General features: G+C 37.6%; 2 protein-coding genes across 9 annotated transcripts; one reads left to right on the top strand and one right to left on the bottom strand.

The window, feature by feature from the left end:
- The first annotated feature begins 18,423 nt into the window (after positions 1 to 18,423).
- On the top strand, positions 18,424 to 110,382 carry PHC3 (polyhomeotic homolog 3). Of its 8 annotated transcripts, XR_006965804.1 has the most exons (18): positions 18,424 to 18,446; positions 21,449 to 21,614; positions 25,806 to 25,961; positions 27,086 to 27,163; positions 41,558 to 41,716; positions 43,742 to 43,840; positions 52,027 to 52,273; positions 59,858 to 60,729; positions 61,021 to 61,068; positions 66,348 to 66,498; positions 71,109 to 71,359; positions 75,402 to 75,561; positions 83,173 to 83,287; positions 87,105 to 87,237; positions 87,329 to 87,560; positions 92,804 to 93,016; positions 103,063 to 103,137; positions 108,496 to 110,382. XR_006965804.1 is itself a non-coding variant. In XM_047100364.1 (16 exons), the coding sequence occupies exons 1-16, from the start codon at positions 18,433 to 18,435 to the stop codon at positions 92,956 to 92,958; spliced, it is 3,036 nt and encodes a 1,011-aa protein (XP_046956320.1). In that variant the 5' UTR covers positions 18,424 to 18,432; the 3' UTR covers positions 92,959 to 96,539. The 8 variants fall into 8 exon arrangements, 4 of the variants coding, with proteins under 4 accessions (XP_046956320.1, XP_046956321.1, XP_046956323.1 ...); XR_006965805.1 differs by lacking the exon at positions 61,021 to 61,068 and having other exon boundaries at positions 102,366 to 103,137; XR_006965806.1 differs by lacking the exons at positions 103,063 to 103,137; positions 108,496 to 110,382 and adding an exon at positions 87,737 to 87,864 and having other exon boundaries at positions 92,804 to 92,891.
- On the bottom strand, positions 103,040 to 108,339 carry GPR160 (G protein-coupled receptor 160). Its single transcript, XM_047100369.1, has 2 exons — positions 108,234 to 108,339; positions 103,040 to 104,128 (listed from the first exon to the last, which is right to left on the bottom strand). Exon 2 carries the CDS (start codon positions 104,054 to 104,056, stop codon positions 103,040 to 103,042), a length of 1,017 nt encoding a protein of 338 aa, XP_046956325.1. The 5' UTR covers positions 104,057 to 104,128; positions 108,234 to 108,339.
- Positions 110,383 to 135,594: the final 25,212 nt, after the last annotated feature.

Here is a 135,594-nt window from a genome sequence, read left to right as displayed (position 1 = left end):
CTCAAAATAAGTAAATAAACTTGAAAAAAATAAAATAAAATCTTGGGGCACCTCGGTGGCTCAGTTAGTTGAGCGTTCTACTTTGGCTCAGGTCATGATCTCGTGGTCAAGGAGTCAAGCCCCGTGTCGGGCTCTGTGCTGACATCTCAGAGCCTGGAGCCTACTTCAGTTCTGTGTCTCCCTCTCTCTCTGCCCCTCCCAAGCTTGCACTCTGTCTCCTCTCTCTCTCGCTCTCTCTCTCTCTCTTTCTCAAAAATAAGTAAACATTAAACAAAATTAAAAAATAATAATAAAATAAAATCTTAAAAAATAAAATGTCTTCCCTTTGAACTTAAAGAATTTTAATATTCATGTCTATATTCCCTGATAATCACAGAAAATGAAGCTCATTTACACCAATGACAACATAGTCCTGTCTTTGTATATATAGTACCATATATAGTATCCTCTGCTTAGTCTGAAATGCCCTCCCATGCTCAGTCCCCACCAGTCCTGGCCAAATGCCACTCTTTCTCTAGGAACCATTTACAAACTCACCTCTGCTCCCTAGGCCGTTACATACCCATTCTCTTCATTTTTCTTCTTTGTACTCCTGCTCTACATTCTGCTTATATATCATATATAGCACACGCATTGCACAGTATCATAGTTTATTTTCTTGCTGGCATGTTCATAATGCTGGAACTGTAATTGGTTCATCACTGTGTCCCCTGTACCTAGCCCATATTGAGTTCTCAGTAATGTCTATCGACACTGAACAATAGCACTTTGCTTCATTTTTCTTATCTGTAAGAAAAGGATAAGCTTTTGACTTATTTGATAAGGATGTCCTGACGCTAGGCTACTTAACTAATTTTTTTTTAAGTTTATTTATTATGAGAGAGAGCGAGTGCACCAGGGGAGAGATGGAGAGGGGGGAGAGAGAAAGTCTCAAGCAGACTCTGTGCTGTCAGTGCAGAGTTGGATGCAGGGCTCAGTCTCACTAACCAGAAGATCATGACCTGAGCCGAAATCAAGAGTTGGATGCTTAACCAACTGAGCCATTCAGGCGCCCCTAATTACTTAATTCCTAAAATATAAAGCCACGCTATGTTAACACAAAAAACTCCTGAAAGAAGATGTTTGTTTTAATGAGCCATCAGTGGAGAGTTCCATTAAGTGGTAGAGTCAGTAATGCAAAAAATTATAAAACATTTACTTAAAAAAAATTTTTTTTTAATGTTTATTAATTTTTGAGAAAGAGAGAGAGACAGAGTGCAAGTCAGGGAGAGGCAGAAAGAGAGGGAGACACAGAATCCGAAGCAGGCTCCAGGCTCCAAGCTGTCAGCACAGAACCTGACGTGGGGCTCAAACTCACAAACCATGAGATCGTGACCTGAGCCGAAGTCAGATGCTTAACCGACTGAGCCACCCAGGCACCCCTATAAAACATTGACTTGATGAAAGTTGCTGAATATTCAAAGAGGTCAAAGAAATCTCAACATAATTAACTCCTATTGGGTTAATTGGTGCCAGGCACTATTGTCTCCTTTTCAAGAAAGGTCCAATCCAGATAGAACGTCAGGACGTATACCAATAAAGAGGGAAAAAATGCAAAATAGCAAGCTGTGTGCCCCAAGTGATACAGAAAAATTGCAACAGCTCATGAATACCACCTTGTCTTCTCCGGGATCCAGAAGAACCCACTTGTGTCTGGCTAGACTGAAAGGCACAAAGTTGACTGGTAAAATGACATTGTTGAAAGAGCCTCCATTAACCCATAAAAACTTGAATTTGAAGTATCACTGTCTACTGATGTTTGCATACCAAGTATGCTGTCACCAGCAGCAAAAAACCATTAAATGTAAGCTACCCTCCACATTTGAAAAAGCACACCTGTTCTTGAGGCTGGCACATTCAACTGAAAATGTAAACCTTCTCTAATAAATTCTCTGTGCTCCAGCCACCCAGCCACCCCACCACAGGCCTTTTTCAGTAATCTAGTTCTCTCTTACAGCCTCTGGAGTAACTCCTCTCCCCAACAAGGTTGCTAACCCCTCTCTCCTCCCGTAGAGGACTTGCTTATTTTCTCCACAGCCTCCACCTACTTCCTATTGGATTCAAATGCTTTCGTATTGAATTTCTGTTGACCTTGAATTAAACCATATTCTATTTTGGGCCACAGAGAAATCAGAGGAAAAAACAGAGCTCATAGTCTATTCTATAATGATTTCTGGCTGCTTAATCACACATACGGTGTCATTGGGAACAGCACTCCAGAGATCAAGCTGCCTGTTAGTTCACCTACACCCGGAGCTTATCATCCTGCAACTTGAGCATGAGATATTTTACTGGATTCGTATGGCTTCTTATTCCAGACAGTAACAAACTACGAATCATTCTATAATTAAATCAGCAAAGGGCTCCAGACACAGAGACTTTCAAAGCAGGGCCACTGTCTTCATTAGGTACCTCAAGAGCAGGAATCTTACCTTTTAATGTCTTTTGACATTTAGAAAATTCTAGGTATTCAACATGTATTACATTGTTTAACTCGACATTTGAATAATTTTACGTCGGTTCATGTCCACTTAAATACTAAAATTCATCTTCGTGAAAGAGGAAGGAAGCTGGCAACACCAAACCAGCAGAGCAAGTCTTTATTTTCTGTTTGCCTTTAAGCTGTTAAAGCTGTGACCTGAAAAGTTAGTTCAACTTGCTGAGCAATCTATTTACTCAAGTCAAACACAACTTGTAAGGAAGTGACTCTCATTTTACCCAACTTGGAATCTTTCAGCTAGAATCATGGGTGGGTAGAATTTACTAACCAAGAAGTTACTTTATATCATCTAAATCAGGCTTCTCAGACTTTCATATGCATACAAATTAGGTGGGGAGGGGCGCCTGGGTGGCTCAGTCGGTTGAGCGGCCGACTTCGGCTCAGGTCATGATCTCACGGTCCGTGAGTTCAAGCCCCGCGTCGGGCTCTGTGCTGACAGCTCGGAGCCTGGAGCCTGTTTCGGATTCTGTGTCTCCCTCTCTCTGACCCTCCCCTGTTTATGCTCTGTCTCTCTCTGTCTCAAAAATAAATAAACGTTAAACAAAAAAATTAAAAAAAAAAAAAACAAATTAGGTGGGGATTTTATCAAAGTGTAGATTCTGATTTAAAAGGTGTAGAATGGGACCCAGATTCTGCATTTCAAACCATTGTTGGTGGGTTGCTTATGCTGCTGGTCCACTGATGAGTTTGAGGAGCAAAAAGTCTAGGCCTCATTTTGTCCAGAGAAGTGAAATGACAATGATTTTATCATTGCTCCAAAGTGTTTCATTGATTAGTATAATTTAAAAATGTCATGAATTTGAAATAGGGAATGAGCGGTTTCTGGAAGATGAAGAAAAAAGTTAACTTCACAAAATTCTTAGTTTTATTTTTTTTGTTGTTTCTTATTTGTTTTCCACAATCTAACCATGTGGGAACATGCTGTCTGGATGTGTTGTAATTAGAGAATCACTTTAACCCACACATAATTTGTTCTCATCACAATCAATTAATAGGCTCACTGTATTCCCATAGATGCATGACTGTATACTGAGTATCAGGTCATGACATACTCATTCTGTCTCATTCAGCAACCTTTTATTTCATCTCAATTTAAAATTTTAACTCTGGGTGGCTGGCTGGCTCAGTCAGTAGAAAATGTGACTCTTGGCCTCCAGGTTGTGAGTTTGAGCCCCATGTTGGATGTAGAGTTTATTTAAAAAATAAAATCTTTAAAAATAAAAAGAATAAGTAACATTTTTTTTTAAATTTTTTTTTTTTCAACGTTTATTTATTTTTGGGACAGAGAGAGACAGAGCATGAACGGGCGAGGGGCAGAGAGAGAGGGAGACACAGAATCGGAAGCAGGCTCCAGGCTCCGAGCCGTCAGCCCAGAGCCTGACGCGGGGCTCGAACTCCCGGACCGCGAGATCGTGACCTGGCTGAAGTCGGACGCTTAACCGACTGCGCCACCCAGGCGCCCCTAGAATAAGTAACATTTTAACTCAAACACTTTCAAAGATTTTGGTTATGTCCTGCAAAGCACTATTCAGTATGAGGCTAGATTATTCTGTCTTCTTTTTCCACCTCATAACTAGAAAGCAAGCTTGATTTAAGGAGAGAAACAGGATGTCTTTTTCTACTTTCTGACTCAGTAATTTAAAACTATAACGCAGAGTTCCCTTGAGAGTTAGTTTAATTTACTCAATTCCTAGAGGAATGCTGCCAATCTTTTTTATCCTCTTAATAGAATTTAAAAGCTTTAATAGTAATATTAAGAAATATTTAAGTATACATCTGTACTAAAGTATTGGGTCTCTAGTCTCTCCATTCCTCTAGGAAGGCAAGTAAAGAGGCACTAGAAAATTTCCAAAAGACAGAAGATTCTTTTCCCTCAGAGCCTCTCACCCTGAGCATCTGAGTAAGCTGCCTTATTATCTGTGGAACGGTGAAAACAGAATGACACTTAGGCCGACTAGCTTCTGATTTTAAACATGAATTATTTAAATATGCAAATAATATCAAGAAACATGTACTGCAGGTCTCCTAGGCACAAGGCTCTATGTTTCATACAATAAAATGTAAAATCCAAATTTTGCCACTAAGTCTAGGTGAGATAGTCTACTTAGGAAGGTCACACATAAACCTGTGATAAATAATAATTCAAGATTATATAACAATTCAAAGCAACAGGGCAATACAGAAGACATTGCTAATTTGTGCAAAAGCAAGTATGATCTATAGAAATTCAGAGAGAGGAGTAATTATGTACAGCTAGGTTGGAGGAATTTTGTTTTCAATCTCTGATAGCAGTTATCTCTGAAGATAAGTGTGATATAAAACAGAAGCAATTGTCTTTCATCTGGAAGGGACTTATCAAGGACTAACTGAAAAAATGCTTTATCAAGGACTCACTGAAAAGTCCTTTGTTAACTTGTAATAGAATGTAATTTCAAAGAGATCCGGGTCCCTCTGGCAAATTTACATGAGATAGGCCACAGGCTGCTACTTAGCCCTTTCAAGGTCTGCTTTTGTCTTACTGAAAAACGAGGGGGCCCATGATCTCCAAAATCCATTCCAGTCTAGAATTATAAGATTCTAGGGCCTCTTAGGAACTTCTGGTTTGAAAAATTCACTAAACTGTGAGCTTTCTTTCTGTATAAAACTTCCCCAGGGCCCAGCAAAGCCTATGGCAGTTAGTATTTGTTGGTCGACACTAGGAATTTCCAATCAGATTTTCATTCATTGAACATGTTAGTTGAGAGTTTACTATGTCATACTCCCATGCTGGACATGGAGATAGGACTACAAGAAACTCAACCCTAGGAAGTTCACAGTAGTAGATGTATGTCAACATTTACTGAAAAACATGCGGTAAGTGGTGCCTGGGTGCCTCAGTTGGTTAAGCATCCAACTTTTGATTTCAGCTCGGGTCACGATGTCACAGTGCTTAGGATCAAGCCCCGTGTTGGGCCCTGCACTGACAGCACAGAGCCTGCTTGGGATTCTCTCTCTCCCTCTCCCACTGACCCTCTCCCGCTTGTGTATGCTCTTGTTCTCTCTCTCTCTCTCTCTCTCTATCAAAATAAATAAATAAACATTAAAAATCAAATCAAATCATGTGGCAAGGGCCAACCCAATTAAATTGGGGGAAATAATTGTTGTTGTTGTTGTTGTTGTTGTTGTTTAACAAATGATGCCGGAACAATTGGATATCCATGTACAAAAAAATTAAGTTGGACCCCTTACTCAAACCATTATAAAAATTAACTCAAAATGGATTAAAAATCTAAATGTAAGAGCTAAAGTTATAAAACTCTTGGAAGAAAACGTAGTAAATCTTTGTGACCTAAGATTAGGCAATGGTTTCTTAGACTGACACCAGAAACACAAATAACAAAAGAAAAAGATAAGTAGAACTTCATCAAAATTAAAAAGCGGGTATTTCAAAGGACACCACCAAGAAAGTGAAAACCCATCCCACAGAATGTGAGAATATATTTGCAAATCACATATCTGATATGGTACTAGTATTCAGATATTTAAGTAACTCTTAACAACCAAACCGTAAAAAGACACATAACTCAATTTCTCTTTGTGGGCAAAGGATTTGAATAAATATTTCCCTAAAGAAGACATACAAATGGCCAATGAAAACATGAAAAAGTATTCATCATTAGTCATTTGAGAAATGCAGCTCAAAATCACAATGAGATGCTACTTCATACCCACTAGTTTGACTATAATCAGAAGGTGGATAATAACAAATGTTGGCAAAGATGAGCAAAAGTTGGAACCCTCATGCATTGCTGGTGGGAATCTAAACTGGTGAAGCTGCTTTAGAAACAGCTGGACTATTCCTTAAGATATAAAACACCGAGTATGACCCAGACATTCCACTCTTAGTTATATAACCAAGAAAATTAAAAACATATGTCTGCACAAAAACTAATACATAGAGGTGCTATTTGTAATAGCTAAAAAGTGAAATCAAACCAAATATCTATTAATTAAAGAATGGATAACAAAATGTGGTATATCCATAAAATGGAATCATATTTATCTGTAAAAAGGAATTAAGTCCTGAAAGTTATGACGATGTTGAATATTTTATGCTAAGAAGCCACATCCTGTGTAATTCCATTTATATTAAATGTCCAGAATAAGCAAATCCAAAGGAACAAAGAGCAGATTAGTAGTTTCCAGGGATTGCAGAGAAGGTGAATGAAGAATGATTGCTGGGGGGCCTCAGTAGCTCCATTGGTTGATCTTCGGACTCTTGATTTTGGCTCTTAGTTCATGATCTCACAGTTCGTGGGTTTGAGCCCCACATCAGGCTTTGCACTGACAGTGTGGCATCTGCTTGGGATTCTCTCTCTCCCTCTCTCTCTCTGCCTCTCCCCCACTCACACACGCTCGCTCCCAAAATAAATAAATAAACTTAAAAACAAAAAAAAGAAATGATTGCCTTATGATCATGAAGTTTCTTTTGGAGTGATGAAAATGTTCTGAAATTAGATAGTGGTGGTCATTACACAACATTTTTAATATACACTGAGTTATATGCTTTATTATTATTTTTTTATGTAAACTCTACCCCCAAGGTGGGGCTCGAGCTCATGACCCTGAGATCAAGAGTCACACGCTCTACCAACTGAGCCTGCCAGGGGTCCCATGAGTTGTATAGTTTAAACAGATGGATTTTATATTGTGTAAATTATACCTCAATTAAAAATATATGTACTCATAGAGGAGTATAAACAGAGTACTATGGGAGCAGCTAACTCCATCTGGGAGAGGCTGTGAAGGTCAAAGGGGGAAAATATTGAGTGGAATTTGAAGGATAATGCTGGCTGACAATGGATGGAGAGAGACAGCCATACTGAAAAGGGCAGAACATGTATCTTGGAGTTGGACTTTGGTTCCAAAGCTAGTCCTGCCATACTAGCTGTGTGACTTTGAACAGTTTACTTAATCTCACTAAAATGAATATCCCCATCAGTGAAATAGAGGATACCTACTTCATGGGTGCAAATTAGATAGGATACTGTATGTAGAGCACTGAGTAAGTATTCAACAAGCATAGCCCTCTCTTTCTCCCCTCAACCTCATATTGCTGTTTTAGGTGGAATTAATGTTGAGTGTAAAGGCAGAGCAGGGAAAGGCCTAGCTTGGGTCTGAATGGCAAGAAGTTCAATAAGGCTTAAGAATAAAGGCAGCTGGAAGCAGAAGAAGGTGTTTTAGAGTCAGAAAATAGAGGCTCTGGGTGGCTCAGTCGGTTGAGTGTCCAACGTCGGCTCAGGTCATGATCTTAGGGTTTGTAAGCTTGATCCCCACATCGGGCTCTGTGCTGATGGCTCAAAGCCTGGAGCCTGCTTCAGATTCTGTGTCTCCTTTGCTCTCTGCTCCTCCCCCACTTGTGCTCTGTCTCTCTCTCTCTCTCTCTCAAAAATAAAAGTAAACATAAAAAAAATTTTTTTAAGTGATAAAAAAAAAAAAGAAAATAGAGAGTCTGTACGCGAAAGAAGGAACTTTGAATTTGGTCCTATGATTTAGTCCTAAATCCACTGAAGTTTTAAAGAGAAGAGGAATGTGAAGATACTGGGTCTTTAGATGACAGCAGAGGGAAGGGTAGCCCGAAGTAGATAAGAATGGTGTTTCTGGGACTTCAGGAGACGATACAGAATTTTGACTTTATTAAATGTAAACCAAATCTGGGCATATTAGAGGCACTTGATGTGGCCTATTTTCTAATGAATTGTTAATAATTATTTGGTGACAGGGCACCTGAGTGGCTCAGTCAGTTAAGCATCTGACTCTTGGTTTTGGCTCAGGTCATGAGCTCACGGTTTCATGGGTTCAAGCCCTGAATTGGGCTCTGTGCTGACAGTGAGGAGCCCACTTGGGATTCTCTGTCTCCCACCCTCTCTCTCCCCCCTCCACTTGCTCTGTCTCTCTCAAAATAAATAAATAAACTTCAAAAGACAATTTTTTTAAAACTTCAAAAAATTTTTAAAAATAATTATTTGGTGACATTTTCTATATTTTAATCACTTACTTCAGTTAGTATTTTGGTAAAACTAAATCTTAGATAATACCAGTAAAAAAAAGTACTTATTGTTGAGAACAATACAATCTCCAGCCTGAGCACTACATGGCAAAATTGAAAGACTTGGCTCTATTTTTGACTGAAGCAGGTTTTGTAACTTGCTGTGAATTTATTTCCCTTTCAGAGAATAAATGATGACAACGTTAACCTGGCTGACTTCAAAATATTGTGAAAATAAACAAACATCTCAAAGCTCTTTGAAGTTCATTGATGGAAAGTACCCTTCAAATCCAAAATTTCATTATGTAAATAGACAGTGAATTATTATTCTTTTCCTGAATCAATTTTTAGTGTTCCTTCCTCTAATCTTGCCCTTGAACATTTCTACAATTACAACAACAATGAAAAACCTTCTGAATTCTTACTCTGAAAAAGTCCCTGCAGTATATTATAAATTCTAGACACATGTGCATAGTACATTGCGGTCACAAAACACTTTTACAAATACAATCACATTCAGATTAATTGATTTTTCCCAATAAGCTCAACTGGTAATGTTGGTGAACTTGGTATGCGAAGAGGTGAAATGAATTGCCTGATAACAACCAGCTAGACATGAGCAGGACCAGTGCTTAAACTCAGGTTCACTCTAGATTCCAGGCTTTGCCTATCTTCCTGCATTAAACTAGACAAAGATTCCTACACACACACACACACACGCACGCACGCACGCACGCACACGCACGCGCACACACACACACACACACACACACACACACACACACATTTAATTCCTGCTTGGGTGGCTCAGTTTGTTAAGCATTCAACTCTTGGTTTTGACTGAAGTCGTGATCTCATGGTTCCTGAGTTCAAGTCCTGCATTGTGCTCCACTCTGACAGTGCAGAGCCTGCTTGGGATTCTCTCTCTCCCTCTCTCTGTCCCTCATTTGCTTCAGGACCCAAGTGGTCTCTGTGCTGACAGCAGACAGCCTGATGCGGAGCTGGAACTCAGAAACCTGGAGATCATGACCTGAGCCTAAGTCAGACACTTAACCGACTAAGCCACCCAGGTGCCCCAGACAGAGGTAATTTATTTGTAGATTAAATAGTATAGTATTGGCTAAGAGAAATTTATCAGCTTTTAAATGTTTTAATTTGTTTCTATAAAACTACTTCAAACGAATAACCCAAGCATTTCTCAAAATAATACATCAATATTACACAAATTATTTGAATAAACTATATATATTAAATCATTATAGCAGAAATTATTCTGACATGAATGTATATCATACTATACTCTGCATAAATATATAGCATATTTAAAATACCACATAGTAATAATGGTTTATAGTCAATCTGAAGAATTTGATCAGGGAATAAACTTTCATAATACCTAAATTGGACATGTATTAATCTTGTTTTTTTACTCTGTATATTTTGTGAGGCTTTGACATGTGGATGGCCTTACTGACAGAGGGGCCTTCCCAGGGCTAGCTAATTCCTAGAGATAGCAAATGACTCCCCTGTGACCATACCTTTCATATGCAAACCAACCCACCCAGACTTTATATCCCTAAACACCTCCTTTATCTAACTCATATACAAGCCACTATTCCCCCTGCTCTAAATTACTCTAGGGCCAGGCATTGGGCAACTAGAGACCACCCCTATAGACAAGAGCCTGCTAAAATTATTCAAATTATCCAATCCCAAATTTGCTCAAACTTTCTTACACTGCCTTGTCCATTCCTTCCTGCAGAAACCACAATGAATGCTCTGGCCCTGCTTTCTCTTTCACTCTTTCTGCCTCCTAATGGACACTGGTACTTCCCCAGTGGCCCCCATAGTGTGGCATGGCCCCCCACCCCACCCCCCAACCCCTGCCTGGAAGCTGTAAATAATAAACTCTTCTTTCAAAGGCAGGTGTCCCTGTGTCTGTCACCTTACCATACCTAACTAAAGCAAATCTCAGGTACAAATCAAGACAACTGTGGCATGGTTCCTTAACTAAGAGTAAATAAAGAACTGGGGGGGGGGGAGAAGGCAATGCTCCATTCATCATGTACAGGAAATGAAAGATCAAAGATGAAATACTTTTTTTTGGGTGAGTGACTTATATATTTATTTATTCTTCCAACATTTATTTATTGAGAGTTTACTAAGTGCCTGGCACTGTGTTAGGCACTGAATATACAGTAAGGGACTAAACAGGTGTAGTCCCTGTCCTTGTGAGAGTCACAGTTTAGAGAGAAAAGATAGACAAGAAAACAAGTGAACAAACACATAATTACAAAGTGTGCTATGCTTACAAAGCCACCCGGGTGTCCCTGATTTATAGTTTTAAAAGCTTACTTACCATGTAGAGAATAGACTGTAGAGGAATAAGGCTAGAAGTTGGGTGGCCTGTCAGGAGCCTATTGCAGTGGTCCAGGAGAAAGGTGATGGTGGCCTGGCCTAGGTGGATAATAGTGGAAGTGGTCAGATTTGGGGGTGCCTGGGTCGTTCAGTCAATTGAACGTTCGACTCCTGATTGTGGCTCACGTCATGATCCCAGGGTTGTGGGATTCAGCCCCATGTCGGGCTCTGTGCTGAGTGTGGAGACTGCTTAAGAATCTCTCTCTCACCCTCTGCCCCTCTCCCCTGCTCACACACTCTCTCTCTAAAAAATAAAAATAAATAAATAAAAATAAAATGAAAGATTATTAAAAAAAAAAAGAAGAAGAAGATGAAGACGAAGAAGAGAAGAAAAAGTAGCAGATTTGGTTAATTTCTTGATGATTTCATGCATGGTGTGGCCAGAGATGAGGTTATGTTTTGAAGGTGGAGCTGGCAGGATTGCCACAGGTCACAGTTAAGGAGTGGTGGAGCCATTATTCAAATCTAAGTATGTCTGATTCTACAGCCATGCTTCTAACAATTCTAGGCTGTCACAATGCTAAACAACAAAAGCATAAAGGCAGAATGGAAAGTACATAGTATCTTCCAGTGTTTATTGAGCCACCTATATGTTTGAGGTAAGGCTTTGTGGAACAAGACAAAAACAAAACAAAACAAAAAACCTCTCGACTGGGTGCATAGGAGATCAGGGTTCAAACTCTGCTTTTGCCTGGGATTCTTCATCAGCATGGATCACATGACATCTAATGTCCCTTCTAGCTTTCCTGCTCTGTGTTTCTACTATGCGGCCCCTGGGGAGATAGAGCTATGTATGGTGCCACCCACAGGTGTACAAGGGAAGATAAAATGGCTTAGCATATGATTAGCATACTAATTACGGCAAGAGCAGATAAGAGGAGCAGGACCAGAGACTCTTCAGTTTCAACACTATTTGGTTTCGTAAAAGTACTTGGTTTTAGTAGATTGCTTTCAAGGAAAACAGAAAGCAGGTCTATACATTGTTGTCATTCCAATTTTCAGGATATGCTAGAATTTTACGCCTCATTCATCCAAATATTCAAGTATTTATTCCCTCACCAAGCATTAAAACCTATTGAGTATTAGGTGTACTCAATAACATTTATTGAGCAAATCTGAGTGAAGTTAAAAAACAAACGAGGACTTTTTTAGACTTTACATCTGGCCTTTTAAGACTTTACAACAATCTTATAAGGTGTCGTTGTTCCTTTCTTTTTCACATAATAAAACTAAAACCTGAAGCAGTCTAATCACTCGTTCAAGCATAAGGTAGTGAGCCCAGTATTCATATCTGGGTCTGCTGGATTTGTCACCTCACCACGTAGGATTTTATGAACGCGATCGCAGTCTAGTTGGGGTATGGGATGGTGTGTGTGCTGTATTAACTACTCTGAAAAGGTGCAGCATGGAGTGATCCATGATCTAGAATAGAGGTCAGCAGACTCTCTCTGTAGAGGGCCACCTAGTGAGTGGGGGTCATGATGGGGTCTGTTGCAGCTCCTCAGTCCTGCCCTTGTGGCACAAAAGCAGCCATAGACAACAAAACATAAATGAGTGGGCATGGCTGTGTTCCAATAAGACTCTGCTTCATGGATATGAAATTTAAATTTCACATAATTTTCACTTGTCACCAAATATCATTCTTCTTTTGATCTCCCCCACCCCAATCATTAGAAACCTAAAAACAAATTCTTAGCTTGAGAGCTGTAGGAAAAATAAATGGCAGGCCAGATTTGGCCCATGGGCTGGCGTTGGCCAGTTTGGGGTGCTATAACAAATACCACAGACTGGGCGGCTCAAACAGTGAACAATTATTTCTCACAGTTACAGAGGCTGTAAAGTGCGGGCAGTTGTGGTGTCTGGTGAGAGGCTTATTCCTGGTTTGCAGACAGCCATCTTATTGCTGTATCCTCACAGGGCAATGAGAGAGATCATCTCTCTCTCCTGTCTCTTCTTATAAGGGCATTAATTCCATTTATGAAGGCTCCACCCTGATGCTCTATTTACCTCCCAAAGGCTCTTAAATACCATTATGGTGGGAATTCAGGCTTCAATATACGGAGTCTGGGGGGACACACTCACCCTGCAGCAGTTTATGAGAGGCGCCCTGGCACGCAGAAGAGTTCTGCGATCACTCTTCTCTGCAGGCCGGACTTACAGTGGGAACTGCTTCAACCGATTGGGAAACTAAATGCAATAGGAGTAATCAGATCCTAGGGTGGCAGGGGCCAAGTGGCAGTGCTTAAGTACTAAAGGCTAAGTGGGCATGGTTACCATGATGGACAGCAGAGTCAAAGCAGTAATTAGTCTGGCTTGTGCAGACCTATGTCATTGGCTCATCATGGTGTTCCTAGAAATGAAATAGATAGGGAGCTTACTAAATTCTTACTTGAACTGGATCAGTAGAGAAGTCTTTGGTTAAGTAAACAAAAGTCTAACCTGTATCATAAAAAGAGAGTCACAGCCCCTCAATCAAATTCTCAGACTCCGGCCAGTTTACAGAACCCAGAAACCCTTAAATGAAAGGGAGGCCACTGGGACACTACCAAAAATTTATAGTTAATCTTTCTCTAGCCTCTACCAAAGAGACCTACAACCTTTACTAGGGTAACTGTGCATTGGGGAAAAGGAAACAATCAGACCCTTTGGGGTCTACTGGACAATGGCTATGAAGTGACATTGATTCCGGGAGACCCAAATGTCACTGTGGCCCATTAGTCAGAAGAGGGACTTATAGAGGTTAGGTGATTGGTGGAGTTGGATCTCAGGTCTATCTCACAGTGGGCCCAGTTGGTCCCCAACTCCATCCTGTGGTTATTTCTTCAGTTCTGGAATGCATACTTGGAATAGATATACTTAGCAGACAGCAGAATCCTTGCATTGTTTCCCTGACCTATGAAATGAGGGCTAATATGGTGGAAAAGGCCAAGTGGGAGCCCCTGGAACCACTTCTGCCCAGAAAAATCGTAAGCCCATTCCTGGAGGGACTGCAGAGATAACTGCTACCCCACACCTATTCAACTCCCCTATTTGGCCTGTGCAGAAGACAGATGGATCCTGGAAAATGACAGTGGACAATCATGAGCTTCACCAGGTGATGACTTCAGTTGCAGCTGTTGTACCAGATGTGGTTTCCTTGCTTGAACGAATTAACACATCCCCTGGTACCTAGCGTACAGCTGCTGATCTGGCAAATGCTTTTTTTCTTGATACCTGTTAGTAAAAACCACCAGAAGCAGCTCACTGTCAGATGGCAAAGCCACCAATATACCTTCACTGTCCTACCTTGGGGTATATCAGCTCTTCAGCCCTATGTCATAATGTGGCTCACAAAGATCTTAATCATTTTTCCCTCCCACAAGGTATCACACTGGTCCCTTATATTGATGACATATGTTGATTGGACCTAGTAAGCAAGCAGTAGCAACTACTCTAGACTTATTAGTAAGGCATTTGCATGTCACAAGGTGGGAAATAAAATCCAAAAAGACCTTAGGGGCTTCCACCTCAGTGAAATTTCTAGGGGTCCAGGAATATGGATTCAACATATATTCTCATTTGGGTGTTTTATTCCATGCTATTTACTGAGTGACCTAAAAAGCTGCTAATTTTGAATGAGGCTCCGGACGAGAGAAGGCTCTGTGACAGGCCCAGGCTTATGTGTAAGCTGCATTGCCACTTGGCCAGATGATCCAACAGATCCAATGCGGCTTGGAGTGTATGTTGCAGACAGGGATGCTGTTTGGAGCCTTCGATAGGCCCTTACAGGTGCATCATAGTGCATGCAAGCTCTTAGAATTTTGGAAAAAAGTCCTCCCGTCCTCTGCAGATAATTTGTTTTGAGAACCAGATCTTGGATTGCTACTGGGCCTGAATAGAGACTAAATGGGTCACCCAGTTACCATGAGACCTGAGCTATCCATCATAAACTGAGTGTCATCTGACTTACCAAACCAAGTTGGTTGTGCATAGCAGCATTGCACCATCAAATGGAAAGGGCCCAGCAGACCCTGAAGGCACAAGTGGTTTACATGAAGAAGCGGCCCATATGCTTGTGGTTCCCACTCCTGCTACAATGGAAGGATACAGCAAGGAGGCAGCTGTCTGCAAACTAGGAAGAGGGCTCTCACTAGACACTGAATCTACTTGCACCTTGATCTTGGACTTCCCAGCCAGCTTCCAGAACTGTGTGAAAGAAATGTTTGTTGTTTATGCTACCCAGTCAACGGTATTTGTTATAGTGGCCCAAACTGATTAAGGCAGAAATAGTAGTTTGCCAATCCCTGACCTAGAGTCCAGACTGGCACTGTCCAATAGAACTTTCTGTAATGATGGAAATGTTCTATATCTGCACTGCACAATGTAGTTGCCACTAGCTACATGTGGCTATTGAGCACTTGAAGTGCGACTAATGCAACTAAGGAACTGAAATTTTCATCTCGCCTTCTTTTCCATTCCTGTAGCCCTTATCATTTATTTCTCTTAGGATTCATATAGTTTCTAAATTAGTTGCCCTGTCTCCATTTTCATTCTCCTCCAATCTATCCTTCACAAAGCTAGAGGGGTTTTTCTAAAACCAAATAGGATCCTAACACTTCTCCAAGGTTATGGTTCCTGGAAACTTTAGAAAGAAGTTCAACTCGCTAGCATGCCATATACATCCTTTCCTTAGGAAATCACACCCCAAAAACCAAGAGCACACTTCACACACTGTCCGTTAGCCAATTTGACAATAAATTATATTTAAACAATAATAAAATAAAAAGTAAATTTAAAAAAAGGAAATCACAAAGAAGGAAAATACCTTCCTCTGATCAGGTAAGTGATGATAAATTTCTTTCTTTTTTAATTTTTTTTAATGTTTATTTATTATTGACAGAGGGAGACAGAGCATGAGCATGGGAAGGGCGGAGAGACGGGGAGACACAGAATCCGAAGCAGGCTCCAGGCTCCGAGCTGTCAGCACAGAGCCTGATGCGGGGCTCGAACCCATGAACTGAGAGATCATGACCTGAGTCGAAGTCGGATGCTCAACCGACTGAGCCACCCAGGCACCGCTATGATGATAAATGTCTTAAGAGTAGTCCCTCATCATACTTTGTTTCTTCTAACATTTCACACAATGGCTTTCTGAATGCTGCCATGAAAAAAAAATCTTGGCTTTGGAGATGGAAATTAGAATCCTGCTTCTGGTACATTCAAGCAGAGATACTATGGATTCTTAATCACCTTGAGCCTTACTCTACCTCTGTGCTAAATGGGAATGATGTTAATTATATCCAGGGTTTTGGTGAAGATTAAATGAGTCTGCGCTTAGTAAAAAGGCTGTATACATGGTTGCTGTTGTTCTAATAACTATCAACTTTAGAAATGTTTTCTCAATGGGGTGCCTAGGTGGCTCAGTCGGTTGAGCATCCGACTTCAGCTCAGGTCATGATCTCTCGGTTCATGGGTTTGAGCCCCGCATCAGGCTCTGTGCTGACAGCTCGGAGCCTGGAGCCTGCTTCAGATTCTCTGGCTATCTCTCTCTGTCTCTACCCCACTTGTACTCTGCACATCTCTCTCTCTCTCTCTCTCTCAAAATCTCAAAAATAAATAAATATTAAAAAATTAAAAAAAAAAAGAAATGTTTCTCAAAAAGCAATACTGGTCTGACTTTACCTAAAATACTTTACCTAACATGTTTATTCCAAACACTCCTTTGACATTTTCTGTCTTTAGGTTTAAGACTGTAATTTCTTCACTTTTGTTTCTCTAACCAAAAATTTCAGCAATACCAATGGAAATTTGATTCTTGAGAGTCAAATGACAATGCCATCATATAAGCATGTCAGAAATGAAACAAAAAGTAGTAATATTTTTAAGTATCCAAAGGGACTTTTCAAAGGGGACTTTCTCAGTGAGTTCTCCTAGGAGTAGAAGGAAAGGCACTGCCCTCAGAGAGGAAAATGAAGTAAAGAAACCACATTTTCAAGGGTGCCTGGCTGGCTCAGTCAGAATAGTGTGCTATTCTTTTTAAAAATATATATATTAAATATAATATCATGCTACTCTTGATCTCAGGATTGTGAGTTTGAGCCCTATCTTGGGTGTGGAGATTACTTAGGAATAAAATCTTTTTTTTTTTTTTAAAGTTTATTTATTTGGAGTGAGAGAGACGAGAGAGAGAGAGAGAGAGAGAGAATGCATGCATGGGCTGGGAAGGGGCAGAAAGAGAAAGAGAGACAATCCCAAGCAGGCTCTGAGCTGGGCCTGATGTGGGGTTTGACACTATCATGACCTGAGCTGAAGTCAAGAGTGAGACACTTAACCAACTGAGCCACCCAGGTGCCCCAAGAATAAAATCTTTAGGAAAAATCACACAAAAACCTATCTTTTCAGAGGGGGGAAAAGAAGTAAACTGACAATTTAGTTTACACTGGAAATGTTCTTTTTCCTTCCCTAGGGAAAGCCTGAAAGCACAAGATTTCTAAGATTAAGTATACTTTTCATTAGACCACAATACACTTTATGATAGATTTATATCAATACTTCATTTTTCAGGTCTTGAAATTAGGTCTAGAAATACCAAAAGACATTGTCATCAGTACACTTTTTTTCTGTTAAGGGCAGTAAAGATTGATTATTTCATGAACTTAAGGTTTCCAAAGCACTTAATGGATGTTTCAGAATACTTATTACATTGAATGGATATCTCTACAAAAACACCCCACTCTTGATATTAAAATTTCTTGGAAGACACATATTTTTAAAAGTCATCTTTATTTATTTGTCTCAGTCTGCCTCAGTGTAGTTAGCATATACACTGTACAGCAAACCATATTAGCAGACCGGTGGCCATTCCTGCTTATTCTTTCCGGTGCTCAAGTTTGCAATCCCTACTAAATGCTCAGTAAATTCATGCGGAAGACGTGAATAATATTCATAGGGTAATCATGGTGATTCCTTAATCTCACAGCGTCTGGAACACAATTTTTGAGGCTGAGAGAGGAACTGCTTGTTTGTACCCCCAACTTCAATAAGCCCTAGGTAACAAGCCCGGTAGCCACCAAGGCATTTCCTTTCCCACTGAAACTTCATCCAATCTCGGTTGTATTTTCTTTCATTTCACTTATGGCAGTTTGCATAGGCTTTGGTATATTTTAGATGTTCTTAAAAATTTTAAGTTAACTGTCCAAGCAGAACTTTTTATATCTTGGTTACAGACCCCTCCTTAAGAAGATGACCATCGGCAAGAGAAAGGGAGGGATTGGAGGGGAGATAGTGGCAGCTAAATTGGAGAAACCTGGTCATTTCCCAGAGCGAACAAGGCCTCAGGTGGGAGGGGGGATTGGAAGCCGAGAACGCCACGTGACCTTGGGGGGGCCCCCGGGCTGAGTCGACCCCGCCCCTCCGCTCGCCGCCGGGGGGCGCATGCGCAGCCCGTGTTAGTGATGGAGGAGAGAAGATGGCGGAAGCGGAGTGAGTGACTTGCTGGTGACTGATGTCGTAACCGGGGGGCGAGTGGGGCAACGACATGTCCCCTGAGGGGAAAGCTCAAGGCTCTTTGGAGGGCAGTGCAGGGAAAGGGAGACCCAGGAGTTCCTTATCTTGCTTGGAGGAGCCCGCTTGGCCCATATAGGGGGGCGGAGGCCAACTGTAAGGGTCTAGTTACCTCCAGGCGGGAGCGCCCCTTCCGCCGTGTGATCCCGAATCGGCAGGGCCCTGCTGGCAGAGTCACCCCAGGGACCCCGACCGCTGGGGTCTTCCGGGAGGTGGGCCCCAGCGGGCCCCTCAGGCGCTGTCATCCCTGCAAGTGGGCCCCGCGGGCAGCCTTGTCACGGATGCCCGCTCCAGGGGCCCGCGGAGGCTGGGTAGGGTTGGGCGGGCACTGCCGGGCCTCCTTAGCGCTCCCCCCCTTCCCGCCCCGGCGTCACCCCACTCCTCCTCGGAGGGAGAACCTGAGACTAGGCTGCTCACCGCCCTCCCCCAGGAGGCGTGGAGAAGGTGTCCTAGCGCGGGCCTTAGCGCGGCGGGGGCTCCTGCGGGTCTGGCCAGGCTGAAACACCCCGGAAAGAAAGACCTTATTTCCCCTGGGTCTCTGGCTGCAGTGTTGACGCCTGCCTTAGAGAGCCATGTTCTTGTGCGGCGGTGTGGTGTGATGATGTCCTTAGTTAGCTACTCAAACTTCGTGTTTCCTGGGTAGGCCTCTTGTGCACCACGACTGCCAGCTGTATTTTGCAGACAGTACTACGCACAGACGGTGGAGTTAGTAAAATTGTTTTTTTGTGCCAGGTCTCCAAATGTGATACAATGGTTTGGTCCTTCCTGCTCACTGATGTTTAGATTTGGGCCTAGAATTTGGCTTATCTGCGACCATCTTTGGTTTGTTAGTGAACGAACTTACCATGGGGTTTCAGTTTGAGGACGTGGTTGTGCAGAATAGCTGTCAGAAAGGACCAGAATTTAAACTGGCTTTTTGCATATCACTGCTACATGGGTAAGAGTTTTGACAGCCAACAATTTGGCAAAAAGTTTACCTTGTCTACCACTAAATCTGTATGATTTGAACATATGATTTGATGATTGGAAAGCAGTTTGAAAAAGTATAAAAAAAAACCCTAGAGAAGCATAAAGATGTGAGTCATTTACTAATCAAAAAACTGAAGTCAGCTGTTTTCCTCTATTTTCCTTTCACTTCCTTTTATTAAATTGAGGTTTTTTGTTTTTTTGTTTTTTTACTTTTAATTCCTTGGACAGCCTATAAATACTATTTGCACAAATGGTGTAAAGAACAAAGAAAATTTGTACGTAAAGGGACACCATATGGGAATAGTGTGTGTATGCACAAGTAGTGCCAAATTCCTTTGTCTTTTCATGAAGTAGAAAGTGTTCTTGCTCCATTCTTGTCAATGATGCTGATGTGATGTGTGGCAGATTTTGCTTCTCAGAAGAAAAGATTGGATAAGAAAGACAGATAAAATCAGTATATTCTCAAGTGTGCTTTTCACCATTCTGGTGCATTTCTAAGTTTTACTTTCTAACAATATTGAGGCCCTCAGATTTGACTTAAAATGTTGTTTGAATTTATTCAGTTGTAGATTCAGTGTTAAGTGGAATTTTATACCACAACAATGAAGTGAGTTTGAAGGAATCAGAAAGTCTGGTACAAAAATGTCCTTTACTATCCATACATGAGGAAAGTAACATAATTACGGTTTTTCAAAATTTGAAGCAATTCTTTGTGAGAGGAGGTTTTTGGAAGGAAGTGAGGAAATTGTTGTCAGCTGCTCTGTTTTCCAGGAGTAATCTGCTTATAAGTATAACCAGAGTTATTAGGTGTAGTGTGGACAGTGTTGTAGACTAGGGGAAAAGCCGGTGTGAGTTAATAAAAACTTACTATTTTTACTTTTTAAAAAATGTTTATTTTTGAGAGAGAGAGAGCATGAGTGGAGAGGGAGAAAGAGGATCTGAAGCAGGCTCTGTGCTGACAGCAGAGAGCCCAGTGCGGGGTTTGAAATCACGAACCTGAAGCAAAGTCGGACACTTAGCCAATGGAGCCACCCAGGCGCCCCTACTTTTTTTTTTTTTTTTTTTAAATGTAAGCTCTGTGCCCATTGTGGAGCTTGAATTCACCACAACCCTGAGATCAAGAGTTGTATGCTCTACCCATCGAGCCAGCCAGGTGCCCCTTAGAGGCCCACATCGAATATAGAGATTACTTAAAAAATAAAATCTTTTTTTTTTTTAATGTTTTTATTTATTTTTGAGACAGAGAGAGGCAGAGCATGAGCAGGGGAGGGGCAGAGAGAGAGGGAGGCACAGAAGCTGAAGCAGGCCCCAGGCTCTGAGCTGTCAGCACAGAGCCCGACGCGGGGCTCGAACTCTTGGACCGCGAGATCATGACCTGAGCCGAAGTCGGATGCTTAACTGACTGAGCCACCCAGGCGCCCCCAAAAATAAAATCTTAAATTATTTTTAAAATTAATAAGAACATAATTTAAAAGCGGAGTGTATATGGTAACCAGAAATAAGCTAATGAACACAAATGCTTAGGCATCCTATTTTAATAGATAAGACTTTAATAGAATGACTTTGGTCAAAAGAAAGTAAAGAAATATTTTAAATTCTGATGTTGCTTTAGTATTTATTTTTTAGGTATAGTATTCTTTTATAAACTTGTTTCGGTTTCACTCATCTTTCAATAATGAAAAGATAAACTTTAGGCCAGGATTTATTTAAGTTGCATATCCTGAATTATTTGAACTCAAATTTAGAAGGTATTAACTATCAAATATGCTATATATTTGTGAAGTACTTTTCCTTTCTAAGTGTTTATGGTGACTGTATGCTATCTCTGCTATTATGAGGGTTGTCTTAAAAATTTAGATTGTTGCTGATTATTTCTTTGAAATAATTAAATACTCTTTAAAGCCTGTAATACAATGCTTTTGCCGACACAAACCCTTTGTGTTACCTGACAGATTCAAGGACCACAGTACAGCTATGGATAGTGAAGCAAACCCTGGCACATCTTCTGTGTCGACAACAGCCAGTAGTACCACCACCACAACTATTACCACTTCCTCCTCTCGAATGCAGCAGCCACAGATCTCTGTCTACAGTGGCTCAGACCGACACGCTGTACAGGTATTTCAGTTATAATGACGGGTGGGCTAAGACTTAGGATGCCGTTATTTTTCTCTTAAGCCAGGTGAACCTATTGTTTTACGTCCTCAAATGAGTCACATGATATTTTCTAAATGAGTACAGTTAGAATAGTTAATATCTGAAACAATCAAAAGTTACTTAATAATCCTTCTATTGAAAGGGCTTACATTTGTCAGCATGTGGCTTATAAAACCATATGTCAGGAAAATTATAATTGGAAGGGCTCTAGGTGGCTGCTACAATGTGGAGACACTCAGCCTACAGCCTAAATATACAGAATGGATCTAGGCTTTTCTAGGTTCTTTTATATTTGAAACCAAAATATAGACTTAGGAAGATCTGTTCAGGTCTGTGGATGTGTTAAGAGGTTTATTTTATTTCTTTTTTTTTTCTTTTAATATGTTTTAATCTTTATTTTTGAGAGAGAGACAGCATGTGAGCAGGGGAAGAGCAGAGAGAGAGGGAGACACAGAATCTGAAGCAGGCTCCAGGCTCTGAGCTATCAGCACAGAGCCCGACGTGGGGCTCGAACTCACGAATTGTGAGATCATGACCTGAGCCGAAGTCGGACGCTCAACCGACTGAGCCACCCAGGTGCCCCTATTTTATTTCATTTTATTTATTTATTTTTTTGAAGATTTTTTTTAATGTTTATTTTTGAGAGACAGAGTGCGAGTTGGGGAGGGGCAGAGAGAGAAGGAGACACAGAATCCGAAGCAGGCTCCAGGATCCGAGCTGTCAGTACAGAGCCCGATGCAGGGCTTGAACCCACGAGCTGCGAGATCATGACCTGAGCCAAAGTCAGACGCCCAACCGACTGAGCCGCTTAGGTGCCCCAAGAGGTTCATTTTAAACTCAAGTGGCTTAAGAACCTAAGCAGAAGAATCATTTAAAGTTCTTAGGGGCAGAGGGGGGAAGGGAATATTTAGGAAAAGTTTTAGTCTCTTCACTTGGTTGCAAAATTAAGTTTACTTGGTTAACTTTTATAATGAGGTTGAGGCAATATGGTATTTCATAAAAAGGGCATGGGCATTGTAGTCTGATATGCTCTTTGTTTGAATTCCATTTTCTTAATCCTTAGTAGCTATGTGTCTTGGCTGAGAGGCATGATCTCTTTGACCATCAGGAAATTGTAAAATGAGGATGAGACCATCTAGTTCCTTAGTTACTTTGATCATTAAAGGAAGCATTAAAACGGTGTGGGGCACATTATATATTCCCAATCAATAACAGTAGCTAATATTTATTGAACAATTGCTATGTGGCAAGCATTTGATGAATGCTTTACGTGGATTATCTTTTTTTTAAAGTTTACGTATTTTTGAGAGAGAGCATTAGCAGGGGAGGAGCAGAGAGAGAGAAAAGACGGAGAACTCTAAGCAGGGTCCCTGTTGACAGTGCAGAGTCTGGTGTGGGGCTCAAACCCATGAGATCATGACCTGAGCTAAAATCAAGAGTCGGACACTCAACTGACTGAGCCACCTAGGGATCCCTCTTTTTTTTTTTTTTTTTAAGTTTATTTATTTATTTTGAGAGAGAGAGAGTGCATGCACGAGCAGGGGAGGGGGCAGAGACAGGGAGAGAGAGAAAGAATCCCAAGCAGGCTCTGAAGTGCCAGTGCAGAGCCTGGAAGCAGGGCTTGAACTCATAAACTATGAGATCATGACCTTATCCAAAGTCAAGAGTCAAAGGATGTTAACCTACTGAGCCACTCGGGCATTCCTGGATTATCTCTTAATCCTCACCACACCTCTGTAAAGTGGATGCTGTTATCTCTCATTTTACAGATGGGAAAACTGATGTTTTAAATAGATTAACTTTTCCTAAATTCACATAGCTAGTAGATTGTCTGGTTTTAGAGTTGTGGCTTTAATGACTCCGTGAGTTTTTGTGTTTCATTCAACTCTGAAAATAACTTAACCTGGTTGCGATATAGTCCTCTCTCCACTCCCATTTTTCTAGATTGGATATCCCAGCATGATGGCTTTTAACTGTTTTGTTGTTTAGAATTCTGAAGTTACCATGGGGTAGAATCAGAGTTGTTGAAGATTGAGTCAGTCCAGCAAAAGTTCAAACTGGAATGAGGAATGTGTTTTTAATGTTTTTTACCTTCTTTGCGGCCAGGGATATAGGAGAGAGTATCTAGATGTTTGAGCATGTAGTTGATGTGGTATTTTAATATGACATTTTGATCTCTAGTTTTTATCTAAGCTGAATGTGTTAATAAAAAATAAGATGTTACTGGAGAAGGATAGGTATAGTCATCTCTCACAAATAGCACTTATACTAGTTCTTATGAGGTGATAGAATTGCTTCCTCTAAAGTACAGTCAAATCAATATTCATTGAATTACCTAAGTAGTTCTTTAATACTGTCCAGCATTCTTTTCCAGTCCCATGAGTTCTCTTTACCCTTTTTGTTTCTTTAAAGATTAAAAAAAGAACAATGTGTTGTACCTTTAACTTGCCTTTTAGGAGTCTCTCTCCCATCAGTGTGTCATTGAATGATAATGAAAGACTGTGTTGACAATAGAAGAAATGGCTACACTGACAAAAATGTGTCAAATAGATTATATTTATGTTATTTTAGTTTGACTTTAGTTTTATTATGGAATTCGAAGAACATATATAGATTTACCTGACCCAAAAGGTGTACTGCTGTAATTCTAAATTGCTTAATGCTGGTCTATCGTCTCCTGAAAGGTCAAAAGCATACATTGATATTGTGACAGGAGTCTGTAGCAGATATAGCCAATCTGTAGTTGGAGAGATGAGATATGAATACATGAAAGTAAACAAGGAAATATGTTTCTTGGAATTTGGATAAAGAGATTCATTGCTCTGTGGTTCATGGTGTCCTGACTCAGACCTCAAGCTGTAGGATTATGGCTCAATTACTCTGTTAGTTCTGAACACTGTGGTTTGATCCTGAGAGTAGGGTTTTGTGCTGTTTCAGATCACTGTGGGTCATGGTGTGACTTTGGAATGTGGTTGCAGAGGAGAGGTCTAGTCTGACTTACGAGTTTGGACAGATCAAGGATTTTTTTCTCTTTTTTTAGAATACTTTTCTACATGTATCTATTTGTGAAGTTTCAGGCTCAGATTTTATATTTTACTAATATTCACAGTAATTAACACTTTTTCAGGAATTTTTTTAAGTTAGAATAGCTTTTTTTATGTTGAAAGGGATCTGACATTTAAAAACATTAAAAGAAGTAATAATTTAAAACAGGAAGTAGCTTTATAGTTTTACATGATTATTTATATAATACCTGCTTGTAGATTTTTTCCAGATATTTATGGAAAGTACAAATGAGAAGGTAAAAATCTCCTCAAATCTAGCTGTCTATTGGTAGTCTTTTAATGTTTTCCTGAATAGTCTTTTAAATATTTTAATATAAAATGGTATCTTACTCTGTACACTATTTAGTAATCTGCTTTTTTCACCAAATGATATATTTGGGAATTTTTTTTTGTTGCTAAAAGTAGATATGTCTGTGCTGTACAATACAGGTGTATTGTGTTCCTAGGTGCTTGTGGCTACTTATATTAAAATATAGTAAAATTAAAAACTCATTTTCTTAGTTGCATTAGCTGCATTTGTAAGTGCTTAGGAGACACATGTGGCTAGTGGCTGCTATATTGAGCAGCATTGGTCTATGTTATTATTTGTAATGGCTGTAAATGCATATTCCTCTCTATACCCACGCCCTGAACGCTACCCAGTTTTCTCTAAAAACAGTACGCCAGTTTACATTCTTACTGACACTATGAGAGTTATCTGTTTCCCCATTTAGTGGTAATATTCTTTTAAGTCAGTTATTCAGTTCTTGCTTTGGCAGCGCATACACTAAAATAAGTCAGTTATTCATCTGAAAGTTGGAAAATAGTATCTTGTTTTAATTTGTAAATTTTGACTACTAATGAGAGTGAAGATTTTTTCAGGTGCTTATTTGGCTCTTTTTTCTTTTGTGAATTGCTTCTTTTGGGTGGCTTTGATTTGTACAGATTAGCGAATCTTAGTCGTACGTAACTAGGAGAGAACTATGTTAATAAACGTTACACTCAATATTAACGTAGTGAAATTTTAAACCACCGCTTGTTTTATACTTCATGGTTAAGCTTAACATTAAGATCATGATTTGACATTGGTTCAATTGACTCGTCACAGGTGATTCAGCAGGCATTGCATCGCCCCCCCAGCTCTGCTGCTCAGTACCTTCAGCAGATGTACGCTGCTCAGCAGCAGCACTTGATGCTACACACCGCAGCCCTCCAGCAGCAGCACTTAAGCAGCTCCCAGCTTCAGAGCCTTGCTGCAGTTCAGGTGAGACTTAACTGAATTCAGACTTTATGAGGTAAAGTTGACAAAAGTTCACATTTTTTGCAGATACTTACTGAAAATAGATATATTGGGTATTATTTCGGAATTCTCAGATGTCCTGTGATTAGTTTTTCTTAAATTAATAGGCTGCCAGATAGAAGTTAATAAAAAGTATACGGATATGTTTTATATGTTACTCGGTTGCTAGCTCCGTCCCACTTCTTTTTATCTACTTTGCAGAAATACTATGCTAGTGTCATGGTTTTGTGGGTGATAAAATTCTGGGTACAACAGTGAATACTTAGGGTTACAGGAATTGTATTTACATTTCAGTGAAAAGAATTTTAATATAAGTAATTTACATTCATTTAAAAAAATCAAGCAGTATAAAATTGTTTATAAGAGGTAAAGTGGAGGTGTTCATTTTCTAGACCCACTACTGTTTTTCATTCTTCACAGGTGGCTGCTGTTCAGTATATATTCCTCCAGAAATTTTCTGTATAAAAATATATATACATGCACCTTTCTTATATCCAGTCATATCTTCCTAGTGATATAACGGGATATTTTTATAATTAAATGCTTGCTCTGAAAAAGATTTTCATTCTTATTCTGTTTATTTAAATAAGACTGTATGTGAAGATTTAATCTTAAATATTCTTATGAGAGGAGGATCTCAGTTGATTGAACCTGAAAAAGGTTTATTTCTGTTAGGAACACAGCTCTTTCATCTTCTTCGTAGTATGATTTTAAATAACTTCATGTTCATGATACAAGTTAGGAAACTGAAACCCACTGGCACCTGATGTGGCTCCATTTTCTTTTTCATAACGTTGGAGTGGTGATTCCACTTGAAAGAAGACAGAGACTTGTAGAGTGAAACTGACAATGAGTGCAGCTATTAAAATAAGATTAGCCTTTGGGTCGTTCGTTTTCATTATTCAGCTTTTTCCTTTTTTTCTTAATCTGTTGGGCCAAAGCTTAATCTGTGTTGACTGTGAATTGAATTTTGCATTGGTTCATACCTAGATGTTTTAACTTTTATTGTGATTTTTTGGTATCTTGGTGCCAGAAAGTTTTTAACTTCAGATTTTTATAGACGTATTATAAAGATCTTATTATTTTAGGCAAGTTTGTCCAGTGGAAGACCATCTACATCCCCCACAGGAAGTGTCACACAACAGTCAAGTATGTCCCAGACATCTGTAAGTGCCCTAAATTTTTTCCTGGATTTAAAAATGTTAATTACTGCTTTCCAAAAGTGAACTTAATATTTACAAAGTTGCTGTTGTATATTTGTTGATTGATACTTAAGTGATAAGTGCCTAGAAATAGAAATGATAAGTTTCAAGAATTCAGAGCTAATGTTAAGCTTCTGAAAACCTGAGTTTTTTTTTTTTTTAAGAACATTTTTTTTAATGTTTATTTATTTTTGAGAGAGATTGAGCAGGGGAGGAGCAGAGAGAGAGAGAGGGAGACACAGAATCCAAAGCAAGCTCCAGGCTCCTAGCTGTCGGCACAGAGCCTGACACAGGGGTCGAACTCACAGACTGTGAGATCATGACCAGAGCTGAAGTAGGACACTTAATTGACTGAGCCACCCAGGCGCTGTGAAAATGTTTTTGTATTTCTTATATATGTTTTCCCGCTGATTTTGCTCAGATCTTATGTGATTCAGAATGATGGCAGTTTGCAGTATGTATTGAAAGCCTGAAAGGTACAATGCAGGAGTATTAGGCCATGTATTCCCTGCGATATACTAAAGAATGTCAACCCTTGGTAGACATCTAAATGTTTCTAGCTTTTTTTGGACACTTCACATTTTAGAAATTAATACTTTTCAGCTTATGCTTACTTATCTTGGCCAATTTACAAGTATCCATTCAAGATAACGTAACTTTAAAAAAATTTTTTTTTTGAAGTTTATTTTTATTTTGAGAGAGAGAGAGAGAGCACAAGCAGGGGAGAGGGCAGAGAGAGTGGAAGAGAGAGAATCCCAAGCAGGCATGCACTGTCAGCATAGAGCCTGACGCGGGACTCAATCTCATGAACTGTGAGATCATGACCTGAGCCAAAATCAAGAGTTGGACGCTTAAATGACTGAGCCACCCAGCACCCTAAGATAATGTAATTTATTTTGAGAAAGGAGTAAATCTGATTTGCTATATTGCACATATATAGAAATTGTGCAGAGTTTCCCAGTTAAAAGAAATTTATAGGCATGTAATACTTAATTTTTTATGTTGATAGAATTTCATATTGTAAGAATATTGAAAATTTCTATATACTTTTTACTCAGATTCACCATTGTTACTATTTGGTTCATTGCTTTATCATTCATTCTTTCTCTCTACATATATACGTGTAGACAGACATCTTTTTCTGAACCATTTGCAGGTTAGTTGAGACATGTTCCTTTATTCTTAAATACTTCAATATGTATTTCCTATGAACAAAGTTGTTCTTTTACAACACCACATGAGAATGGTCAGATGCAGGAAATTTAACAGTGTAGTCCATATTCACATTTCATTAGTTCCAGATTGCTCTGTCTCCTCCACTGTAGACGTTATGGACCAGATAACTTTTTGCTGTGTGTGTAGGGGGGCTATCCTGTGCACTGTTTGGGTCCTTAGCAGCATCCCTAGCTTCTACCCACTAGATACTAGTAGGCCCTCCTCTTTGCCACAGTGTGACAACCAAAAATGTCTCTAGGCACTGGCAGATGTTTCCTGGAAGGCAAAACTGCCCCTGGCTGAGAACCATTGAGTTAACCTAATAATATCCTTTCTAACTAATTTTTCCTGATCCCAGATGATAATACTCTGATACTTTGTAAAATATACTGCAGTAGAGTTTAGTTGTAGATTGCTAAGGAATTGAAGATAACTTGTACTGTATTTCTTTAGCGAGGGGTATGGTCTTTGCTGACTAAGTACATATATAGGAGCATATGATTATTTTTATGGCTACTGACATTTTTAATTTAAAAATCCTATTTTTTGGCATGGAAGTATCCTGGAACATGAATAAAATTAGTTAAATCTCACTTCGTGAGATCAAGCCCTGCATCAGGCTCTGTGCTGACAGTGCATACCTACTTGGGATTCTCTCTCTCTTTCTCTCTCTCTTTCTCTCTCTCTCTCTCTCTCTCTCTCTCTCTCTGGCCCCTCCCCTCTTTCTCTCAAAATAAATAAATAAACTTAAAAAAAAAAAGATGTTACTTATGACTTGAAAACAGACTGAAAAAGAAAAATTTAAGCAATGTAATCTAGCCCTAAGCCTTAATACTATAATTATGGTTATTGATGCCGGATCTGTCTTTAATTAATACATTGGTAGTTAAGGCAAGCACTGTAAACATTTGTGAGCTGGTTAAAAAAAATTATGGGCAAATTTTTTTATTCTTTGAAATACTGGCATATCATAAATATCAAAGAGAGATTTTCAAATTATTAAAAGGTATCCTTTTAAACTATTTTTCTCTCATGAATTTATGTATGTGACTTTCACAGAAATTCTGATTCCAGTGATTGTATTTATTTTTTTATGACATTATTAGTGCTGCTTGTCATAAACCAGGCAGGCTTGTATGTATGATAAAGCATGCCAGAACCTGTGATTGGTTGGTGGGGGGAAAGAGGTAAGCATGGAGAGCAGATGTCCAGGAAAATAAAAAAAAAAATACACTGCATTTGTTTTATTTTATATCCCAGTTGAGCAGTAGCTCAAGTGAGTGGACTAGCTATCCAAATTATGATACCCAAGGTAGCTTAGTAAGTATGGGTCAGTCTCCAAAAGAGGGGAAGAGTGTGGTAGCAGAAATCTCTAGGTAGTGTAGTGATACTAATGAGCCATGTCAGGTGGCAGTCTAGAAACTTTTCACAGTTTTTGGTTATTTCAAGGTAGGATTCCAGATCAACAGTGAAATCCCACTGGGAAGGGTCCAGCCTCCAGTAGGAGAAAGGGCTAGAAGGTAGGTTGTCAAGTCATCAGCCAGATCCATAGACTTGGATTTAGAATAGGAGTGGGATCCCAATGGAGAAATGGAATATTATTAAACAATGGAGTCAAAATCCAGTCAATGTGATTTAGGGTTGAAACTGTGGAGAAGGCTGTTGTTAATTGAATATATAGGTAATCAGTGGGTGCCAGCATCCTCTTCTTTCCAAACCTCATTAAAACAGACTAATTCTAGACTTTGATCAGTAGTGAGAGTGGTGATTTTATGATTGTTTGGTTTTAAAAGTAGTTGGGACTGAGTGTTCAAGTTGATGCCTTTGTACTTTAACTGAATGGGACTTAGATTTAGTTAAATTTGACTTGCCAAAAATGAAATCCAAACCAATTAAAAACTCTGCTGCAAAAAAAAGCAACAAAGTTAAAAACCAACAGAATGATTAAAAATATATTAGTACCTTGTAGATTAACCAGCTGATATTTGTGAAATAACAAGGATTCATTTATAATTGTAAGATAAACAATGATAATTCACAAAAGACCTGTATTAGTAATTTTCAAAGAAAAATTTCTGGCTTCTCAATATATGAAAATGTATTTACTGTATTAGTAACAAAGAAGTGTATGTAAAAACAAGGACATCTCTTAAATCAGAAAACAAGGAACAACATTGAGTCAATACCCATTATTGGCAAGGATGTGAGAAAGTAGGTATACTCATACACTATAAGTGGGAATGTATTTGGTACAACCTTTCTGAAAGATTATTTGTCAATGAGTATGAAAATTTCAACTATGCATTCCCTTTTACTTACTGTTATTTTTAGTGATGTCATTTACTAAAAATGACAGATAATTATGACATAGATAATCATGCAAAAATGACATAATTATACAACTATGCATGGTTTATAATCGTGAAAAATTATAAACAATATAAATAAGTGCCCATTAAAGATTAAACAAATTACAGTTAATTCGTACAGTGGACCACTATAGCTAAAAAATATGTGTGTATACAGAGACTTACATTTTCATTAGGTATTAAGTGAAAAAAGCAAAAAATTATAGTATGATCTCATTAACTTACATTTAGGTTATTCTGTTTTCCAGTTCTAAAATTTCCATGTGGTTCTTATTTGTATCTTCTATTTGCTGAGAGTTTTTCCATTCAAGTGGGCTCACGTTGCTTGTTCAAAGCATTTTTATGATGACTGCTTTAAAATCTGCCAGATAATTTTATCTTTCATCTTGATGTTGGCATCTACTTATTGTCTTAAGTATTCAGCTTAGGTCTTTCTGGTTCTTAGTTTGATGGGTGATTTTTGTTTTTTTTATTTTTTTTTTTTAATTTTTTTTTTTCAACGTTTATTTATTTTTGGGACAGAGAGAGACAGAGCATGAACGGGGGAGGGGCAGAGAGAGAGGGAGACACAGAATCGGAAACAGGCTCCAGGCTTTGAGCCATCAGCCCAGAGCCCGACGCGGGGCTCGAACTCACGGACCGCGAGATCGTGACCTGGCTGAAGTCAGACGCTTAACCGACTGCGCCACCCAGGCGCCCCTGATGGGTGATTTTTGATTGAAACCTCAATATTTTGAGTATTATGAGTGTATCATATTTAAACTTTGTGTTTTGGCTAGCTTCTGAAAGGGAATGTGTGCCACCTCCTTACTATCGTCTGAGGGTAGAAAGTCCAGGTTACCCATTTGATCTCTATTGACACTCATAATTGCTGAGTGGTGGTGAGAGTCCTGGCTGGAGGGAGCGAGGGGAGTAAAAGTACCTGTTACTGCTCCACTGATACTGCAGGGACAGGGTGCGTTGGTGGTGGTAAGTCTGTTACTGCCTGGCTGGGATGAAAATCCTGCCTCTCTACCTTGTTTTCTCTGAAGCATATCCATTGGAAGGATTAGGAGAATTGGGGTACCTCATTACATCCTGGTGTAGGTGGAAGTTTTTGCTGGTGTGGGTGGGGCCACAGTGTTTTCTGTGGTGTTTGGCTAGAGTAGAACAGTTGTCTAAAAGTTTTCCATGTTGTAGGTAGCCCCTTTCTTGGTCTTTCGGCTGGAAAGAACAGGCTGCTTTTGGGGCTTTTTTTGTTTGTACCCATTTGTATTTCTGGGTTACTGACTACTTCAGCTTAAAATTTTGGGTTCTATAAGACAAAAAGAAAACCCAGGGACCTCACAACAACATGGTTAAGTGGGTTCTGAGGTCCTTAGCCAGTCTGCTTCTCTCCACCTCTCGGGATCTTCTTATGCTTATTTTATATGTAACATCAAAGGTTTTTAGTTTTATTTAGTGGGAGGGATACTGAAAAGTATCTCTATCTTCCTGGAAACAGAATTCCTGTCATTTAACTTACTTAAAAAAAAAATCTATATATCTGCCTGACTATTCAGGAAGAAAATCTGTGATACACAACAAATTGTTAGTCATTGGTTATCTCTGAGGAAGTAGATTGAAGAGCTTTATTTTGTTAATTTTTATATTGCCTAAATAAAACACAAACGTACTCGTGTTGTTTAAGGGACATACACTACAATTGTATAAAGTAGAAGGGACATCCTGATTCAGTAGTCCCTTTGGCCCTGAAAAAATTTTGTGTTAGGCTTTCCTATTACTGTGTGTTTTTATACGTGAATGTAAACAGATAGACTTATGTAGTTAATTTTATTTGTTTTAATGTAACTGAAGTACCATCATTCTCTATATACTTTCTCCTTTATGGGCATTTTCAGCTGGAAAGGATTATGTAGCTGAAAATTACAATCATAAGTCTCTAAATGACTCAATAGCTGTTTGTATCTCATTCTCTTTTTCTTTGTTGTCTTTTGGTCCTGGGATCTACATTAATCTTGGGTGTTTTGATTTTCTTTCACTGTACTATTTAGTCAAAAAGGGAAAACCTTGTTTGTGATAGCTTTCTAGTTATGGTGCTAAACAAGATGAGATTTTGAAGCCCAGTTCTATGATTCTTTTTCATTCATACATTTCACTTATACGACACATATTTATTAGCATTCAATAGGTGCCAGACCCTTTAGGTGCTGGGAGCACAGCAACACAACAGACAAATTCTCTGTCCTTGTGGAGCTAGAGATAGACAGATGGTAAGCTGGTATGTAATATGTCAGATGGTAAGTGCTATAAAGAAGAATAATGCAAGAAAGGGGAATGGGGAGAGGGAATTTGCTTTTTTAACCAGGGTGGTCAGGGAAAGCATTGCTAATAAAAATGGTATTTGAAGGAGAGTGAAGGAGGCAAACATGCTCGAGGAACAGAGAGGGTAGTGTGGCTGGAGTGGAATGAGAGAGTGGGAGTATGGTGTAGAGATGACATTTGAGAGGTAATTGTAATCCATTTGGGAAGAGATGATAAAACTTTTACTCACATTTAATTGCGAAGCTATTGGAGAGAAGAGCTATTTCGGTAGGGAAGCCACATGATCTCAGACAGGTTTTAACTTAGTGACAGTGTTAGGTTCTAGGGGGCAAAGATAGAAGCAGGGAGACCAGTTAAATGGTTTTTAATGGTTATCTGAGAGATTAGTGGCTTAGACTGTGATGGTGATAGTAAATGTGGTGAAATGTGGTTGGCCAGATTCTAGACTTTTTTTTTCACCAATATTTTATTATAGAGATTTGGATATGTTTTAAAAGTAGAGCTAATAGGATGTGCTGATGGACTGAATAAAAGATGTGAGGAAATGTGAAGAGTCAAGGATAACTGTAGCATTTTGGCCTGAAACTCTGGAAGGACCTGCCAAAGCAGGTGTTGGAGAAGAAAATCAGGAGTTTGGTTTTGGACATTCTGAATTTGTGGTGGATATTAGATACCCACTTGTAGATGTTGAGTAGACATTGGATCTGTGAGTTTGGAGTTCATGTTGAGGTCTGGTGATTAGTCACGTCTTGTGCATCTACCCAAAATTCGTTTGTTGATGCCCTAACCCCCATGTGACTGTATTGGAAATTTTGCTATTATAAGTAAACCTGCATTGAATATTCTGTTATATATCTTTGTTGACATATCTAGTTATTTTCTTTTAAGAGATTTCCTAAGAGTACACTTTTTGGGTCAGTGAGATTGTTTTTAGATCAATCTTAAAAATGTTTACTTTCCCCTAAAAATGTCTAAATCAGATTAATCATGTATCAAATGAATCCATTGTAAGTTTTTCTGAGAGAAAATTATTTGCTTATAATCAGTCATTCTCGGTGTTCTATTGCTAGTGTCCTCATCCTCTTACCTATTTTAAGAGGTACTTTATTTATTTTATTTTTTGAAATGTTTATTTATTTTTGAGAGAGAAAGAGCACATTCACATTTAAGTGGGGCAGGAGTGGAGAGAGAGGGAGATGGGGTATGAAGCGGGCTCCACACTGACAGTGGAGAGCCCGGTGCGGGGCTTGAACCCATGAACTGTGCCGCCATGACCTGAGTGGAAGTGGGATGCTTAACTGAGTCACCAGGTGCCCCTAATTTAGGAGTTACTTTAATCAAGGATTTTTTTTTTTAATTAAAAATTTTTTTTTATTTTACATTTATTTTTTAATTTTTTTTTTTAACGTTTATTGATTTTTGAGACAGAGAGAGACAGAGCATGAATGGGGGAGGGGCAGAGAGAGGGAGACACAGAATCTGAAACAGTCTACAGGCTCCGAGCTGTCAGCACAGGGCCCGACGCGGGGCTCGAACTCACGGACCGTGAGATCATGACCTGAGCGAAGTCGGACGCTTAACCAACTGAGCCACCCAGGCGCCCCTACATTTATTTTTGAGGGACAGAGTGAGATACAAGCAGCGGTGGGGGTGGGGGCAGAGAGAAAAAGAGACACAGAACCTGTAGCAGGCTCCAGGCTCTAAGCAAGAGTTCAGCACGGACCCTGACACGGGGCTCAAACCCATGAACCGTGAGATCGTGACCTGAGCCTAAGTTAGATGCTCAACTGACTGAGCTACCCAGGTGCCCCTAGTCATGGATTTTTAAAAATGAAATCTCAAGTGATTGAGTTTATGTTTTGGACCTATTCCAAAACTTAACCACCTTAAAATAAAATTGTAGCCTGGATATTTGTACAGTCATGAGCAGCTTTACCACATTCTTGTAAAATATTCCAAAAGTACAGCAAAAGTAAAAAAAAGTGTTAAGTCCCCTTCAGCCCTCTGTCCCCTTCTGCCTTCTTTCAGTCCTCTTCAGTCCTTCTGACTCCTCAGTGTGCTGGATATCCCTCCATCACATCTTTTACCTATGCATTATGGACATATAGAGCATAAAGAAATGTGTGTAGTAGCACCTGGGTGGCTGAGTCGGTTGAGTGTCTGACTTTGGATCAGGTCATGATCTCATTCGTGAGTTCAAGCCCCACATTGGGCTGGCTGTTGTCCGCGCAGAGCCTGCTTCAGATCCTCTGTGCCCCTCTCTCTGCTCTTCCCCTGCTTGTGCTCTTTCAAAAATAAATAAAACATTAAAAAAAAAAAAAGAAATGGGTGTGTATATGTTAACATATATTTTTATGCACTGGGAGCAGTGTTCTGCATTCTGTGTTTTACACTCCATGGTGTCTTGAGATCTTTCTGTGTTAGCACACAGAGTTCAATCTTACTTAAGCTATTGCATAGTGTTGCACAGTATGGATGCACTTTATCTTATATAACCATCTCCATTGCTGGACATTTTAAGTTACTTACCATATTTTAATTGTTTCAGCATTGCAGTTTTTCTAAGATGTCAAAATCTGAAAGCAAATGGGAGATTATGAGATTTCTTGTTTGTTTTGCTGTTATGTTTATAGCTTGAATCTCAGATAGTAGAAATAATGGTTTTCTATAATAAATAGGATACACATTTTATTTCATAGTATTATTAAAAGTGTGCAGTCTTGGGGCGCCTGGGTGGCTCAGTCGGTTGAGTGTCCGACTGTGGCTCAGGTCATGATTTCGTGGTCTGTGAGTTCAGGCCCTGTGTTGGGCTCTGTGCTGACTGCTCAGAGCCTGGAGCCTGCTTCAGATTCTGTGTCTTCCTCGCTCTCTGCCCCTCCACCGCTCATGCTCGCTCGCTCGCTCGCGCTCTCTCTCTCTCTCTGTCAAAAATAAACATTAAAAAAAATTAAAAAAGCGTGCAGTCTCTTAAAGGATATCCTTTAAGTAGATATTATTTGAAATATTAGGTAGATATTATCTAAATGGGTAGATATTATTTGAAATATTAATATTTTATTCTTATAGACACTTGAATTACCTACTAATACCCACTGAATAATGAGCCAGGAAAAGGTATACACTGCGTTGAAGTGGTAAAAACAAAACAATGTACTAAACATTAAAAAAAAAAAAAAGGAAAATAACATTTCCTTTCCTATTTTAAAGTTAATACCTACATAGAAAAGACAAAAAAGAAAATACACATTATCCCAAATTTTACCCATAGTGGGGATTAGTCACCTTTTTTTTTTTTTTAATTTTTTTTTTTTAACGTTTATTTATTTTTGAGACAAAGAGAGACAGAGCATGAAGGGGGGAGGGGCAGAGAGAGAAGGAGACACAGAATCGGAAGCAGGCTCCAGGCTCTGAGCCATCAGCCCAGAGCCTGATGCGGGGCTCGAACTCACAGACCGCAAGATCGTGACCTGAGCTGAAGTCAGACGCTTAACCGACTGCGCCACCCAGGCGCCCCTAGTCACCTTTAAATTTTGGTGACTGTCCTTCCAGAGGGGCGTGTGTGTGTATCCATGTATATGTGAAATTTAATCACATACAATTTTATGAGTGCATTATTGTGTGCATATACTATGCATTCATTTTTCTCTCAACGTGTTTTTCACATGTGATATGTATGTATGCATGAGGACATTTTCACATAATTATGTAAGTGGGAATGCAAGGAATGTACTCTATATGTTCTACAGTTTTTTCATTCTTCAGTGGGTCATTAAAGATATTTTCCTGTCATTGAATATTACAGATATATATTATCCTTTTAATGTCTGTGAACTATTATGTCTCTGTAGACATACCTGATTGATTTTGATCAGTCATATAACAGGAGTGGTTCTCAAATGGGCTTTGGCTTTAGGGAGAATTCTGGGCCGGACACCCTATGTAACCTCCTTTTGGGCAGATACCAAGATGGTTGGGAGTCAAATGGCTTTTCTTGGTATACGTGGTTTTCTCTGGTGACTCTTGGAATTAGTGCTTCCAACTGGGAAGAGAGCTTCCGTAATAAGGGCTCAAGGAGTATGGGTCCTTTGTGGAGTATGGGTCTTTGGGTATGAGGTGACAGGATTGGCAAAGGCTTTAAAGTGATAAGAAATTAGGAATGTTGGGATGGAATTAACAGAGAATATAATGCAAACAGTTAAGGCTCTGGTTCAGGTCAACAGACCAAAGCAGAGAGTAGAGGAGAGGCTTATCAGTTGTGGAAAGGAAAGGAAGTTTTTTTAGTTAGATGAGTTGTGGAGATGGACTTCTCACACAGATACATTTGCCCTCATGGGTTAGGCATTTGTGAGGAGACACTTGCTATGTGGAACTTAAAAATAAACATGATATTGGTTTTTTAATCTTACAGCCTGCACAGAATGGAATGCAGGTGGTGAGGAAGTTACAATTTAGTTTTCATACTTCCTTTTTTTCTTTTTTAAGAAAAAGAAAAGCATTCTGTTTGTACTTTGTGTTCTGCTTCCTTACAGAGCACTCTCAGGCATTTTAGCTACCAGCAAACCATTTTTTATAAAGACTTTTTTTGTGTGTTTCTGTTTAAAGAGTGTGTGGTCTATTCTTACTAGAGTTCCTCCCCTCCCCTCCCCTTCTTCCTTCCACTGACGAAAAAAAGTGCCATGGCACTATTACTGCAGAATGACCCAAATTAGCAAGTGATCAGGGTGTAGAAGACAACTCTGAATGCCAAAGCACATGGGTCAGAAAACCTGAGTCCAGTTTTACCCTGCTAAGTGATTTAATCTTTGCAGCAAGGCTTTGTTCAAAGTGTCCATTTGTAGAGGTATAGGAAAATAAAAAGCTTTGGGAGGGGGCTATTAATAATTTATTATAAAGCACATCAAAAATAGAGTTGAACTAGTATTACCACACTGCCTCTGCCTTTTTACTCTGCTTTGTTAGGGACTGTACCAAAATGGCTTTTTTTCTCTCTTACACATCTACTGATACTCTGTGTTGGGCTTATATATTAATTAAAGTTATGAAGTGTGCCTTAAAATAACATGGCATTCATTAACTCAGTAAACTTATTGAATGAAGGTACTTTTGTATGTATTGGATATATTAAGGCAAATAGTCCATGATCCCCCACCTTATAGAAATTATTGTTTATAAATAAGAGTGAGATAGAAGTATATGCTAGAAGTATATGGATGATAACAAGCAAAAAGGAAGGGAAGTAGTTCTACTGTGGGATGTAGGGATGCCTGAAAAAAGCTTATTAGAGCAGATGATTTTTGAAAGAGGGTTGTTCACTACCTAGGTGCAGATGGGGTGGGGCACGGGCTAAGAGGATGCTCAGACCAGTCCAGAGCATTGTTACTAGGGCCACAGAGGCCTGGGATATTATGATATTGCAAGTAGCTTCATATGGCTCATGTGAAAGTTGTGTATGGAGGAGTGAAAGGAGTTGATGCTAGAGAGGTAGTCAGGGGAGGTTGAAGCTACCCAGATTTTTAAATGGTCGGTTAATTAAATCAGGGAAAGACTATATGGCAAGTGGGAGGAAACAAGATTTCAGGCATGGAGGTCAGTTTGCAGCTGCTAAAGTAATCTAGCTGGAAGTGCCATAGGCCCAAACTCTCAAACTAAGTGATTAAAAATGAAAATGAAGAAAATAAAGATGTATAAACAGTAAGGTGTGACCGATTTTGTATGTTAGTAAAGGAGAAGGAAGATTCAGGATGACTTCCATATAATCTGTCTTACGGGATTTTAGAGGATACCTGTGGCCATTTGAGGTGAAGCTGGTTTAAGAAGGAATTATAATGAGTTTGGTGTATGAACACGCTGAATTTGAGTTGATAAGAGATATCCAGAAAGATGTATTCTGTAGGTATTTGGATCTGGAGCTCTGAATGAATTTATAATCAAGGATGGAGAGTCATCAGATTTGAGTTTTTTTTTTTTTTCAAGGTTTTTAATTTATTTTTGGGACAGAGAGAGACAGAGCATGAACGGGGGAGGGGCAGAGAGAGAGGGAGACACAGAATCGGAAACAGTCTCCAGGCTCTGAGCCATCAGCCCAGAGCCTGACGCGGGGCTCGAACTCACGGACCACGAGATCATGACCTGGCTGAAGTCGGACGCTTAACCGACTGCGCCACCCAGGCGCCCCAAGTTTTTTTTTTTTTTTTTTTTGAGACTGTGGTAGTGTAGATGTGATAATCTAGGAATTCATGAAGAAAAGTGTTGAGAACAAAACATGAACACTATGGGGGTGGGCCAGAAAGAAGAGCTGGTAAAGAAGATTGAGAGGGAATGGTCTGGAAGGAATCCACTGAATTTGTTAGATGGAAGACATTGGTGATTATTGCTAATGGGATTTTAGTGTTGTGCCAGGAGTAAAAACCATATTGCAGAATAATTCTGTGTATGATATTCATTGCCTTTATGCACTGAATTCTAGATTTAAGTACACATATTATTTTTTATTTGTATTTTTTTTTATAAAAAAATTTTATTCAACGTTTGTTTTCTTTTGACAGAGAAAGAGTGAAAGCAGGGGAGGGGCAGAGAGAAGGGGAGACACAGAAACTGAAGCAGGCTGCAGGCTCTGAGCTGTCAGCACGGAGCCCGTATTTTTATTTTTTTAAATGTTTATTTATTTATTTTGAGAAAGAGAGCAGGAGAGGGGCAGAGAGGGAGAGAATCCCAAGCAGGCTCTGAGCTGTCAATGCAGAGCCTTACATGGGGCTTGAAATCACAAACTGTGAGATCATGATCTCAGCCGAAATCAAGAGTCAGATGCTTAACCAACTGAGCCACACAGGTGTGCCAGTGCATATATTTTTTTAAATCAAAAGATAACAGATAAGTTTAGAGAATTCATTAACCAACTCTTGTGTACCCACTATACTGTGTTTTTTTTTTTTAACGGTTTTATTTTTAAATAATTATAGACTCCTAGGAAGTTATGCAAAACCTCCAATATATCCTTCACTTAGCTTCCTCCAGTCACTCTTTTAGCTTAACAGATAGATACCTTATTCATTTTAACAGATGTCCTGAACTGGTTTAAATGCTAATGTTTTGGGATGGGTTATGGAACTGCAGGTGGTGTAAATTTGATTTTGTATCCCCCACATGGTGCAAGCCTGGTGTTATGATTCTCATTGGAGCCTCTCTCCTTCCATTGAAGGCAGGGCAGATGGCAAGCTCCCTTGCCGCTTCTCAGGGTACATGGGTGGAGCATTTCCAGTCCCTTTGCACATACTGAGCACCGCTTTTGAAGATCTCGGCTCAAAATAGGGGTTTTACCTCCAGCTCTTGCCTGAAATAGGTTCAGAATCAGGTCTTCTATCTCTAGACCAGGATCCCCTGAGACTGCCTTCCTGTCAGCTAGAGCTTACATCTTTGAGTTTCTTCCTTTCTGGAACCTGGGAATTCCACCCCCCCCATCCTTGCCCTTTAGGAGTTCAATTGTATTCTAGTTTTTCTTGTTGATTTGGCATTTCAGTGAGTGTATTTGGGCACATAGATGTATTTGTTTAGTCTACCTTGTCGCTTGAATCAAAAGTCTAATAAACTGCTTTATAATTTATTTCTTAATTTTAAAGTATTGGAGGTCAGGTTATATTATTCTTGTTAAAATATTTATTTTTAATATGGATAATACATAAACATTAAAAAATCAAAATAGAGAAATAAAACACAAAAAATACAAAAAAAAGGATAATATATGCATGTGGTGTGAAATTGGAAAGATAAAGGGTATATGTGTTTCCCTTTGTTCTCTACCTGCCTCACCCAGTTTGCCTTTATAGATAATAACCATTTATCAGTTTTTTATGTATCCTAGAGATAGACTGTGCACTAGTTTTCTTTTTTTTTAACAGCAGTTTTAACTTTAAGGTAGTGCTTATAATTTAATTTTGTAATCAGTATTCAGGATTTTTCCGTTTGACAAGTAGTAATTGTATTCTTTGAGAGCTTTTGAGGGAGAACGTTATACTAATTATGTGTTATATGTATGTTTATATATATATATGTGAATGGATTATCTGTGTTTTAATTTTTGTTCACTTGAGAAAACCCTCAAAATGTGACAGAATCTGACAAAATAGTATAAACTGTTGATTCAAGTGTTATAAGGAATATTAAAATAATGGAACATTAACCCTAATTTTTAGGAGGTAGTGGAAATGATATTTTAAGGTACTGGAATCTTATCAAAACACCTCAAGGATATCCTTAAAAATTATCCTAATTACTAATCAGTACATAGTGTTGTTTGCATATGTGCAGATAATCGCCCAGAGAAGTGAAGGAGGCTCTGTCAAAGATGAAGCCCTCTCTTTTAGGTTCCTTAGCCATAGTTTATACCATTGATTGCCTAACTGCAGCTTGGTGAGATTCACTGGCACGGAAACAAAAAATGGAAGCCTATGACCTAATATGTTTTCTTCCTTAGATCAACCTCTCCACTTCTCCTACACCTGCACAGTTAATAAGCCGTTCCCAGGCTTCCAGTTCTACCAGCGGCAGTATTACCCAACAGACTATGTTACTAGGGAGTACCTCCCCTACCCTAACGGCAAGCCAAGCTCAAATGTATCTCCGAGCTCAAATGGTAAGATATGAGCTACCAAATTTTTTCAGTGTTTAAGGACTTGAGAGAGATCAAAATGTTTCTTGATTTGATGCAGTAAGAGGCATTTTTAATATTTAAGAAATGGTTAACAAATTTTTTATATGTGTGCTTCGCTCTTATACATATATGTCATGAAAAATTCTACTTTTAATTGGTAGGCCTTCTTGGTGTATCAAATAGTAGCAACTTTGGGAAGCTAACAGATTCTGTAACATGGAGCGATTTTTTAATATAAAGTTTTATTGATTTCAAACCAATTTCACATTTTTACATCTCTGAAACTGAGATGCATTTATAACTGATGGCATCTTACAGTATAATAATTGAGAGTTGCAGTGATAAGAAAGCCATTGTGTATCTTTGACATCCTAAATTTGATGAAGTAGTTACAAATGTTAAAAACTTGGTGGTTAACTGTTAAGTTAGAATTTATGTTGTGGGATCTTCTGAAATCTGGATTGGAGTTCCTGGTAGTTTACCAGATGATTTTTAGCTTTGGTTATTCCCATCTCAAAATCTGAGAGGTATTTGTGTTGTGTTTACTTTGATCTTTTGTTAATACAGGAATGTTAATTTGGCTATTCTTTATTTGAGTACCTGCTGATTTCCTAATTTGACTATCGAGCTTCTTTAAGGAATGTAGAAATTGTTGACATTTACTTTATTTGGTGTCTTTACAGGTAGCTAGACAAGAGCTTTGGCCTAATATATATTTATTTATATTCTTTTTTGTTCAGTGAATGAATATATATCTGGATCACCAGTTTTCCACTAAAATGACAGAGTTTTCCATCGTATTTCTAAGAGGAAACCATGACATGACCGACCTTTTATTTACAGATTATTCAGTAGACATTACCATATTTCTGATTTTATTTCCCCAGGAGATCTTATTTAATTAATAATATGCTTTAAAATTAGACTAAACTATTTGAAATGACCACTTTGACCTCTTTATAAAACTTGCAGGTTCACATGGTTCAAGCTACATAGAACATTTTCTCTTGAGGTTTCCTGCTTTCAGCTGTTTATTCTGGGAATTACCTTCTTGTGAAAGTTATACTTGGTTAATTCATTTAAATTTAGCATATAAAGAACTGAAATTTAAAAGATCTCTTGACTGGTAATTTTAATTTAAATAGGAAACTGAATAATTTGTAATGCAACTTTGAAATAGAACATTTTCACATTGTTTGAAATAACTCTCATAATTTACTAAATTGGATAATCTCTGAGTGGATTGTATTGCCTTTTTAAACTAATGGCATTCTGTTTCAATATTAAAAAATAACATATGAAGAGATGGTGATGATAAATAAATCGAGTATGTCTTCCTTTATTTGATGTGAAGCTTTTTTGCAGGTGTTTCATTGTTGTATTTTGACATGTTGTGGCATTTACATTTGGAATGAATATTTCTTTATGAATAGTTTTAAAATCAAGAGCAGCCTAGGTTTGTACTATAGATCCCATGTGGCTGAGTGAAATACTGTAGTGTAGTTTGTAGCATAGTTATCTTTTGTGATGAAGAACACTGAAAAGACTTTTGTGTTTCTTTTCAGGTTTCTCACTGAAATTTGTATTCAAGAGTAGTGACTATGGTTGTCCACTGTAAATAACTTCCATTTTAGGAATCCTGCCATAGTTTTAAGCTGGCAAAAGTTTAAGCATCATAGTAGCTTATTTGGGGCAAAATTTGGTATGAGGATTTCATATTACCAAAATACATTTTCTTTTTTGAGCACTGATTTATTTTTCTACTCATCAGAATCATGAGCTGTTTCAAACTGTTTATGGTTTTTTTATTTTTTTTAATTTTTATTTATTTTTTTTAGTTCTCTATTAGAAACTTCTCTTTGTCACGTAAAACCTTTTGCTTAGGAGACAATCCTAAACTGCATTGTCTTTCTGTCACAAATTTCAGTCTCTCTTGCCTGCTATACATTGTGTGTGGGACACGTTCTTTTGTCTTAGGGTATTTTTTTGGTTTTTCTGTCTGTACAGCTGATTTTCACACCCGCTACCACTGTGGCTGCTGTACAGTCTGACATTCCTGTTGTCTCGTCGTCATCGTCATCTTCCTGTCAGTCTGCAGCTACTCAGGTGAGCTTGTCTGCTTCATAATGTGGTACTTGAGGTCTGGATCTTCAGGTTAAAGATAAGCATACGTTGTGTTTAAGTTACTGATGGTTACAGTGCTCTCTGTTGTACATTTCAGATTGGAATTTAATAAAATACCATGAGAACTTCAAGAAGGTTTTTTGGTTTTATACAAATTATATTAAAAACAAAACAAAACCAATCAAAACAAAACAAACAAATTATATTGCCATTAAACACAGATATTTAGGTTATTTGACCTTAGTGAAAGTTAATGAGGTTTTGCTGTTATATATGTTTGTTTTATTATAAAGCAGATTTATTGCTCTTATTATGTGAGTTGTATTCTTTTGTGTAGATTATTTTGTAAGCAGTTGTGTAATAACGTAAGTCAAGATAGATTTTAAGTTTAAAAGTGAATTGGGGATATTTTTAATTTGAAAAATTGAATAGAGTATTATCTTGTTTGGTACTATGAGAGAAACGAACCTTAATTTTCTCCTCACCATTCACAAAAGTAAACTAGAAGTACAATGTAGACTTAAAGGTAAAAGCCAAAACTACAAAATCTCTACAGGAAAACATAGCATTATCTTCACAACATTAGGGTAGACAAAGCTTTCTTAGGACACAAACAGTACTAATCGTGAAAGAAAATAACAAATTGGAATTTATCAAAATTAAAATCTTCAAAAAACATTGTTACCAAAGTGAAGAGGCGGTCCATAGACTGAGGAAAAATGTTCATAGTACATACATCTGACAAAAGACTTGTATCCAGAATATACAAACTATGCTTACAACTCAATAAGATCGTGAGCAATTCAGTTAAAAATGGGCCAAAGATTTAACACTTTGCAAAGGAAGATATACAAAAGGCCATGATAAGCACATGAAAAAAATGTTCAACATCATTAATCCCTTTAGAAATCAAAATCAAAATCACAGTGAATATCACTACACACTAGAATGGCTGAAATGAAGGAGACTCATAATACCACATGTTGGTGAGAATGTGGAGCAACCACAATTTCATAATATTGCTGGTGAGATTGTAAAATGGTTCAGTGATTTTGGAAAACAGTTTGTCAGTTCTTTATAAAGTTAAACATATACTGGGGCGCCTGGGTGGCTCAGTCAGTTAAGTGTCTGACCTCAGCTCAGGTCATGATCTCACGGTTCATGGGTTCAAGCCCCACATCAGGCTCTGTGCTGACAGCTCAGAGCCTGGAGCCTGCTTCGGATTCTGTGTCTCCCTCTCTCTCTGCCCCTCCCCCCCCCCCCCGCCCATGCTCATGCTCTGTCTCTTTCTGTCTCTCAAAAATAAATAAATACAAACAAAATTTAAAAAAAGTTAAACATATACTTAACATATGACCCAGCAATTCTGTTTATAGGTGTTCACTCTGAGAGGTGTGGAAACATAGCCATATAAAGATGTGTAAATGAATGTTTGTGGCAGCTCTATTCAGAATAGCCCTGAACTGGAAGCAACTAATGTCTTTAAACTGGTGAATGGATAAACAAATTATGGAGTATTACTCAGAAATAAAAAAGGACAAACTCCTGATGCATCTCAGAAACATTATAATAGCAAATAATGCAGACACCAGACAGTATCTACCTTGTGATTCTATTTATGTGAAATCCTAGAACAAGTACAGCTAATCTATCGTGAAAAAATTAGATTGATGGTACCTGGGACTGAATGTGGGAGAGATTGACTGGTGCCAGGGTATGGGTGAACTTTTAGGATAATGGAAATGTCCTGTATTTTCATTAGGGTGGTGGTAACATGGTGTATACATATATCAAAATTCAGTAGAACTGGTTTATTCATCTTACTGTATGTAAGTTACACCTCAGTAAAGATTAAAATGAATTAAATTGAATAAGTTTTAATTTGTTTTTTTAAAGATGTTATTTTTTTAACTAATCTCTACAACCCAGCATGGGGCTTAAACTCACAAACCTGAGATCAAAAGTCAAATGCTCTACCAACTGAACCAGCCAGGCACCCAGAATAAATTTTAAATCAAAACAATTGTGTAGAATAATACTTTGTATGATAGATACTGTTTAGGTATTTTTCCATAAAAAATGTTTTAGATACATATGGCAGAAATAGGTGTATCTTAGAATCATCCTTAGCTTTATATTTTTAATCTCAATTTTTTGGTAAAAGGTAAAAAATGAGAGAGTAGTAATATTCTTTGGTACTTTTTGTAGAACCTCTTTATTATTTATTGAATAATAAAGACCATTTTGCATATATCAGAATATAAAGATGGTGGTCAGGTTTCTCCTAATGTGCTCTGTGAGCCCTCCACAATTCCTTAACTTTGTTGTACTTTAGTTTCCATATTTACAAAATGAAACCTTTGTTAACTTTGTTTTTTGAGCTCCAACCTTTTTTTTTTTTTTAAGTTTATTTTGAGAGAGGGGAGAGAGTATTTGCATGCGCACACGTGAGAGAGGGGCGGCGCAGAGCCCTACATGGGGCTTGAACTCATGAACCAGGAGATCATGACCTGAGCTGTGAGCCTTTTTGATATATCTTTGTGGAGTGAATTTGTTGAAGTAATGATCTTCCTGTTTTCTTTTGGTTTTGTAAACCTAATAAAGGAAGACCATTATCAACCTCCAGAATATGTTTATTTTTTTAATGCTTGACTTTGTTCCAACAAGATTCTAATTGATTTACAAGATGCATACAATAAAACGAGATAAAAACAATTGAAAACATGCATGAAAAAAGCAGAAATTAAAATAGGAAAGTGGCATGGAGTTAGGAGTGAGGTTCCCAAATCAAATTACATGCATGAAGTCCTCCATGGACTTAATTTTATCTCCCACTTCAGTTATTTATTAGTTGTATAACTTTAGCCAAGTTATCAAACGTGTTTAATAGTCATACATACTTGCAGGGTAAGTTGAAGTATGAATAGTAGATGTATTTAGTGTCTAGAACATTATAGGCACCCAGTACTTTTTTTGCAAAGGGAAGAATAGAAAGACCTGGGTTCAGATTCTGACTTCAGCACCAACTGCCAGCTTTGTCACTTAACAGTTGATTGATTTTGGACGAGGTCATAGTGTAGCGTAGTGTTATAAGTTTGGTCTCTGGAGCCAGACTCTCCCGATTGGAATACATGCTCTACCACTTTCTCATTGTATATCATTGATCTCTTGCCTCAGTTTCAACAGTATAAAATAAATATTTATAAAATACTTACTTCAAAGTTTTGTAGTGAGGATTAGATATGTTAATAGTTGAAAAATAGAACAATATCTGATATGTAGCACTCAGTAGATGTTTTTGTTATTATTACCTGGGCTGAGCCTCACTTTTTTTTTATTTTATTTTTTTAAGTAAGCTCTCCACCCAGTGTGGAGCTTGAACTCTCAACCCTGAGATCAAGAGTTGGCACACCCAGGGCACCTGGGTGGCTCAGTTGGTTAAGCATCCAACCTCATCTCAGGTCATGATCTCACGGTTCGTGGGTTCGAGTCCTGTGTTGGGCTCTACACTATCATTGCAGAGCCTGCTTGGGATTCTCTCTCTGCCCCTCCCCAACTTGTGTTCTCTCACTTTCTAAATACATACATACATACATACCTTAAAAAAAATAAAGAGTTACACACTCTAAAGACTGAGGCAGCCAGGTGCCCTGAGCCTCAATTTCTTCACTGTAAACTAAAATAGCTCAGAGTTGTTATAAGGAATAAAGAGACAGTACTCATAAAGTACTTAGCATAGTGCTTGGCACCTATCACATGCCACTAATCACCATTTTTGTTATACAGTATCTAAAGATGAGTCATGAATTTGGTTCTTAGGTTTCAAGTAGCTAATAGTGAAGAGAGAAAGACAACCATTTAAATGATTCATAGTTTCCAAGGTAGAATAAACCAGTTGTTAAGGAAACAACTACATGCTCTCTAGAGTGCTCTAGAGTTGTGTTGTGGGTTCTCATGGAGAAAACATCTTACAGTGTCTTTAGTAGTATCTTTAAATGTGAACATAGTCAAAATAATTTATAAAAGTGACTCTTTGGGATTCAGGCCAATGTGATACAAGTATTTGGCTCTGTGATGATCTGACTTAATTCAAGGATAGACTTTGAGAAACTAAAGGAATGGATTGACCTTTAGGAATTTATCTACAAATGTTTTTTCTTTACTTTGGTTTTGAAACGGCAGTGAATGAAACTGGCAGTGGTAGGGGATGCTAATACTTTGAATATTCTTTCCTCAAATTCGGGGCTGTTAGTTTTGAAATATTTGTGTTCCACTTTGTTAATTTTTAAACTTATATTTGAAAATTTTATTTTATTAAAAAAATTTTTTAAACATTTATTTATTTTTGAGAGACTGAGCACGAGCTGGGGAGGGGCTGAGGGAGAGGCAGACACAGAATCCAAAGCAGGCTTCAGGCTCTGAGCTGTCAGCACAGAGCCAGACGCAGGGCCTAAACCCATGAACTGTGAGATCATGACCTAAGCCGAAGTCGGATGCTTACCAATTGAGCCACCCAGGAGCCCCATATTTGAAAATTTTTAAACAATGAATTTATAATTGAGAAATACCAAAGTTGACATTTTATTTTAATACTCTTTTACAGAAGTTGGTATAAGTTAATTTTTCCTTTGTATTAAAATTTTATTTGTAGCATACTATCCAAAAATAAGAAATTTGGAATATCTTACCTTTGATTACTATTACTTATTTAAAAATTTGTTTAATGTTTATTTTTGAGAGAGAGAGTGCACGTGCATGAAAGCGGGGAAGGGTGGAGAAAGGAAGAGAGAGAACATCCCAAGCAGGCTCCATGCTGTCCATGCAGAACCCAGTGTGGAGCTCCAAGTCACAAACTGAAATTATGACCTGAGCTGAAATCAAGAGTCGGACACTCAACCGACTAAGCCATCCAGGCCCCCCCCCCTTATTTACTATTTTAAATGCTCCATCCCTTTTCCCTACCATGACCAAGAAAATAAAAATAAGTAAAAAAAAATACAATTTTCAGAAAGATACAGGACTAAAAGCAACAAATCTTACTTACCAATGCTATCGGGGAAATGCTTTTAGAATTGAGAAGAAAACAGCCCTTTGGATTTAAGAGCTAGAAGCTCAGGAGCGCCTGGGTGGCTCTGTTGGTTAAGCTTCCGACTTCCGCTTAAGTCATGATCTCACTGTTGCTGAGTTTGAGCCCTGCATAGGGTTCAGTGCTGACAGTGCAGAGACTGTCTACTCTCTCTCTCTCTGTCCCTCCCCCTGGTGTGCTCTCACTCACTCTCTCTCTCTCAAAATAAATAAATAAGCTTAAAATAAAAACTAGAAACTCAACTCCACTGTTAGCAGTCTGACATTAAATCTTAGTTTCCTCATCTGCAAAGAAGGGATGCTATAGTAATTCACGCGGTATTTGTTACAAATTAAATAATTGATGTGAGAGTATTTGAGGAATCCACTGTAAAAATGTCATGTGTGAAATTAGCAGAAATAAGTCATGTGAAACCTAGACATTTTTAAAAGTCAGAACGTTTCCATAATTTGATCATACGAAAAGTTCAGATGAAAGCAAATTGGACATTAGAGTGCCTTACTATTCTGTATCTAGAAAGGTTGGGTTCTTCTCAAAAGGGAAGCTCTGTCAAGGAAATCTGAACATGTCGATCTTTCTATTAACAGCTAAATTAACTCAGTAACATACTTTGAGTATAGTTAGCAGATTTGAAATTTATTGTAAACATATAAACCGAGATGACCATGGCTATTACAGCCATATTCTAAAATTTATCTCTTCATATAAATAATATATAGTTTATAAAATATATAATAAGGACACACATATATTTTCTTTCAGAATTCCAGAAAGTAAAATTAGAAGAAAAGTTGTATGATTCTACAGAAATGGACTGCTACAGGTTTAGCGTTCATTGTGTGAAATCCTCATTTACTGTGAATATGCTTTTCATTTGAAAGAAAGCTTTCAAGTTTTCTAGATTATAATTCAGCCTTTGGTTATTATTGTGATGTGGTTCACCTTATAGATCAATTATGGCAGATGTTAAATTTTAGGCTCTTTCTCCTTACTTCCTGAAAGATTTTAATGTGCCTCTACTAGATATTTGTTGAGTTTTTTTTGGTTAAATATGAACAGATTTTAATGTTTGCTAAAAAAAAAAAAAACATAGAACTAAATACTTACCAAAAAAATAAATAAAAGCCAGTTAACATATATTTTAAAATAAGAAATAGGAGAATATCTCAGACTTGTGGAGTTTCTGTTATGTCTGTAGCACTCATCTGTGGGGAGTATAAAAATGCATGTCAGAGATGAGAGCCTGCCAGCCAGAGTCTCAGTATTTCATTGGCAGAGACATTAGTAATTCTAAAATAAGCTAGATATTTGTCAGTGCTGTAGGCCAATATGATCCAATTTCAATGGGAAATGCTTTCTAGACGGAGGAGACGTTATTTCTAACTAGTGACTTTGTAGAGGTTTCTTTGGGAGAGTCAGTGTGATTTTTACTGGGCCTTGAAGAATGGATTGGACTTCAGGAGACAGCTTTGAGGAAGTATTTGGCATTTTAGGCAAGAGAAACTTGAGTCAAGGGCTCAAGTACATGAACAAGTACATCAAGGAAGTACAAGATGTGTTTGGAGAAGGGTGAGCAGAACAGTTTGGCTAGAATGAATATTGTGGATTGGAGTAGTGGAAGATGAGCTTGAAGTGGTTTGGACCTAGACTGTGGAGGGCTTTCAGTGGCAAGCTTAGAAACCTGGATTTTAGCACATTTTATTTTTGCATTAAATTTTCATAATACAGCAGTTGTTAGTCCACTTACATTGCTATGGAGTATTTGACAAAAATCAGAGAAGATGCTCCATGTAGTCTCACTTAGAAATTTTTTTCAGTAGCTCAGAATAGAATGATTTAAGCTTCAACTGCTCTGAAGTAAACATTTATTTAGTGTCTGTCATTGGCTGAACACTGCATTTGGCACTTGTGAAGAGAATGGATCGCCTGTGAGTATCAGTTAATGATGCAGTTCCAGAGACAGACCACACATGAAACTGAGGAGTGTTCATAATGCCTCAGTATCTCACTTGCTTTGTCACTTTAGAATCTCTTACTTTAATTTCCTACTCATGCCGTATTTAATGCATTCATTCCAGGTAGGTGAAAGGTTAGGCAGCTCTTGGAAAGGCATTTTCTGCCTTGCTCTTTGGAAATGTTATAAACCTCAGGTGAGAGTCGTTGGGATGATCCTTGCTACCTTCCAGACTGGCAGTATGTGTAGAGTAACCCTGGGTGTAGACAGGAGCCTTGACCATAAGCCATTTCAAGTCTGTGCACAGTCTTGTTAGTTCACAAGATCTAGTTCTCAGAGGCAAGTTAGTATTACATAACAACAGGATTTTAAAAAGGAGTTAATGGGAAATGATTTTCATAATTATCACAATGGGGTAGGTGATTTGATGAATTAGTTTTCTTATTTACAAGATGAGTGCCCCCCTCCCCCAAAACCCCAAAAAACAAAAAAACAAGATGAGTTGTTTCCATATAATCTCAATAGAATGGGTTTTTTTTTTTCCTTTTGGTACCTCTTTCTGATCTATATGAGGATGACAGTATCTTTTGTGCACTCTCCTAACTGTATGTGTAGTAACAGTGAGGCCCATGTAACATGAGGCCCTTGTAACTTTCAGTGTTTTACAATCTTGGCCTGGAGAAGTGAAAGTGAAGTTGAAGGAATTGCTCCTTCTTCCCTTATGCACCCTGGGCTCTTCTGCCCTGCACCTTTGCTCCGGTTTTCTCCCATATCTGGAATACCCTTCTTTCCCCTCCCTTCGGCTGTCTCTGAGCTGGTAACTTCAAAGTGCAGTATGTTGCATAGTAATTTCGTCATATTCATAGTTCATTTGTTATATACATACTGTTTTCATGTTGTTCTTAATGATTCCCTTAATGTCTTCTAAAAATTTTTTTCCTTAATTTAAGGTATGATTACTTAGAGTCCTAACTCCCCTTTCCTTTAGGATTAATCAGTTGTTTAAAGTGGAACTTTATGTATGAAAAGCGTAATGTAAACTTGTTGTCATTGTTATAATGGTAATGATTATCACATCTCAATTAATACCATCTGTTTCATCCTTATTTTTTGTTGTGTGGTTCTTAGGTTCAGAATTTAACATTACGCAGCCAGAAGTTGGGTGTATTATCTAGCTCACAGAACGGTCCGCCAAAAAGCACTAGTCAAACTCAGTCATTGACAATTTGTCATAACAAAACAACAGTGACCAGTTCTAAAATCAGCCAACGAGATCCTTCTCCAGAAAGTAATAAGAAAGGAGAAAGTCCAAGTCTGGAATCACGCAGCACAGCTGTCACTCGGACATCAAGTATTCACCAGTTAATAGCACCAGGTAGGATAAAACTTGTTGAAAATAGTTGCATTATTCATACAAAAGATGTCTATTACTTGAACAAGAACAATGCTTTTAAAACATTTTAAAATGTGAATTTCATGAGTTTACAAAAAGTCAGTATTGTAGCTTGAAAAAAGGGAAACCAAAAGAGCCCAACAGCTAAAACAAATTACAATAATAAACTTTTTTGGTCAGTTAGCATTTGATTAACATCTTCATTGTGTGCTGGTCTCCCATTATACTAGTAAAACCAATAGCTTTTATTTTTTATTTATTTGATTAAAAAATTTTTTTAACTCTTCTATGGTTAATGTATAGTGTTATATTAGTTTCAGGTGTACAGTGTAGTGATTCGACAATTCTCTTTATTACTGCTTATCAAGATAAGCATACTCTTAATCTCCATCACCTATTTCACTCATCCCCCAATCCACTCCCCTCTGGTAAACCCTTTGTTCACTGTAGTTAAGAATCTGTTTTTTTGTTTTTTTTTCTTGTTCATTTGTTTCTTAAACTCTACATGTGAAGAATTCATATGGTAGTTGTCTTTCTCTTGTTTCACTTAACATTAAATTCTCTAGCTCTATATATGTTGTTGCAAATGGCAAGATTTAATTCTTTTTGATGGCTGAGTAATATTCCATTGTATATATCTACACATCTTTATCCATTCATCTATGGATGGACACTTGGGCTGTGTCCATAATTTGGCTATTGTAAATAATGCTGCAAAAACAGGGGTGCATGTATCCTTTTGAATTAGTGTTTTCATATTCTTTGGGTAAATACTCATTGGTGTAATTACTGGATTGTAGGATAGTTCTATTTTTAATTTTTTGAGGAACCTCCATCGTGTTTTCCACAGTGGCTGCACCAGTTTGCATTGCTGTCAACAGTGCAAGAGGGTTCCTTTTTCTCCACATCCTGTCAGTGCTTGTTATTATAAAACCTTCTAGCTTTAAAGAAAAAAAAAAAAAAAGATTTGCCTATAGTTTATTTAATATGCTTTAGTGGAACAAAATTAAAACCTCTAAAAAAAAAAAAAGCACACATTTTTTGTAAAGTTGTCATTAGTGAGTGGAGTTTACCACTTTCCAAAACTAAGGATTTTGTGTAATTATTTCCCTTACCATGTTGCTTTTTTTCCATCTTTTATTTCATTTCTGAGAGGAAGATGTCAGGCAGTCAGTTAAGTCATTTTCATTCTCATCAACCTTTGAAACCTTCTGCTGTCCACAGATAACTGTTTCACGGTTCTCATGCTGAAAATGTTGGGGCCATCCAGCATGAGTTTCCTTACCATCTCTTCTATTCATCTCAGAATTTCTCAGTGTTGAGCTTTGTTCACTTATAATAAGATAAGGAGTTATCTGCTTTCTACTTTAAAGTTAACACTGATTGTGTCATTGATTTGCATCTTTTTTTTTTTTTTTACCAGCACCTGAGTTTTTCTTGTAGTTGTTACAGCATGTTTTGTTTCCCTCATGCTGGATCCTTTCCTTTGCTTCTCATGCATACTTAGATTTCTCCTATATATATCTGCATATGTTATTTCAATAGCTATTTCAACTATTGTTTATTGAAAGTATGTGTGTGTGTCATTCACTGGGCTAGACATCACATATGTTTCATTAAAAATCCTCCTGGGGCACCTGGGTGGCTCAGTCAGTTGAGTGTCTGACTTTCGGTTTTGGCTCAGTTCATGATCTCATGGTTTATGGGTTCAAGCCCCTTGCACGCTCTGTGCTGACAGCTCAGGATCCACTTGGGATTCTCCTTCACTCTCTCTCTCTGCCCTTCCCCTGTGTGCTCATGCCTACTCTCTCTCTCTCTTTCAAAATAAATAAATTAAAAAAAAGTTATTTCTAATAAATGTCTTTCTCAAAATAGGTAAATAAACTTAAAAAACCCCTCCTTTGATCCAACTTCATCAAGTAAGCGTCTTCTTTCTTTTTAAAACTCTGCATTACTTCTTAAAGATTAATTTTATATTACTGAAGTCTCCTTTTTCTCCACCTAAACCTATTTCTCTTACATCTTTCCTCTGTGTTAATATTGCCAGCATCCTCAGCACCCAACCTCAGTGTCTTGTAATTGTTTGATTCCCCTAGTTAGAAATCTCTCATCACTTTGAACTTGTATAGCATTTTTATGCTTCCTCATGGTCCTTTTTCTTTTATAGTTGTTGATATACTTAGCTTTTCCCTAGATAGTAAGCTCTTTGAGAGTAAGATAATAATATTGAGGACTTACATGTCAAGTACTTTACAATTATTAACTCCTTTAATCCTTTTTCAGATTCACCTTTTCATCCCTTAATCTTAACAGCGATAAATTGTACCTTATAAACACTTTCTACAATAGATGGACAGTAAATATTTGTTGGATTAATAGTTGATTTTTTTTCCCATTTGAATTTTGGAAATTAAGTACAGGCTTTGTTATAATGTATAAATTAATAAATCCATTCATAGTATAGTGTGGTGTGAATTCTTTTTTATAAACATTATGTGTGCTTAGGTACTGTTCTCTGTATGGCTTGATAACAGGATTTTTGTATTGTACTGTCCAGAGTATTTTTAGCCTCAAACCAGCCTCTGGCCAGTGTTGATAGAGGAGTCAGTGTGGACAAGCAGTGACCCACTGCACTTGAAATGACTGCTTAGGGGACAGTTTTTAGTGACTCTTACAGTTATGATAGATTATAATGAAGGGTGGGTTAGTTTACTGCCAAAGAGAATGCTACCTTCAAAGAAAGCTAGGACCTCTTTCAGGGTGAGTTCAAGCAAGGAGATCTACTTTTAGATTTTCAGTCCTACTGAACTCCCAGTACCTGGTTCTTTTTTTTTTTTTTTTTAAGTTTATTTATTTTGAGAGGGGAGGGAGGGGCAGAGAGAGAGAGAGAATGAATGCCAAGCAGGCTCTGCACTGTAATTGTGGAGCCTGATGTGGGACTTGAACTCACAAACCCCTGAGATCATTACCTGAGCTGAAATCAAGAGTCCCAGTACCTGGTTCTAAGTTGACAGTTACTCTTCCCCTTTTTTTTCATTGATAGTGTGATAGTATCCCTATAGTTGCCTTCCTCTGATAGCCAGTATTTTATGTGGGTATGGAGGAGACAGGTAGGCTAAAACCATCAGAGTCTCAGGACAATTCAATTCCAAATTTAGATCTCTTAACGTGTTCTAACCAAACTCCAGTTTCCCATGGTGTTGTTGATTAGAAACAAAACCAATGAAACACCCTCAGCCACAAAAACCTTTGCAGCTGCCAAACTTATAAATTCATTTAAGCCTTACACTGCAGTTATGCAAAGTAATTTATATCTCCTGTCTAGGAAACAACTGTATTTTTCCACTCTTAGTTTTTCTGCACTTGTTGGTGGGAAGTTAGTCTGAAATGAAGATTTTTTTTCTTTTTTGAGATTCTCGAATTGGTAATTTGTCTTTTTCCTTAGAAAAATGCTTATTCCTATAAGTTGCTTTCAAATATGAGAAAAATCTACTGGTGTCCTAATGCAGTATAGACTAATAATTATTATAATGGACATGGTTATTATTTCTTTATATTTATTTCTAGGGTGCTAAAATCGTTTGATTTTTTCCGTCATTTTTTTAAATTAAAAAAAAAATTAAGTTTATTTTTGAGAGAGAGACAGAGAGTGAGTAGGGGAGGGCAGAGAGAGAGAGGGATAGAGAAAATCCCAAGCAGACTCTGTACTGTCAGCACAGAGCTGGATATGGGGCTCAAACTCACAAACCGTGAGATCATGACCTGAGTCGAAATCTAGTGAGACGCTTAACTGACTGAGCCACCCAGGCACCCCTCATCATTTCTTTTTGAATGTGTAGTTCTCACTTCATAGTTAATGTATTTTTAATATATAAAATAAAGGTGAACAACAACGACATATCTGGATATTATCATGAACTCTATTTGAGTTCAAGTCTTTATAGCAGTTTTTAGAGCTTTTAGTCTAGAGCTTTTATTCCAAACAAAATTTTCTAAACAAAATCAGTTTAGTTGGAAAAAATATATACCACTTTCTGTAGACATGAATTTAATATGTAGTGAAAAGCCTATGCTAGTCTGCTCAGGCTGCCATAAAGGATACCATAGACTAGGTGGCTTAAACAACAGAAAATTATTTTCTTACAGTTCTGGAGGCTGGAAAACCCAAGGTCAAGGTCTGGCAGTGTTTGGTTTTTGGTGAGAGCTCTCCTCCTGGCTTGCAGATAACTGCCTTCTTGCTGTGTCCTCACATGGCCTTTCATCTGAGTGCCAGGAGAGAGGATATTGAGCTTTCTGATGTTGATGTATATTCTTGTAAAGATTCTACCCTTCTGACCTCATTCAACTTTAATTACTTCCTTAGAGGCCCCATTACCAAATACAGTCACATTAGGGGTTAGGATCTCAACATATGCATTTTGGGGGACAAAAACATTCAGTCCATAAGAGGAACCCAGACTCAGCTAGGGCTATGGGTTCTTTTAGACCCAGTGCTGCCCCTTAATAGCCAGCTGATTTCAGGTAGTGCACTTAACTGCCCAGTTTCTTCATCTGTAATATATTGGATTATCATAGTACCCTGTTTGCCTCATGCTATACTATGTAATTAACTATTTAATAAACTATTGCTATAACTATTTAATAAAATAATATGTTTAATAATTTACAATAACGTGTAATTGTTGGGGTGCCTGGGTGGCTCATTCGGTTAAGCATCCGACTTCAGCTCAGGTCATGATCTCACAGTTCATGAGTTTGAGCCCCGCATTGGACTCTGTGCTGATATGATAGCTCAGAGCCTGGAGTCTACTTCAGATTCTGTGTCGTCTTCTCTCTCTACCCCTCCCTGCTCACACTCTCTCTCTCTCTCTCTCTCTCTCTCTCTCTCTCTCAAAAAATTAAATAAACATTAAAAAAATAATGTGTAATTAATAATATACTTAATTGTAAGTAATTATATAAAGAATTCTACATATGTGAGAGAGTATGATAATCATTAACTCTCCAAATATAAACCCATCTTAATAATACTTATTAAAATCGGAGAAGTTAAGAAACATGATATTCTCCAGAACACTAGGGCTTTTCTTGTAAAAAGAAGTATTGCTTCAGGTATTCTCATAATTATTCTGTAATGTATATGCTTATCAGTTGGACTTATGGACTAATATAAAATATATAGACTCACTTTGATGTCTCATCAAAAATTTAGTTTAGGTGAGAGAGTATTGAATTATCAGCTCTAGAATATAAAAAAAGATTGCTTATTTGCTAGAGCTGAGAAGGAATTTTTATTCCCATAAATATGATGTACATTGTACTTCAATCATATGGTAAATTTTGGGGCTCCTGGGTGGCTCAGTTGGTTAAGCATCCAGCTCTTGACTTTGGCTCAGGTAATCATCTCACGGTTTGTGAGTTCAAGCCCAGCATCAGGCTCTGTGCTGACCGTACAGAACCTGCTTGGGATTCTCTCTCTCTCCCTCTCTCTCTTCCCCTTCCCCACTCATGCTCTCTTTCTCTCTCAAATAAATAAACTTAAAAAGAAACTTAAAAGAGTGGTAAATTTTAATTACAACTCAAAAAGTTGAACTAAAATGGGCTTTTGCTGTTATCCTGGAAAAAAACTCTATTTCCCTATATTTAAAAGAGGAAAAATAGTATCTTGAGCCCTTTGGAGAAAAGGCAGTCTCTAGAATTCCAAGATTTGGGGGCACCTGGGTGACTCAGTCAGTTAAGCATCTGAATCTTGATTTTGGCTCAAGTTATGATCTCACCGTTTGGGAGCTCAAGCCCTGCATCAGGCCTGCTGAGGACTCTCTGCCCCTTCCCCATGCACATGAGCCCTCCATATCTGTCTCTCAAAATAAATAAATAAATATTTAAAAAAAAAAAAAGCTTAAAAAAAAGAATTTCAAGATTTTATTGAATGTTCTATAATATAATCTTTATCAACACATTTATAAAGTACTAGTGTAAAATTTTCAGTCTTAATTTGAAGTGCTAATCTAGTTATGTGAGAATTATTTTGTTAAATGAAATTTTAGACCTAATCTCCATTTTTCTTAATACAATATGTGGATATTTGTTGAACCCTCTCTTTTGAGATGTTAATCAGATGTTAATTTCCTTAAAGGATCTCCAAATTTTAAATGATAACCAAATGCAAGAATGTTAAAGTTGTTACAAGGTTTCATAAGGCTTTTTGCCACAAATGTGGTTAAGTACAAAAATAGATGCAAGGTTTATCTTAACATTCTGAGATTTAAAGAAAATGTTGCAGAGTCTTTAGACCTATTTTAAGTGTATATAGCTTTTATATGATATTAAGCAATCTTTTCAATTTATCTTCTAATGAACCTAGTGTCCATTTTTTTTTTTTTTTTTAACGTTTATTTATTTTTGGGACAGAGAGAGACAGAGCATGAACGGGGGAGGGGCAGAGAGAGAGGGAGACACAGAATCGGAAACAGGCTCCAGGCTCTGAGCCATCAGCCCAGAGCCTGACGCGGGGCTCGAACTCACGGACCGCGAGATCGTGACCTGGCTGAAGTCGGATGCTTAACCGACTGCGCCACCCAGGCGCCCCTAGTGTCCATTTTTAAGTAAACAGGATTTCCCCAGCATCCCCCTCTGTGTAAACATACACACTAGTATGCAGAAGAAGCATAATGATGGGACAAATATTTACTACTTGATTTTGCTAATTCTTACATATATTATCCCTGTTGTGAGTGACTCCTGTGTGGAGAAAACTGATAGTATCAGTGATAGATCACTGTAGGTTTTGTTGTTGGTTTTTTTTATTTTTGGTGGGTAGGGAGAGAAGTTAAACAAGATCATTTATTTAGACAGCATGGATTCTCTCTGCAAGCAAAACTAATGCTCTCCTAGATTTGGAATGGCCTCTGAGATTTTATTTCTTAGTTACAGTGATTATTGAACAGTGGTATAGAATTGACACGTGTTTTGCTTAGCTGAATTTACTTTTTATACAAAACATTTTCTGAGTCAAATAATACCAACTTTTCATCCTGGCTCAAATTTGGAAAGTTATTTGGGAAGCTTTATAAATAATTACATTGACTATTAGTTGGAAGAGTATTTAGACGTAGATTAGAAAAGATGAGACATTTATGAATTTTGATATTGCATATTTATGATTTTGAAGTTACTTATATACATATTACATTTGTTCGTGGTACTTCTTCTCTTCTCCCCAAAGAAGGAATTCAGATGGATAAACTTTGTTAAGTTACTGCAGATATTCTGATGACTTCTAAAATTTAATAAGAATAAATCATGTGTATATTTCAGATGTATGAATCAATCGCTTTAGGCAGTTTTTCTTTTGACCTTATCACAGTAAGGTTATTTATGAAGTCTTTACAGTTTTCTGAGGAAAAGTTGTTATTATATTTTCAAATCACTCTTGTCTGAAAGTCTTATAAAAGATTTCTGGAGATTATGACATTCTGATGTGAAAACTTGCCTCCTTTAGATTTATTTAAAAATGTTTATGATATTTCTGGAAAAAATACTAATTGTCATTTTTTTCTCTCACAGCTTCATATCCTCCAATTCAGCCTCATCCTCTAATAAAACATCAGCAGATTCCTCTTCATTCACCACCTCCCAAGGTTTCCCATCATCAGCTGATATTGCAACAGCAGCAACAGCAAATTCAGCCAATCACACTTCAGAATCCAACTCAAGACCCACCCCCATCCCAGCACTGTATGCCACTCCAAAACCATGGCCTTCCTCCAGCACCTACTAATGCCCAGTCACAGCATTGTTCACCAATTCAGAGCCATCCCCCTTCTTTAACAATGTCTCCTAGCCAGTCACAGTCAGCACAGCAGTCTGTAGTGGTGTCTCCTCCACCACCTCATTCACCAAGTCAGTCTCCTACTATAATTATTCATCCACAAGCACTTATTCAGCCACACCCTCTTGTGTCATCAGCTCTCCAGCCAGGGTCAAACCTGCAGCAGTCCACTGCTAATCAGGTGCAACCTACAGCACAGCTGAATCTTCCATCCCATCTTCCACTTCCAGCTTCCCCTGTCGTACACATTGGCCCAGTTCAGCAGTCCGCTTTGGTGTCCCCAGGTCAGCAGATTGTGTCTCCAACATCACACCAGCCATATTCAACCCTGCAGTCCTCTCCAATCCCAATTGCAACCCCTCCACAGATGTCGACATCTCCTCCAGCTCAGATTCCACCACTGCCCTTGCAGTCTATGCAGTCTTTACAAGTGCAGCCTGAAATTCTATCCCAGGGCCAGGTTTTGGTGCAGAATGCTTTGGTGTCAGAAGAGGAGCTTCCAGCTGCAGAAGCTTTGGTCCAGTTGCCATTTCAGACTCTTCCTCCTCCACAGACTGTTGCGGTAAACCTACAAGTACAACCACCAGCACCTGTTGATCCACCAGTGGTAAGCCCTTGGAAGCTCTTTGACTTTCTTGCTGAACTGAGAGTAAAAACTTTTTTTCCCACATTATGTTATATTGCTAGATCTAAATGCCTATGAATTTAAAAAGCTTGAAATTTCCATCTGTCAGTGTCTGACAAACATGCTATATGGGCAAAAAAAAAAAATGCCATTTGTTGTAGTATGGTTGCATGCTTGATAATTTGTGATGGTTATTAAAGTCCCTCGTTAATTTTATTACTATTTAAACAAATCCATCTGCTATCTTTACAGAGTTGATTTTTTTTCCCCAAGGGAATGCATTTGAACCAGTGTCATCTGCACAAAGTTTTTTCTCTTAAGGTGATTATCCTTCATAGATCCCTTCTGTTGGCTTGTATGTTCTTAAACGTATGGTTTATCTACCTGACCTTTTTGGTTGTGTGCATTCTGAAGTCCTGGGCCTTTAGGGGCTTTGGTTTCAAGGTGGAGGTATGCTTGTGTGATGTAATTTTTGGGTACAATTATATTTTGTAATTAAGTTTTGTAAAAAAAAATAAATAAATAAATCTATTCTAGGAAAGAATCCAAGTTTGCAAAAAACATTAACTGTAGACCATCTTTTAGAATTACTAAACTTGTGATTTTTAAATTTCTATGAAGGGAAAATATGTACTTAAGATTTCTCATTTAAAAAGCTAAAAAAACTGAGTGGATGAATTGAATCTGAAGATGAAAAAATCCACTGGGAGGAGTAAAAGTTTTGAATAATTGAGATAGATCGTGGTGAAATTTTTAGAATAAACCTTTAGCAAAGGTACTTGTTGCCTAGAATATTATCCTGGAGAATTTTTTTTAAACATTCTCTAAAAGACTTTAAATTTATAAAATGATTTACAATAAAAGTTGAAATAAGATTGTTAAATGTCTAGGCAGAATGATCAAATCCATAATTAGTTTATAACTGAGGAAGACAGTCTTCCCAAAGGAGGTTTTGTATTAAACCTCACTGAAGCGGTTTTATCACTTAAAAATTAATAACCACTAATGCAGAAAGGAAAGGAGTTTCAAAGTCTGTTCCTCAATGGGAAACATTTTGGTTCACAGGATGCAAGTTTATAGATTCTTTATTCTTGTCATCCTCATTGATGTTTATATGCATAGAGAGATTGAATTCCACTTTGATTTACTTTTATGAAAAACAGTTTGACAGAGGAGTGTCTCACTGGCTTAGAGGAACGTGTAGTTCTTAATCTTGGGGGTCGTGGGTTCAAGCCCTATGTTGAATGTAGAGAGTACTAAAAAAATAATAACAACTTGACAGAAACAGCAATGGGAATCTAGAAATAAGTTTGTCATTCAGTTATCGTGTCTCCATATCTGTTAGATTTCTGAAGAATTTACAGTGGATATTGTAACATAAAAAACACAGGCTTCAAAGTGTACAGTAATTACAAGTAAAAAGTAAAATTTCTTTCTGTGCCTACTATTTTTCTAGTTATCTTTGTTAGGAGAAACTTTGGGATAGAAATATCGGGGCACCTGGGTGGCTCAGTTGGTTGAGCATTCGACTTCGGCTCAGGTCATGATCTCCCGGTTTGTGAGTTCGAGCCCCACGTTCGGCTCTGTGCTGACAGCTCAGAGCCTGGAGCCTGCTTCGGATCCTGTGCCTCCCTCTCTCCCTGCCCTCCCCTACTTGTGCACTCTCTTTCTCTCCCTCTCTCTGTCTCTCTGTGTCTCTCAAAAATAAAAATAAACATTAAAATAAATTTAAAAAATAATTTTATTTTAATGAATATAAAAATAATTTAAAAATGTACGTTATCTTATTTTGGAGTTTTTTTGGGTTTTTTCCCCCATGAAAATAGTACATTTTTCTGCTATCACTGGTGTGGTCATACATACTGTAGATGTTTCTGTGTTATCTTATTTTTTATCTTTCTCAAAGATAAATTTATTAAACTACGTTTTTCTTTTATTACCTTTGATCAAATCTGATTTTTTTTTTATCAAATCACATTTCTTTGTGAATTACACATTTCTTCAGTTTCCTGGTTGTTTCAGATATTTAAAGATAGGAATATATATTTATTTAAGAGATGTAACATTTTGAAAGATAAGTATGAATATCGAAGTTAAATCAGGGTATTTTTTTTATTTTTTTAATTTTTATTTTAGAGTGTGGGGGAGAGAGACAGGGGAAAAGAGAGAATCCCAAGCAGGCTCCACACCCAGTGCAGACCCCGATGTCGAGCTCAATCCCATGACTCTGGGATCATGACCTGAGCTGAAATCAAGAGTCAGACGCTCAACCAACTGAGCCACCCAGGTGCCCCCATCAGTGTAGTTCTTAAAAATATATATTATAAAAGATACATTTATGAAACTAAAATTTTTCATTGATATATGGGTATGATGTGTGACAGTAGATAATTTAGAACCAATAAATGTCCCACAGTTTATTTAGGAAAAGTAGACAGATAGGACTAAGGTACTTTATTGAGGTAAGTTTGGCAGTCATTGCTAGTTTTAGAATAGTTTTAGTTATGGGCTAAACAGAAATTGTGTTGTGGAGTTTCCTAATCTTGTGAGTAAAACATCAACTTCTTTGTCTTATTCAATATTTTAGTTGTTGCACTTAGATTTTTTATGTTTAATGTGCCAGATGTCTGTGATAGATAGATTTCCTACTTTTTTTATTAACTTATTTTGCCTTTACATAGCAGATTTGGAAGAAAGTATGTTTAGTTAGAATTACCTATAAAGAATGAAAATTATTTTATAATATTCTTTCATAGATTATTTCAGAATATGCTATTAATAACTCTTTTTATCCTTTCAAACTTGTTCATTATTTTTAAAAAATCAGAGTTCTTTGCATGATTAGACTTTGTGGCAGCATGAATATTAAAGAGAGAATTTAAACTTTTTAAGAAAATATCTAATAAAGGAATGCTGCACAGGTGTACCTTAACTGGTTGATAAAACCATACTTTTCTAATAACCTCTGATCAACATACCTGCCACTGTCAAATTAAGGTAATCACTATGACAGATGCCCCTCGTTAGAAGATTTTTTTTCTTCCCTTTAACCCCTAGGACATTCCTTTTGGATGACTTTACCTGTGTTGGACATTATCATTATTTAAAAAAAATTGTCATGTGAACAGATACTAGCAGCTCTCATTATTGTACTGTACGATAATGAATGACTGCTTTCACTTCTGAGGATCCAGACGGTTAAGGAATCTCCCTTGGTGAAACAGGTTTCCAGATGCAGGGGTGGGAGCAAATAATTTTTTTTAAAATTTTTTTTAACATTTATTTATTTTTGAGACAGAGAGAGACAGAGCATGAACAGGGAAGGGGCAGAGAGAGAGGGAGACACAGAATCGGAAACAGGCTCCAGGCTCTGAGCTGTCAGCACAGAGCCCGACGCGGGGCTCGAACTCACGGACCGTGAGATCATGACCTGAGCCGAAGTCGGCCGCTTAACCGACTGAGCCACCCAGGTGCCCCAATAATTTTTAAAAATGTAGCCTACTTAGTTGATTCACATCACAGTTCTGGATATCATATTTGGTATAAAATTATCAGCAACGGGAGGATTAAAGTTACTTTTTTAGGATTTTTAAATTTTTTAAAAGGAAAAGATCTTTTTTTTTTCTTTTAAGATATTTTATTCCTGGGTGGGTCAGTTGGTTAAGCAACTGACTTTGGCTCAGGTCATGATCTCACCATTTATGAGTTCATGCCCCACATCGGGTAAGCTTGAGCCCCACTTCAGGCTCCATGCTGTCAGCATGGGATTATCTCTGCCCCTCACTCACTTATGTTCACTCCCTCTCTCTCTCTCTCTCTCTCTCTCTCTCTCTCAGAAAAAAAAACAACAAACAATTAGAGGCTTTGGAAGTTAGGTGTTTTTTGGTTTTTTTAATTTTAATTTTATTTTAGGTTTATTTATTTATTTTGAGAGAGAGCATGAGCAGGGGAGGGGCAGAGAGAGGGGGAGAGAAGAATCCCAAGCAAGCAGGCTCTGCACTAATAGTACAAGGCTTGAACTCATGAACCATGAGATCATGACCTGAGCTGAACAAGGGTCACGCGCTTAATTTTTTTTTAAACTGTATTGCTGTTAGCTATGCCTTTGTAGATGAAACTTGATAGTCCCTTTTATAACATTTGGTTTATGTTGGTTTTAGAAATCTTGATCACTTTTATATTGACCAAGATATACTTCAAATCACCAAGATTTTTCAATAGTTTGATTAAAATATAGTATAAAAAATACATATAGTATTAGATATCACCTCAAGTTTTTTGTGAATGTTGTTGAAAGGTTTTTTTAACATTTATTATAATTATTAATCAGTTTAAGTAATCTTAAAAACTTATGACCTTTGTAAATTTAAGTAATAAGCTTTGTATATTAGAAAAAGGAACTGCTTTGTGGTTTTGTTTTTTGTAACCTATCATCTTTCAAAAATAATGATTAAATAGGGTCGCCTGGGCGGCTTAGTTGGTTAAGCCTCCAACTTCGGCTCAGGTCATGATCTCACAGTTCGTGGGTTTGAGCCCCATGTCGGGCCCTGTGCTGACTGCTGGAGCCTGGAGCCTGCTTCAGATTCTGTCTGTCCCTCTCTCTGCCCCTCCCCCGACTCACACTCTGTCTCTCACGCTCTCTCAAAAATAAACATTAAATAAAAAAAATTAAAAGTAATGATTAAATAATGATGACAAAAATAGTCTAGAAGTGGACTTTGAAAACAGCCTTAAGTTTAATGAAAAATTAGTTATTTTTAGTTACATAGTACCTTCTCAGATTGAGTCCATGTTTTCTTAAGTATACTCTTTAGCATTGGATTACAAACGTCAAGTTAAAAAATTAAAAACTTTGTAAGTATGAAACAATATTGAAGAACTAAAAATAATGTGTCAGATGGCTTAGGAGTGGTGGGTTTGGGTGTGTATTAATTCAAGGACATGTATTTTCTGTTTACCTGATACTAGCTTATAAAAATTCATTAGATTCTTGAGTAGGTCAGAAGATTAAAGAATTAAAGATGTAATTGCATACCTTTTTTGTATGTTCTTAGATGTTATTTTTCATAATTTAATCTTTAATTCACATAAATATAATAAAGAAGAACCTGGGGTATAGTCCTTTACGCAGTCCCTGATATATTATGTGTCATTTTGGAGAATTACTTAGTGTGCTTGTGAAAAGTACTAGCATTTATTTTTATTTATGACAGTTGGAAGTTAATAGAAACAATAGCAAATTCCCCAATTAGTTATTGAGTGTATAAGATCAAAATTTTTTTTAATTCTCAAAATTATGTCCTGACTTGACTGTCACCTTTTGGGAAACTTTAGTAATTTGTAGCCTAGATACTGATTCGCAACTTACTTTCAGTGCAATATTTTCGAGCATTATGAAAAACCTCATTTGAGTTGTTTCAAAGTTTTCTTTTCAACCTGTTAAATAGAAACTAAAATAGTTTCACCTCTGCTTCCATAGTCGTTTTGCCTTTTTAAAATTTAAAACACTTAGAATTTATTTTTTTTTTCAATTAAGTTCGGAACACCTTAGTAAATATATTTTTAGAAACCTTTTAAGGCAGTGTGGTTTGTCGTTGTAGGTTTATCAAGTAGAAGATGTGTGTGAAGAAGAAATGCCAGAAGAGTCAGATGAATGTGTTCGGATGGACAGAACGCCACCACCACCCACACTGTCTCCAGCAGCTATAACTGTGGGGAGAGAAGATTTGACTTCTGAACATCCTTTGTTAGGTGAGGAAATACCTAAATTTGGGGAAATTTCCTGCTAGGTAAATGTTAGTAATAAAGTTGAGTAAAGTAAAATTAATGAAGTGTAATAAAGTGAGTATAGAACCCCCACTGGAAATGATATTAAACTAGTTTTTTATGTAATTAATTACAGCAAAACATAATAGAATTCAAGATTTTCTTTTTGTTTCTTTTTTTTTTTTCATGAGAAACAAAACAATTGATGAGGAGCCACCCAAGTGAAAAAAATACTTTAGCCTTCTAATTTTTAGTAGTTTTTACAGATATGTTTTACATGCCCAATCAGGTTCATTGGTCAAGCTATTTCTAAGCTTAAAAATTAGGGTAAATCAAAGTTCTATAAAAAGATTTCACTTATGTTTTCCAGAAATCACAAAACATTCTGAGTCATATCTGGCATTCCTCGTAATTACTTGTGATCCAGGCTGAGTACATTTTTAAAAATATTCTTTCCCAGACAGTTCTTAAATTAAGCCTCACTAATTCTTTACTAGAGACATGGATTAAAAAAAATTGTTGTCCTTAAGCATTTAGATTTTTATTCACTACTTTAGTGCTACTCATGAAATCAAGTAAATCTTCTGTATGCTCCTCCTCACGATATTAACGTGACTGTGAATCCTAGGTATTTTACAAAACATTATATAAAACATTTACTAAAACTAAAACATTTACTAAAATAAAACTCATATAGCCCTCTGTCTAGGTCTTAAAAAAATACATTCCATGTTAGATTTTAATTAATTTATCTGTGGATCTATTTAATAAAAGCTTTTCTTTTTTTTCCCCTCTTTTTAAAAGAACATTTTTAAAGTAAACTCTGCTTCCAACATGGGGCTCACACTCATGACCCTGAAATCAAGAGCTGCATGCTCTGCCCACTGAGCCAGCCAGGTGCCCCCATGTTAGATTTTTAAAAACTATGAATATTTAATTTAGATCAGGGTTGGCAAACTACAGTTCATGCTTTAAATCTTTTCTGCTGTCTATTTTTGCATGTCCCATGAGCTGAGGATAGTTTTAAAAGTTCTAAGTGGTAGAGGAAGATCAAAAGAAGAGTAATATTTCATGCCATGTGAAATTATGCAGAATTGAAATTTCATTGTCCATAAATAAAATTCTATACAACACAGCTACGTTCATTTATTCAAATATTGTCTATGTTTACTTTCGTATTCTTGTGGCAAAGAGGAGTAGTTGTAGAGCCCATATGGTTCTTTACAGAAAGCTTGATCCAGATAATAGTCATCTTGATTCAGTCTTCCTTGTAAGTATTCAGTCCTCTTGAATATCTTATGACTCTCGTGATTATTTACGGTAAATAAGAACCCCTGTCACAGGTACAGACACAGATTGTAACAGGACACTGACTTTGCTACCAAAGCTACTCTTGCCATCCCTTTGTTTCAGTTGTGCCACAACTCTAACCCTTATTCCCTTACTATCCGTGAGAATCTCTGGAAGGCACAAAAAGGGAGAAATCAGTTTTCTTCCAACATTTTCTCCCTCCTGAAAAACAGAAAATGTTTAGTCAGTAAAATTAGATAAAATATTTAAGACAAGTTTAATATTGCCTTTGTTTACTCAAAGTCATACCACAAAAACTAGATTTAGGAAAATCTAACTATAGTATTAAATCTTTGTAGTTTCTCTACACTGAAAATGGATTTAATTTTGCTGCAGATTTCCTGGAGTTTGATTTAAAGACAGAAATAAAAGTTTAATTGGATACTAACCTTGCATTGTGACTGTGACTGAATTACCTTAAAAACATTACTCATGGCAACACAAAGAAAGTTTAAGCACTTGAAATACTGGAACACAAACACAGCTTCACATTTTTTCCCTCAGGAACACAGTTCAGGATTCTGTCACATGTATCCCTCAGGCTAAATTGTCTAGGTACAGTGTAGAGAATCTTCTTCTCATTTACTTCATACCTACTACTCTTCTGTAGTGTCTATGAAGGGGCAGAACAAGCACAAGTTGATTTTTTAGAATAGCTCTCAGCAAATCATAAAATAAGCAAACCTGCAAAAACAGAGGGATTTGTTCCCATCCAGTATTTAGTTTTTGTAAATCTCTAAAAATTCCATACAAGTAAAAAGCATCTGTTAAAAAAAAGCTCATGGGGGTTCCTGGGTGGCTCAGTCGGTTAAGCGTCCAACTTCAGCTCAGGTCATGATCTCTCAGTTCGTGAGTTCAAGCCCCACGTCAGGCTCTGTGCTGACAGCTCAGAGACAGGAGCCTGCTTCGGATTCTGTGTCTTCCTCTCTCTCTCTCTGTTCGTCCCCTGCTGGCACTCTGTTTTTGTCTCTCTCTGTCAAAAATAAATAAAGATTAAAAAAAATTTTAAAAAAAGCTCACAGATCTTGTTCAGAAAATGAGACTTTGAATAAGTAGAGTACCTTGTGGCAAAGTCCTATTACTTGTGTTTTCTCTTGTAGTTATCTTAAATCTAGAGAATGTAATAATTTTTCTACTTTCATAACATCAGTGTTTCTCACCTGTTTTTATTTTTAACAGCTGATTATATATACTGACAAGTAATAGCTATTAGCCTCTTCAAAAAGTCAGTAACTTACAGCTCTATTTTTAACAACATTTAGGACTCTGTGTAAGATTAGCACATTTGTATGTATGATCTAAAAATCAATTGGAACATACACCAAGCAATATTTTCTGAATAAGCCAAATTACACTTAATGCAGCTTTATATTTCTAAAGTAACAAAATATCTATAAATCTGTAAGGGACATTTATATTTTATCTTATTTTTCAGTACCCCCATAGATTTATATTTTCTTTCAAACATAAAACATGGCTTTCAATCCCACTTTATAATTTTATAATTTAATTTCCTTTTACTCTATGAGTAAATGTGAAGATTTGGTAATGTGGGATAGAATTTTTCTGGAGTTCCTCAGTTTCGTAATGCATGCATACAATAACACTGCATGTGTTCCATGAAATCAATAAACTAGCATTTTTCTGTTGACTTTCTTGTTTAGTTTTTAATAAAGGATTGTGTAATTTAAAAATTTCTTTAAATCTTTATAAAATTTATTTTTGAGAGACTGAGCGAGAGTGGGAGAGGGGCAGAGAGAAGGGGAGACACAGTCTGGAGGCAGGCTCCAGGCTCTGAGCTGTCAGCACAGAGCCTGATGCAGGGCTCAAACTCATGGACCGTGAGATGAAATCACCTAACTGACAGAGCCACCCGGGCGCCCCAAGGATTGTGTAATTTTTAACAGGTTTTCCAGTACAGTTTATCTTGGTGGATTATTGGTGGAACTAGGTTAATAAATGGCTTATAATAACAGTGCTGTGATCAGATATATTATATGATGTTAATCACATTCGTGTTCTTGAGTGTGAATTGTTAGCTTTTCCATTTCTGAGATTATACAGATGATCGCTACACTGTATTGTTAGCTGAAAATTTTATTCTTTAGGGATTCCTATTTCTTCTCTACCTAACTGGGCTATATTTTGAGCATTTTTGATAGTGGTGTCAACCCTTTTCATACTGATGATGGAGAGGAGTTACCACAGCAATTATAAGAGCATTGTCTCAAGAACTGATTCCCTAGGTTAGTATCCCACCAGCTCCATTACTTAATTAGTTGTGTGTCCTTGACCAAGTTTCTTTATCTTCCTGTTTCCCTTGGGCTAGTTTTGAGGATTAATTGAGTTACAACCTGTGAGGCATTTGCACAGTACCTGGCATGTAAGTGCTCAGTAAATCATACTATTATCTTTACACATGTGCTCTTTTTTTTTGTTATTTTTCTCAGACATCTCTAGTCACTGATATTTTTAGCTTTCAGCCGGTTCTTTCTATTTCATACAGTCAGTAAAGTTTGGTGCTATCATACGGCTTTCATACAGTTTGGTGCTATTGTACGGCTAGGTAAAGTCTCTATCATAGGCTGTGGGGTCTATCTTAATGTGGTCATCAGAGTTTGAAGGGGAGGAATCACAGTGATCCAGCCCAATGTTTTGCAATTGCCTGGTACCAAAGTGTTTCTCCAAACTGACATACACATTGCCACTGAAGAGGTATTAAAAAAATGTACATGGATTGGATTAGCCTTACTGCTTGAAATAAAGGTGATGAATGCTGTGTAATCCTTTAAAAATCTCTACTTTATGGATTTTATGATCCTTTTTTATTTAAGTGTACTTTCAGAGTACTCCCCACCAACCCCCCCCCCCCCGCCATGCCATCTGGACTATATAAATAGGAACACAGGGAATTTAATATCTGTTTAGCTTAAAAAATTTTTAAAAAGCAACAATTTTCATATTCTTAAGTTGACATTCTAAAATATTTTTGTGTCTTATGGGGCAAGGTTGGAATGTAACCTGTAACCAAGGTTGGAATGATAACTTTTAGCAAGTTATCCTCTTCTGTAAAGTGGGGATAATAGTGGCTTCTATCTCATAAGATTAAATGAGATTAAATATAAAGTTCTTAGGATGGTGTTTTAAAGCACTAGATCTTAACTATTGTTGCTGTTAATGTTTATTCTTGAATTTTTTTCATATTTGCCTGCACAGAATGATAAAAACTGACTTTTCTTTTTCAGAGCAAGTGGAATTACCTGCTGTGGCATCAGTCAGTGCTTCAGTAATTAAATCTCCATCAGATCCTTCACATGTTTCTGTTCCTCCACCTCCACTCTTACTTCCAGCTGCTACCACAAGGAGTAATAGTACTTCTGTACCCAGCAGCATTCCCAGTATAGAAAACAAACCTCCACAGGCTATTGTTAAACCACAGATTTTAACGCATGTTATTGAAGGCTTTGTGATTCAGGAGGGATTGGAGCCATTTCCTGTAAGTAGTAAGCAAATTTGTATTTTTAAAAATTATTCATGTAGTATTATTTTTAAATGTAGTGTATTGTTCTTTAATAAACTGCTTGTAATTTTATTTCAAAAAAGTTGTCAGGGTGCCAGGGTGGCTCCCGTCGGTTGAGCATCCAACTTTGGTTCAGGTCATGATCTCGTAGACTGTGAGTTCGAGCCCCTGCATCAGACTCTGTGCTGACAGTTTGGAGTCTGGAGCCTGCTTCAGATTCTATGTCTCCCTCTCTCTCTGCCCCTCCCCCACTTGTGTGTGCATACGCACGCACGCGTGCTCGCTCTCTCTCTCTGTCTCTCTCTCTCTCACACGCACACACAATACTAAACATTAAAAAAAAAAAAAGTCAATCTCTTGCCTGGAATTTCTCTCTCTATATATTCTTTATATATTTCCAAATACATTTCTAGAATTTTTATACTAGCTATATATAAACTAAGAAAAATTTCAGGATATTAAGGATGTCGATTTTTATAATTTTTAGAGAAAGATAGTTGGAAGTTTATTCCAGTGAAATAAATTTTTAAATTTTTTTTAAGGGGACTGAAATTACACAAAAGTGCCTTATGTTTCTAAGATGGTGTTTCTTTCTCTTTTTTTTTTTTGTTTTTTATTCTTTTTTTTTCTCTTAAATTTCTTTCAAGAGAGAACGAGAGAGCAAGTGGGCGAGGGGCAGAGAAAAAGAGGGAGAGAATCCCAAGCAGGCTCTGCACTGTTGGCACAGAGCCCTACGTGGGGCTCAGTCCCACAAACCATGAGATCATGACCTGAGCCAAGATCAAGAGTCAGATGCTTAACTGAGCCATGCAGGCACCCCTAAAATGGTGTTTCTTATATAGTGTGATTACTTTGTGAACTTTTAACTTAAGTGCATGAAATCATAACTTCCTAGTGACCTAATATTTCTGAAGTTATCCAGTTGATGGTTTAAATTAGCAAATAGATTTTCTCATTCTTAAATCTCTGCCTTCAGTCAGATTTTAAAAATGGTTTAAAAATGTTTTAAAATCTTCACATCAAAATGGAGGTGCTGTTTCTGTCACTGAGAGTCTTATGATTTGAGACTAGTTGTATGTAATTTATATGCTAATACCTAGAGAAGAACATTTTTCCTTAGAAAATAAATCAAAGACAGGTGGCCAAAGTCAAAGCCAAATAAGACAAGGAAACAAAATAATTCCCTTCAAAGGCCTTTGAATCATCTGGGTTTTTAGATTTATGGGTGGTGAAGATCTTGCATTGTGATAGTGGGTTGCCTCATCATTTGCCTTTCTTTTCAGTTAACTGCGTGTATTAAATGTGGATCTCCTATAGGAATTCTGATAGTGGAACAACAGTCTTTTTTCCCTGTTCCTCAGGGTTTGGATTCTGGCAGTGCTGCATACTGTAACCTTTGTTAAGTCACTCAACCTTTTTGATCTTCATTTTTGCTCATATGGCAAATGGAGATTATACTTTGCTCTTAGGGTTGTTGTGAGGATTAAATGTGCGTAAATTGTTTTGTGCAGTGCCTGGCACTTAATATCCATAGCTGCTATTATTAATAATTATTAGTGTCAACTATAACTTTTTTTTCCTGATTACAAAAGTAATGACATTATTTTAAATGGAAGATATGGGAAATGGACAGAGCAAATAATCCTCAGTAATACCACAATGTGTATTGTTTTATATACATATATTTCATATTATCAAGACTATTATATATACAGTTCTGCATCTGTCACATAGTATATTTAGAGCATTTGTTTTCTCATATGATAAATAGTACTTTGGGAATATTTTGAAAGGTTACATAATACTCTGCTTTATGAACAATCATAATTTATGTAATTCTTCCATTACTGTTGGGCGTTTTAGGTTTCTATTATTTAATAATTTCTTTAGCCATAATGGGGTGTCTGGGTGGCTCAGTCATTTAAGCATTTGACTCTTGATTTTGCCTCAGGTCATGGTCTCACAGTTCATGAGATCGAGCCCCAGGCCAGGCTCTACACTGACAGTGCAGAGCCTGCTAGGGATTCTCTGTCTCACTCTCTCTACCCCTCCCCTGCTTGTGCATGTGCTCTCTCAAAATAAATAAAAGATAAATAGTAATAATTTCTTTAGGATGAATTCCTAGAAGTACAGATACTGGATCACATTACATATGTATTCATAAGACTCATGGTATATATATTGCTAAATTGTTTTCTGGAAAGATTATTTAAATATATTCACACAGCAGAAGTGTAAACTCTTAGTAGCACTGCATATTACAGTTTCTTTAGTAATACCTTTTTGTAAGTTTTACTTGAGGCATAATGTATATACTAACTGAAATGAACAAAATTTAAAAGTTCACGGGTGATTATTCTCTGAAGTTAAATGTAGAATTTACAGTAAGCATCATTTACCATCTGTGGCAGATACTGGAGACTTAACCAGCATTCTTAAATAGAAATAGGAGGTTCTAGTTCAGATTAGCTGAAAGTTCACTAGCAAATCAGTAAATGTTTTTTTTGGGTTGTTTTTGCTGAAAATATTTCTGAAATAAGTATTCATGACTTAACCAAGTATACTGAACATAAGTGAATATTTTGTTGTTGATTTTAATGTTAATGTTTGAGGATTTTTCCAATTCTTTTTGTTTTTATATTGGATTAGGCTGCTGAATTAGGAGTCAGGAGACTTGAGTTCTAGGCCTGATTCTGCTTCTGTAAAGAAATCACCTAAACACTTTGAACATTAGTTCTTTTGTTTTTTTAAAAAAATATTTATTTGAGAGAGAACGCACGCATATGCGAGCAGGGGTGGGGCAGAGAGAGGGAGAGTGAGAGGTGGAGAGAAAGAATCTCAAGCAGGCTCTGTGCTTTGAATGGAGCCCAGTGCAGGGCTCGATCTCACAAACCATGAGATCATGACCTGAGCCAAAATCAAGAGTCTGATGCTTAACCAACTGAGCTACCCAGGTGCCCTATAGTTCTCTTATTTTTAAATTTTTTTTTTCAACGTTTTATTTATTTTTGGGACAGAGAGAGACAGAGCATGAACAGGGGAGGGGCAGAGAGAGAGGGAGACACAGAATCGGAAACAGGCTCCAGGCTCTGAGCCATCAGCCCAGGGCCCGACGCGGGGCTCGAACTCACGGACCGCGAGATCGTAACCTGGCTGAAGTCGGACGCTTAACCGACTGCGCCACCCAGGCGCCCCAAGTTCTCTTATTTTTAAAATACATACAATAATGATCTATCCTAAGGCGGTAACTCTTTAAGTAAAAAGTTTTGTACGTGAAAAATAAATCTTAAAAGTTGTTGCAGAAAAAAAATAAGTTGAGGATACTGGCTAATCAAAATTTATTACATATTTTTCAAAACATGAAAATATGTAATTTTTTTTAATGTTTGTTTTTGAGACATAGTGTGTGAGCTGGGGAGGGGCAGAGAGAGAGAGGGAGACAGGATCTGAAGCAGGCTCCGTGCCAGAGTCCAGTGTGGGGCTCGAACTCACGGACTGTGAGATCATGACCTGAGCCAAAGTCAGATGCTTAGCCGACTGAGCCCCCCAAGATGCCCCAAAGACATTTTTAAACTATTTGCCTAAACTAGAACACTAGGTTCTATTTGACAGATTTTGAAGCATCCATATTGGTGATGACTTGAAATACAAACTGTTGATGTCTAGATTGCCTAAAATTTTCTTAATGATGGACCTGATTGGCTGAACAAGTAAATTATCACAGATACTATTCATTTCAAGAGGGTTTTTTTAACTAAGTTTTTTTTTTTTAAGATTTTTTTTTTATTTGTTTTGAGAGAGAGAGAGAGAGAGAGAGAGAGACAGTCAGTCCCAAGCAGGCTCTGCGCTGTCAGTGCAGAGCCAGACATGGGACTCCGTCTCATGAACCGTGAGATCATGACCTGAGCTGAAATCAAGAGTTGGATGCTTAACCGACTGAGCCACCCAGCGGCCCCTTAACCAAGTTATTTCTGAAAAACCTTTTAAAAGATTGTTTTATTCTGTGTCTCATTTAAAGGTGAGCCGTTCGTCTTTGCTAATAGAACAGCCTGTGAAAAAAAGGCCTCTTTTGGATAATCAGGTGATAAACTCTGTGTGTGTTCAGCCAGAGCTACAGAATAATACAAAGCATGGAGATAATTCATCTGACACAGAAATGGAAGACATGATTGCTGAAGGTTTGTGGATTTTACTTAAGATACTGTTTAAATTAACTTTGACTTTTACTGCTTGAAACACAATATGGATTTTTATTCTACACATATTCTCACACTGGGAAGACAAAAGTAAATGGAAAGCTAATCAGACCTTTAATGGCTAAATAATTCAAATAGCAAGATGTTTAATTTGCGTAATGTCAGATTGACCTTTGAAGGAGTGTGGGAGGGAAAAGTTCCCCTATATACGAAAGTAGTTCAGAATTTTAGCATCAAAACAACCAGTTATCTTTTTCTAAGCAGACTGAGTTTGCTTAAAATTTTAAAACTCCTGGGTTGTTTGGTTTTAGGCTTTCCATATTCTGATGTTTGATGTCAGGTGGGAATTACAGTTGTATTAAGGATGTACCTGTCAATCAAGAAGTAATTAAATTTGTTTAAAGATGAAAATATCACTAAATCTTCTTATTGTTAGAGACTCCTCTTTTAAAGACTTTAGTCTAATAGTGAATATTCCAGAATGAACACAAATACATTCAGAACTGATACCTTTTATTGATTCTGATCATGGTCCTGTCCTTGCAACACAGTTGAATCAAATAACATTCAGTGTAGCCAGGGCTGCACAGTAGTGGTTTTATAAACATCTGTGTCAAAGTAGTTGTCCTCAGTATCTTAGTGTATTTCATCTGAAATTAATTTTCACATGTTTATTGAACATGTACTGTGTGCCTGTACTTTGCTAAATTAAACAAAATAGCATGCTGGTAAACAAAATATATAATTGTCTTTGCCCACAGTTTGCCTGATTATTAAAAGGAAGGCACCTGTGTCATTGTTACTACCTTATAAACTGTTGCAGTATATTCATCCCTGGTTTATTTTTTATTTGAACAGGGAAGAGTATGATAGTATCAAATTTGGTTTTACTGCTAACTTATATTGAGATCAGTTTGGTTTCTTTTACTTAAAAAAATGTTAACAGTGAGAAATTTCAAACCTACACAAATCAGAATTGTATAATGAATCCTCACCCAGACTCAACACTGTTACCCGATTTCAAACATTATTTTTGCCACGCTAGTTTCATCCATCTCTTTTGTTTTCCTCCCTCCGTTTCCCCCTTCTTCCTTTCTGTCACTTTTCTCTTTCTCTTCTTTTCTTCCCTCCTCCTTTCTGTTAAAAAAGTCCTCATTTCATTGCGCATTTCTAAAAATATATACGGGGCATCTGGGTGGCTCAGGCAGTTAAGTGTCTGACGTCAACCAGGTGATGATCTCGCAGTTCGTGAATTTGAGCCCTGTGTTGGGCTCCCTGCTGTCAGCATAGAGCCTGCTTCAGCTCCTCTGTCTCCCTCTGTCTGCCCCTCCCCCCTCTCAAAAGCAAACATTAAGGAAAAACCCGCTAAGTTTAAAAAAAAAATTTTAAATAAATAAAAATGCATACATTTTCTCATATAATAACTATAATGCTGTGTCACATGAAACAATATTAATAGTAATTCTTTGAGGTCATCTAGTACCTGGTTCATATTGAGATTTCCTCAATTATATAAATTGTATAAATATCCTTTTATAGTTATTTTTCAAATCAGAATCCAACAATGTCTGCATTTTACCTTTTGTTATGAATTTAATTTCACTTAATTCCTGAATACTTTAGTTATACATACTATTCTGAGAAAATGTTTCATTTGAGCTGAAGAATAGTAAAGATGAATGTACAGGGATTTTTCTTTTTTTTTTTTTGGCCTATAGCTACAATAAGTGTATATATGAACATTCTAAACTTAAAAGCACATATAATGTGCTGTCTTGTGTGTATACATTGGAGAAAAATGGAAAACTGTTTAGGAAGCTTCACAGCATATGCCATATATTCATGGCTTATAATATAATAGACATACAGCATATGTTAGACTGTGCTAGAACCTGAGAGGAGCTTTTGACCTAGTAGGAACTGATGAATGTAAGATAGCTAAGGAGTAACATATAGTAAGTTTTAAATGAAGTATATAGACAGTATGAACTTGGGACTTTAAAATAAGTTTTAAAACTAGTTGAGATAAACCACATTGTGCTTTTATAACCACAATGAGGTATCATCTCACACAAGTCAGAATGGCTAGTATCAAAAAGATAAGAAGTGTTGGTGAGGATGTAGAGAAAAGGGAACCCTCATGTATGGTTGGTGGGAATGTAAATTGATGCGATCACTATGGAGAATAGTATGATGGTTCCTCAGAAAACTAAAAAAAGACATAGCATATGATCTAGTAATTCCACTTTTGGGTATTTACCCAAAGAAAATGAAAACATTAATTTAAAAAGATATATGCACCCCTGTATTTACTGCATCATTATTTATAGTACCCAAGATGTGGAAGCAGCCCGTGTCCATCAATAGGTGAATGAATAAATATGTAGTATATATCACAATGGAATATTACTCAGCCATAAAAAAGAATGGAATTTTGCTATTTGTGACAACATGGATGGACCTATAGGGTGTTACGCTAAATGAAATAAACCAGACAATCTGATTTCACTTATATGTGAATTCTAAAAGATAAAACAAGCAGGGGAGCCTGTGTGGCTCAGTTGGTTGAGCGTCTGACTCTTGACCTCAGCTTAGGTCATGATCCCAGGGTTGTTGTGGGATCAGGCTCCACATCAGGCTCTGTGCTAAGCATGGAGCCTGCTTAAGATTCGCATGCTCGCTCACTCTGTCTCTCTCTCTCTCCCCTCCCTCCTCTCCCTGCTCTCTTTCTCTCTAAAAAAATAAAAATAAAAAAATAAAAAAACAAATAACAACCACAGAAAGAAATAGACTTATAAATATGGAGAACAAACTGGTGGTTGCCAAAGGAGAGAGGATGGGGGGATGGGTGAAATTAGTGCAAGAGATTAAAAGGTACAGACTTCCAGCCATAAAATAATTAAGTCACATGGCTGGAAAGTACAGTATAGGGAATATAGTAGTATTGTTACACATTTGTAGCAAGTATTTCATAATGCATATAATTGCTGAATGACTATCTTGTGTACCTGAAACTAATTTGTCAATTATACTTCAATTAAAAAAAAACCTGGTTGATGGAATGTTCTGAATATGTCTGTTAAATCCATCTGGTACAGTGTGTCATTCAAAGTCACTGTTTCCTTGTTGATTTTCTGTTTGGATGATCTGTTCATCCGTGTAAATGGGGTGTTAAAGTCTGCTACTATTATTACTGTCGATGATATCCTTTGTATTTGTTATTAACTCTTTTACGTATTTGGGTGCTTTGACATTGGGTGCATAAATATTTACAATTGTTATATCCTCTGTTATACCCTCTTGTTGGATTGTCCCCTTTATTATTATATAGTGTCCTTTGTCTCTTCTTACAGTCTTTGTTTTAAAGTCTATTTTGTCTGATGTAAGTATTGCTGTCCTAGATTTCCTTTGACATCCATTTGCATGATAAATGTTTCTCCATCCCCTCCTTTTCAATCTACAGTTGTCTTTTGGTCTGAAATGAGTCGCTTATAGGCAGCATATAGATGGGTCTTGCTTTTTTATCCACCCTGTCACCCTGTGTCTTTTGATTGGAGCATTTAGTCCATTTACATTCAAAGTAATTACTGATATGTGTTTATTGACACTTTGTTACTTGTTTTATGGTTGTTTCTATAGAACACTTGAAAAGAATGCAAACTGGTACAGCCACTGTGGAAAACACTATGGAGGTTCCTCAAAAAATTAAAAATAGAACTACTCTCCATTCCAATAATCGCAGTATTGGGTATTTCCCCCCAAAATACAAAAACGCTAATCCAAAGGGATACATGCACACCTATGTTTACTGCAGCATTATTTATAATAACCAGCACTGGAAGCAGCCCATGTGTCTAGTGATAGATGAATATATAAAGAAAATGTGATATTTACATACAATGGAATATTATCCAGCCATAAAAAAGAATGAAATTTTGCCATTTGCAACAACATGGATAGAGCTAGAGAGTATCACGCTAAGTGAAATAAACCAGTTAGACAAAGATAACATAAGATCTCACTTACATGTAGAATTTAAGAAACAAAACAAATGAGCAAAGGACAAAGGAGACAAACCAAGAAACAGAGTCTTAACTATCAAGAACAAACTGATGGTTACCAGAGGGGAAGTGGGGGAACTAGGTGATGGGATTAAAGATTATGCTGATGGAAAACAACAGCAACAACAAACCTGGTGGAGATTATTGCCAGTTTGGTAAGTTTTCTGTAAAGATGGGATTTGACCTGGGATGATAAAACACAGATTTAAGTTAATGAACAGGAAGAACCTTTTAAATTGGAACCATGAATAAATGTAGAAAGGATGTGCAGTAACTTCATAAGGGGGCAGCAAAAAGTAGACTGTTGGGTTAGAGAAGTAATGAGAAGTAAGACTGGCAGAATCAGATTGTAGAGCATCTTGGATATTTGACCAAGTAGTTAGGAGTTATCTTTTCAAGAGGATGGTTACTGAAGATTTTTAGGCAGGTAACATGAAAAGAGGGTTTTTGGAAACTGCTGGTCATCTGTAGGATGAATGTAGGTTTGGCATGTAATTGATACTTGTAGTTATGTTGAGAAGAGAAAGGAAAGGATTTATGGAGGATAAGGCAAAGGGTAGTTTAACAGGGTAAGTTACCAGAGTAAGGCAAAGAAAGATTTAAAGATGATTAATCTGAGCAAGGAGCAAGTAGTAAATAAACCATAGAGATCTAATGCATAATATAATTGCTTGGAGACTAAAACTGAAGTATTCCAACCACTAAACAGGGTGATGGAAGTGCTAAATATTGCTACAATAGCAATCATCATATATAAATGTAACACATTGTACATTTAAATTTGCACAGTGTTATAAGGTAAATGTAGTCCATGAAAAAGACGAATCTGTTTCACAGTAGAGATATTTACATAGAATATGCCAAATTTTTAAATATTTCATTTAATTTCCCAAGGTAATTTTATAAAGTGTTTCTATTACTGTGTACTTCACTGTTTATGGGAAGTACTATAGGGTGAAATGGTGAGGTCATTTATTTAGTGGCTTTTAGTAGTATATACAGTTTAATTCAGTAGAATAAAACTTAGTGTAAGGATTATTCTGGCATCTAAGCTGCCAGTGTGTTAGGGCTCTGTCATCCCTAGAATGTTGCTTTCATTTCTAAGATAGTTAATCTTCATTTTCACATTCTAAAGAGTGAGTTGGGGGAAAGGGCATCACACGTCATGAATGGCCACACCTTAGGCAGAAACTGTAGTTTTTGTTTTCAGAGACCCTATGTCTTGTTACAAATTAGGATTTGTTGCTGTAGGAGAAAAGTGAAGAATGGAAGGGGGAGAATTACCAGCTGTCTGTGCCATAGACTCCTATCTTTATTAGCTGAAGCAACAGTTTTTGAACTCTTTTGGCTCTGTAATTTTTTATTCACCAATGTAGAAAAGTAGACTTGTTAACATTACCAAATTTGTTAAAATTCTGACAAACATTGGAACAGATTTTTTTTTTAATTTTTTTTAAATGTTTTTATTGATTTTGAGACAGAGAGAGACAGAGCATGAGCAGGGGAGGAGCAGAGAGAGAGACCCAGAAACCGAAGCAGGCTCCAGGCTCTGAGCTGTCAGCACAGAGCCCGATGCGGGGCTTGAATTCACGGACTGTGAAATCATGACCTGAGCCGAAGTCGGACGCTCAACCGACTGAGCCACCCAGGTGCCCCGAGGAACAGATTTTTGAATCTGTTAATGTTCCTCTCTTCATTATGAGAAATAAAGCTGATGTTCATTTTTTGTTAGGTTGTTAGCCCTTAGACCATACCTGTTTGGACCCAAAACATTTCTTCTTCTTTATAAGGTATTCTAGCCTATTATCACATGTTGTATATTGCGACATTAATTAATAGAAACTTTTTAAACAAAGCTTTCAGTGTAGTCTGGAAGTGGAACAACTTGATGTCCAGACTCTTTAGGGCCAGATTGGTGTCAGTGGTAGGTGACTGAGAGGTTCTGTCTCCTGTATAGGCTTTTCAAAGTCAGTTCAGGTTTCAAGCATGACAAAGTGAAAACAATACTGGAAGTTGTGACATCAGGTCCCAGGAATGTGTTGTTGAGCCACAGTTGTGTAAAAGGCATTTCTAGGTCATTGGAAGGAGTAATTTTAGTTTTACTTCTTTTGAGACCATTTCTTCTTCATTGCTACTCAGCAGATGAGTTTTACTTATGAAGATAGTCCTGAAAAATTTTTTAAAATGACCTCTTGCTAGTTCATGATTTGATCAGTCATGATGATGTATTTGGATGTCCCCTGGAACTTCAGATATTTCAGAGTATGTTTTTAGTAGCTGTAGCTGTCTTATGTTGCTTTAGCACTTTGCCATTGCTTCTCCAATAACACTAGGATAGACTGCCTAAACTTCCTGAGAACATGTCATCCATGCCTACATTTCAGAGTCTCTTTATCTTAATAAGCCTTTGGTTAAATGAGTAACATAGAAAAGCACACATGGAACTCATAGCTAAAAGCTTTAATTAGTAAAGTGTGTTTCGTGTATTTTACATAACGCGGCCTAGGAATTATGGTGACGCAAGAACATGGTAGAATATGGTGGGTTTAAGAATGTTAACGGTTTTTAGTTCTTAAGTACTTATTACAGGTCTTGGTACTCTTAATTCTTATGTGGAAAATAGGAAATGGAACTGCCTCTTTTTTATGCCTACTGTCGTCATTGCAGTTCTTTGGGAAAGGTATTATAAACCCCATTTTACAGATGAGAAAGCTGTGGGCGATGAAAATTAAATTGCTTGCTGCTGAATACTGGAGGATTTAGGTAGGAGGTTTCCTTGGGTCTAGTGCTATGGCTTGAAGAAAACTATGGATATGGGGGGGGGGAAGGGAAGGATATTCTAACTTAATAGTGCTCTGACAAGAAGGAGCAGAGGTTAGAAATGACAAAATTATTTGTGATTTTTAAGATTAATATAAATTATTTTTATTTTTATTCGATACACATAAAAGGGACTATTTTATAATTAGGTATCTATATCTTTATATTTTCTGTTATATATTGCAGATCTTTGAAAAGGTTAATTATCTTATATGCTCCTCTGACATCAAGTATATTAAAATTTTAGCTCCTCTTTGAAGGCATCCTTGTCTCCAGTTACAATGAAGTGTTCTCTGCTATATATCTTCATAGCACAGGGAACCAAAATTCATAGCCTATACAGTGCTTTTTGAAAGTGTTCCTCCTGAAGGTTACTTACTCATCTTCACTTCTTGTAACACTGCTCAATAAAGTTATTTGCACATTTTAGGTATGTTGGATTCTTAGCAGAATGAACCTTTAAAAATGCATTGCTTACTTATATAGAGAAAGTTCCATAAAGTTTTTATAGAGGAGCAAGAGGGAATTGATGGATGCAGTTGCTTTTGTAGTATCTTCCTTGCCAAAGTGATTGTGGATTGAAAAGTTAAAAGACCATTCCTTTAAGTTTCCTGGAGGGACTGAACTAGCTGCATCCAACCAAAGTAGAGGCTTAAAATTTGCCACAATTAAATTTTTGGAAGTTTTTTTCCTTTGTTTCCTTCTTTTTTAGAGACATTAGAAGAAATGGACAGTGAGTTGCTCAAGTGTGAATTCTGTGGGAAGATGGGATATGCTAATGAATTTCTTCGGTCAAAACGATTCTGTACTATGTCCTGTGCCAAAAGGTATTTCTATTCTCTTGACTTTCCTAAAGCATAAACCAACAACTACTGTAACAAAACCAAAAAACTTGTAGAGTTTACCGGTGGCCAAAACTAGATATTGTAATATAGAGGAAGAATATCAAATAGGCATTATCTGGAGCTACTTTGATATTTAGTTATTAAATTTTGTTCTGTGAAAATTACATATTCATAACATTTACAGTGAGTTTTACAGCATATTCTGATACTGAAGTAGCAATCTCATGTTAAGAATATGCTTAGGAGAATCTCTCCTGTGAACAGACAGACTACTAATCCTTAAGGTATCAAAACAGTATTTCTTTTATCACCTGGTTGTTGGTCAGTATTAAAATACCAAGATTTACTTTGTTTTTTGTTTATTTTATTTTATTAATTGAATTTTAATTTTATTAGAGAGCCTGGGGAGGGGAGAGAGGCAGAGGGAGAGAGAGAATCTCAAGCAGGCTCCACTCTTAGTGCACAGCCCAATGTGGGGCTCAATCCCACGACCCTGGGATTGTGACTTGAGCCAAAATCAGGAGTCAGACACTCGACCCACTGAGCCACCCAGGCGCCTCAGGATTTACTTTTTTTTGTTTTAAAATGTTTTAATTTGTTTTAATTATATCCTATTTATTTTAGCTTTTTAAGTGGGACAGCTGTAGCACAATTTCTCCACATTGTTACATTATCAGAGAGCAAAATATGTCTTTTTTTTTTTTTTAATTTTTTTTTTTCAACGTTTATTTATTTTTGGGACAGAGAGAGACAGAGCATGAACGGGGGAGGGGCAGAGAGAGAGGGAGACACAGAATCGGAAACAGGCTCCAGGCTCCGAGCCATCAGCCCAGAGCCTGACGCGGGGCTCGAACTCACGGACCGCGAGATCGTGACCTGGCTGAAGTCGGACGCTTAACCGACTGCGCCACCCAGGCGCCCCAAAATATGTCTTTTCTAAATCTCTATTTTCAATAGTAATATTATAGGTAAACAGTACTAATAACAAAAGAAATGTTTAGGGTCTTCGTTACTCTTGTCACAGATTTAGTTTACATTAAAAAAAAAAAAAACCCGATGCTGATAATAAATCCTAATATAAGTATTCACCACTAGAGGTGAGGTGTATGTACAGATTATTTTGAAATTTGTTCTCTGTTCCAGGAAGTGGTGATTCTCTCAAAGAATATAAGATCTTAATTGTTTACATCTAGGGATTTTCTTGCTTGAACATACTATTTAGTATGGTGCCACTTAAATATACTTAGTAAAACTTAAGTAAGTAATAGAAGTATTTTCCACCAAAAATGGCTTCATTTGGTTTCTCATGTCAATTTTTTATTCACATATTATCTCACGTTATTGATAGCCCTAAGCAAGTTCTATAACTCCTGTTTAAACTTGGGAGTTTTCCATAAAAAGACTAGTGGCTCTCTGGTTCTAAGTGATTAACAACTCTGAGGAGAAAGGGCAGCCTTTCGTAATATTTTAAAGGTCTTGATTATTTAGAAGTTATTTCAGAACATTTAATGCTACCATCACTCCTCCCAGAGATGATTACTGAGTTGTCAAGTTATTCTACGTAGATGAATTTCTTTAGAAGGTTAGGGATCTTAACATAAGAGAAATGCAGACAGAGCAAAAAAGAGAGGATAAATTAGGTCAGGGAAGAAATGCTGCTATTTACATGTCTGCCTTAGAGATTTAAATATTTAGGGACTAAACAGCGAGTGTAAGGTTAGTCTCTCTTCTCTCTAGTCTTGGAGGAAGGAAGGTTTGTGAATGGAAATTGCTATGAGTGGAAATCAGAAACCTACAGCGCTGAGCCCACAGATCAGCATAATGAACACAGCTGAGCTTGTTGAATTGTTTTAGGGTAACATGAAGTGGCCATCAGGACACTTTTTGTTTTTTAAGTTTATTTAGGAGAGAGTGAATGTGTGAGTTGGGGAGGGTCAGAGAGAGAGAGGAAGAGAGAAAATCCCAAGCAGACTCTGCCCTGGGCTTGATCCCAGGGACCCTGAGATCATGACCTGAGCTGAAATCAAGAGTCAGACACTTAACCAAATGAGCCACCCAGGTGCCCTGTGAACACATTTTTAAATATATGTATATTTTTTTAGGGAAAAAATAGCTTATTCATTTTCATGGTACTCCTTCCACCTCCTGATATCTTCATAAAACATAGGTGAGGAAAATACACTTTGGTATCTGTATATTGGTCCTAGGATAGTTATCAATAGCAAAGTTAATTGGGACTTATTCTTGTCATTTTCCTGAGAAATCTTAGAGGAAGAGTCTTGACAATATGAAGTTACAGTGCAGTTTTTTTTTTAAATATTTTTAAGACCGTGAGGTGGCAGGGACAGAGGATCCGAGGCAGGCTCTGTGCAGACAGCAAAGAGCCCGATGTAGAGTATGAACTCATGAACTGTGAGATCATGACGTGGGCTGAAGTCAGATGCTTAACCAACTGAGCCACTCAGGTGCCCCTACAGTAGCAGTTTTGGATGTATAAAAAAAGAGGAACTGTATGTATTTTTCTTAGCCTTTCTTTAGCTTTTCAGAAATTTGTTTCTTAGATTATCTCTTCTGCTTTTTTTTTTTTTTAAGTTTATTTATTTTGAGAGAGTGAGAACGTGAGAGAGTGGAGGGGCAGAGAGAAGAGAGATAATCCCAAGCAGGCTCTTCACTGTCAGCACAGAGCCCAGTGTGGGGCTCCATCTCACAAACTGTGAGATCATGACCTGAGCCAATCTCAAGAGTTGGATGCTTAACTGACTGAGCCACCCCGGGCATCCCTTGCTCTTCTTTCTAGGGAAGGGGTTGGCAAACTGTACCCAGGCCAAGTCATCTGTGTATCCTGTTTTTGGATGGCCCCTGAGCTAAGGATTGTTTTTCAATTTTTAGGGGGTTGGAAAAAAGATAAAAATAATATTTCACGACACATGAAAACTATGTGAAACTCAAATTTTACTCTAAATAAAATCTTATTGGAACACAGCCATGCTCATTTATTGTTCATGGCTGATGGCTGCTTTCATGTTACAGTTACAGTGTTAAGTAGTTGTGACAGTCTTGTATTGTCTACAAAGCCAAAAATATTTACCGTCTGGTCCTTTGTAGAAAAAGTTTACCAGCCCTGTTCTAGGGCCTTGAAACCCAATAAACACGCACAGGACTTTTTTTAAACTGTCATCATGTCTTACATTAAAAAAACATTAGTCTATTTTGATAAAATGAAAATAATCTTCCAGCCAGTTTTAAAGAATTATGTGTATTTGAATTTCCTAAATAGAACTATGATGAATTTGTGCAACTTCAAAATCTCAACTTTACGTTTTCACTCTTTGATTTCAGTATTATTTGAAAAATCTTTTACTAGCCATTTGAGATTTCCCCCTCTCTACTATACTAACCTTTCTTACTATATTAATCTCTCTTCAGAAACGATTACTTAGGAAAATAGTTTGAACATCTACACAATTAATTCAAACTTCTTTTTTCCTGGAGCCTTGAATTATTTTGCAGTAAATTGGTTATCCTCTATATCATGCTGTTATTAGGAGAAAATATCAATACCTATTGGTATCCAATAATGTATTGAGAGCTATATTATGATATATACAGAGACCATTTTTTGACTGTCACCATAAGTAAATCCATTGAACACTACTATGGTTTACTTTCTGAGGTATCACAGTCTTTAGTGAAGTATCTGGCACTTACTGATTCACAAGTGCACTTTAAAGTCGTAATTAAATACTAAATGGAGTGTTCCATGTATCATTTAATATTTTTTCTTACTTGAATTTCTTAGGTACAATGTTAGCTGTTCTAAAAAATTTGCACTTAGTCGTTGGAATCGTAAGCCTGATAATCAGAGTCTTGGGCATCGTGGCCGTCGTCCAAGTGGCCCTGATGGGGCAGCAAGAGAACATATCCTTAGGCAGGTCTGTAGAAACCTTGCTTCAATGTACAATACCCTTTTCAGAAATGTAAGGAAAGTGCAATGCTGTATTTTACTTGTACTACATTTTCCAGCTTCCAATTACTTATCCATCTGCAGAAGAAGACTTGGCTTCTCATGAAGATTCTGTTCCATCTGCTATGACAACACGCCTGCGCAGGCAGAGTGAGCGGGAAAGAGAACGTGAGCTCCGGGATGTGAGAATTAGGAAAATGCCTGAGAACAGTGATTTGCTACCAGTTGCACAAACAGAGCCATCTATATGGACAGTTGATGATGTCTGGGCCTTCATCCATTCTTTGCCTGGTATGTAATTCACCACTTTGGCTTTAATATTTTTCTTGTGCATTCACACACAGGAATGATGTTAGATCCATCCACACCTATTGCACTAAAGGGCTAGAGAAGTACTATGTATATGTGTTAATTAAATGGCATTTGCTATTGAAATGTGATCTGTTTCCTCTTGCTTATTCCCTCAGCACAACTGGGTATTTTCTCATACCCCCCAAGTCGATAAAAACTGACTAGTCCTGCTTCTGCTGTGACACCTCAGCCGGTGAAGATATTAAAGGTGCTCTCTTCTCTTCAGTCTGATTTCTCTCGAGAGGTCAGTAGAGAGATTGAGTCAGACACTTCTTCCCTTCTGCTCTTCTATTTTTCTATTCCATTTCCTCTTTAGTTCCTAATTTAACCTTTTTTAAATAAAATAAGAGAGACTATATATATATTTTTTTCTTTTTGCATTTTTGAAAGCTAATCAAGACCTTTTAGAGTATGATAACATTTTGGTTTCTTTTTAACAAATCAAGATGGTTCTTTTAAAGGAAGCTGCATTCCTTGATTCTTTTCAATAAGTAGACATCAAGAACACTTCTGGAATTTGATTTTTTAAGTAGACAACTAAAATTCATTTATGATATTCCATTCCAATATTGAGGGTAACTTTCTTATTTATGTTTTTTCTGCTCTCTCATTTTGGTACTCTTTCCATCAGCTTAATTCTTTATGTTCTTTATCTTTTTTTAATGCAACAGTCTTTTATATCTACTTTCTCCAAGGGGCTGGTTACTAAAGATAATTGCAGCATTGCTCATGATGAGACCCACACTGATTATATATATTAAGAGTATATTTTTTTTAAATCAGCAAATCTTATTCATTCCATTATGAATATGGAAAACAAGGAGATTTTTTAAATGTTTGCTCCATTTTGATTTTATTGTGAATCATACTGTTTCTCTTGACACAAGCTTTCCAGAAAAGTATATTCCCTTTGAACTTGTCTACAGACTTAGTAAAATTAATCCAGCTACTTTTGCTGATTAATCTATGAAGGTAACCACTATCTCAGAAGCAAACCTACAGTTAATGTGCTGAGTGAAGAAAGTATATTCAGAACTAGTACTACTTTAAAAAAAACCTGTCATTTTACCTTATATACAGAATTCTATGACATTTTATTGTTTTTTCTTTAAGGTTTATGCATTTATTTTGGTGGAGAGAGAGTGGGGTGTGGGGCAGGGAGAGAGGGAAAGAGAATCCCAAGCAGGCTCTACACTGTCAGCACAGAGCCCAGTGTGGGGCTTGAACTCAAACCATGAGATCGTGACCTGAGCCGAAAGCAAGACCCGGTTGCTTAATTGACTTGAGCCATCCAGGCGCCCCATTTTATTATTTTTCAGTACCTTGTTTTAGAAATGCTAAATAAGTCTTTTTTTAATTAAACAAGTTATAGTCACTTTTAAAGAAAGATTGCAGTTGTTTTAAAGAGAGGATACGTTTTTCATAGAAGATTTTGAAGCACACACCTAAGAAAACTTAGGTGTGAGTTAAGCGCTGACCATAGAGGTTTTGAATCTGCTTTAAAACTGGTATGTTAGAGGATGGTGAGTCTTCACTGGTTGTGGTTTTAATATATGAGGACTGAAATAAATTTTAGTTTTTAGGCCAGTCTAGATATCATGAGAATTAACGCTGGAATCTTTACTGATCCCCTGCTTGACTTTGATTCTGTCCTCTTCAGAAGTAGTTTCCACCTGGGGCGTGTGAACTGTTAGCCTGATTTCTCATTTGGGGGAAACTATTTCCTTTGGGAAAGGAGGGTTTGTTCATAACCTGAGGAAAGTAGTTGGTCAAATAATGAACAATTAATAGACATCTGATTCTTCTAGCATTTCATATGCTTTTTTTTTTTTTTAGAACAAAGGCTAAATTCTTGTCTCATTCTTGCTTCTTCAGTTGAAAAAAAAATATTATTGCTTATAGCTTGAGATGCTTGTCTTACTGAGTTCATTGAGACACAATTTTGCCAGTTACTCAAAGAATATTACATATCATTAAAGGGAAACTGCTTTATAATTTAGAATTGCTTGGTACTGTGTAAGTCTGCTTAATGTAACTCTGCTTTCCTTTTACTGATTAAATGGGACTATTTCCAAACTGCTTTGACAGGCTAAATAACAAGATTATCTGTGTGATCAGTTCTATCTTCTTTCACAAAGTTTCTCTGAGTAATTAATGTCTGTGACTTAAAGAAAATCTTCTATCAGAAAATGCTTTTGTCTTCATTTCTGTGTACTCCTTTGGCCTTTGTAAACTTGTTTGAAGCCTCTTTCAAGCTCATTCAGGAATGTGTTCCACCCCCCACCAAGAAGTCTACTTTCAAACTTTTCTCATAGAAGGAACGAGCTTATAAATTTTGTAATCTCTTATATTTTCATTCTTTCCAGTTGAGATAGACTTCCCTCTTTATTCAGGGCACTTATATTTACTCCTAGAGTTTGCTCTTCTCTTCGTGTAATATCATCTTGTGAACCATCCTGGTGAGACCATGTTAGAGCTGGTATGCTTTATACCCAATCTCAGAGCTGTTACAACAGTGAAAAATTATTTTCTTCTCAAGTTTTGTGTATTCAGAAGTTCTCTAGAGGAACGATTCTTGTTTTCAACTAACTGCAGTTCTCTTAACTCTTGTTACAATGCAAACATCAGTTTATTTGGTATTTATCGATTTGTGAATTTGTAGTAGATTCACTTTTTCTGTAGGCATATAAAGTAGGAATTATCTAAAAATATATGATTATTGGTTTTCATAATACTAATATTGGGACTTGTTTACATTGTGGCAAGTGATCTATTTCACCAGCCTGAAATTTTGTGTAGAGTGCTTTCATTTTGGGTTTAGCTGAAAAAGTGACTGGACATTGCAAAGTATAGTTGTGACTCATGTCCGTTTGTAGAGGCCGATGCCCATCTTGATAGCTGCTTCTGGTGACATAAACCCAACAAGGTGACTGGTTGCTGCAGGTAGGATATGTTTGGTAGGAGTCCCTGGGGCACCAGCCATTTTATAGAAGTAGATTCTAGTGTCAGAAACTCAATACCTTGAGTGTCTAAAAATTTTTTGAAAATTCACTTTTCTTTAATGAGTTTCTGGAAGAGTATTTGCTTCTGCCTCCCCACTCCCACTTTTTCTTTTTAAAGTAATTTTATTTTTTCATTTCTATACTAATGTATAGTATAACGACCCTTAGTTGTGGTTGGCTTAAGAGAGTTATCGATCCAAAATTCTGAAGATAATGCATTCCTACTCAATCATGTGGTTTCCCAAAACATTTTTTGTTCTTTATTATTTTGCTAATACGTTTACTTAGTACCAGAAGACATTTGAAGAGGGATCTCACAATACAGAGGAACAAAAACATGCTATACATTTCCTCATGGAAAACTCCTTGTTTCTATTCCCAAACGTAGCTCTTACAGTCCTCATTACTTCTCATTGCTCCTGTTTTCTGACTCTAAGTAAGTCCTGCCCTATCTTTCTCTCTCTTTTCTTTTCCTGTGTTCTTGTAAGTAAGACTGAAGAGAGAAGAACATTAGTTCTTTCATAAAAAGAAGGATGAAGTCACAACTAGATGCAAGATTAGTCAGTTTTGTCTGCCCAGTTTTGAGAGCTACCTCTGGGAAAAGAAAGGGAGCTTTCTATGGTGAGTAATCCCATTTTAACTGTATAATTTCTTTTATATGGTAAATTGCAAAGCTGTAACAGTCTGCATAGGGTACTTTTGAAAGGTCAGTTTTTAAGTCTGAGAAATTAAAATAGAGAAGTTAAAAAAACTGGCTGCTATATATGAAACAGGAAAGAAACAACTAACAGAGAAGATGGGAAAAGAAATAACCAAGAGAAGGCCATACAGCTAAATACAGAAAGAAGTGCATTATTACTATTACAAATAGCTCCTCCGTGGCAGATTCTGTTTTTGTTCATTGTTTGTTTATTCACTCATCCAGTCCTTCACCTATACAAAAAAGTATGTATTTAGCCCCTAACAATGCTTTGAGCATGGTGCTGGGGTTTTAGGGATGACATCATTATCTTCTATAAACAAGAGGATGACACATTTGCAATAGAAAGGATAATCATTTCAGCAGAGTTGTGCTATCCAGGGGTGTAATATAACCATTTCTAGTTTTCATTATCTTTGTGTTTTCTCTTAGAATGTTGATTTGAATAAAACCGATTTTAAGCTGTTAGTTTTTATTCTTAAATTCATTTTTTATAATTTCACTCTTATAAGGAAGCTTCCACATTACTGCATTCTCTCCTTTCTTGGTTCCTTAACTCATTACCTTCCCTGGTTGTTTCCTTACCCTTCGTGGGGAAGTTTATTGAGTAACCTGGCTGTGCAGACTTTGGTAGATAATAAAAACGTTTGAGGTTCAAGTAGATGTTAGCATTGTTACCTGCTGAAGCACCTGGTTTACATTGAGAGATAAAATATTGTTTGGTAAGAGATTAGGCGGGCAAGCTCATGATTTCAAGGGGATTTATGTTTTCCTACCAAAAATGGAGATGAGTCCAGTGATGCTAAGATATGAAGTTGGAATACAAGTCAAGCAGTGTAATATATTTGAGCAGCATTACAGTAGATTGATACTACAATCTTGATGGTTTGGTTCTTTCCTGAGTGAAAAATAAAAATGTTCTAAATGTGCTTGGCAATTGAAGGTTGTAAATTCGAATAAGGTACAAATGATGCCGAAAAGGGTACTCTGGTATTTGAGAAAACATTTCTAAATTGTTATTCACATGGCAGAACATTACATTTTATTCCTTCATACATATATGTGAAGGTTTCTTATACAAAGATAAGTTCATGACGTGTAGTAACTAGTTAATCCAATCTTGTTATATGTGTGGCATGCTTTGAGGTAATACATTATCCTTTTTGTCAAGGTAGGTTGTATCTGGACCAATGAATCTACATTTTTCCTGACTTTTACTAATTATTTCTATATTATTATTTTTAGAACAAGAATTCCAAGTAAATTGCTTTACCTGGATATCAAATTAATTCTTACTTTCAGAATGCCAAGAAATACTCTCTTCTTCAGGAGTGAACCCAAGACTACCCTAAATAAATTTCATTTGTTTCCCAGCCTGTATTTCAGATACTCAAACCCACTGAGAGAATAACTGTCACTGTTAAAGTAACACCTGGTTGTTACATAATAATGCTAACTTCCGTCCTCTGATCAAATTCCAGGCTGCCAAGATATCGCAGATGAATTCAGAGCACAGGAGATTGATGGACAGGCCCTTCTTTTGCTAAAAGAAGACCATCTTATGAGTGCAATGAATATCAAACTAGGCCCGGCCCTAAAGATCTGTGCACGCATCAACTCTCTGAAGGAATCTTAACAGGATCATGAAGCTGTGAGAAAACAGCAGTTTTACTCTTCTTAAACAAACTTGTAAGGTAAAGGCTCAAGCTGGCCTAGAATGTTATCATATATTGTGGTGGATAACCAAGCGCATTGGGATCTCCACATCAAAAGCTGATATTTCTTCTACAGATACAGTAATTCATCATACATTTTCTTAATTAGCCAACATTGGTAAAGTTAATTTTACAGGTTACATGCAACATTGAAAGACTTGATATAGAGGGCCATGATATTTTTCAAAGAAACGTGTTATACTAGATAATTTTTTAAAGGTGATGTTTATCGTTAATATAAAGAATCCTTTTAAAAGTAATTTAATGATTTACATTTTTCCTCTTTTGATTCGGTTTTCTTACACATTTTTCTACCCTGTAAGTTTTCTATAGGTTGTCATGAGAGATATAATTTAGGAGTAATTTAGGAATAGTTTAGTAGGAGTCCAGTGACTGGAATTGTATGCAACGAGATATCAGTTGTACATTTTAAGAAACATGTCTGTCAGACAATTGCTTTGTCTATAAAAAGGATTGCATTCTAGCATGAATAATACTAATCTGGAAGTCAGAAGAGTTGGTTTCTATTCCAGACTTGCCCAAGAATTTGATGTGGCTGAGAAAGTTAGTTTTCTTCTTAGTTTTTGTACATTTAGAGCAGTGGTTCTCAACAGAGGTCAGTTTTGCTCCCCAGGGGATATTTGACAATGCCTAGGGACATTTTGGTTGTCATAGCTTGGAGGGGTTGGGGAGGGTTGTTATTGGCATCTGGGTCATGGAGGACAGGGATGTTGCTAAATATCCCACAGTGCACAAGACAGTCCTCCAAAACAAAGATTCATCAAGTCCAAAATGTCAAGTAGTGTCAGGGTTCAGAAACCCTGATGTAGGAGTGATAAATGTTGCTCTTTTTTACCCAGAGGGTTAGTTTGAAAAGATGAAACATAATAAGGAATACATTATACAATGGAAGTATTTCAGACAGCATTAATGTTCTGCAGAAGTATTTTTGCCAGTTTTATGCATACTAGAAAAAGGGAAAATCCACTAAATTGACCTATAAAACTAAAATCCACTAAATTGACCTGTAAAGTAAGGACTAGCATACAAATAATTTGAGTCTCAGAAAGTACGAATTCATATTCTCTTTCATAGAGCGGCAGAGAGCTGCTCCTCTGCACTGATGAAGGCATAATATCATTATACCTTATGAACCAGTGCATAGCCTTTGCTGGCAAGACAGTAGTTTGTAGTGGATATGTGTTTGGTCTTTGGATTTTTTCTAATGTTGAACATGCTGGGTCTAGCTAGAATGCACATTCCTTTTTCCTTGACTAAACCTTTGCATGCTTCCTACAAAGCTCCCACCAACTAGTATCTCTTGGATTATCACATATAATTTTGTATGTACATGTTTTACAGAAAAAACATTTTAAAACAAAATTTTTCACTGAACAGTTAGTGTTCTATCAGAATTATGACATTAAAACAAAATTGTTGTGGGAGCCCTGAGAGCCTTATTGTCGGGAAATAAAAAATTTGTTTTAATCCTTTTTATCTTTACCATACGATGGAAATGTTTTAAAATAGAAGGAACATACACAGATATTTGGCAGACGTTCAGTAAGTGGGGAAGAGTCCATGGGTTTCAGTCATTGTCACTGCTCTTTTCAAAAAGATTGTGTTGAGCTAGTAGAAGACTAAAGATGTCATCAAGGACATCACAGATATTTATCTTTTGGCTTTGTGTACATTAGAGAATGTTGATTATTTTTATACAAAAATACAGCGGGTAATTTTTTTAATCTTTAGATGCCTCTTGTTTGAATGTATGCTTTGTGGGATTCTTTTGTGTAGTAATGTTTAAAAAAAAAAAAGATGTTTACTGATAGTTATGTGTAGGATTAGAATGTGTAATATAGTGTAAGGCTCAAGTTCCAGACCTACAATAGCTTGTAGTCTATGTTACATATTTCTTTATATCACATTGTTAATTATTGGATTAAAGTTTCAAGGAAAGGTAGGAACTCTATAGTCAGTTTTCATTTATTAGCAGTTAATCATTATGACAGTTGTCATATCCTTGGCTTTTCCCCCTCATCTTGCCGTTTCGGAACACAGGAATAGGCTAAGCATTAATAGGATGCTCCACTGTGTGCGGGGCGGGTGAAGAGCACACAGGGAAGTCTCCCGTGGAATTAAAACTTTATCATAGATAATCCACAAGCAACTGATTTTGGGGTAGACTCCCTTAGCAATAATGGGTACCTCCCATAACTAAATTATCTGTATAGCCTTTAAGGTATTAGAACTATGTTACAGGTTCTCCTTTTCTTTACTGTCTCTTTTAATATCAGTCATTATATACTGATTGAAAGCCCTCGTGCCTAGCACCATGTTAATATCCAAGAAAGCTTACCAGAAGGGGGATTTCCATTGAGAGCACCTTATAATCTTAAATCTTGTAGTAATCTTAAGAGTAGTCCAGATCTCTTGACCTCACTCAAAACATACCCAGAAAATATACTTGCTTCTTTCAGCTGAGCTATTTTGTTTAGAAATGGCCTATTTGCTTTCAACTGGTAGTTTTCCCTATTGATGAAACTGTTTTTTTATTTTTCTAGAGGATTTAATCTTAAAAATCAAAGCTTCAGTTAAATATGAATATAGATGATAACACTGGATGTCCATTTCTCTTCTAAGTTCTAAGCACAGTTCTGGTATGATACAGGTGGGGAGAGTATTATTTTGTTTCCATCATGCTACTAAATTGTTTTAGGATTTTCATTGATGAGAAGGAATGAGAGAGAACATGGGAAGTTCTTCCTGTTTTTGCTAAGTGTACATTTTCTGACTTTAAACTGATGCACTCTTTTCCCTTTGAGGGAAGTAAAAAAAACCTACAAGTTTCAAATTTTATTTACTTTAAGCCATGTGTTCCTAAGAAAATAAAGTGAGAGAGTTGGTTTGTAGATGTTTTTGCATGACATGGATTCTCATCAAGCCTAGTGTAGTAGGCATGTGTCTGACAGGCTCTGCACCTTTGATGTAATCATTGTCATATAAGGCAGAGTACTGTCCCAAAACCTGTCACTTTTTGAGTGGCATATAACTTTCCAGGATGGTACTTTTGATTTGCTGTGGCATCGCTAAACAGACATTTTCCTTAGTCTCAGCTTAAGGGCTGTCATGTAGGAGTAGAGAAGGTAGAATGAGGGGAAGACATGTTAGTGAAGAGGCGTGAGAATGGGAAAGAGGCAGACAAGAGACCTGCCACTTTGCTTGTCCCACTTCAACACTGAACAAATTTCTGCACTTTTGACGTTAATATTCATGATTTACCTTAAGTAGAAATGATTTTTTTTAGATAGCCCATTGTTTGTTTTTGTTTCCTAGTGTGTTGAAACACTTCCTTAGAACTGTCTGAAGTATTGCTGTGCCCATACCTTTGAATAATTTTTGTGTGAAATTATAGACATTTATTCAAATACCGGTCCTAGGCTGAAATCTGTCACAGCATCCCCTATCACTGACTTGTTCAATTAAATGTTATAAAGTCCCATTTGAATTTGCAGGGTTCTGGTACTGTCATGGCACAAGTATGGTGGGAAGGCAATATATAGATTGTATAGTCTTCGGTTGTGTTTATATGGGTGTAAACAGTTTGAGAAAGAATAAACTATTGTAGACGTACATGAATGATGCTGCCCTCACAGCCACATTGAGTAGATGAAATCCCTGGCTGGACACACTGTTAAAATGTTTTAAAGACATTTTCAGCTAGAACAGACTGATTATATTTTGTGGCTTGAAGATCCTCACCCTTAATGAATGGCAGGAGCACATGCTGCCTTGTGTGCAGCTGACACTGGGCATTGCCTGATAGCATGAAAGGGCCTCGCTTCCTGCTTTCCTCTCCTAAAGCCTATTCCAGCCCTAAGGGAACTGCGTGAAAACTTGACACTTTTGCCTGAAAATCCTTAGAGAGGATTTTGTAGTGGCGTTAATTTTAGGAAGGTAATTGGGGCAGGACTTTCTAACACCTGACAGTCATGTGTCAGTGAAACCTTTGGGCAGTGGACACTGGCCCAACTATGCAGTGTTTGTTCACTCTGTTTCCTGTGCACCATATATGTAGCTGGGCCTTAAGGAAGGTTTTCCAGGGTGAAGGATAGGGAAATGGAGGAAGTGACAAATAGGAGGAAAACATTCTAGACCCAAGAGGGTAATAATACAGTTAATGGAGTGAGGTTGTGTAATATAGATAGGACCTTCAATAGTTCAAAATAATACATTGTAATGGTTTGATCCCAGTTATAGCAATAAAATTCACCTGTAACCATACTCATTCTTTCACTCTCTGTCAAGTGATTCTGCCCCTAGGAGCATATCAGTAGTTCCAATGATACAGAAGCTAGTGTTTTTGACTTCAAAAAAAAGGTGACAACTATTGTACTTGGAGAATATTTGTCAAAAACTCAAAGGTTAATTATTTATAATTGAGTTATTGGACCTATAGAAGGGAGTATCCACTTTCAGATACCACAGTTGAATCACCCTTGTAGATTGTTATAAAGGCATTTTAAGATAGTATTTTGTTAGATTGTATCTAAGAATTGGATGACTAAAGAGCTATCTTTCTCTTTATCAGTGTGGATTTCAGCGGAAGCCTACCTCTATTTCTTTGATGCACAGTAGTGTGGATCATAAAATGAACTGTTTAATTCACATTCATTAACATTGGTATTTTATGAGTCTCTTTAAAAGCATTTGATTTCATCTTAAAGATTGTAATTTAATTTAGATAAGCACAAATACAGTATTAGGAAAAATAAATATGCAATCTTACTGAAATTTAATTTCAATCTATTATAAGCTGTACATCTTTAAAAAAAAAAACTCTTTGGAAAGATATTCCTCTTTTGTTAGTCCATAATATGTACACTATATAGTTTCCTTCATAGCAACAATACAAGCCATTTCTTCAATAAAGAAAAAAAAATGTTGAAAATTATATTATCTTCTTTGGAAAAAGTTTCCTAAATTTTTAAGAATTTAAAGTTTTACATGTTATTTTTTAGAGCTTATTTAATCTATTTTAAAATAATACTATGAGAAGGCTTTTTTTTTTTTTTTTTTTTTTGAAAGTTATAAAGCACTAATACAAATCAGCATCATTTTCCAGAGCACAGTGTTTGGCTGTTTTTGAACTTATTTCACAGACATTAAAAGGGAGTGGCCTCCCTACTTCTCAGATCTGAGGCCTGGCTTCTCTAATGAAAATCCCCTGTTCTACTTGAACCCATGAACACACACCTCTTAAGTGCCATGTTTATGGGACCTTTTGGGAAGTGTTTTCCAAGAATGTTTTTTTCTTTTTTTTTATAGCTTGTGAACATTTAATTTTATTTAAAGATGATGATTTTAAAACTCTGAGATATTGGAGAAGAGGGTACATTAGAGAAGTATTTTTTTCCCTGCTTTTGAATAGTATAATTGCTTTTAGTGATATTGATGGCGTCAGTATGAGTCCATAGAAAGAAAACCTGTACAAAGGTTTTAAAATGTATTGTTGAAAAGAAGTGATGAATTTTAATTTGGAAAAAACTGAATATAAAATATTGCTAACATGGCATAGTTTTAAATATAACAGTAATTTAGTAAGTCCTTTTAGACCACCTATTTAAATTGACTCCAGTAATCTTCTTAAGGATTGATCGTAGCCATCATTTATTGGCTTAAAAGTTAAACTTCAAGGAATATATATTATCAGTGTTAAATCCATGTTGTGTGGAGCTTTAATTAATGGAGGTGAAGAAGTTGGTGTTCATAAGATACTGGTGGGGCTGGTAGTGAAATAAACATCGATCTATTTTAGAAAGAAGGAATTTTTAGTTTTGCCTCAAGCAAACCAGAAGTGTCCACTGCTTAAAATCTGTTTAGAGTGCTGTATGTTAAAGTCTTCTTTTTGCTTTAGGTAGTACCAAATAATCTACTTCAATAATAAATAATAGATGAATATGATGAATGAAGATAAAGGCTGGCTGGGGGGCTGGGAATTCTACTTCCAGTTGGGGAATTAGCTGGTGTGTGACACCTCAGGCAATTACTTAGCTTTTAATCCGTTTCCTCTTCTGAATATACAGTATGGAGCCTATACTACTCAAAATGCTGATTTGTGTCTAAGTCATCTTTAAGGTACCTCCCAGATCTAGAACTATGATTCTACGTATTTTTAAATACTTCTACTTAAATGCTTTTAAATGCTTCTACTTAATTCTCTTTCCCTTTTTAATGGTCCGTTTCATACTTAAGAGCTTTTGCTAAAAGAGAATTGTTAAGCATCCATTTCCTGGTTCACCTATATATACAGTCTTTGTTCTCTTAAGGATTTATGTAGAGAAGAAAAATTACACAGACAAGCAAATGAGGACATTTTTCTAAATGCTTCTTGCTAGTTAACCACTGAACCTGTGAACACATAGGAACATTGTCATTCATGCATTTTTCCATTCGTTTAAAATGCAAGCCATTTGAACACTTATGTGAAATGTGTGGTATATATGACAGGAACTAGTAATAAGTGAACAAAATCTTCCAAAACAAAATTCTAATTGTGACTTAAAACAAACATGGACATTATTTACTTACTGTATTGAACTGAGAGGGAAACTTTTATGCACTGGGTGAACTATTTAGCTAGATGACATCGGGGCGGTGGGGGTAGGGGGTGGTCTGAGTGAATCACAGCACAATTCCTAAAACACATTTCACATACAAATCAGCCAATAATAAACCTGATTAGGTTATAAAATCAAGGGCACCTAATAAGGATCTACATTCTGAGACTTTTGTGACAGCCCATATTTCTCAGAATTATTTTGACACTTTGAATCTATTCCAGAAGTGTTGCTATACAGGGTGTGTGACAGAACAATACAAAGAATACAAAGATAGAAGCCGAGGCTGACTTACTATACATTTTTAACTACAAAAGCTTTACACCCACTATTGACAGTGAAGTAACTTTCTACAACTGAAAAGATCGCTGAACAGGTTTTTTATTCTCTTTTGCTTTTAAAGCAAGAAATTACACAAAATAAATTTTATTATTATTACAAATACTTACTTTTTAGAGAGCACACATGTATTACATAGGAAAAGGGTTTCCTTTAACTGGTAAACATAAAACCCTTCCATGCTTGAATTGACAACTATTTGGAGAGTAAACGTTGAATGGCATTGATTAATTGGGTGAAGTTTCCTTACCACTTGGGGATCCTGTGAAATTAAGTTGTCATTCCTGTTGGCCCAGCGAAACAGATTAACATCACTTGATGCTACCATTCTCCATAAAGATACAAAATGAAAATACCTAATATTTAAAAACATCTTTTATTCATCATAGTCACAGCTTTTTAAAGCAGGAAAATGTCCAGATACGTGATAGATTAGAATCTAAAACTGATTGAAAATAGAACACAGACATCCAAGTAACCAGATAGTCTGGGTTTAAAAAAATTTGCCATGGTATTGGTTAAAGTGTACTTTTAAAATATTTTAATTTACCTAATTTTTCAAATATTTTATGCTATTAAAATATCTACTGCATACTTTTTGTATATGTATTTTTAAATTTTAAAAAATGAACGGGCTGGGCAAAGATGATGTAATTTTAGATGTTTCATTTCGAAGACATTTAACTAGATTCCCAATCACTTCATTCAAAAGCTTGGTCTTGTTTTTTTCCATAGGAAAAAGTCAAAGTGAGTTCTAAAAACGGTCCTCAGAGTCAGGAGTGAGCTGCGGTGCAGACTGGACTTGTAGACAGTGTGCAGGAGGGGCACTGACAGAGGAGAGGCAGGCATGCCAAACCTCTGTTAACTGTTTTTGTCTTGCTTGTTAAAAAAAACGGTCTTTTGATTTCACAAAGGCAAATTGTTGTGATTTTTTTTGATGCTTCAAGCACATGTTAACTGATTTTTAATTCCTTTTGGTTCCTCCCATTATCCTAACATAGGACTTTCATATTAACCTCAAAAGCTGATCCACCCAGGTTGAGCAGAGCGTCACCAAGGGGAAAGGAAACCTTTTTTACTTTTACAGAAACAAATGTTAAGATTATATATACATGTATTCTTTACATTGGATATTGTATTACAGTCCTCCTTACAGGAAATGAAATAGTTTAGCACTCTTAGCATTAGCATTCCTAGATTGGTGTCTATAGCTACCGTTTTAAAATGTATAACCTGAAAATGAAGTTAATTTTGCATTAATAAGAGCACACCATGATCTATGTAAAAAGACTGTCCATTTGGTGTATTTTTTTAAAAGAGAAAGCACTTTCATATTAACAAGTAGCATGTGTATGAATTTTAGATTTTCATATTTGTTGTGTCTGTATTCAGTGAAGTAAAATTGAACATTCAAATGTTTGTTGATGGCAACATTAACTGTTAAATTAAAGCACCTTATACTCTGCTGCTTAAACTTGCTTGTAATTGCACCTTTGTTACCTGCACATTTTCACATAGAATATTGTTGTTAACATTGCCTCATGTGGGTCTGGATGGAAGGTTAGTGGGCCTACAGGATCATTTATTTATATTGTTTATATTACAATAATATATTGTAGACCAGTTGTAAGTTCATTTCTTTACAAATAAAAGCCTCTTCCATTTGGCTGGTCTATTGAATAATTTCTTTTTTTAAGTTTATGAGGGCTTTGAAATAGTTACAAATTTGCCTATTTGAAATCTGCAGAGTGTAAATCTTTACTAATGAAGTACAGTATATTTTAAAGTATCTCAGTCCTGGGGCGCTCCTGGGTGGCTCAGTCGGTTAAGCATCTGACTCTTCATTTCAGCTCAGGTCATGATCTCCCAGTTCACGAGCTCAAGCCCTGCGTCGCGGTCTCTGCTGACAGTGCAGAACCTGCTTAGGATTGTCTCCCTCTCTCTCTCTGCCCCTCCCCCGCTTGCTCTCTATTTCTCTCTCTCAAAAAATAAATATAGTTAAAAAACTTTATTAAAAAAAAGTATCTCAGTCCTATGTAATGGCGAATTAGAAAGTGGTACACTTAGTAACACAGAGAAGGGACCAAATTCAGAAATTGTGACAGATTAAACAAAGTCTGTAACAAAGTGACTTCAGATGATTCTGCCATTTGGATTGATTTACTCCAGCAGTTCTCAAGAGGGGGGCAATTCTGCCCACCAGGGTAAGTTTGGCAGTGTCTGGAGACATTTTGATTGGCATCTAGTGGGCAAAGGGAAGGGGTGCTGCTAAATATCCTACGATGCACAGGGCAGTCTCCAACAAAAAGTTAATCCGACCCAAAATGTGAATAGTGCTGAGGATAAGAAGCCCTCCTTTACTTTTACAGTGTGATACACTGCCAATGTGATTATGATTTGACATGCAAGTATGTGACATACAAGTTATAAATGAAAATGAATCTGGTATGTCATGGAAAGAGACCTAGTCACTACTCCCAGTTCTGTAAGGTGAGCAACTAAAACTTTTCTTCCAGGATTATCTGCATTAAGAACAGAGATCATTTTTTTTTTTCAATTACATAAATTTAAATTGAGCTACTCTCTCTTCCCCTTATGTTAAAGAATATTTATATCAAATAATTTTCAGAAAATGATCTTGATTTTCTTGCTCTGAATTTAATAAAAGTGTTTAGTTACATTTGTATGTTACTGGCAGTGAATCTCAGATTTACATAACAGTTTGCATCCAGTAATTTTTTGGGTAACACAGATCAGTATTACTGGCCAAATATTAACTCGTTTCACTTCTTTGCTAAATTAGTATTTGCAACATGCAGTGTTCCAGAACAGGCATAAACATTTTTCTTGGAATTATTTTGTTTTTAATACTATAGTCCCAAAAGACACACTGTGAAAAGGTATGAAAGTTGGGGCTGGAGGCATGGGGTGGGGGGCGGTTTCAGTTCAATCTTTGTATGTCCTGAGTCATCATTCTTTCCCATTTGTAAAATTATGATTCTTATTGTAGTTGTCAGTTTGAATTAGTTTTCACATGGCAACATTAACAAATTATTATTGATATAGGCTTTTCAATTTGCTCAAGATTATGAATTGTAAGTGGAATGAAGCAGCATTTCCAGTTGACGAAAGGATCCGCAGGTAATGCAACGTCTCTCAAATTAAGCTTGTGACAATTAAACCAGTAAACTGTGGCAATGAGAAAACTATTGACAAAGTACAACCACGGAATGTTCATCTCAATATATGCTGGAATCTGTACTTTAAGTAGAAGGATAATTACTTGAAGTAGTACAAATGGTAGCCAGGTACCGAGAAAACAGATTATGAACTTGGGCAAGAGTGCTTTCTTAGAGCTCAGAGTATAACTAGAATGGGAAGAAAAGGGAAAATACAGGATAGTCTCATTCATATAGGAAGTCATCCTAACAGCCTGCACCAAGGCAATCACTTCTGACCAAGAGGTTATAAGAGCCATAAATAAAATCATCACCATGGAAAATGACAGCCAGTAACTCTGAATGCTAATGTAGAAAGGACATTGATAAGAATAAACACTGTGTGCCTTTAGGCTTTGATAGATACCTGGATCCCTCAAAACATAAGCAAGGACTGAAATCCAAATTAAAACTACTGTAAAGAAATAAAATATTTTTTTGCACTTCAATGCAAGCTTTGGAGTTTTAGAGAAATTCAGGTAATAATCTATACAAGCTATCAGGAAAACCGGATAATGCAAAAAACCGTAAGTAAATGAAATAATTTGAGTAAATAGGCAGATGTGGTATTTAGTAAACCTAACGCCTAAAAGTACAAAATCTCTGTAGTAGTATATAATGGAAATGTTTACTAGAAGTAAAAAATCAATGAATGCTAGTGAAAAGCAAAAATACTCCATAAAATTGTGACAGGTGTTTTTTCTTCTCATTCCTAGTGTGAGGGTATTTAGTAATACTTTCCCAAGTATTATCAAGAATAGCAGACAGTTACCATCTAGGGACCGATTTGCTTGACGTAACTGGTACTGAAAAGAGCAGTTCCCGGAAGAAAGAGCAGTCATGTTTTTAGTTGAACTGCAGAAGGCCTGCTGAAATACACACGACAAAACACTGCTTCACTTTATTTTCCATCCCTGTAAAGAAAAATGGAAAGAAAACCTTGATGTTACGTCTAATTTAAACCTTTCAAAGCAAGCACCTCTAGTCTCAAAGAACATATTTAATCCAGTCATTTTCCCAAATAAATTACCGGTGACCCTTGAACAAGAAGGGGGGTAGGGGTGTTGATCCCCGGTACAGTGAAAAATCTGTGTGTAACTTTCAGCTCCACCAGAACTTCACTCCTAATAGCCTACTGCTGACTGGAAGCCTTACTGACAAGTCAGTGAACATGTATTTTGTAGGTTTTATATATATCATATACTATATTCTTAGAGTAAAGCTAGTGAAAAGGTTAGGAAAATCATAAAATGCATTTACAGTACTGCACTATATCTATTGAAAAAAATCAACACGTAAATGTACCTCTGCACATCAAATCTGTGTTGTTCAAGGGTCAACTGTAAATATATAAATAGGAATTTAAATTTCTCATAATACAGAATATGATCAAGAAGAATTAATGTGTATACTTTGTTCATTTTTTTTTTTTTGAGACCAGGATGGTCCAGAACTTTAAGATCTCTAACCAAAATGTTATATAAAAATTACTCAACTTCTAGAAAAGTACAGGTTTTAGTTACTTGCAGAGAGAAGTAGAAAACGAATCTACCAGAGCCAAAAACAGGCTTAAAACAGCAACCTGATAGTAATACTCAGAACAATCATTGATGGCTGTTAACCCAGTCTCACTCCGACTCCAGACAATGAACATTACCCCCACTCAACTTTTTGTCTTTTTGTTAGTAAAATTTAGGATAGCAATTTTCAAAGCTTTTTGGCTGCAGGATCATCATTCTGACACTCAAAGATATAAAACAGTAAAGCTGAAAATAATGGGGACACAGATAAAGGGAAGAACGATAAAAGATTTATCTTTGGACATGACAAAGATCATGTTATGGCACTTGGACAGACAAGACAAAGAATCCGGGGAAGGAACAGGGGCTGAGAACATTAAGAAATGCTAGGTAAAGGCAAAGGAACAAGAGTTGAGGCTTGAGTGATTAAGGCATTTGGTGGCAGGAAAAAGAGAAGATGAAAAAGAAAGGTCAGAGGGGAAGAATGGAAGGAGGGGCATCTGGATGGCTCAGCTCATGGAGCATGCAACTCGATCCTGGAGTTGTGAGTTCGAGCCCTACACTGGGTGTAGAAATTACTCCAAGTGAAATGAAAGAAAAATAAAATGGAAGGAAATTCAAGGAATTTATCATAAAAAAACACGACCAAAAGTTTCTCTAAGACTGTTCCACCACAATGTTTATATAAACAACAAAACAAAAACACTAACAAACCCACACATAAATGCCAACAATTGGAGATGGGTTAAAAATGCTGCATGGCACAGGGCACCTAGGTGGCTCAGTCGGTTACGCGTCCGACTTCGGCTCAGGTCCTTATCTTGCAGTTCGTGAGTTCAAGCCTCACGTTGGGCTCTGTGCTGACAGCTCAGATCCTGGAGCCTGCTTCGGATTCTGTGTCTCCTCTCTCTGCCCCTCCCCCACTTACGCTCTGTCTCTCAAAAATAAATAAACATTAAAACAAAATTTAAAAAAATGATACATGGCACATCCTAATGTACTATTATGCAGTTATTAAAACTGCTTCTCGGGATAGGAGGAAGTTTTGACTCTTCCTCTTCTATAACTTGTTAAATGTTAACCCTATGAATTTGTTACATGTTAAAAATAAATTTCTACAGGATGTTTAAGTGAATTGCAGTTTACAAAATTATGCAGCAACATATCATCTAATTGTTAAGACATTATACATATAAAGAAAATGACTAAAAGAAAATGACTAAAAGAGTATACATCGAGTATTTATAGTGTTATAGGTTTCTCTGAATTTCTCAAACTTCAAGGAAAATAGTAAGGGAACACCAAGCCTGAAAAGTAAAAAACAAAAAACTCAATTTGCCTAAAACCAGTTAAATGATTAAATAATTTCAAGGGAGTAGTTGAGGATATTATCTGAGGGTAAAGAAAAAAATCCCGTGTGAGAGAAGGCGATCAGTTCTTTGGACAGATTGAACCCTAACTTGAGTCTTTCCACATTTGAGTAGAGAGTTCCAGTGATTTCTTGAGCTTCCATGTTCATCTTTTCATTGTCCCAACTTTAGCAAGAATCCTGCTGAGTCTGGTTTGACAGAATCTGACCTTCAATATCTGATGAAGTTCCTCATCCCGCACCATCCCCCAGTGATGATCTATCACTCTGGCCTGCCTTAGCAAGAATCCCTCCTTATCCCTGATGTTTCCTCAATAATACTCCTCTACTAACCTCCACCTTGCTCGCTGGCTATAAATTTCTACTATTCCTTGTTGCATTCAGAGTTGAGCCCAATCGCTACCCCACTGCAAAATCCCATTGTAATGGTCCCTGCACCTAGTGCAAAGGTCCTGAGTAGAGTCTGCCTTAACATTCTTTAACAAGGGTCATAAATTACTTTTTCTTGAACATAGTGTCATGGCTATAAATCTACCATGTTATAAGATGACTTACTAAGATACACAAATTAGGTATTTACCCTCCCCCCCACGTGTGTATATATATATATATATATATAAAGACAAGTATAAAAAATCAGTTATACCTATTTTTATAAACATAGGTAGAAAAGAACCAATGAAACAAATTCTTTTGTATGCTCAATTGTTTTCTATACTCAAATATATATAGTTTAAATCTATACAGTTTTAACTTGACCCTCTGCCAAAAAAATTCCATTCAGATTTGATGTACAAAGGCAGAGAATCATAACTACCACCTTGACAAATGCCACTGGCCTTAAAAGTGGTGTTGCTTGGATAAGGAAACCCGGGTGGAATGATAAGAATATATGAAGTCGTTCTTGTGACAAGAGAAAATAAGGCTGTTTTAAAATAGCCAGTGTTGGGATGCCTGGCTGGCTCAGTTGGTTAAGCATCCAAGTCTTGATTTTGGCTCAGGTTATAATCTCATGGTTCATTAGACTGAGCTCTGAGTTGGGCTCTGTGCTAAGCATGGAACCTGCTTAAGATTCCCTCTCCCTCTCCTTCTGCCCCTCCCCTGCTCACCCGTGTGTGCTCTCTGTCAAAGTTAAATAAACATGAGAAAAACATAGGCGGTGTTGGTTTAAAATGGGTGTGAAAAAGGTAAATAGAGTAGGTTCATATTTAGACCCGTCTAAAAAAAAATATCTTTAGGGTAAAAGAATTACTTGTATAAAGTAGTTTTAACCTTTATAACTCATCCAAAATTAAACAGATTAAAGAATCCATGTTTAAGTGGTCAACATCCGAGGGATGTTTCCTGAGGTCCATTTCATCACTGGCTCTCAGAGAGGGGCCAACTGGAAGGACAGAGAAGCAGGCTAGTCTCTGGAGGAAGAAAGTTAAGAAGGGATGGATGAGGATAAAGATCAGTTGTAGCCACCAAGGTACTAGCCATGAACCTCTTCACAAGAGGACTGGAAGAACGAAGACAAGTTGGATGTGTAAGAGAATCATGAAGCTGAAAGAAACTAGAGAGGAGGGGGGAAAAGGCCCTGGTTAGATACGCAACTTGAGGCAATAAAAAGCAGCTGAAAGAAGTCTATCGGAACACAGGGTTTTAGTCATTTTATGATGGTCCCTGAACATAGTGATTGTGGAAACGAATCAAAACTTTCTCATACCAATTTTGTGTCCTACTTCGCCCACAAACCACTAAAAAGGTATTCAAAATTGCAGTATTTTGTTCTTTACACCTCCCAAGCAAGACAAAAATCCTCTGATAGGCTACCTGTCCTGAATTTTCCCTTGAAAAAATGTCCACATGAACTGCAGGGATCCAGAGATTTGTAAGATACAGCTCTTTTCCTGAATGACTTTTTAAACTATTTATGAATTAATTCATACGCTTCATATACAATGTAAATAGTTAATGTGGAAGTCCTTTTTAAGGCATCTTTGGGTTTGCACTGCAACCTGGCTAGTTTGGAAGAATTAGCAGGGCCGGAGGGAAACAAACCATGATTTCTTTTCACTGATCCGGTCTCTGGTTTCCTATTTAAAACCCAGTTAATTCTTAACACTACACAACACTTGACATACTCACTCTGCTTCCTCTAGTAGGTCTTTCTTGGCTGACAGTCTTCCAATTTCAATTTTACTGCCTTCAGTGATCTTACTCTTGGTACCTGGCATACCAGTGTGAACGAGCTCTGTGTGAAAGATAGAAAACAAAAATAACCATCATTAATAGCCGTCTTAATGGGAGTTCAATGTCATCTACTGGCTCTAGTTCTCTGCTTAGAAAAACTATAACTTTCTGTGGCATTAGAGGCAGTAATTAACTGCTTATATTCTTTTTTTTCCAGGAAAAGGAAGAAAGGGGATACATTTAGGTTGAAGTCTCCCAAAGACCCTGAGATATGTGTAGACGTAACATGGCACCTATTTGATAAAACCTTGTTTGCACCGCAGTGTTCGCTCCCGGGCTTCAGAGTCCAAACCAGAAGTTCTCCAACTGTTTGGTTTCAGGACCTTTTGACACTTGTTGCATATTAACATAAGGAACATTTTTTTTTTTTGTAATGAAAGATTACTGTGTTTTACCAAACAAAAAAGATTTAGTGAGCAGAGTGGCATTTTTTTTCACATTTCACAGATTGCTCTGGTGTCTAGCTCAATAGCAGGCTGCTCAATTATCTACATTTAATCAGTTGCAATATCGTACATCATGTAGCTTTTACAAAGTCCTGTGTACATTCATGAGAGTTTGAGAGTAAAATAAAAAAGGTGTATACGTAATATTATAATCAAATAGTTGCACCATGCAATCTCAGAAAAGCTTGACAGAACGATTTGCATTAAACAGCGGTATGCGAAGGGGAGCAGGATTGACATTTCTCATACAGAAAATGGAACTGGCACTGTAGTTAGATTTGCTGAAACCAATGAACGGAGGGAAGGCTGTGGCTAAATAACGAATGTATTGAGCCTTGTCCAGGGGCTTATATACCTTCCGCCTTCCCCTTACAATAATCACGGAAGGTATAGATGTTTCCCCATGAGGAAAGAGGCTCAGGTGTTAATAAGCACATTTTCTGGCTGGATGACTGATAAAAGTGGGAGCGGACAGTAAGCTACATTATGGCTCAACTCACAACTGGAAGTGTAAAAAGGGACCCAATTTATGTACATGAAAAAGCTTTCTGAAAAGGTGACATCCAAGTAAAAGTGACTGTGTTGATTACTGGTACCCAAAGGACCGTAACTAACTGATCTACTTGGATAATGTAATTTTATTCTTCTGAAAAGTAAATAAACTTTTCAAGATACGGTCCTTACTTGATATGTCAAAATTCAGTGAAAAAAACAAAATGTCATTTGACTGACAACTTTTGAAGAAACCGATGTTTTTATTCATTTACATGGTATAATTCAATATAGAAAGAAAATGCAGAAAATAAAAGTTTTTACTTGTTTTTTTTAAAATAGGTAATATAATTTACACGGTATAAAACTCAACAGAAGTGTCTGCTGTAAAAATTATTCATCCTGCCCACCCTTACCCCCAACTAATCACTGTCCAGTACAGTTCCCTCCCTAGATAATACCATGGTTACCAGTTACTTGTGTATCTTTCAGAGATACTCTAAAGCAAGGTTTTAAAAATGTGAAATTTTCACGTAGCAAAGGATTCTTGATTTGCCCTTTCACAGCTCTCATTCACATACTTATAAAATGTTAGAGCTGCAAAGGTAGAACAAAATATGAATCACATATGAATCAAATATGAATCAGATCACAGGAGTAATTCCCACCAACCCCAAACATAAGATTGGCCATGAAGAAGGTCAGAAAGGCCAGGCAGGAATACAGGAAGTAGGTAGGGATTATCTCACAGCAGAATGAGAAGTAATCTCTATTTTTTCCTGGAGTATAGAATTACAGTATTCACTCCTACCTACTTCTCGGCTTCTAGGCCCACAGAAAGATTTCACTTCTTTGTTACGATTAGCCTGTGAAGTGGCTATTTCTGGCTAAAGGGCTATGAGGCCAAAGCATTTAATTGCATAGAACCCCCTTCAGTGTTCTCTTCTGCCATAGGGAATATAAAGGCTGTGTGTTCCAGATGGTAATAGCTCAAGATGGTGAAGCCTCTGTCGACGTGGGTCCTTGAGTGACCGTGTGGAGCAAAGCCGCTGATGATCCACGGTGAATGTATGGTGCGGGCAAGAAATAAAAGTCTGTTGTGTTAAGCTGCAAGGATTTTGTGATTATTTGCTATGCCTTATCCTAACAAACGCAATTCCACATAATTTGAAATTTAACAGCATGTATTATTTGTATTATCAGAATTTTAAAAAAAACTATAGTAGAAAACAACTGTGAAAAGCAACAGTGCAAATGTCAGAAAATTGGTAAGTAAAAATTCAGTTTTAATTTCCAATACGTTAACTGCTTTTGCACTGTTTTTTCCCAATTTTCTTATGTTTGTCTATACATATTTCTTATATTTGGAAAAGAGGGTCTCAGTGACCTAAGTTTCTACCTTAAAAAAAGGGTGTGGGGTGCCTGGGTGGCTTAGTCTGCTAAGCGTCTTCTGATTTCAGCTCAGGTCGTGATCTCGTGGCTCATGAGTTTGAGCCCTGCATTGGCTCTGCACTGATCATGTGGCACCTGCTTGGGATTCTTGCCCTCTCTCCCTCTCAGAATAAATAAATTAAAAAAAAAAAAAAGGTGAATTAAACCCAAAGTAAGCAATGGAAAGCTATAGAGAGCAGGAAATAATGGTGTTTATAATAAAACAGAACAACCGATGAACCAAAAGCTGGTTCTTTGGAAAAACAACAACAATAAAATTGATAAAACGTCAGCCAAACTGAGCAAGAACCTACCAAACTTGGGAAAGAAATAACCTCACTACAGATCCTACAAACATTAAAAGGATAATAAGGGGGGGGGGCGCCCGGGTGGCTCAGTCAGTTAAGCATCCGACTTCGGCTCAGGTCATGATCTCACGGTTCATGAGTTCAAGCCCTGCATCAGGCTCTGTGCTGACAGCTCACAGCCTGGAGCCTGCTTTGGATTCTGTGTCTCCCTCTCTCTCTGTCCCTCCCCTGCTCATTCTCTGTCTCTCCCTCTCTCTCAAAAATAAACAAACATTAAAAAAAAAAGATTCTTTTGACAAGCAGACCAAAACACACCGAGGATCTAGCTTCCTTTATTTTTGTTTTTAATTTTAATTTATTTTACTAATTTTTTTTCTTCCTCCAAAATGACAAAATGAAGGAATTCACCCCAAAAGAAAGAACAGGAAGAAATGACAGCCAGGGGCTTAATCAACACCGATATAAGCAAGATGTCTGAACTAGAATGTGGAGAATCATGATATTAAGAATACTAGCTGGGGTTGAAAAAAGCATAGAATTCCTTTCTGAGGAGATAAAAGAAATAAAATCTAGTCAGGACGAAATTAAAAATGTCACTGAGATGCAATCTCGATGAATGCCACGACGGCAAGGATGGACTAAGTAGAGCAGCGAATCATCAATTTAGATAATGAAGCAGAGAAAAAGAGGGAAACAAAGGCAAAAGATCACGATATAAGATTTAGAGAATTCAGTGACTTTAAGGAATAACATCTGAATTATAGGAGTCCCAAAAGATAAAGAGAGAGAACAAGGGGGAGAAAGTTTATGTGAGTAAATTACAGTGGAAAACTTTCCTAATCTGGGTAAGGACACAGATATCAAAATCCAAGAAGCACAGAGAACTTCCATTACAGTCAATAAAAACCAGCTATCACCAAGGCACGTCATAGTCAAATTCACAAAATACACAGACAAGAAAAGAATTATGAAAGGAGCAAGGGAAAAAAGTCCTTAAACTGTAAGGGAAGACAGATCAGGTTTGCAGCAGACCTATCCATGGAAAGTTGGCAGGACAGAAAGGAGTGGCAGGACGTATTCAATGTGCTGAATCAGAAAAATATGCAGCCAAGAATTCTTTATCCAGCAAGGCTGTCATTCAAAGTAGGAGAGATAAAGAGTTTCCCAAACAAAAACTAAAGGAGTTTGTGATCACTAAACCAGCCCTGCAAGAAATTTTAAGGTGGACCCTTTGAGTGGAGAAAAGACAAAATAAGACCAAAAGCAACAAAGACTAGAAAGAATCAGAGACATCACCAGAAACAACAACAGGAAACACAATGGCGCTAAGTTCATATCTTTCAGTACTCACTCTAAATGTCAATACACTAAATGCTCCAAACAAAAGACACAGGGTATCAGAATGGATAAGAAAACAAGACTCATCTATATGCTTACAAAACACTCATTTTATTTATTTTTTAAATTTTATTTATTATTTTTTAAAAATTTATATCCAAATTAGTTAGCATATAGTGCAACAATGATTTCAGGGGTAGATTCTTCTGTGCACCTTACCCATGTAGCCCATCCCCCCCTCCACAAACCCTGCAGTAACCCTCAGTTTGTTCTCCATATTTATGAGTCTCTTCTGTTTTGTCGCCCTCCCTGTTTTTATATTATTTTTGTTTCCCTTCCCTTCTCTTCATCTGTTTTCTCTTAAAGTCCTCATATGAGTGAAGTCATATGATTTTCATCTTTCTCTGACTAATTTCACTTAACATAATACCCTCCAGTTCCATCCATGTAGTTGCAAATGGCAAGATTTCATTCTTTTTGATTGCCGAGTCATACTCCACTGTGTGTGTGTGTGTGTGTGTGTGTGTGTACACACACACACACACACACACACACATACATACCACATCTTCTTTATCCATTCATCCATCGATGGACATTTGGGCTCTTTCCATACTTTGGCTACTGTTGATAGTGCTGCTATAAACATGGGGGTGCGTGTGTCTCTTCGAAATAGCACACCTGTATCCCGTGGATAAATTCCTAGTAGTGTAATTGATGGGTCATAGGGTAGTTCTACTTTTAGTTCTTTTGAGGAACCTCCATACTATTTTCTAGAGTGGATGCACCAGCTTGCATTCCCATACAAGAGACTCATTTTAGACCTAAAGACACCTTCAGATTGAAAGTAAGGGGATAGAGAACCATCTATCATGCTAATGGTCATCAAAAGAAAGGTGGAGTGCCATACTTATATCAGACAAACTAGATTTAAAATAAAGACTGTAACAAGAGACGAAGAAAGGCATTATATAAGAATTATGAGCTCTATCCACCAAGAAGATCTAACAATTATAAATATTTATGCCCACAACATGGAGGCACCCAAATACATATATCAATTAATCACAAACATAAAGAAACTCATTGATAATACCATAACAGTAGGGGGCTTCAACACCCTATTTACAGGAAAGGATAAATCATCTGAGCAGAAAATCAACAAGGAAATAATGGCTCTGGATGACACAATGGAACAAATGGACTAAACAGATATATTCAGAATATTTCATCCTGAAGCAGCAGAATACACATTCTTCTCTAGTGCACATGGAACATTCTCCAGAACAGATCACATACTAGGTCACAAATCAGCCCCCAACAAATACAAAAAAAAGACTATACCTTGTGTATTTTCAGACCACAGTGTTATGAAACTTGAAATCAACCACAAGAAAAAATCCGGAAAGACCATGAATACTTGTAGATTAAAGAACATCCTCCCAAAGAATGAATGGGTTAGCCAAGAAATCAAAGAGGAAACTAAAAAGTACATGGAAGCCAGTGGAAATGAAAACACGACAGCCCAAAACTTCTGGGATGCAGCAAAGGTGATCTTAAGAGGGAAGTATATAGTAATCCAGGCCTTCCTAAAGAAAAGTCTCAAATACACAACCTAACCTTACACTTAAAAGAGCTGGAAAAAGAACAGCAAATAAAGCCCAAAACCAGCAGAAGAAGGGAAATAATAAAGATTAGAGCAGAAATCAATGATATCAAAGTAAAAACAAAAACCAAAAACCAAAAAAAATCAGATCAATGAAACCAGGAGCTGGTTCTTTGAAAAAATTAACAAAATTGATAAACCACTAGCCAGACTGTTCAAAAGGAAAAGGAAAGGACCCAAATATATAAAATCACAAAAGAGGAGAGATCACAACCAACACCACAGAAGATAATATTATAAGCAATTATATGCCAACAAATTGGGCAATCTGGAAGAAAAGGACAAATTCCTAGAAACATATACACTACCAAAACTGAAACAGGAAGAAATAGAAAATCTGAACAGACCCATAACCAGTAAAGACATTGAATCAGTAATCAAAAATCTCCCAACAAACCAGAGTCCAGGATGGCTTTCCAGGGGAATTCTACCAAACATTTACAGAAGAGTTAAGATATATTATTTTGAAACTGTTCTAAAAATAGAAATGGAAGGAAAACTTCCAAACTTATTCTATGAGGCCAGCATTACTTGATTTCAAAACTAGACAAAGACCTGACTAAAAGGAGAACTACAGACCAATTTCTCTGACGAACTTGGATGCAAACATTCTCAACTTACTAGTAAACCAGATCCAACAATACATTAAAAGAATTATTCACCACGATCAAGTGGGATTTATACCTGGGATGCAGGGCTCGTTCAACATCTGCTAATCAATGTGATACACCACATTAATGAAAGAAAGGATAAGAACTACATGATGCTCTCAATGGATGCAGAGAAAGCATTTGACAAAATACAGCATCCTTTCCTGATAAAAACCCCCAAGAAAGCAGAGATATAAGGATCATACCTCACGATCATAAAGGCCATATACGCAAGACCCACCACTAATATCATCCTCAACAGGGAGAAACTGAGAGCATTCTCCCTAAGATCAGGAACATGACAAGGATGTCTACTCTCACCACTGTTCTTCAATATAGTGTTGAAAGTCCTAGCCTCAGCAATCAGACAACACAAAGAAATAAAAGGCATCCAAACTGGCACGGAGAAAGTTGAACTTGCCCTCTTCACAGATGACAGGATACTCTATGTGGAAAATCCAAAAGACTCCACCAAAAAACTGCTAGAACTGATACACAAACTCAGCAGAATCACGCGATATAAAAATGAATGTACAGAAATCGGTTGCATTTCCATTCACCAATAATGAAGCAGCAGAAAGAGAAATCAAGGAATTGATCCCATTTACAATTGCACCAAAACCCGTAAAATGCTTAGGAATAAACCTAACCAAAGAGGGAGAAAATCTATACACTGAAAACTATAGAAAGCTTATGAAAGAAATTGAAGAAGACACACACAAAAATGGAAAAACATTCCATGCTGATGGGCCGGAAGAACAAATATAGTTAAAATGTCAATACTACCCAAAGCAATCTACATATTCAATAAAATCCTTATCAAAGTAACACCAGCATTCTTCATTGAACTAGAACAAACAATCCTAAAATTTGTATGGAAGCAGAAAAGACCCCAAAGAGCCAAAGCAATCCTGAAAAAGAAAACCAAAACAGGAGGCATCACAATCCTGGACTTCAAGATGTATAACAAAGCTGTAATCATCAAGACAGTACGGTGCTGGCACAAGGACACATAGATCAATATGATCAGAATAGAGAACCCAGAAAGGGACCCACAAATGTATGGTCAACTAATCTTCGACAAAGCAGGAAAGAATATCCAATGGAAGAAAAACCAGTCTCTTCAGCAAATGGTGCTGGGGAAACTGAACAGCGACATGCAGAATAAATGTGGACCACTTTCTTACACCATACACAAAAATAAAATGGATGAAAGATCTAAACGTAAGACAGGAAGCCATCAAAATACTAGACAAGAAAACAGGCAACAAGCTCTTTGACCTCAGCTGCAGGAACTTCTTACTTGACATGCCTACAGAGGCAAGGGAAACAAAAGCAAAAGGAACTATTAGGACCTCATCAAGATAAAAAGCTTCTGCACAGCAAAGGAAACAATTAGCAAAACTAAAAGGCAACTGATGGAACGGGAGAAGATATGTGCAAAGGACACATCAGATAAAGGGTTAGTATCCAAAGTCTATAAAGAATTTATCAAACTCAACACCCAAAAAAACCCAAATAATCCAGTGAAGAAATGGGCAAAAGACATGAAGACGCTTTTCCAAAGAAGACATCCAAAGACGACTGGCTAGTAGACACATGAGAAAATTGCTCAACATCACTCATCATCAGGGAAATACAAATCAAAACCACAATGAGATACCACCTCACACCTGTCAGAATGGCTCACATGAACAACTCAGGCAACAACAGATGTTGGCGAGGATGTGGGGACAGAGGAACACTTTTGCACTGCTGGTGGGAATGTAAACTGGTACAGCCACTGTGGGAAACAGTATGGAAGTTTCTCAAAAAAATTAAAAACAGAACTACCCTATGACCCTGCAATTGCACCACTAGGTATTTATCCAAAGGGTACAGGAGTGCTGATTCGAAGGGGCACATGCATCCCAATGTTTATAGCAGCAGCACTGACAATAGCCAAAGTGTGGAAAGAGCCCAAGTGTCCATCGACAGATGAATGGATAAAGATGTGGTATATACACAATGGATTATTACTCAGCGATCAAAAATAATGAAATCTTGCCATTTGCAACAACATGGATGGAATGAGAGTATATTATATGCTAAGCGAAATAAGTCAGTCAGAGAAAGACAAATACCATATGATTTCACTTAGATGTGGAATTTAAGATACAAAACAGATGACCCTAAGGGAAGGGAAGCAAAAATAATATAAGAACAGAGAGAGAGAGACAAAAACCATAAGAGACTCTTAAATACAGAGAACAAACTGAGGTTTGCTGGAGGGGTTGTGGGCGGGGGAATGGGCTAAATGGGTGACGGGCATTAAGGAGGAAATTTGTTGGGATGACCACTGGGTGTTATATATAAGTGATGAATCACTAAATTCTATCCCTGAAATTATTATTACACTGTTGATTTGGATTTAAATGTTTTAAAAAGTAAATAATAAAAAAATTAAAAACATAATCATGGCAGAAATGATAAGCTGAACAAGAGCTAGAAAATTCAGGAAATTCCCCCAAAACTTAGAAGAAGATAAAGGCCAAGAAAATTAGAGAACCAATCCAGTAGGTGCAAAATCTCAATAATGGGGTCACAGAAAGAAAATGAACTGGAGGGTAAGAAATCAAAGAAAAGACTAACATTTTCTAGAATGAGAGTCCATCAGTGCCCACCTTGCTGGAAGAAAACAGACCCACACTGAGACACATCATTGGAAATTTCAAAACAGTGGCCACAAAGCAATTACTAGCTTTCCAACAGAAAAACAAAACAAAACAAAAAAACAGGTTTCACATAAAGAAATGAGAGATGGAATGGATCTCTTGAAAACAGGTAAATTTAGGGAAGGAATAAGACATTTACTCTGCCCCATGTGAGATGTACCACTGGGGAACCAAGTAGTAGATGAGAAGTATCCCTTAAAGGGGGTTTCAACTTGCAAAATGAAAAACTGGAGACTTAGAATTCCATCATTTTGCCACCAGCTCTTCCCAACCTCCCACCCATGAGTTAACAGGTGTGAGCATTAAGCACTTACTGCCATCATCGTCACAACAGGAGAAAACTAGACATTCTGTACCTCCTACAGACTGAAACTGAGTCTGATAAAATCTCTAGATCAGCTGCCAATTTGCAAAAAATACAGAGGACACAAAAGCAACACAAACATCAACAACTGAATGGATAAAAAGTGGTGTACTCACACAGTGGAATATTACTCAGCAATAATAATAATAATAATAATAATAATGATGATGATGATAATAAAGTATCAAACTTGCAACAACACAGATGAATCTCAAAATAATTAAGATGAATGAAAGAGGCCAGGCCAAAAGAAAAAAAAAGTACACACTGCATGATTCCATGTAGAAAATCTTAGAAAATACAAACTTGTCTATACTAAGAGAAAGCAGATCATTAGTTGCAGAGGAGACAGGGAGAGGCAAGAGGAAAAAATTACAAAGGGACGCAGGGAACTTTTGGGAGTGATAGTTGTGTTTAATATCCTGATGCTGGTGATCTTTTCATGGGTACAGACATATGGCAAAAGGCATCACATTGTACACATTAAGTATGTGCCGTTTATTGTGTATGTCAACTGCCCTTCAATAAAGCTGTTTTTTTTTTTTAATTTTTTTTTCAATGTTTATTTATTTTTGGGACAGAGAGAGACAGCATGAACAGGGGAGGGTCAGGGAGAGAGGGAGACACAGAATCGGAAACAGGCTCCAGGCTCTGAGCCATCAGCCCAGAGCCCGACGCGGGGCTCGAACTCACGGACCGCGAGATCGTGACCTGGCTGAAGTCGGATGCTTAACCGACTGCGCCACCCAGGCGCCCCAATAAAGCTGTTTTTAAAAAAGGAAAGAAACACTGAGGGCAGCTGTACTGTGAGTGTGTAATCAGCAAAATCACACTGGAAAACTCTGAAGCTCAAATGGTTCAGTTCTTCAGTATAAGAACAAAGGAAACAAGGAATGGAGAAGAAGTCTATAGAGTAAAAAAGAGACTTAAGATCTCAAATAATTTTTGACTTCGGCTCAGGTCATGATCTCAAGGTCTGTGAGTTTGAGCCCTGTGTCGGGCTCTGTGCTGACAGCAGAGCCTGGAGCCTTCTGTGTCTCCTTCTCTCTCTGCCCCTCCCTTGCTCACGCCCTGTCTCCCTTTGTCTCTCAAAAAAAAACCAAAAAACCAAAAAAACAAAAAAAAACCTCAATTTTTTTAAAAGAGTAAATAAGACTAAATCAAATTCTCCAGGGATACACTTGGGGTGATAACATGATCTTTTAGAGATGCAAGAAAGTGACTGTTCTAGGAGCTGTTACTTTGGGGGAAGGGGGCCAGGAATGGGAGAGGTCACAAAGAAGGGCTGTACAGGGCAGAGGCCTAGTTCTGACCGCTGGTTACAAGGGAGTTTGCTGTATAATTCCGTAAGCTCTACATTTTTGTGTATGGCTTTCTGTATCTGTACTTTTTTTTTTAATGTTTTTATTTATTTTTGAGAGAGAGAGACAGAGACAGAGCATGAGCATGAGCGGGGGAGGGGTAGAGAGAGAGGAGGCACAGAATCCGAAGCAGGCTCCAGGCTCCGAGCTGTCAGCACAGAGCCCGATGTGGGGCTCGAACTTGTGAACCATGAAATCATGACCTGAGCCCAACTCAGCCACTTAACTGACTGAGCCACCCAGGTGCCCCTATTTTTTAAAAAAGAAATGTAAAACAAAAGAATGATAATGGAATCGGGCCCCTCAGCAACACTGGAAGCCAGAGATACCTTTAACTCTAAGGGATAAGTTCATCCAAAAAAAAAAAAAAAAAACCCCAAAACCCAAAAACCTTCTGGGCATAAAAACCACAGGCAAAACCTAAAGCAGAGAACAAACTGGGGGAAAAAACCCAAACATTGTAAAATATTAATCTCCCTATATAAAGAACTCTTGGAAATCAAAAAAGAAATCTAAGGCCAGTAGTGAAATTGTAAAACGAGCAGGGATCTGCTCTGAAGAGACAATTCACACACACAAATAAAATGGGCTGTTAAACATATGAAAAGATGGTCAGTGTTACTTACAAAAAAGAAAAACAACAATTTAAACTATGCTGTTTGTCTCTTAAAAACTATACTGTTTTGCCTCCAATTCATCAACAGAGTATCTGTGAGGCTGTTGGAATGTAACTGGAAGGTAGAATTTGGCTTTATACATCAAAATTACAAAACACACCAACGTTCTTCGACCCAAAAATTCCACTCCTAAAGGATTCATCTTATAAATTTACTTGTGTGAATGAAAAATTAGTGTATAAGATTTATGCACAGAAGTACTGTTCATAAGAAGAAAGGAATGGAAACAATCTAAATGTCTATCAATAAGAAAACCGTTAAATAAACTATACACCTAACCAATACTATGCAGCCGTCTTTCAAAAATGAGGAAACTCTCCACACACTGATATGGGCAAGTCTCCAAGATACACACACTATTAAGGAGAAAGCAAGACACAGAACAGTACATAAAACATATCATCATTTGTGTAAAAGGGGAGAGAAAAAGGATATACAGGAAAAAATATATTCCATGGGGCACCTGGGTGGCTCATTCAGTTAAGCATCCAACTTCAGCTTAGGTAATATCCTGCAGTTCAGGACGAGTCCTGCACAGGGCTCTGTGCTGACAGCTCAGAGCTTGGAGCCTGCTTCAGATTCTGTGCCTCCCTCTCTCTCTGCCTCTCCCCTACTCACGCTCTGTCTCTCTCTCTCTCTCAAAAATAAATAAAAACATTTACATATACACATATATTCCATGGATGCATAACGAAACTATGTCAGAAGTTAGAAACAGTTACAGAGGTTCGTGTAGGTTAGGAACTTGGCAGATGGGGTCATGGATGGGATGGAGACTCCCAATATATACATTTTCCCTACTACAAAAGTTTTCCTAGCCACATGAATGTATTACGTATTCAAAAAATTAAATATACTAAATAAGGAAAAACTAAGTTATTTACAAATTGGTAAAACTTTCAACTATACACATGGTTTAAGTACTAGCTTAAAAAGCTTTTAAGTCTTTAATGAAATCGTTAATTTCCAACGTAGAATTCTATACCAAGATTAATGGTCAATTAAGTATAGACATAAAGCAAAGCCATTTTTAGGTACGTGAGGTCTCAAAATGTTTGCATCACTTGAAATTCTTAGGAAGCCAAGAGAAGGCATACCCCTTCAAAACAAGAGACTAAACTAAAAAAGAGAAAGATATACAATTCAGGAAACAGAGAATGCATTCGAAGAGGGGAAGAAGGATCCTTAGCTGGGGAGAAAGGTGTATTTATACACCAGTTATAGAACACACCATCTAAATCAGAGTAGAGCATATGGCTATGGGAGCAATTTCTAGGAGAAAATGAAAATTCCAAATACTTTTGAATGTACTTGAAGAGATTTACAGAATAGGGAAGAGTTTATGATTGAATTAGTGATAAACATAAAGAAATAAAGAAGAAAAAAGATGAAAGGAAAACAAAAAAGTTGTTCAGGAAAGGATATGCAACTGTAATCATACATATGACGTTGGTTAGCTGTGGGTGGTTTTCGCACAGTTCTATAAATGTTAACACTGGATACGGCTCTAACTGTAAATCTTTTTCTTTTAATTTTTAAATGTTTTATTTATTTTTAAGACAGAGACAGAGCATGAGTGGGGATGGGGCAGAGAGAAGAGGGAGACACAGAATCTGAAGCAGGATCCAGGCTCTGAGCTGTCAACACAGAGCCCAACCCGGGGCTCAAACTCACGAACTTTGAGTTTCTGATTTACTACACTGACACCATTGCCAACAGAAATAAAGGGCAACATTTCTTTCCCACTTTTTGTCTCTAGACCATATCCCATTATGGTGTAGTCAGAGAACTGTGTTGAAAGTAACCTGACTTCCTGTTTTCTTTTTTTTTAATTTATATATTTTGAGAGAAAGTGCGAGTGAAAGAGACAGAGCGTGTGCGCAGCAGAGGAAAGTCAGAGAGGGAGACAGAATCCCCAGGAGGCTCCTCACTGTCAGCTCAAAGCCCATGTGGGCTCAATTTCATGAACCAGGACATCATGACCTGCGCCAAAATCAAGAGTCAGACATTTAACAGACTGAGCCACCCAGGCACCCCCAATTTTTTTTTAAACTTTGTGTTCATATAATCAATTCGTTTTTGGTTATCAGTTGCTCTTTGTATATTCAATTACAAGATTTGCTTTGTTTTCATTACACTTAATTTTATGTAATTGAATATGTAAAATATTTACATGGCTCCAAGTCAAAACTACGTACAAAGGGATACTCAGATAAGTCCTATTTCCATCCTTATCCTCCTTCAACCACGCCCACCACCCACTTACAACCTGTTTCTGGTTTATAGTTCCTAAGCATCTTCTACAAAAATGACCTGTGGAGGTATTTCCTCTGGAAAAATTACTAGAAGTGCAACTGTTAGGTCAAAGGGAAAATGTTCATATATTTTTGTTAGCTATCACCAAATTCTCCATAGTGACTGCTGACGTCCATTCTTTTTTTTTTTTCTCACCACAATAACTCATCATTTGTTACTATATGACACTGTCACTCTATTATTAAATATACACATTACTTTGTAACTGGAAGTTTGTTCTCTTAATCCTCTTTACCAATTTTGCCCATTGCACCACCCATCTCCCATCTGGCAACAACCAGTTTGTTCTCTGTATTTAAGGGTCTGTTTTTTGTTTTGTGTTTTAGATTCCACATAGAAGTGAAATCACATGGTATGTGTCTTTGTCTGACTTATTTCAAATACCCTCTAGGTCCATCCATGTTGTCACAAATGGAAAGATTTCTACGGCTGAGTAATATTTTCATTGTGTGTGTATATGTATGTATACATATACCTTCTTTACTCAGTCATCTATCTTTGGACACTAAGTTGCTTCCATATCTTGGCTATCGTAAATAATGCTGCAATAAACATAAGGGTGCATACATTTTGAATTCGTTTTCATTTTCTTTGGGTAAATACCCAGTATTGGAATTACTGGATCAGATGGCATTTCTAATTTTACTTTTTTTCAGAAAACTTCTGTGTGGTCTTCCACAGTGGCTGCACTAGTTTGCACTTCCACCAACAGCACACATGGGCTCCCCTTTCTCCACATCCTCACCAATATCTGTTGTTTCCCATGGGTTTGCTTTTAGCCATCCTGATTGCTGGAAGGTGATATCTGTGGTTTTGATTTGCATTTCCCTGATCATAAGGGATAGTGAGCATCTTTTTATGTGTCTGTTGGCCCTCTGTATGTTTTCTTTGGAAAAATATCTGTTCAGGTGCTGTCTTTAATTTCTTTTGTCAATGTCTTATACTTTTCAGAGTATAGGTCTTTCGTCTCCTTGGTTAAATTTACTCCTAGGTATTTTACTCTTTTTGGTGCAGCTGCAAATGGGATTTTCTTAATTTATTTCTACAACTTCATTATTAGTGTATAGAAATATAAAACATTTCTGTATATTAATTTTGTATATGTGCTGCCGAAGCGAGCACTCTGTATATTAATTTTGTATCCTTCAACGTTACTGACTTCGTTTACTCTAATTGTTTTTGGTGGCATCTTTAGGGCTTCTAATACATCGTATCATGTCATCTGCAAATAGTGACTGTTTTACTTCTTCCTCACCAATTTGGATGCCTTTAATTTCTTTTTCTTGTCTGACTGCTGTGGCTAGGACTTCAAGTTCTATGTTGAAAAAAGATGGTGAGAGGAGACATCCTTGTCTCATTCCTGATCTTACAGGAAAAGCCCCCAGTTTTCCCCCATTAAGTATGATGTTAGCTGTGAGTTTGAGGTATGTTCTCTCTACACCTATTTTGTTGAGGGTTTTTATCACCAATGAATGTTGTACTTCGTCAAATGCTTTGTCTGCATCTATTGAAATATGTTTTTTTCAATTCTTATTCTTGTTAATGTGATGCATTACAATGATTGACTTGCAAATATTGAAACACCCTCACACCTGGAATAAATCCCACTTCATTGTGGTGAGTGATCTTTTTAATGTATTACAATTATCTTTGCTATTATTTCATTGAGTTTTACATCTATGTCTATCAGGGATATTGGCCTATAGTTTTGTTTTGTTTGTAGGGTCTTTGACTAGTTTTGGTATCAGGCTGATCCTGACCTCGTAGAATGAATTTGGAAATTTTTCTCCCTCTTTTATTTTTTGGAATAGTTTAAGATGAATAGTTGTATTAACTCTTCTTTAAGTGTTTGGTGGAATTCAACTGTGAAGCTACCTGATCCTGGACTTTTGTTTCTTGGGAGTTTTTTTGATGACCAATTCATTTTTTTTAAATGTTTATTTTATTTTGAAAGGGGTGGGGGAGAAGGTGAGGGGCAGAGAGAGAGAGAGAGCGCGTGCCAGAGAATCCCAAGCAGGCTCTGCGCCATTAGTGCAGAGCCCGATGCAGTGCTCGAACCCACAAACTGTGAGATCATGGCCTGAGACAAAATTAAGAGCTGGGACACTCAACTGACTGAGCCGCCCAGGTGCCTCTGTAACCAATTCACTTTTGTTACTAGTAATCAGTCTGCTCAAATTTTCTATTTCTTGATTCAGTTTTGGAAGAGTGTCTGTTTCCAGGAATTTATCCATTTCTTCTAGGTTGCCCAATTTGTTGGCATATAATTTTTCACAGCATTCTCTTATAACCACTTGCATTTCTGTGGTGTTGGTTTTATTTCTCCTTCTCATATCTGATTTTATTTAAGTTCTCCACTTTTTCTTCTTGGTGAATCTGGTTAAAGGTTTATCAACTTTGTATATCTTTGTCAAACAACCAGTTCTTGGTTTCACCAATATTTTATTTCTTTTTTTTTTAGTCTCTAGTTCATTGTTTTCATTCTAATTTTATTTTCTTTCTTCTACTAACTTTGTGGTGTTATTTGTTCTTTTTTCTCTAGTTCCTTTAGGTACAAGGTTAGATTGGTTATTTGAGATTTTTCTTGTTTCCTGAGATAAGCCTGTATTGGTATAAACTTCCCTTTAGGAACTGGTTTTGTTGTGTCCTAAAGATTTTGGACCATTATGTTTCATTTCCAGTTGTCTCCATTTATTTTTTAACTTCTTTGATTTCTTTGTTGACCCTATTGATTGTTCAGTATCATGTTTTAGTTTTTATTTGCGTTTTTCTAGTTTTTTTCTTATAATTGATTTCTAGGTTCATACCATTGTGGTCAGAAAAGATATTTGATATGATTTCAATCTTATTAAGTGTATTTTATTATCTTTTTTTGCCTCTATCCCCAATGTGGGGCTCAAACTCTTGACCTTGAGATCAAGAGTTGCATGCTCTACCAACTGAGCCAGCCAGGCATCCCTGATTTCCATCTTCTTAAACTTATTGAGACTTGTTTTGTGACCTAAAACATGTAATCTATGCTGGAGAATGTTCCATGTGCACTTGAATGTGTATTTGGTTAGGACAAAATGTTCTTTTTTTTAATGTTTGTTTATTTTTGAGACAGAGGGAGACAGAGCGTGAGTGGGGGAGGGACAGAGAGGGAGACACAGAATCCGAAGGAGGGTCCAGGCTCTGAGCTGTCAGCAGAGCCCAGTGTGGGGCTTGAACCCATGAACCATGAGATCATGACCTGAGCCGAGGTCGGATGCTTAATTGACTGAGCCACCCAGGTGCCCCAACAAAATGTTCTTTATAGATCTGTTAATTCCATCTGGTATGTATGTATCATTCAAAGCCATTGTTTCCTTGTTGATTTTCTGTCTGAATGATCTTTTCATTGATGTAAGTGGGGTGTTAAAGTCCCCTACTATTATCTTATTACTCTCAATTTCTTTCTTTATATTAGTATTTGTTTCATGTATTTAGGTGCTCCTATGTTGAGTGCATAGATATTTACAATCATTATATCCTCTTAGATTGATACCTTTATGATTATGTAATGCCCTCGTCTCTAACAGTCTTTATTTTAAAGTCCATTTTCTCTGATTTAAGTTGCTACCTCAGCTTTTTCTTCCATGGAGAGTATCTTCTTCCATCTCTCCACTGTCAGTCTGTGTGTGTCTTTAGGTCTTATGTGAGTCTCCTGCAGGCAGCATATAGATGTTTATCTGTTCAGTTACCTTATGTTTTTTGATGGGAACATTTAGTGAATTTAAAGTTAAAGTAATTATTGATAGGTATATACTTATTTCATCTTGTTCATTGTTTTCTGGTTATTTTTCTAGTTCTTCTCTGTTCCTTTCTTCTCTTGCTCTCTTCTCTTGTGGGTTGATAGCTTTCTTTAGTGTTATGCTTGGATTCCATTTTTTTTTTTTTATGTATCTATTATAGGTTCTTGATCTGTGGTTGCCACTGGGTTCATATATAACATTCTATGTGTATAACAGTCTATATTAAATTAATGGCCACTTAAATTCAAACACATTCTAAAAGCACTAAACTTCTACTCCCTCCTCCACATTGTATGTATATGTTGCCATGTTTTACATCTTTTTATTTTGTGTACCCCTTGACTAATTTATTTTAGATAGAACTGATTTTACTACTATAGTGTTTTAACCTCCATACCTGGCTTTGTTGGTGGTGAATCTACCTTTACTATAGGTCTGCTTTCACCTGTGAATTTTTTCCTTTCATAATTTTCCTCTATTTACGGCCTTTTCCTTTCACTTAAAAATTCCTTTAACAGGTCTTATAAGGCTGGTTTACTGGTGATAAACTCTTTATCTTTTGTTTATCTAGGAAATTATCTGTCCTTCAATTCTGAATGATAACCTTAGTGGAGAGTATTCTTGGTTGTAGTTTTTTCCTTTCAGTACTTTGAGTACATCATGCCTTCCTTCTAGCCTGAAAAGTATCTGCTGAAAACTGAGCTGATAGTCTTATGGGATTTCCCTATGTATAACCATTTTCTCTTTGGGTTTTTTTTTGTTTTTGTTTTTTTTTCCTCTTGAGAGAGAAGAGAATGTACTCACGAGAAGGGGAGAGGGAGACAGGGAGAGAATCTTAAGCAGGCTCCACACTCAGTTTGAAGCCTGATACGGGGCTTGATTCCATGATCCTGGGATCATGACCTGAGCCGAAATCAAGAGTCAGTTGCTTAACTGACTGAGCCACCCAGGCACCCCTTTCCTGTTTTTAAGATGCTCTTTACCATTAATTTTTGCCATTTTTATTATTGTGTGTTTTGGTGTGGCCCTCCTTGGGTTCATCTTATTAGGGTATTTCTGTGCTTCTTGAATCTGGATGTCTGTTTCCTTCCCCAGATTAGAGAGATTTTCAACTAATATTTCTTCAAATGATCTTTTGCCCCCTTTTGTTTTCTGGGATCCCTATAATGTGAATATTATGCAGTATGATGTCACAAAGTTCCCTTAATATTTTCTCATTTTTTATTTTTTTCTTTTGGTTGTTCAGCTTGGCTGCTTTCCGTTACCCTTTCTTTCAGATTGCTAACCCTTTCTTTTATATTTTCTAATCTGCTATGGATTCCTTCTAGTGTATTTTTCATTTCAGTTATTGCATTCTTCGGCTCTGACTGGTTCTTGTTTATATTTTCTATCTTTTTGTTGAAGTTCTGAGTTCATTCATCCATTCTTTTCCCAAGTCCAGTGAATATCTTCATGACCATTACTTTGAACTCTTTATCAGGCATATTGTTTACCTCCATTTCATTTAGCTTTTTTTCTATGATTTAGTCTTGTTCTTTCATTTGGGACAGAGGAATATGTTTTGTCTAACTCTCTGTCTACTCTTTGTCTAACTCTCATTTTGTCTAACTCTCTGATTACTATCTAACTCTGTGTGTGAGCTAGGTCAGTTCCTAGTCTTGAAAGGAATGGCCTTGTGTAGAAAGGTCCTGTGGTTCCCCATAGCATGATCCCCGCTAATCACCATACCAGTTCTCCAGGGGCATCCCCTTTGTGGGCTGCATCAACCTTCCCGTTCTGACTGTACCACGATTGCTGTGGGCATGCTGGTGGATGGGGCTAGCCTTCAGCCCAGCTGGCTGCAATGACCTGCTTCACCTGCTATGAGTGCACTGGGCACAGTTTACTCCCCATGCTGTTGAAAGGACCAACTGCAGCTTATGGTAGGCTCACTGATGGCTAGGGCCCACACTCAGCCCAGGTATCTGTAATTAAGCTCTGCCACAGTGGCAGGCACAATGAAAGGCAGAGTTTGCTCCCTGCTCAGCTACCTAAGAGACTTGGCTGCAGGAACTGAGGGTATGCAAGTATGTGGAGTTATTTCCTCTGTCTCCCTAGGGTATGAGTCACTTTGCAGTGGTGCCAGCAAAGGTGCGTGGGTTGGGTGGGGTTGGTCTGTGGGGGATCTCTGGGCCAGAGCACAGTGCCAGCAAGACAGATGGAAAGTGTTGGAAGTGGCTCCTGCACTGCTCTGGAAAACAGTGTGGGGTTCTTCAAAAAATTAAAAATAGAACTACCCTACAACCCAGCAATAGCACTACTAGGAATTTATCCAAAGGATACAGGAGTGCTGATGCATAGGGGCACATGTACCCCAATGTTTACAGCAGTGCTTTCAATAATAGCCAAATTATAGAAAGAGCCCAAATGTTTTTCTTGGGCACCTGGGGAGCTCAGTTGGTTAAGTGTCCAACTTCAGCTCAGGTCATGATCTTGCTGGTCCGTGAGTTCAAGCCCCACATCGGGCTCTGTGCGGATAGCTCAGAGCCTGGAGCCTGCTTCTGATTCTATGTTTCTCTCTCTCTGCCCCTCCCCCACTCACCCTGTCTCTCTCTCAAAAATAAATAAAACATTTTTTAAAAAATTTTTTTAAAAGATGTGGTTTATATATACAATAGAACACTACTTGGCAAGAGAAAGAATGAAATCATGCCATTTGCAACAATGTGGATGGAACTGGAAGGCATTACACTAAAAGAAATAAGAGAAGGACAGATATCATATATTGTCACTCATATGTGGAACTTAAGAAAGTTAACAGAAGACCATGGAGGAAGGGAAGGGGGAAAATAGTTTCAAACGGAGAGGGAGGCAAACCATAAGAGACTCTTAAATACAGAGAACTAAGGGTTATGGGGGAGAGGGGGAAGGGAAAATGGGTGATGGGCATTGAGGAGGGCACTTGTTGGGATGAGCAGTGGGTGTTGTATGTAAGTGATGAATCACGGGAATATACCCCCCAAACACTGTATGTTAGCTAATTTGACAATAAATTGTATATTAAAAAGAAAAGAAAAGAAAAGAAAAGAAAAGAAAAGAAAAGAAAAGAAAAGAAAAGAAAAGAAAAAAAGCAGCCCAGACCTTGGGGGGGGTGGGGGTGGGGGAGTGGCTCCTACAAGTGTCTAGCTATCTAGGCTAAGGGAAGGCAAGAAAAATGGTGCCCACCAGCACTTTTGTTCCAGGAGAAATCTCCTGCAGATTTCTGCCCCCACAGCACATGTTATAAAATTAGTCAATGAATCTGCTTCATGCATACCCCAGGTGCTTTTCAAACTGCGCTTCTGTGCTGGGTCTCTGGGCAAGCTATTTAGCATGCTGGCTCTTTAAGAGCAAGGGCTTGGTTTCCTGTCACCCACTGGCTCTTCCAGAGTTAAGCCAAGGCTAATTTTCAAAGCGATGTTAAAGGGACTTGTCTTCTCAGTGAGGGCCCCCAGGGACAAGGTGCCCAGTGTGGGGTCAGATTCCCTCAGTCTTCCATGCTTATGATGTCCCTCCCCTTTACAGTTAGTCAGGCCAGGGAGTTTGGCTGCAGACTGCAATTCCACCATCTAACCCTTTTCCATACGGCCTTCTGTCTACAACTAGCAGATCTGTTCTGCCAATCTTCACGTTGTTTTCAGAGTTACTTGCGTAGATGTAATTATTGCCTCAGTGTGTCTGTGGGACGAGGTGAGCTCAGGAGCCTTTAATTCTGCCATCTTTCCCCTTCCTGACCCTCATTCTTGAATGATGGCTTAACTAGTACTGAATTCTAAGTTGAAATATTGGTCTCCCATGTTCTAAATTCTACTGTTGATGAGAAACCTGCTGTCAATTTAGCTGTTGTTTCTCAGAGGTATGGCAGACACTGTTAGCAGCTCTCAAAATATATGTCCCCTTCCTTTTCTGAAGCACCTATATTTATCCAGGAAACTCCCTTGCCGTTCGGTACGGACACGTAACTGATATCTAGCCAAAGGAGTGTGAGCATGTGTGATATTCACCACTCCTGGGCTGAGCTCATTCCCCCTTCCTGGACAACCAGAGCAACTCTGAAGAACACATGGTGAAGGCAGCACAACTACCATCAGCTGGGTCCCTGAGTGCACAGAGCCACCCAATGACCTGAAATACCCACCCAGGACTGTGACATGAAAGAAAGAAACTTGTACTAGATTTGAGCCATTAAATTTTGGTTTATTTTTACAGCATTTTAGCCCATCCTACTTAATATAAAATACTTCTTTTTTTAATTTTAAGTTCATTTATTTTGAGAGAGACAGTGTGAGTGGTAGAGGGGTACAGAGAGAGGGAGAGAGAAAGGGAGAGAGAAGGAGGGAGAGGGAGAGAGAAGGAGGGAGAGGGAGAGAGAAGGAGGGAGAGGGAGAGAGAAGGAGGGAGAGGGAGAGAGAAGGAGGGAGAGGGAGAGAGAAGGAGGGAGAGAGGAGAGACGGAGGGAGGGAGGGAGAGAAAAGGAGAGGGAGAGAGAGAAAGAGAGGGAGAGAGGGGAAGAAACAGAGAGAGAATCCCAAGAAGGCTCTACACTGTCAGTGCACAGCCTGACATGGGGCTCAAACTCAAAAACCGTGAGATCATGACCTGAGCCGAAATCAAGAGTCAGACGTTTAACCAACTGGGTCACCCAGCCGCCCCAATACAAACTATTTCTAATTGGTTCTTTTTCATATCTTTCCCCTCTTGCTGCATATGTTCCTACTTCTATTTCAAATTTTTTATTCACTATAAGCCTTCACTGTATCTTGTGCCTGCTCTTAGCCTCATATAAATATTCTTAACCAGAGCACTGACTTATGAAATGTGGTATTCTGCATGTACTTGTATTATAATTATTGATGGCTCCACTACCTTGTGATTCACCATGGCCCAGGGGCTTTTTTCTGCCAGGAATAGGCACAAAGGCAATTATTTACCAATGTGAACTTCCTACTTATAAAATTCATTAGCCTTCATTTCGCTCTGTCCAATTTGTAAGTACCCAATTTATCCAGGTTATCTTTACTTGTTTCCAGTATTTCTGGCCTACAAATAGGTACACAGTACATCACTAGTTATGGATTAAAACTAATTAAACAGAACTTGGTCGCAGTCTGACCTGTAAAAGGTTATAACTGATCAAAGCTATCCACACCAGCACCATATCCTTAATAATGTTTCTGTATGACCTTCCCACCATCTAATCGTGGTATCATCTGACCTAAACTACATTTCCCTGGGTTGCTCATGATTACATTTTTCATAATTAAATCAACAGTATGAGAAAGTCAAAACATATGTGCCCTGCTTCCTCCAGATCCTTCCAACGTTCTTAAAAAAATTAGGTTATACTGATATGATTCAGTTTTCCACATTAATTTTTACCCAATGTCCTACGTTTGCTTAAATATAGTAAATTAACATTCTGGTGATGTATATTTTAATGTATCTTTTCCTCACAATGTGACTGTGTCTTATTTACTGTAGATTCTACACACATATTCAGCTCTTCATCATTTTGGTGGGAACAGATAATTAATACAAGTATAAATCTCAGAATTATGGAAAAAGGACTTCTATACCTTGTATTAGTTATTCATTTTTTGGTACCAAACTTTAAGATATCAATATACCTAAAGAAATTAAATATAGGACAGGGACTCATAATAGCAACAGGGAAAGCGTCCTAAGAACGGGAGTTGTTCGAAAGAAGGATATGTTCATTTGGGAACTAGTGTTTACACCACCACCAGAAATGTCCAAATACAGATGAGATAACTGCTGAGCAAACATGCTCATAAAAGTGGTTAAGTCATCATAGGACTATGGACCTAGAGACGGCTTCCTACTTCTCAGTGACTGTCATCAACTTTAGTTTTGCTCTTAATGACCTGGGAAATACTAATCAGAAATATATGCTCTGTAGTTCCTGAGACCTTACTCGGAAGTCCCAAGCTACTGAACGCAGTTCCTGGGATGACTCAACAACCAGAGAAGATGACACTCCTTAAGTTCCATCGTCCACGGCTTCTAAAACCATGGCTCCATTTGTCATTGCTGAAAATATGAACCAAGCCAGTTGCCCAAGGGACAGCCTTTTCTCGACCTCACACAACCTGGGATAGCCTGGCCAACCACAACAGCACCTGAGTTCTGCGCCAGCTTATTCTACTATCATAAACACTTGCCTGCTTTGTTTCCATTCCCTTGGGATTCAGAAAATACAACATACACATCTCCTCAGACTGATTTTTTTTTTTTTAAAGCATAACACTAATGGTAGAAGTTTCGGAGATTAAGACAAGTTTTGGGGAGCAGGCAGATCCCTTAAGTAAAATAATTCTACCTAAACATACATGGTGCTTTTTAGTTTATAAAGTATTTTATGGCGATTATGTGATTCAAAGTGTCTAGATCATGCTCCTGAACATATATTCCATGAACGATGCCAAAATGTTCATGTGTTAAAATTGAGTAATAGTTTTTTCCCTAATAATTTTTCTTTTTTTTTTAAATTTTTTTTTTCAACGTTTATTTATTTTTGGGACAGAGAGAGACAGAGCATGAACGGGGGAGGGGCAGAGAGAGAGGGAGACACAGAATCGGAAACAGGCTCCAGGCTCTGAGCCATCAGCCCAGAGCCTGACGCGGGGCTCGAACTCCCGGACCGCGAGATCGTGACCTGGCTGAAGTCGGACGCTTAACCGACTGCGCCACCCAGGCGCCCCTAATAATTTTTCTTTAATTTGAGGAAAAGGTGCCCTATGTAAGAGACATTCACATTAACAGAATAAAGGAAAACAAATCATAGGATAATCTTGAGAGGTGCCCAAAAAGCTTCTGACAAAATTCAACACCCATTCATGACAAAAACCTCTCAGCAAAGTAAGCATTGTTGGAAATTTCCTCAAGAACTTGAGAAATGATGATCTATCATCATACTTAATTGTGAAAGACTGACCACTTTCCCCTGAAAATTGGGAAAAAGGCAAGAATATCTTCTCTGATCATTTCTATCCAACATTTTAGGATGTTCTGGTCAGTTCAGTGAGGCAAGGGCGGGGGGAACGAACAGAGATTAGAAAGGGAAAGTAAAACTATTTCTGGATCATGTTTAAATATTGTTTTCTTAATTTTTTTTTTTTTTTTTTGAAGGAGAGATAGAGACAGAGTGTGAGTGGCGAGAAGGGCAGAGAGAGAGGGAGACCGAATCCCAAGCAGGCTCCAGGCTCCAAGCTGCCAGAACAGAGCCCAAGGCAGGGCTCAAACCCATGGACCGCAAGATCATGACCTGAGCCGAAGCTGCACGCTTAACCGACGGAGCCACCCAGGCGCTGCATGGTAGATCGTGTTTATATACAGTGGACCTTGAACAATAAGGGTTTAAAACTGCGCAGGCCCACTTACATGCGGGGTTTTTTTTTTTTCAATAAACATACGAGAAAATTTTTTGGAGGTCTGCAACGATTTGAAAAAACTCAGCCACAAACTGTGTAGGCTAGAAATATCGGAAAAAATCAAGAGAAAGTCAGGTATGTCATAAATGCATAAAATATACGAAAATGTATTATACTCGTCAGTTTTATCATTTGCTACCATAAAACATCCACAAATTTGTTGTAACAAGTTCAACTTAACCGCCACTTAACATGGCACCATTTGCTGTCGAAAAACGTAAACAAGCACAAAGATGCGGTGTGGAATCGGAACTGCATAAAACCACCTGTAGTACGAACTGCACGATGTCATCACCTCACAGCCATCCCCGTCTGCGGTGGGCTCAAGGGTTGCAAGTATCCCCTCAAGACGCCCCGTGACGCTGACCATCTCCGCGTGAGCAGCGTGCCTTTCCAGTGAAACGAAATGCACGTCGCAGTAAAAAGTGATTTCTCACAGTTCTCACGTATTTTTCGTGTTTAGCGCAATACCGTAAATCTTCAATAACACCACGGGACCCATACGAAGCGCACCGGCGATGCTGGGAGTGCTCCCAAGAAGCAGAGAGAAGTCACGATATTCCAAGAATGAGCTGGCTTGCTTGGTACATACTGGAGACTGAGGTCTGCAGCTGCGGCTGCCCGCTGTGTCAAGATGGCTGAATTCAGGAGGAAAGGAGATGGGAGGAAAGGAGAGGGGAGGGGAGAGGGAGGGGAGGGGAAGGGGAGGGGAGGGGAAGGGGGAAGGGGAGGGAAAGGTGGGGAGGGAAGGGGGAGGGGAAGGTGGGGAGGGGAGGGGAAGGTGGGGAGGGGAGGGGAAGGTGGGGAGGGAAGGGGAAGGTGGGGTGAGGAGGGGAGGGGAGAGGGAGGGGAGGGAAGAGGGAGGAGAGGGGAAGATGGGGTGGGGAGGGGTGGGGAGAGGGAGGGGAGAGGGAGGGGAGGGGAGGGAAGGGGGAGGGGAGAGGGGAGGGGAGGGAAGGGGAAGGGGGGAGGGGAGGGGAGGGAAGTTTGTGAAGTCACACCAGCAGGTTCAAAATCTTACACTGTTTGCAAAATGCTTTTTTATCTTGCATTGAAAATGCAGCTTTCATGTGGGTAGAGCATTGCTATAAAAAAGGCTTACGTACAGACTCTAAAAAGATTCAAGAAAAAAAAATATATGACAACTGAAAGCAAAAGGAAGGTAAAGGATCTCAAGTTGGAGAGTTTAATGCCAGCAAAGGATGGCCTGATAATTTTAGAAAGAGGTTTGGCTTAAAAAAAATGTCAAGATAAAAGGAGAAGTAGCCTCTGCAGACCAATGGCCAGCAGATGAGTTCCCCGACACCATAAAGAAAAATGTTGCGGAGAAAGGACATCTGCCTAAACAAGTTGTTTTTTTTTTTTAAGTTTATTTATTTACTTTGAGAGAGACAGAGACAGTGCAAGCCTGGGAGGGGCAGAGAGAGGGAAAATCCCAAGCAGTTTCCAGGATGTCAGTGTGGAGCCAGATGTGGGGCTGAAACTCACCAACCATGAGATCATGACCTGAGCTGAAATGAAGAGTGGACCACTTAACTGACTGAGCCACCCAAGGCAGCCCCTGAACAAGCTTTTAATGAAGACAAAAGTGTCTTATTCTGGAAAAACAAAAACAAAAACAAAAAAACATGCTACAAAGGACATTTACTAGCAAGGAAGAGAAGTGGGAACCAGGATTTAAGGCGGGAAGCAATGGGCTAACGCTACTTTTTGTGTAGATGCAGTCAGGTAGATGCTAAAGACTGCCCATAACTATGAAGCTGTTAACCCCTAAGCCTTGGAGGGAAAAGATGAACACCAGCTGCCAGTCTTTTGGTTGTGCAATAAGAAGTCCTGGGCAACAAAAGCCCTTTTTCTGGATCAGTTCCATTAATGTTTTGTCCCTGAAGTCAGGAAGTACCTTGCCAATAAAGGATTCCCTTTTAAAGTTCCTTTGATATTGGCCAGTGCCCACGGTCACTTACAACCCTAGGAGTTCAACACCAAGGGATCAAAGTGCCCCTTATTTGCCCCCAAACACAACGTGTCTAATTCGACCTCTAGATCAGGGGATCATAAGGACCTTTAGGGCTCATTACACACGGTACTCTATGGAAGAGAACTCTGATGGAGAGAACGTCATGAAAGTCTGGAAGGATTACACTATTGAAAATGCCATCACTGTTAAAGAAAAACCCATGAAAATGCCATCAAGCCTGAAACAAATTCCTGCTGGAGAAAACTTCATCCAGATGCAGTTTGAGCATGTCTG

This window comes from Lynx rufus, unplaced genomic scaffold (genome assembly GCF_022079265.1).
Source record: "Lynx rufus isolate CCGP_SWC_20201006 ecotype Redwood Valley unplaced genomic scaffold, mLynRuf1.p SCAF_5, whole genome shotgun sequence".
Lineage (NCBI taxonomy): Eukaryota > Metazoa > Chordata > Mammalia > Carnivora > Felidae > Lynx > Lynx rufus.
This window is presented reverse-complemented; position numbering and strand designations above follow the sequence as displayed.

Coding starts and splice junctions, on each gene's coding strand:
- PHC3 (XM_047100364.1), top strand. Junction 27,164..41,557: donor CAAGTATGTCCCAGACATCT/GTAAGTGCCCTA, acceptor TTTCTTCCTTAG/ATCAACCTCTCCACTTCTCC. Junction 41,717..43,741: donor TGTATCTCCGAGCTCAAATG/GTAAGATATGAG, acceptor CTGTCTGTACAG/CTGATTTTCACACCCGCTAC.
- GPR160 (XM_047100369.1), bottom strand. CDS start 104,056: ATGACTGCTCTTTCTTCCGGGAACTGCTCTTTTCAGTACCAGTTACGT.